Source organism: Alligator mississippiensis, chromosome 11 (genome assembly GCF_030867095.1).
Source record: "Alligator mississippiensis isolate rAllMis1 chromosome 11, rAllMis1, whole genome shotgun sequence".
Lineage (NCBI taxonomy): Eukaryota > Metazoa > Chordata > Crocodylia > Alligatoridae > Alligator > Alligator mississippiensis.
This window is the reverse complement of record NC_081834.1, coordinates 70,420,569-70,558,637: the sequence shown is the minus strand read 5'-3', so window position 1 is coordinate 70,558,637 and position 138,069 is coordinate 70,420,569. Positions and strand designations below refer to the sequence as shown.

Below are 138,069 nucleotides of genomic sequence, written 5' to 3'. Positions count from 1 at the left end.
TGTCAATAGTTGCTGAGCTCTTCTGAAACCATGGCCATAAATGTTTCAAGGGGAGCTGGAGGAGGCCAGCCTCTTGTGCCTGCTTGCCTCATTCTGTTTCTGGTACCCAACCTGAGGAAGAGCTGCACAGATGCAGAACGCCTCACTGCAGCTGCTCTGTGAATATCAAGCAAGAAATGTTTCGTGGCCTTGTTCTCCATGGTTGGCAGACTAATATATCACTATAATCAGAAAGCATTTCCTGTTAAAAGCTTGATTGCAATTGGATTCTGAGTTTCACTACCTGTCTGAAATGATCATAGGGACCTAGGAGATTCCTGATTGGATTGGACTCAAAATTGAGTCCAGCATCCCGACTCTCTACCAGGTTTTCATTGGTAGATATACACGATGCTGTAAACAAATAAAGAATAATATGTCTCCCCTTAGTTCTCATACTGGTGTGATGGACTTACCCGACTGAGCTCCAGTGTGTCCTGGGGCTCAAAAATGCTTACTTCCGATGGGTGGATCCAGTCCACCAATCAGGAAGAAGCTGGGCAAAGCGGGCACCACCTCTTTCCCAAAGGGAGGGGGAGAGAAACTCTCAGACCTAATTGCAGACTGCAGTGTGGCAGTTCTGCTGGACTTGAGGGGCAGAGCCCCTGAAGTGTACAAAAGGAGAGCATGTTCAGCATGCAGGGCAGATGCAGCAAGGGGCTCAAGAACAGCGGAGCCAAGAAAAGCTTGGGAGAGCTGCCCTAGCGGGTGATAGCCCTGGGCTCCTGAAGACATCACTGGAGGAGTCACCACCAGAGCCTCGACCCTGGGAGCAGGGAGAGCCTCCTGGGACCCCCCACATGATGCACAGCCTGGTGCATGGGGCCAACCCTGGTTGCTGCAGGAGGCAGCTTGGGTCCCAGGATACTTGGTGCACATAGCAGTGCATGGGAACACCAGACCCTGGGACCTGCACATGGTGGCTCGGGTCTGCAACCCTTGGCGTGTGGCTGAGAACCCCAGTGCACCTGGAGGTTCATGGAGGTCACCAAACCCTGGGATTTGCACATGGTGGCTACGGTGATTTTATCAACCTAATGAGATCTGGTACTGCAGTAATCTTCATTTAAATGCATATTTTAGGCTTGTTCTGACATATATTGATTTTTCTCAATGAAAGGAGGTCTTCTCTCTTTGAATGCAAATGAGCTTGTTGATTCCCAAATGTGATTTTTGCATTACTTTCATAGCACTGGGGTTTATCTTTCAAAAGGGATTAGAAAGAAAAATATTGTTGGTGCCCAGAAGGTCCATAAAAGTTTTCAGGAGGAGTTTTTAAGAGTACCTCAGAAAACTTTTAAATAGACAAATGTTTCAATCTTCTCCTCTCTATGCTGGCAGTACCTCTGCCATATATAATGCTCTTTGAGGTTGGTGATAAAGTGTCTGGATCCAAGACCTGGATTAACAGCATAAGAGCCTCTATCACATGAACTGCAGAAGTCATTTCACTGGTTGGCAGCTGTACTACATTATTAAGGCTCCTTGGGGAGACTGCTGTATAAGCATGGTATAACTGCATTTAACTTTGGAAGAATATCCTTGTAATGCCTACTCTGCACCCTTTCCTTCCCTCTCCTGTGCACAAGGACCCCAAAGGATTTAGTTGTTCAAATCCTATGGAATTCCAATGGAAAGGTATACACCTCTTGGATCCAAGCCTGTAAGCTTCCTCCCAACATTTTAATGAGCTTTTAAATTCCTTTCCAAGTTTGAGAGCTTGCAAAATTCATTTCAAGTGCCTAAGTGTCAGTCCAGTTACCTGGATTTGGAATTGGGCGTGTTAACATAGGAAATCCCATTTAAAGACCAGATCTAGGATGGGAAGACAATGAAGCCCCAAATGTGCCCAAAGTTTTGTTTATTTTTTCCTTAGGTACTTTTGCAAAGTCCAGATAATTACGAATTCTTATGCGTTCAGTGCTCTTAGTATTGCAGACAGCTCTTCAGTGAAAACCAATGTGTTCTTGTGGGAGTGGAAACATATGAATACACTGAGGCTACCATGTCACAAGAGCAGGTAAAATTTTCCAAGTATGGAATTTTTAATTACAAAAAAAAAATAAAAATGTTTTCACAATATTACGCAAAAATTGTCAACATAATTCAGTGGTGGTCAAGGGGCTATAGGTTTGACCAACTACTGATTTGCTGGAGGTTTTGCACTAAAGGAAAAAAATATATATATTTTTTTCTAAAGTGCACACTTGTGAAAATGATTTCATGTGTGTGTTTTTGGTTACTGTTTTTGGCTGGGTCTACTTGGAGCTTACGTTCTGAGAGAATTGAGACAGGTTCTCCGTTTTACTACTTCAATCATGTTTGTAGTCTCATTTAGTTTGGACAGGTTAGAAGTAAATATGCTGCTGAATGCAGTAATAGTGTGTGCATACTTAAAATTAAGTGCAATGATCTTTTTCCACCCTGGGGCCTTGAAGTATAAGCAGTTTGGGGCAGGGGGACTTAATAGTTTTTTTGTTTGTTTGTTTGTTTTTATCTTGTAAAGCACAAAAAAAACCTTGGGATGTAACTACAGATATACTGCAAAAAATATGACAGGAATGGAGCCACATTCTATGTAAAAATACTACTTTGCCTTCTGGAAAAAAAAACAAAAACTTTCTTTTATTTACTTTTGTTTTAATTAGTTCATGAAAAAGACCCATTATGTTAGTTACTGTACATACATGTAGTAAGAGCCTGCATTTGCCCTAAACAGCCTGCAATCTAAATGCAAAACGGATTAAGGAAACGGTGTGTTAACTTTATTTTAGAAGCAAGAAGCTTGATCCCGTAAGGGAATCGGTGTTTTTTAGCAAATCCTACACAAAATCTGTGGCAGACCTGGGAGCTGAACTCAGTTCCACTCATGTCTAGGTCCTGATCACTAGATCATCCTTCTTCCCTTCTTTTCTCCTCAATTCTGTCCTGGGTTCCTGATGGAATATCAGATCTTGTTTAGTCCTGCTTTAATTATTGTTGACCATTACTTTGTAACTTCAGCACCAGCTCAAATGTGATCCCTTGGGACCTTCAGCATCAGCAGTTCTCCCTTTCATGTCCAAATTGATTTGATATATATATATGTATGCATATGTATGTATGTGTGTGTATATATATATATATATATATATATATATATATATATATATATGTATATTATCAGGAGATCCTGAGGATGTAGCACCAGTATTAAGAGGATTAGAAATGACAGAATCAGGATTGTGCTACTTAGACAACCCTTCTCTTCCACACCCATGCCTAGTTTTCATGTACCATGAAAGGGGAGACGCTGTTTGGGAGTTAATATTGTGTGCTCTCCAACCCTTTTCTGGTTTTGTATAAGATGGTAAAGTTTGTGTAAAATGGTAAAGTTGCATTGGTGGAGTAATACATGAATAAAGGTTCTAATAATTAACCAATTGTAGAATAATCAAATTCCAGAGGCAAAAAAAAAAAAAAAAATTATAGCTGTAGCTTATAATTTTCTCCCTTTCTTTCTAGTACTTATAATCCTCTGCAAACACATACTTACAACAAGAGTTGGTGAAAATATTATTAGGTGAATAATGAGTAGCCTAAAATTGTGTTTTCAATCAGTTAAGAAATTAGAGTCAAATCTGATGTTGTTTCACCCCAGAAATCAGGTCTAGATATTTATTTCAAAAGCCCAGTGGTTACAGCATTGGACCCCAAATGAATGCAGTTTGAAATTTTCATTTGATGGGAAAATCAAGCGACGCTCCTAATGCACTGAGTAAGTCCGTAGCAGAGGTGGCTCTTTTTCTGTAATAACAATACTGCTGTCACTGCTAGTTGTAGGTAGACAATTATGGGTGCAGTCACCAGAGGGAACAAATATTGAGGTTTTGACATAGTCTTGGAAATGCAGTGTTGGCTACAAATGTCCAACTCAGGATCCTTAAAATTCTGGTTTATTGGGTGGATTGAAGCACTGTAATGAAATTAAATCATAAACCTTGGGACTGGTCCCCACACACACATGCACGCACACACACGCACGCACACACACACACACACATGTACACACACAGTAGTGAGCTACAAGAGTCAGGTATACCTATCCCACAGGCGCTGGAGTCTGCCATCGATGGCCAGTTGAGGCTTCTTTCAGTGTGGTGTTATCCTCCAGAAGGGGGTCATCGGCTGGTCCTTCTGGCTGGACAGGTCGGGTGCTGGCCAAGTTGGAGATCAAGAGGGCACCGCTGAGGGTCACTTTTCACTGCTTTTTTATCTGTCCTTGGCAGACTTTGGTGACTCCCTAGTTTTCAGGTTTGCCCAATCCAGGGGTCATTGACCCTCGTGGGACTTCCCCCTCGGTGGCTACTGGATGGCATCTGTCAGCCCCAGGGGTCATCCACATATACGTGCAGGTTTGGGAGTCCGTTGATGAATTTTGAATGGGGCTCTGGGAGCGGTTGATCTGGAGATATTCAGCCCAAAAGTTGGTCCCCGGCATTAATTAACTCAGACCAGGGCTTCTAGCCCTTGAACTGTGAAGTTTAGAGAATTCCCGGTTGCTACATTGTCTCCTATTTGTCACAACCCAAGGGTATGATTTTGTGTGTGCGCGCTTCGGCACTGCTAAATTATTTCCCACCACGAGGAGCTTCCTTTGCAGGGTGCATTTCTCAGTTACAAAGAGAGAACCCCGGTGCAAAGGAGTTCCCGCCACCCGCATGCAAATTTGTGTCTCACTATTGGCCAGTTCTAAATTATTCCCACGTGGCGGCTAGCGATTGGCTTGCTAGCCGTATAAGAGGCTTGAGCGGTTTCCGCCCAAGTTGGAGGACTCCACAACCATCTCGTGGAGGAGGAGGACTTCACGTCTCGTGAAGAACTCTAAGTGCTGTGGAGCCTAACGAACCCAGCGTGTGCCTTAAAAAGTCTATAGGGGTCTGATCAACCTCTGGCCTCTCCCCGTTGCCGAGCGTGATCCCTCGACGAACCCCTTCCCTGCACGCTTGTTCCACGGAGCCTAGCAAGCTTTGTGTGTGTGTGTATCCAGAGCTCTGTCCGAGTTATTTCAAGAGGCTCGAGTTTTCTGCGGGTCTTGTTCGAGTTCGTGTTGTGGAGCCTAGCAAACTCTACGTGTCTGTCTGTAACTGCAACGCAAGCACGTTTTTCCTGCCTGCACCGCGACCATCTACGGTGTAAGTAAAATCATCTTTAATCAACCGCTACGCGTCTGTGCCTAATTCTAGTCTGCCGGCCTGCATTCCCTGACCCGTGTGCCAGGGCTGCTGGCCACAGCCCGCCACACGCCCCTGAGGCTGCTACTGTGTTACACATTCAATCACTGATTCACTCGCTCTTCAGGGGCCCGCCTGATACAGGGAAGTGGCAGTTAGATTCCTGCCCTTGTTAACATTGTTACAATGTATAACTTACTTCTGAAACTAAACGCATTTACTTGAAAGGTGAGGAGTATAAAATATAAGCTACAAAAGTAATGCCATGGCACACAAATAGATAAAAATACCAAAATACAAGGGGAGATACAAAATGCATGCATACACATTTTAAAACACAATTCCTTATCTTAAAGTGAAAGAAAGAGGAAGGAAGAAAAGGTAGAAGAGGAAAAACATATCCAAAGAGGGGAGAGCAACTGCAGGCAAGAGGAAAAGGGGGCTTTCTGCTACAGCAACATCTGTTTCAGCTCAGGCTAACCAGGTTGTCAGAGATCTCAGTTCTGTTACTTGCATCAGCCATCAAAAATTTCAGGCAAAACATAAATAACAAGTGAGACATGTTTGGAAAGCTGGTGCAATGTGTCAAATTGAAGTGATGCTTGCACAGCTCTAGAAGGGGTTATTATTTTATACAGGGAGATGCATGTGGGCTTTGATTTATGAGAGCTCCCTTGATTCAGAAAGTGAGGCATGCATGAGATCCAAATTCATTCTGTTAGTGATCACAATACCCAATGCACCCAAGTTTAATTTGTATTGACTTGGTGTTAAGGTTAAATCTGTGTCGCCATGTTCTCTTTCTCAGCAGTGCAGTACTTCCAGCCAGCACTGTAAGGATGTAGGGTTGGTTCTCAGTGAGCAATGTCGAGCAAGTGAAAGGAATATGTGAGATGCAGAACGATAACTGGAAACTAGCTAGAATGCTAGAATCCATTTAATCAGCTTAGTACTGTATAGTACTGTATGCCGTGCAAGGAAAGGTCAAGCCATCTCCACTAAGCATACAGATGAATATGCAAATCAGAGGATGGACGAAACACCCCAAATTATCATGTATGTCAAGCTAATGCAAGGAAGATTGGTATGATGGCCAAGTAAGAGTCTCTAACAGCCCTATCAAGGAAAATAATAGTCTGCTCAGCATCTTTTTCCTGACTCATAAAATGAAAAGCACCATTAAAATCTAAGCAAGACCCAATCTTTTTCTTAAGCACTGAAATAACATAATCAATCTGTTCCCTCAAATTGGCAAGGGTGGTATATGTGCACTCAATTGCCATAACATGGCAAACCAGCCATAACAATATTTTACGTATAATGTAGAACAGTTTTATAGCTGGTTTGTATGGTGCCTTAAATGGAATCTGTAGCAGGTATGGGCCAAGGTCAACAATCAGCTGATTGTAGGTCCAGCCCTACAATCCCATGCTGGGACTGATTCAAGACCCCATTGCAGTCCTTGCCTGGAGCCAAGAATTCACTGGTTGTTGGCCCCAAGCCTGGATGTTTGAGCAACTACTTTGATCTTGCTGGTGTAGGGGAAAGGTGGGATTATTATCCCAGGCTCCTCCAGCAATGGCAAGTATCAAGTCTGTGATTGGGATCTGACCCACATGTGACATAGCAGGAGAAACAATTGTTGGGATTGGGGATGAGCCAACTGCATCTTTAAATGAATGTTTGCCAGGGCCCACGTTATGGCTTACAGTCAAAAGAAAAGAAAGCCAAATTTTGTGCTGAATTAACTCTGTTATTTTAATGAATTGTTCATAAACAGGAAGAGTTTTATATAGCTTCCCATATCAGGCCATTACCATGGCAATTGAGCACCTATATTTCTATTGCATTGTAACTGAAATGCTCTGCAAACTGGCAAAGAAGAAATAGCAAATGTTAGATTGTTGTTAGACCTTTTGGACTTGAACCCTCCTCAGAATGAGAGGACTATACACACCCAATTCAGCATTGTGGTGAAATGGAAAACAAAAAACAACTATTTGATATGTGAATCCATTCCTTAAAAGCTACAGGATATAGACACTACACTGCATAGATACCAGCCTGCCTCTTGTACCCAAACTGAAAAAAAAAAAAATGTTGTTTTTTTTTCTGTGTTAAAGTCTCATGAAACAATTAATAGGCTGGGGTCTGATTTTTATGAACTGACATATGAAGGCTGAATGGTTTGGGAGATGAATTCTGGCGGCCAGCTTGACTCATACTGGAAGGAGTGAGGAATTAGTGGTCAAGACATTCAGTGAAACCCCAAGATTCCTATCAAGAATACAGCTCCCAGTCAGTGATCATGAGTTAAGCTATCATTTCAGCAATGCTGTGCAAAATCCTGGATTTGGGAGGAGATTGAAGTGGTTATATGCTTCCCTTAATTGTTTGCCTAAACCATTAAATGGTAGAGCAACTTTTGGCTCATTTCCTTCTCCTAATTTTATCTACTGTATGTTGCTTATCTTGCTGGCAAGACCGGTTCTGTGAAGAGACTTGTTCTGCTTTCTCCCTGTTTGCGGGGTGACCGTGATTCTAGAAACAAGAGCAGGAATATATACAAACAATACCCTAAAACAGGTGCCTTCAGTTATGTTGTTTTCTTCTCTTTTTGATGCTCATCTCTTCCTTGCTTGTCAGATTTCTTCTGCAGCCCAGGCAATGCACCCCCCCCCCCCCCCCCCACAGCTGTAGCTCTATCCAAATAAAGCTTCTGCTGACCTGACCCAAAAGTTTGCTGCATGTGTTTTCCATGACGATTCCTGGTGCAGTGACTCGGATCCATGGCACGGATTGAGGAAGGAGGACCGTAGACTGCTTCCCCTGAACCCCGTGGTGCCAAACTTAAGAGGCAAGTGACCTAATTTAAAATCTCTAATGGGGTTTCGAAGGAAGGCTGCCTGTAGGCTCCTGACTTGACCGTGGTGACTAGATCTGAACTTTATTGAATAAAGGTCAGTTTAGAACCTTACTGCCGGCTTGAATTTTCTGCCTGGTGATGTACACTCTGTTCAGGGAGAAACTGTTTGAATCACCTCCATCCAACAGCACATTGGGCTTGTAGTTAATTAACTAAGGCAGTGTGGGAGAGGGGGTCTGGCTGACTGAATGTGTGTGTGTATTTAGAAAAATGAGCCACTGACCAGGTCTGGGACTAAGGCTGGGTCTAGCCGCCCCGATTCTGCCTAATAAGGTAGCGTTGCAAGCAAGGGGGCCCAGCTGAAACCTTGTGACCCAGTGGACAGGGTGTCTGAGTGATTTTGTCTTTTCCAAACCCCTTGTCCCAGTAGCTTCTGCCAAGAGCAGGAGTGAAAGGATCCCTTTTGTTTTTCCCTCCCTGCTTCCACTGTATGAGCCGGTGTCAGGTCAGAAGCCTTTTGTCTGGGTGGTAAAAAACCGTGGGGCAAGGCACTGAGCAACCCGGACGTCCTCAGTAACCCTTTCCTGCGTCTTCCTGTGTGATTGAAAATGGGAATAGGTCAGTTGAAACCAGTTCCAGTCCCCCTTAAGGGGACTCCGGCATACTTTATGTATATACACTATTCTTCCAAGACTTGCAAGTATCTGGATAAGCGGACCCTGTATACTAGGGATGATCCCATGAAGCAATTTCCACAGGAAGGAACATTTGATCAAGATAAAGTAGTGCACTAACTGGGGGCTTTAGAGTCTTGAAGACTTAAGATGTCACAAAATCAGTGGGACGCGTTCTTTTATTGGTATGATGAGATGTCCAAGAGGCGGACAGTATCTCAAACTAGAAGTCTAAAAGATTCTCAGGAAAAATTGCAACAGTAGTTAAAAGCTGTTCAGGAGAAATTGGCTGCTCCCCCAAATTATAAGCTGGCCACCGCTCCATTGTATCCAGCTTTGCCCAGGGTGCCCCCACCAGAACCAGCAGAAGACATCCTTGATTTCTGCTCAAATCCTGCTCTTTTAAGACTCCCACATCAGCAACAACCAGTTCAACAACAGGCTGCAGCCCAGGCTGGTGACTCATCAGCTTGAGATTCTATGACCCACAGAGTCTGTTAATCCAGACTCAGCTACCGCTCCTGCTGCTCCAACACTAAAAAAGAGGAATAGGGGCCTGGAGAGATCCTTTATTAATCTTAGATCTAGTAGTGCACAGGTTTATTCATTAAGACAAATGCCAGGCATTGGCATGAATGGAACAAACATAATAACTGTGCATGCACCCTGGACGCCAGCTGATCTTTTCAATCTAACCCAGAAATTCCCTAAAATCAGGGAGGATCCAGAACAATTTCAAGAAGAATTACAAACTATTACAACCTGTTATAATCTGACATGGGAGGATATAGACCAACTTTTAGAAGACATTTTGCCCAAAGAAACTAAAAAGCACCTCTACGCTTCCTGTTCATGGCCAACCGTGAACTAATGATTGCCTATCTGTCACAACTCAATTGTTAACACCTCAAAATGACCTTAAGGACATTCCTATCCCAAACTCTGACCTTGCTCTGCTTGTAGATAGTTCCTGTCTTAGAAATGATGCAGGCAAATTGGTTGCAGGATATGCAGTATGCACTCAGTATGCTGTTTTAGAAGCCTATTCCTTACCTCAAGCTCCCTCTGCTCAAGTTGCTGAACTCATTGCTTTAATACGTGCCTGCATCCTTGCAAAAAATCAAATCACAACCTTTTATACTGACTCTAAGTATGCATTTGGGGTTGTTCATGATTTTGGACAAATTTGGAAAAAAGAGGATTCCTCACTTCATAAGGAGCCCAAATCAGTCATGGTTGTTATATCAAAGAACTTTTGGAAGCTGTTCAGTTGCCCTCTGCTATTGTCATTCTTAAGTGTAAAGCTCATGAAAAACCTTTTGATGATGTCACATGAGGAAATGATCTGGCAGACCATTCTGCCAGAAATGCGGCCCTTTCTAGCCCACAGGCTCCTATCTCTGTTTTTCTTTGTTTTTCAACAAACCAGTCTCCTCTGGTGAGCCTCTCAAACCTAGGCTTTCTTCAAGATCAGGCCACAAAAAAGGAAAAAAGATGACTGGCTATGTGCAGGGTTTTCACTGCAACCTGACTCTCTATGGCGCTCCCTGGCTGGCTGCCTGATAGCACCTAGAGAGCTTTTGCCATACTTTGCTTTCTGACTCATTCAGAAGCCCATACCAGCAAGGAAAGCATAATTGCTCCAGTACAAAAAAGATTGTTTTGCTCCAAATTTTCCTTCCATGGTACAACAGTACTGCAGCTCCTGTCCCATCTGTTTAGCTCACAACATTGGGCAATGGGTAAAAACGACACCCGCAGCCCATCCCCCTCCATGGAGACTGTTTGTGAACTTGCAAATTGATTTCATGCAACTACCGAAATGTTGTTTTTATGAAAACATTCTTTTATTATTGATATGTTCTCTGGATGGGTAGAAGCCTACCCATGCGTACATGCTGATTCCATCACTGTAGCCAAGAAATTTCTTAAAGAATTCATCCCTAGGTTCAGATTGCCCCTTGCAATAGATAGCAACAGAGGCACCCATTTCACAGGACAGATAGTAAAAAACATCTGCCAAGCACTCAACATACAGCAACACCTACACTGCAGTTATCATCCACAGTCAAGTGGTGATGTAGAACATAAAAACTCAGATTTGAAAACACGCATTTCAAAGATCTGCACTGAAACAGGTCTCAAATGGCCTGATGCACTGCCCATTGCTCTTATGCACATTAAAATAACCGTCAACAGAAAACATGGATTGACCCTTTATGAAATACACATGGTGTGACCCATGAGAATGCCAGCTACACCACCTGCAGCTCCACACCAAGCAGACCTACAATTAACTGATGAAACTGTGCTAAATTATTGCAAAGCATTAATGAAGTATGCTAGGTCTGTTCATTCACAGGTCCAAGAAGCTTTACCTCAACCACCGGATGTTCTTTGTCACAACCTTAAGCCAAGAGATTGGGTCTATGTAAAGGTTCATCAATGGAAAAACACACTTCAACCCAGATGGAAAAGACCCTTTCAAGTGCTTCTGACCACTAACACTGCTGTTTGTTGCCAAGGTCATCAGACGCCTTGCACTGCAAGAAAGTATCACCACCTTTGGATCCCGAGGCCACTGACTTCCAACCAAGGTTGAAACCTTTCCCTGAGGCTGAGGACAAAGACCCTCAGGACCTCACTCAAGCAAGTGAGAAGTATCAAGGCGCAAGTGATAGTAATCTCATTGATGAACCTAACACCCTGATCCAACTGACTCCATCAGTTGGAGAGCCAAGGTATCATCTGCATCCTCAGAAGATGTAATTTTTTTCCATTTGGAAGATCTTCACCTTGACCCAGATCAGTGCTATTAACATCAAGGTGAACAAATAGACAACGAAAACCTGAAGAATTGCCTGCAGAGGCAAACCAAACAATACTTGCCAAAATATTTAAAAAACTTGTCATAACTGTTATCTTGTTTAGCTTAATTGCTTTAAGTGCTTCAAATGTATACTTAAAATTTTTGCAAAAGGTTACTGAAGCCTTAAACACATCTGATTGTTGGGTCTGTGGACTTGTCCCCAGAACCAATGATGAAGAATTTCCAATGATACTGCGGCCTTTAACCCTTATAAATTTACTTGTGCTGTAGCCAGACCCAAACAATGCCACCCGGACTGATGCAGGGTAGCTTAAGATATTACCTCTACAGGGAGAAATGTGTTGAGTACACAAATACTCCCATCAAAACTATATTCAGTGGGAAATAATAGCTGCAAACATTATGATATGGGAAAAGGGGTCTGGATGAACAATCATACCAAAGAGAGAACATGGTGCCAAAGTTTTAAAGAATGGTATAACCCATATAACCAGACTAGCGGAACTGGCGCAGTATCCTGCAAACCAAAGAAGTGGTAAAATATTACCATGTGGGAATGTTCTAATTTAGGAGGGCATTGCTATAGAAATGGCACCAAAAAGTCAGCATCTCCTGATATTTTGGGGAGGCCTTCTCCTATTGGAGGTTGGTTTGCCCTGGACTGGTATGATGGCTCCTTTAGAAATAACCAGGCTCTGCAAGGAACCTATTAGGTATGCGAGACTAAAGCCTACCATCAACTACCGCCAAATTGGTTTGGATCCTGCTATCTTGCCTGGCTAACTCCGACCGTCAGGATAACAAAGGTCTTGCCTCAAGGGTGTCACTGAAATAAAAGAGAGTGCCCCGATTTAGCAGACCAAAACCAAAATGTGGTAGCTACCCTTGAAGCTTATAAAAACCCTTTAACTTTGGGAAAATTAATAGAGTGTTCTGTAGCAGGAATAATTCCACTAGTTACTGGCCCAGCTATCTCCTGTTTAGGAAGATATACCCTGCGATTACGATCAGTAGATGAAATATTGGCCTTAGAAACTGAAACAGTTATACCCAGTCTGGGAAATGCTATAAAAACCATAGACCAAAACCAAGATGACTTACGACAAATAGTAATGCAAAACCAATTGGCTCTTGATTATGTTTTAGCTTCTGAAAGGGGTGCCTGTTCAGTAATTGGGCAAAAATGTTGCACGTATGTGAATAGTACTTTCCAGTTAGTAGAAGAGCAAGCAAATGATGTGCTAGCACATGTTGCCAAAGGAGCTGAGGTTGCCTTCATTCCAAAAGATACTTCAGCCAACTGGTTCAGCTGGCTAGACCCTTGGGGTCTATTCAAAGGCTTGCTTGGAAAAATAATGTCTGTTTTGTGCCTGATTTTAGTTTTAGGCTTAAGTATGTATATATCTATACAACTAATTTTGTGTTGTGTCTGCATGAACATCCAAAGAACTAAGCAGAGCATTTCTAGTATCTCAAAGAAAACTAAAATAATGGTGTTGCAGAGGTGTGAGTAGATCGAAAGTAGAAATGAACGGCTGCAGAATGGAATTGAAGGACTTATGATATTGGAATTTTAAGGCCAAGATGAGACTAATAGTCTCAAAAGGGGGGACTCTGGTGTAAAAAAAAAAGCAAAGGACTTAAACTTTGATCGAAAACAGGTTGTAAAGATAAAACAAAAGGTGTGTAAAAGTGGGGGCTAAGAAAAGACGAAGAATGTCTGGCCTTGTGGTAATCAGCAATTACTGAGACAGAAAGAAAAGAGTGTTTTGTAATAAAGAAATGAAAATAATGTTTTTGTAACTGTTACTGCAGCTACGTTTCTAAAAAAAAAAATCACTATATGTTCATGTGAATTGTAGGTGGCTGTTAACAAGGTATATAAGCCTTTTGCTTTAATGTTTAGGGAGGGAGCCCCCTCAAAGTGCATGCTGAATCCATGTCACTTTGGGCCCCTCCTACAGCTGTAGCTCTATCCAAATAAAGCTTCTGCTGACCTGACCCAAAAGTTTGTTGCGTGTGTTTTCGACGACAAATCTAAGAGTAAATTTAGAGCCTTTAGCCCTGAAAATGTCAACTTTTGCTGCTTAAGCTGCAGGACTTACAGTTACTAGTTGTAACAGGTTGTTGTTAACTCCTGATTGTGTTTAGTCAGTAGAAGAGGACAACGGCCTGTGTTATCCTAACCTCCAAAACAAGGTCCAGGTTCAGACATGTAACAAAATGCAGAGCTGTTTAGAACGGAGTGCTCAGTGCAAGCCTGCCTCTTGTATCCAAACTGAAAAAAATCATGCAGGGTTTTTTTGTTTTGTTTTTTTTGGGGGGGGGTTGTTTTTTTTTTTTTTTTTTGGTTTTTTGTGCTAAAGTCTCATGAAGCAATTAATAGGCTGGGGTCTGATTTTTATGAACTGACATATGCAGAATTGCATATGAATGAATGGCTTGGGAGATGAATTCTGGCGGCCAGATTGACTCATACTGGAAGGAGTGAGAAATTAGTGGTCAAGACATTCAGTGAAACCTCAAGAATTCCTATCAAGAATACAGCTCCCAGTCAGTGATCATGAGTTAAGCCATCATTTTAGTGATGCTGTGCAAAAGCTTGGATTTGGGAGGAGATTCAAGTGGTTATATGCTTCCCTTAATTGTTTGCCTATCCCAGTAAATGGTAGAGCAACATTTAGCTCATTTCCTTCTCCTAGTTTTATGTTCTGTATGTTGCTTATCTTGCTGGCAAGACCGGTTCTGTGAAGAGACTTGTTCTGCTTTCTCCCTGTTTGCGGGGTGACCATGATGCTAGAAACAAGAGCAGGTATATATACAGACACTACCCTAAAATAGGTGCCTTAAGTTATGTTGTTTTCTTCTCTTTTTGGTGCTCATCTCTTCCTTGCTTGTCAGATTTCTTCTGCAGCCCAGGCAATGTACCTGAACCCTGACTTGGAATAATCTTGTCGTTCCAGTCCTTGACTGTTTCTTGAGCAGAGATTGATAGTCATGAAAATGGTTGGTCAATGGGCAGATGTCTGGAAGTCTAGAGCCCCCTACAGAAAGCACTGATCCTGCCTTGTTTGTGAACTAAGTTTTCAACGTTAACCTCCAGGTGAGACCGAGACAGTTGCATCCTTTGAAGATCTCCTTCCAGCTGAGCTGTACCAGGAATTCCTTCAGCCCCTTTTGGTCATCATCTGGTATCTCTGAATATGAACTTGTTTTTTGTTAATTTAATTTCATTGGGGCAGAGCCACAGATGATATAAAATTGGATGGATTTCAATAGAGTTAGGAAGACTTATGGTACCTGGCAGGATGGGCAGAAGCTCTGTCTTTATTTACATCATAGGAAAATTTGAGACACCATTTCCTAATGAATCAAAGGCCTCTGGTGATGTTGGACAGCAGACTGCTGTGGATTCTCCATTGTTATGGGTCTCTTCTTCCTTCCCCTAGACCAGGGGTTGTCAACCGGGGGTACGCGTACCCCTGGGGGTACTTAGGAAAGCTCTAGGGGGTATGAGGCAGCGGCATGGAGAAGCAGGGGGTGAGGCCGCCAACACTTTGCACCACTTGTGCCCCATGTGCTGCCAGTGCTTTTGTTTTCACCACTGTCACGCACTGCTGATACTTCATCGTGGTTTTGAACACCCCTGCCCTGCTCGTCGATCAGCTACTGGGGGACTCCCCACTTCTCGACCGCCTGCCGGGGGTACACCAACCAAAAATGGTTGAAAACCCCTTCCCTAGACCATAGGTCACCAAGAGATCATTTTGGTTGTCATTTCTCATTTTGATCAGTACCTTACTCCAGCAGAACCTGGAACCAAATCTGAATGGCAGAAAACAATTATGGGTGGTGTAGGTTGCTGCAGGGAGAGGACAGTGTGTATCTTTTCAAAGTTTCATGAGTTACAAGAACACCCAGGTTTTGTGTGTATGCAAGTGGTGAGCAGAAAAGGTGTAACTAGGTTGCACAAAGTGCCCCGGGTTTTGCAGGATCAAGAACACTTTTGATGTACTTCAAATGGCTGCTCCAGGGCAGCTCTCCATATTGGATTGTATCCATTCCTTCTCTTCCCAATTTCCTCCTCACGCCTTTTATCACAGGTGTGCTGTCTGTGTAGTTACAACAAGCAGCCCGGGCACCCTAATCGACTGGGGAAGCCCCAGTGCCTGGGAAAAAAAAAGTCAAAACATGCAACTGGCCAAACCCAGCAACATCAAAAACAGCTCATTCTAAGAAGAAACATGTTAAAATTATGAATAGGCTCCTGTGACATGGCTGCCTGTGACAGCATTGGACTCAGTAACCCAGGAGATCCTTTCCAAACCTATGCCCCTAAAAGTCTTTCTTTGCAGCATGGGATCTACTATTAATGGCAGGCTCCACTGAAGGGGTGTGTGGAAAAGCCTGATCTTTTTTAAACTCTCTGGAGCCTGCCTGAGCTGCACGGGGGCCTGGTGCTTCCCTCCTCAGCTGCAGTGCCCCCAGGACCACCTGGACCGGGTGCCAGCAGTGGGTGCTGTCTGAGGAGTGCCACTGCTATGCAGGGAACCACCAGCCCCTCTGCAGCTCGGAGAATGCTTGGCCTGCTGCCTTGATATTACTCTCTGTTTTTTTCCCTGCTTCTGAGCAGATAAACTATTTTAGTAATGAATGAGCCATCCAGAAATTTTCCTTCTCCCCAACTGTCCCTACAAGTACTGCGAACACATAAGGCAACCAATGGCTAGTATACATCTCCCCAGTCTTCCTGCCCAAGAAAAGTGTTCATATCATGAGGCATTTTACTGATTTTTTGTGGGAAGTGTCAGAGAATCTGCGACTTCTCAACATGAATAAGAATATTGGGATCTGGCCTTATAATTTATTTTGCCATCTCCTCCTTTTAATGAAAGTAAATCACTTTTATTTTATGTATCTGTGCATAAAATACTTCATCTATCAAACTGCACAACATTAAACTGTCTTGTAAAAGAATAATAGCATATGAGTGATGACACAAACTACAGGTAAAATATGTTGCTGAATCTGATGCAGTAATTGGAGTTCATCAATCAATGAATAGGTCAAAATCGGTCAAGACTTGCTCTAGGTAGTCATCATTTTCTTGATGTATGTTAAGCAAAGCAAGCCCAGTAAGGCAGTTCCAAGTCAAATTATTGCTCAGCTAAATCTTTACCGTTGTCAGGAGTAGTAGGTCAAAAATGAATTCATTCCAGCGTGGTTTCTATTTATCAGTGTTTTATTGATTCATGTATACCAAAGGAGCATATATGTAATCTGGCTCCTCTTCACTGTCGGGTTGTGATTCAAGAGCTCATGCTATACTAAATACTTCATGGAAGGAGACTGAGGACTCAGGGTGGGGAACTCGGTGTTATTCATATTAATCCAGATGATAATAATAGGGATAGTTTTCCACAGGCATCAATGATAGCTAGGTTCCTAATTTGCTTTGACTTTCAATGAGAGTTGAGTATCTAACTGCCATGGATACACCTGGAAATCTCCTCCAATAGCCAAATGTCTGCAATTGATGCACACGGAAGCATTATTTAAATATATATATATTGTTAGTGGATTTGCAAATGCCAGGATTTGCAGAAGTGGGGAGAGGTGTCCATTGCTGGGTGTTCACTGTGTTCATAGCAAAAGTCCCTTAAAGCTGTTCCAAGCTGAGCACCCAAGAAATTGGTCACCTTTGAATATCTTAACTTTGAGATGACTTCATGCTTCACTGAAATGCGACCAGTTCTGTTTGGAAGACACAACTGTTAATGAAGCCCATGGGATGATACACAACACGTTAGGCCTGGAAGTGGAGCAGAACCAGCAAAGAATCTGGTTTATATTTAAAACAAGGTGGATTATTGGCAGGCAGCACATCACTGCCCAAATTAGACTTGGAGATCCGGACTCAATACCTGATCCCAAAAAATCCAAGCAATTTTTAATGGACATAGGCAGGTAGTGTCAAAGTATTATATCTCCTTCAAAAGCTGGCTTTATTTATTTATTTTTTGGTTCACATTTTTATTGTACCTGCTGCTTAATGTAAGATTGACAGAAGGTACGATTGTAGCCAAAAATAAGACAGAAAAGAAACTTCATCCTTGGTAGCAGGGGTAGATTTTCTTCAGGTTTTTAGTCTGGCTCATCTATTGTGCAAGTCATCTCAGCTTTCGTCTGAAACCCAAAATAAAACACCTGGGAGTGCAAGCCCCTGCAAAACAAAGCTGCTAAGTTTTGCACCGTTCTAATAATAAGGAAATGTGTCCTGTGCCCTTCCTCATTATTTATCTCATTATCTCCTGACTTTTCCATTAAAATTCCTCCTACAGTTCTTCAGCAGATGGAAAGTAATAATGTTCTTTTCATGGTCTCTATTTTTCCCCTTCTTCTATATGCTCTGGGAAAAGAAATGACACATCTAAACACTCAGTACCTGAAGGAAAAAATAGTGCTTTTCAAAATTTAGAGATGAATCTGAGTGAAACAATAGATCCAACTCACCCTGAAGTCTGAGGAAGTTCTCTTTCTGATACGAACTTCATGATTGTGATTCTCTTGAGCATGTTATTGCAATCCACTGCAGAGGTAGGGTAGGTAAAAAGGACAATTTTGCCTAATAGTTACAGCATCAGGCTATGAATCAGCAAACCAAAACTTACATACCCAGTCCTGTCACTGATCTGTTATGTGCACGATGTTGCTACTTTTCCCCAGATGCTGGGCTGGGATTTCCATTTTCAGTCCAAAGTGGCTGTACAGCACTGTCATATCTGAATGGTAATATTTAATACCTGACCTGGGGTGGTATAGATGGTAATGCAATGTTACAGTTGCAAAGCTTCTGTCTGTTAATCGATGAAGAAGAATACATTATAACGGTAAGAATACTGTGAGTGGCCTAATAGATGTGATGCAAAGTTACTTTACAAGCCTGGAAGTTGCTACCAATTCATTTACGAGCAAATAAAACTAGCCTTTGGCTCATGGGAAGAGCCAACAAGATTGCCACTCAAGAAGACCTGTTCCATCCCTTGCATGGGCTGGCTCTGATCATCTCATTAGAAATTAAGTTTGAATGTAACCTGCTATCCAAACACTCCAGTCTTATCACTTGCATCACCTGTGTGTGTATTGCATTTCAAATATTTTTCTTGGAAACCAACCACTAGACGGTGACGTTGCACAGACCAGTATGCAAAACCAATGCAATAAGTGAAAAAGTTGAGTGGTTTAGTGGAATGTACTCTAGACCTCTGTAAGATGCATCTTTGTATGTCATTGCCCTTACCTAAACTGCAATGGTGATCTTGCAGGAAAATCTCATTAAAATAACTTAGTTGCACCTCTCAGGCCAGAGCCTGCTGCTGTGAATTCTTCCAGTCTTGGGTCTGGGAAACATTCGGAAGCATTTCAGTGGCACACCTAATGAAAGCAAGGACATCTGATTTCAGGCTACTGGCATTGATACTTTCGTATTGCATTTGATTTCTAGCATTACAAAAGCTAAGATGTGAATTAAAAAAAATAACTAGTGATGTTCTTTTGTTTTCTAAGGTTAACATTTGAAATTGGAATTGGGCTTTTTTTTTTTTTTTTTTGGTTCAAAAACAGATGTTTCTCATCCTTTGCCAGGGCTGGTTTCTAGCCCCAGTTAACAAATTTGGAAGTTTTTCTTTTTTTTTGTGTGCAGTCCATGAAACTTATTTGATCCTTTTCCCTGACACACAAGTACTGCATTCTGTGAATCCTATGATGACCACTACACCATAGGATGCAAAGTATACTTTGTCATAACCACATAAAGACAATCCAGCGATTAAATTAAATTAGAAAGGAAAAAAAAATCCAAACAAACAGAGGTCAGGTGTGGTATACCCCAAATGACCAAAATAGAACATTTTAAAGATAGTAACAATGGAATAACAACAATTCCTGGCAACCATGAAATCCCTCCAAAGCACTTTACAGGCCGTAAAGATAAAATCATTATTGTCCTTTCCTTCTCGGTGTGAAGTTTACCCCTGTGCAGAGGCACAAGGGACCAGATGACCTTACGAGTTCCCTTCCAGCTTTACTTTCCTAAGATCCTATGTAGGCCCAGCTCCTCAAAGTATTTAGGTGCCCAACCTGCAAGGACTACACCAGGCTCAAGCTCTCTTGAGAGGCCGTGCTGCACAGGGGCACATTTCACTCTTGAACACCCTATTCCCCCAAGGATCTTGAAACCCTTGGCAAATGTTAATTAATTAAGCCTTGCAGTGTGCCTGTGAATGATCCCAATTTGCACCTTCTGCTCACCCAGCAGTTGCAGCTTCTGGGCCCTGTTCACCAAATTCTCCCTCTAGCTATCTCATCTACTACAGTTTGAGCTGTGTACTGCCACCCCTCACTGGAGAACTTGAAAACCTTCAATAACAACAGTGAAGAATCTGGCATTTTTCCCCTTCTGGGGTTGATACTTTGCTGAGGTATGGAGGTTTTGGTGGGCTGCTCCAGCATATTTGTATTGCGAGTATCATTTATGCTGTCTCAAGTGAGAAGGTTTTGCAACATTTCCTGAAGATTGTGGGAGTCTGGATTCATTTGATCTCCTCTGGGAGTTCATCCCACACTCCAGCATGCTTTGTCCTGTGTTATCTCTTGTCTCTTCATAGACTGCACCACCCATTGTCCCTCCAAACTCTTTGTCCGGCAGTTGCAAAAGCCCTGTGACATGAACAGGAGTTCTTCTGTGGGCTTTGATAAGGTGTTGCTCTTCTATTCTCCCTGTATTTGTGCCCAGCTTGTTATGGTGCCCACAAAGCTGGCATTAGAAGTGGCTTCCCAAATCTAGAGCAAAAATCACCCTCAGTACAGAGGCTTATTAACCCACAGGTGTGCAAAAAAAAGAGCCCAAATGATGGGTAGCCTTTATATTGACATGCGGTGCAGGAGAAAATGTCATGCTGTGTCTTAAAGAAGAAAAGTTTTAATATAACAATGTTTATTTTTTACTTAAGTAACTCAAATACAACCGAACGGGGAAAACACCCATCTCTTTTTGTACTTATTAAGCCAGTATTCCTCTCATGTTTGTGCTGCATATTGCACAATTCACGGTTGCAATAACTAGGGTTTTCAATTTTTGAGCTGGGATAGATGGTTTTTGTTACCTGTCCAAATGTATGCTAATGAAGTATTAAGTCTGAACAGGAGTCTTGAAGTGCCGGGTTAAGTTTCTGCTCACCATCCTAGCTGTGACTACAGTCCAGCAAAGGACTCAGACATTTGCTGAAGCCTCATCCTTTTCCATAAATCATTTGGGCATGAGTTTAAGTGCTTTGGTAACAGTCATGGATGACTGAATTCTGCTCTGTTTTGCAAACTGAGGGTCTTTTGTTGCATTATAACATAACAAAACACAGTATTACTAAATTTTGCAGTTCGCAAGAATAAATCTAGTGGGTGATTGTTGAGCTATTTATGTACGTCTGTTTTTGTCCTCATTGCCATACCGTGTAACCGAAGGGACCCTGTGTCATGCATGCCATTGTGACAAGCCTACACACTGGCAAAACCCAAAGGGTCTGTGGAGATTTGTGGGTCAGCAGCCATGGAATCAAGTGTTGGCTAGATTGAGCTCTTGCTGTCACTCATACACAAAGGGAGTTTATTTTGGAGACCAGCAATAAAAGAGCTCTCCCCTTCTCTGTGCATTTGCTTTTCCCTGTCTGTTGTTCGGCTTCCCAGAAAACTCTCCTGTATTACTTCAGAGAGGCAGGGCCCAGTTTCCAGGCTGTTCTGGCTGGCCAGGACTGCTTGGCAGGTGCACTCAGGTACTAAGGGTAAATGTCTTAATGATCTCAAAATGATGCCCCCAATTATTGTTGGTGCCTGTTCATAGCAGCTGCTTTGAATGAAATCACATTTTATAAGTCTGGCTGGTGAGTTCTGCATAGACTTCTGCAGTCCGGCATTGTGCTAGGTGTACTCCAGGGCAGAGTATGATTCATATCTACAGCATATGTATTTATATGTAGTATGCATAACTAGGTATCTATACACAGATAGTATGTGTGTATGTGATTTGTCTGTATGTGCATAAGTACGTATTCACAGAGTTATTACATATTTCTGTGTATACATGATTGTATGTAATTGTGTTGAATGTGTAATAGGGCTCATGTAAGAAAAGGCCCATGGCTGCATTGTGTTACCCCAGCGTAAAACACCAATGTGCTGGAATTCACACCATTTCAGCTGCCTCTGCTTAACAGAACACACGCTTCTGCAGATCTGCCCCCCAAACTTAAATCTGTAAAAAACATTGAAAGGTACAATTCCCAGTATTACAGGAGAGACTTATGTTTTTAAAGCAGTCTCTTAATGAACTGCAGCTGCATATCCCTTGGTTGGAATCGTGCCTGACTTCCTCATTATTTTAATTAAATATCTGCCTGACCAGGTAAAACAATGGAAATGCATTGACTGAGCGTGTCACCCGAGGTCATTGGTTTGAATCCAGTTTGCTCTGAAGCCAGCCAAAGTTGGCTAGTGGCAGTGTGATGCCTTGTGTAACAATTAGCTGGTGATGCTAGTCCAGGCTCTCCTGGGCAGACGTACACATCACAAACCCCCATCACTCTAGGCACTACAAAATAGCCTCATTGCCCTTTTTCAGCAGCTGAGCCAAAGGTTTGCTTTGTGCCTTGGAGACTAAACAGTCTTCCCACGTGTATACGCTCCAGCTCAGGAATAAAAGCATATTGGTGGGACAGCCTGGGAAAAGCCTGAACTGCTGCTGGCCATGCTGTACCTACTGCATGGATAGATAGCATCATTCTCCAGGGTGATCAGTTTGGCACCTTTTGTTAACACTCGGTAGTGGAGACACACGATGCACATGGCGCTGCATGGTGAGTTTTCAGGAGCCATTAGGACCCCAAAAGCAGGTTTTCAATAATGCTCACTGTCATTAAGGCATAAAAATAAAGGGCCAGATTTTGAAAATAACTGGGAAAGTTTCTTTAAGTAAGTCCCACACTAATGAAAACCTGCCTCCAGTAGTTCAAGCGGTAGCATACTGACGGGGTGGGCACCGGAGGGATGCGGGGGGGGGGGTGCCAGCCAGGCCCTCTAGAAGGGTATTGGGTCCCCCAGCAGCTCTTCCATTTTTGCCGCTGGTTCCACTATTGACATTTCTGGGCTCAGCGATGGGCGGCTGGGGGACCCCCTCCCTCCCTCCCCCCCCACTCAGCAATTGGCCGTGAATGGGGGTGGAGGTCTTATGAATACTTATAAACTATTGTAAGCCACATATAAAACTCATTAGCAATGAATAACCATGATTAAAACATCTACCAGCTCTTTATAAATGATTAAAATATGCCTTCTGTGCAAATGGAGACTGTAGAGTTAGACTGAAATAACGTAAGTGGGAAGATGAGTCTTCTAAGGTGTGGAGGGTTCAAGCATTTTAACATTTATACTATGGCAGCCTTCAGCTGAGGATGAGAATATAACTGCACTAAACTCCACGTTTGGAGGGTGTTAAGTAGCTTGCAGGCCTCCCACTTATTGTCTACACAGGAGTGAGGCTTACTTGCTTCCAAAATAACCTTTTTGTGGATGTCACTTCCCATGGTGGGGTAAGTTTGCTGAGGCCCTGACCAGTTTGACTGGCTTTGGTTGTAAATACTAGGCCACCTTCTTGATCCAGTAATTAAATAAGGCTTTAATATCCTTAGAGAAATCACCCAGAGAAAGAGTTATGGAAACATTCCCTCTGTGGCTCGTAAAATGGGCTGTGTTACAATGCTATCGACATGTTTAGTGAATCTTGTCTTGCTTTAAAAATGGACCTGGCTGGTGCTCCACAAATGCCAGGACTCTCATTTTCCACTTTGAAACATAAGTGACCATACGTTAATGCAATAACCTGATACTGCAAGGCTTAAATATTTCCCTCTTCAGTAACATGAGGAGTAAAGACAGGTGACTTTTTTAGCCTTTTGAATTGTTCCAAAGATGAAACAAATTGTAAGGCTTTACATTTATTAGCAATTGCCCAGTTTGAATTATTTTTATAGAGCTTCAGGCCCAATTAACTAACTCCAGGATGATCTTTAATATAAATGATAACCTCAGACACAATTACTGTGCAGGAGAGGAATGGAAAGTGAATACATGGCATATTATATGCCTCAGCATTGTTTTGAATTTAAAGAGCAAATTTTAATTTAAAGTGGAGCGGGGAAAGGAATTGTTTCATTAGTAAAAATGTTTTTTTCTTAATACCTTTTCCAATTGAATTAGATGTTTTCCTTTCTTTCTGAGAATTAGACTGTGATAATATCAGGCTTGGTGGCTGTTACAATAAGTTGAACCCAAACTGAGTTTTAAAAAAGTCTGGCGATTATTGGGGGTTCAGATCCTCTGCTGGTAAAATGTGGCGCTGTTGTGAAGCTGAACAGAGTTTTGCCTTGCTGCTGCAGTGCTGCTGTTACTCGGAGGTATTCTGCCCTCGTTCAGCCTGTCACACCTGGAGACAGGCAACAATTTACACCTGTCAGCAAGCTTCTCTTTAGTACCATCGCAGTATCTACTGCTGTAAGCCTCTTGGGCAAGTATTTACAGCTCCCCTTTTGTACTGATCTGCATTTGCAAGAGCCCTCAGCCCCAGAGTCTTGCCTCCTTGTTCAAATTATATTAGCTCATGCATTTAGGTTTGGAAATCCCTGGCTCCATGTCTCTGCCAAGAAGTTGCAGCGCTTCTGAAGCTGAGAACTTGGAAGAGTGAGAACGGACTTCTTCGCCAGAGTTCAAATTTGTAATGGCCCTCTACTTTGCCCAACAGAAAGTGAGTATAAAATGCCACCTTATTGCTCAGTGAATGTTTCACAACCCCCTGCCACCTCCTCCACAGCCAGAGGGCAAGGATATATGAGAAGAAATGCAAGATAAAATTAGGTGTAGAAAGATGACTAGCCTGTGCCATAGAAGGCTAGTCTCTGATCCGAAGCTCTGCTGCAGACGTTTGCTCAAATCATGTTTGGTTTGGAAAGATTATGGGGAGATTGGTTAATAGTCTTCAAATACTTGAACGGGGACTATAGAGACAATATGGGGATGGGCTTTTCTCTGTGGTTGTAGGAGACAGCACTAGAAGCAATGGCCTCAAACTGCAGCAGAAGAAATGGAGGTTGGAGATTGTTAGGAACTTCCTGGCTGTGAGGTCGGGCATTGAAACGGGCTGTGTTGAGAAGCTGTTCAGTCTCCATCCCTGGGCATTTTCAAGACAGACACTTGCTGAGATGGTTTAGTCAGGGGTGGTCCTGCCTCAAGTGGAGGGGACCAGGTGACCTTACAAGTTCCCTTCCAGCCTTACTTTCCTGTGATCCTATGTAGACCCAGATCCTCAAAGGTATTTAGGTGCCCAACCTGCATAGAAATTTATTGTAATTCCTCACGTATAAATTGTCACTTCCTTACCTCACAGGAGGATAGAAATATTTTTAGTTGTTAATTAACAAAAACAAATCCCCCAAACTGAAACATGTTCATTTTGGGGGGTAACTAGTAGTACCATTTCTAAAAAAGCGCTTAAAGAGGCAGGCTTGTTTCCTGTTGTTTGGTCCAAAAATGACAATATATGTCAAAAGCAGGGCCGCTGCTGATAAACCGACAAACACAACATTTTAAAATTAAGATGCCTTTTCTTTTGAACAATATTTTCAATGGCCATTTCCAATACTGATTCATTCTGAATTAAGGCACACAAGAAGATATATTCCTGATGGATGCCTGTAGATCTTCCTTTCTAAGTGATGAATATGTACTTCTGCTGCACCAAAACAGCCGAGATAAAAAATATCTCCATCCAAAAGAGCGGATAAACTGACTCACGTTGTGTGAACTGGGTTTGTGTAGCTATTGCTCGGTTTTGACTTGGCGAGTCCGGTGTCACAAAGTAAATGTCGCACGTGAAATCAATGCTTGGAGAACCTGGAGCTTGATGTACTAAAGAGAGAAATTATGAATAATTTGAGGGCTTTTAGCAAGTTTTTCAGCAGCTCCGACAAATGCTGCCGAAAATAGAGGCTTTGTTTCTTGCGTGTCTTTTGAGATTCCTTCTTTCAAGCAATACGGTATTTTTTAGAAGCTGTATAAGGCTATGTAGCCGGGGGCAGTAGCATACTCCTGTACTCTGTGGACTCGCACAGCGTGGGATCTCAGTATGTGATCACCAGTGGGTTATGCTCACACCAGACTATAAAGGAGAAGTAAATCTGAGTGTCCTACAGACATACCTGTGCACAAGCAGTCATTTCTGAGCTATATGCCTAAAAGATGCTGAGTCTCGGTTACAGAGGTCTGCCTGAATACTGCCTGAGTCAAATATAAATAACAGTGTTCATTAGGGGGAGCAGTGAGCAACAGGGTTAGGTTGGCATACAAGGGAGGCAAGCACATTACATCCATGCATTTGGAAAATATATGAAGTAGCTGTTTGCTGCATCACTATGGCATGAAGCAATAAACTGCAGCTCTCAAAGCCCGTGTGGCCAGAGCTGTCATCCTCAAGCTGTTCAACAGAAGATGAATTAGACAGGATGTGGTAGATTCTCTATCCTTTTCTGTCTTTCAGAAACATATGAGGCAGAAGCTATGGACTTCATGCAGAAATGTTGGGGGAAAGTTCTTTGGCAGATGTTACACAGGCCTGGCTTTTGAAATGGTTCTCCCTGGCCCTATTTTTTTTTTTTTAATCAGTTAAATGAATAAGACAATGACTTGGCTGAGGCAGTCATAATTAGTGCTCTACATGCACTTTAAAAGTTGTTTTTTTTTTGTTTGTTTTTTTTGTTTTGTTTTGTTTTTTTTTGTGAATGGGGTAACATTGCTAAATAGCCAATGAATCTAGATAATTGATTAGCCATGGTGGACAGTATTTTTAAAAATTAAGTTAGCAAAACAAGAAAAAATTCATAAAGCTTTTATGAAGAAGACCTCCATTTGTCAACCAGTTAGTGGTTGGGGCTTTTCAAACTGTGGAAGAGCATGAACTCTTGTGGCAGTCAATAGAAATGTACCATGCGACTATGCAGGGCTTTTGAAAAGCTGATCATATGAAACAGTTAGAGATCATTTGTTTGGGGAATTTTTTGTTCTTTTTTAAATGGGGAGAGTACCCTAGCCCCTCCAAATTGCACAGATAAAGGGTTCAGCATGTGTAAGTTTGTGACTCCTGTAGTTCTCCAAAAAAGACCTTACAACAGGAATCAAACACATCTTAAATGCACAAGAACAAGGACACAAATGTAAAGAATTTGCAACACATTCTTATTTTTTTTTTAATCCCGTGATTTAGAAACCATGAGATTCAAAATGACCCCCACCACCTCACTCCCCAAATTTGCTATTATATTGATCAGGAGCTGAATTAAATAAATGCATTTATCAGTCTAGATGATAAAGAATGGATTGCAGGGTAAGCAAGGTTAGTGGTTATTAGTATTGATAATTTTTGCAGGTTACTGATGATAGCGGGCAGGACACCTTGTCATCTGGAGTATCCAAACCTCTGTATGCCATCCTAAACTTCTTCATGCAAGATGTCTGTGATTCCTGTGCCTAGATAGATCTGGACTAGAAATCTCAAATGACATTTTCATTCGTCTTGTACACTTTCCTGACTATTGAACTAGTTTTCTCACTATGGTTTGTGAGAAAACAAGAAAAAAACCAGACTGTTGTTGTTGACTAAAAAGTTTTGGGGAGCGGGCACTGGTGGAACCGTCAAAGATTTCAGTTTTGGGGGTTATGGCTTTTCGATTAAAAATCAAAAGTTTAGGAGAGAAAGTTCATCAAATTTTACAGCAGCAAATATAGCCATTTTCTTGCCCACCTGAGAGTGTCTAGAATGAGGACAGTTCTGGCACTTTGTCTCATAAAAAAGGAAGTGATACAGAAGCCTGGGAAAGAAAACCACATGGAAATGTTTTCAGTCTTTTTAGATCTTCCTTGATCGGTGGGGGTGGGCGGAGGGTAGGAGCGGGGGATAAAACCTGATTCAATTCAGCTTTAGTTGTGCCATGTACTTGTTCTTAGCAAACTATCTATTCCAAGTCCCAGGATCCCAGACTCTGGCACTGTTTATATTAGGAAATATTACTGGGCTTACATATGAATGAGAACAAAAATGATGCTGATCATGATGGCATGTTGCTTTCATAATCATGTCATTACAATTTAAACTTGAACCCAGTTGGTTTTGGTTGCCTCTGACAAGGGACTAGCTTGATAACTTGATCTTGGTGATTGTAAATCACCATCATAGTTAGTCATGCAGATGAATCCAAATTCAAAACCTTGAACCATTATATGCAAATGGCCCCAAATCATTATAAGAGGCTAAAAGGAAAACCCGGATCAAGACATATCCCACTAGTGAGATGTTGGGATTGTGGAACAGGATGAAAAATGCTGACTTGAGCCTATTTCTGTGTTTTATTGGTGGTGAGCTATTTTGCTTGGCCCTAGTCCATGAAAGACAAATACTGAACTCTTTTGGCAGGTGTGAATCCTGAAGTTGACTGAGACTGGTTGAGAGAGAGAAAGCAGAGACTGTTTGGTGACCTTGATTTCATTTAAAGCTGATTGCAATATTAAACCCTCACTTTTTTATGAAAGGAAACAGTGCTACTGTAACCAGTAATCTTTGTGCTCGATAAAGGAATAAGAAATCTAGAAAAAACAGGCGTGGAATCTGGCCCTGAAGGATGATGGGATTTTATTTTTGTTAATACTAGTAGAATGAATAGTGGTAGCATACAGAGACCTCAGATAAGATCAAGGTTTATTGTGCTAAGTGCTTTCTAGACACATAGGCTATTATTTTCAGACTTTCCACAGCACGTACAAATGAGGACAGATTTTCTAAAGAGCTTGGATCCATCATAGGCATGTGAGTAAGCGGCCAGATTTTCTGAAAATACTTAAACGTTGAGGGCTGAACCGTCTGGAAAATTGGGTCCATGTATCAAGAATCGTATGTCCCTGATTCAAAGCCCATTGACATCTTTCCAAAGAATTTAGTAGGAGTTGGATCAGGCCCTCAAATAAGCAAGGTAGATCAAGGTTGGGAGATGAAACACTACAGAAGTGATGGTTGCACAGAAAATCAAAGTAGAAACCATGCGTCCTGAGTCCCAGGCCAGTGCTCTGTCTGTGAGACCTGACTGCTTCTGAATTTGGAAAAAGGTGTCTGTAAGTGCCTCTCCAGCTTTGCATTATGCAACCCCAGTGGCAGCCCAGTAGTTGCCACCCTGCCCAATACCAGGGATGGTGTGGTGAGAGCAGGGGAGGGCTTCTGGTCAGCACCAATTGACTTCCCAGCCGGCCTCTCTCCCCACAGAACAGCCAGTGGTCCCAAGAAGGTCTAACACTTAACTGATTTAACTATTTACACTTTATTTACAAAACAAAAATAATAGGAAAGGTGACTTACACGTGAACTTCAATGGCATAACCGGAGTCACAAAACAAACCCTACCTGGGGGTCTTGAGTCAAGGGTTGACTCAAGACCCCCAGGTAGGGGAACTGGCAGCTTTCAGCCCCTGCTGAGGTGCTACCACAAGGAAGCAGGGTGCTCATCCCTGCAGCTCCAAAAGGCTTCCCAATAAGCGACAGACTGTAACAGGTTCAGCTCTTCTGGTCTGCAGCAATCAAACTGTATCAAAGCCCAACCCTACAAAGAAGCTGAAGAGTGACCCTCCGTGGCTACCAAAAAGGCAAGCAACAGAGTAGGCTCCTGCCGCAATCAGCATGACCCAAGCAGAAAGCTCAGGGGCTCCATGCGATGACCATCAGCTGCAGAATAAGAGACAGGGCTGAGTTCCCCCTGGGGCAGTCATTGGCAGAGGGTCAGCAGCACAGGCAGCTCCCAGGGGTTGTTACTCCAAACCCCTGCTCCAGATGACTGGCTGGGCACCCCACACGCCTGGCGACTCCCCAGTCCTGCTCTGAGCACCAGCCTGCGCCCCGAGCTTCCAAGAACCCTCATCCTGGTGCTCTGCTGCTCCTCTGGATCCCAGCACCTTGCCTGCTGCTGTCCCGCTTCCCCAGGGAAGGTAAGGGGTTTCCTCAACTCACCAGCCCAGCTCCTTGCTCTGGATAAAGATGCCGCCTGTGCTCCTGGCAGCAGCTCCCTCTCTGCTGCAGGGCTGGAGGTACAGCTGACTGCCCCTGCCTTCTTCTCCCAGGGCCGTCGAGGCTCTTCAGAGGGGTCTCTGCTCCCTTGGCTGGGTAAGCTCTCCCCAGCTCTTCTTAGGCCTCCTGCATTGTTCCCCAGAGTCAGTGTCAGCAGCTCCCACACCAGTTAGGGTGATGCTTTTATCCCCTCCGGCAGTCCCCCCTGGCTTGCAAACCGGGCATCCAGGGCTGAGGGTGGGGGGCCCCCAACCCCGGCCATCCCCCTTCCGTGCGAATGAGGGGATTGAAAACCTCTTCTTTCAATCAACTTCTTCTCCGCAGGGCAGGGCTCCCCACTTCCACCCTTCGACTTGCTCTGAGTTCACCGACACTGTTTTTAGCCCAGGGGAAATGTCTCAAGCTGATCTGGTGAGACGGGCAGTCTGTTACAATTATATGCTGAACTTTATATTAGTTGCCTGACAAAAAGCACTTAGTGGAGTTTTAAAAAATGCCATTTTCAGTCTGTTTACATTTCAACATAGCGCTTTTAATTAAATACCCTTCATACAGATGCTAGATTTGTGTATTTTACAGCCCGCACCTAGTACCTTTAGCAGCACTTTTATTATTCATTATTCATTATTATTATTCACCTTTATTATTCATCTATAAGCATCCCTCCTCCACACCAAGCCCCCTGCAATGATTAATTTCATAGATTTCATAGACATTAGGGCTGGAAGGGACCTCGGAAGATCATCGAGTCCAGCCCCCCGCCCAAAGGGCAGGACGTCAGCTGGGGTCATAGCATCCCAGCAAGATAAGCATCCAGTTTCATCTTGAAGGTGTTCAATGAAGGCGCTTGAACAACCTCCGGTGGCAGGCTGTTCCAGACCTTAGGGGCTCGGACAGTAAAGAAATTCTTCCTTATGTCCAGCCTGAAACGATCTTGTAGTAGTTCGTGACCATTCGTCCTCGTCATCCCTTGGGGCGCTCTGGTGAACAAACGTTCCCCTAGATACTGATGGTCACCCCTAATAAACTTGTAGGTGGCCATCAGATCACCCCTGAGCCTGTGCTTTTCCAGGCTAAAGAGCCCCAGGGCTCTCAGCCTGTCATCATAGGGTCTGCTTCCCTGACCTCTGATCATGCGCGTGGCTCTTCTCTGGACTCTCTCAAGCTTCTCCACATCCTTTTTGAATTGTGGAGCCCAAAACTGGACGCAGTACTCCAGCTGCGGCCTCACTAAGGCCGAGTACAGGGGGAGAATGACATCCCGGGATTTGCTTGAGAAGCATCTATGGATGCAAGCCAGCGTTTTGGTTGCTTTACTAGCCGCAGCATCGCATTGCAGGCTCATGTTCATTTTGTGGTCAATGATGACCCCCAAGTCTCTTTCTTCCATAGTGCTAACCAACATAGCACTGCCGAGCCTATAAGGATGCTGCGGGTTTTTTTTCCCCAAGGTGGAGAACCTTGCATTTATCGGCGTTGAACACCATCAGATTCTCATCCGCCCACTTGCTGAGCCTGTCCAGGTCATCCTGGATCATCCGCCTGTCTTCTGGTGTGGATGCTTTGCCCCAAAGTTTGGTGTCAACGGCAAACTTGGCCAGTCCGCTTCTGACTCCAGTGTCCACATCATTAATGAAGATGTTGAACAGTATGGATCCAAGGACAGAGCCCTGGGGGACCCCACTGGTCACAGGACACCACGATGAGTGACTTCCATCAATTACTACCCTCTGGGTCCGACCCCGGAGCCAATTTTCCAGCCAGTGGATCGTGGGGGACCCAAGACGACAATTGGCCAGTTTCTCCAAGAGACGATCATGGGACACCAGATCGAAGGCTTTTTTGAAGTCAAGATATATGACATCAATCTCATCTCCCTTGTCCAGGTGATAGGTCACCTGGTCGTAGAAGGAAATGAGATTGGTCAAGCAAGACCTACCCGCAACAAACCCGTGCTGGCTATCCCTTAAGATGTTGGCGTCGGCCAGTCCATTAAGGATGGCCTCCTTAATAAACTTTTCAAAGATCTTCCCCGGGATAGAAGTCAGGCTGATGGGCCTATAGTTAGCCAGATCCACTTTCCTCCCTTTCTTGAAGATAGGCACCACGTTGGCCTTCTTCCAGTCTTCGGGCACTACACCAGAGCGCCAAGAGTTTTCAAAGATCCGCGCTAGAGGCTGGGCTATGATGCTCGCCAGGCTCCTTGAGTACCCTGGGGTGAAGATTGTCAGGGCCGGCTGACTTGAAGGTATCCAACTTCTCAAGATGTTCCTTCACAAAGTCAGCATTAATGGAGGGCAGGGGATCACCCTCACCCGGACTTCCCGGCCCTGTAGCGGGCACGGGCGTCCCATGGGGCTGATGAAAGACCGACGCAAAGTACCTATTTAATAGGTTGGCTTTTTCCTGGGCGTCAGTTGTCAGTTGCCCCATCTGGTTCAGCAGGGGTCCAACGTTGCCCCTGCTTTTCCTCCGGCTCCCCACATATCTGAAAAAGGACTTTTTATTGTCCTTGATGCTCAAAGCTAGCTGGAGTTCAGTTGCAGCCTTGGCTTTCCTGGTCTGCTCCCTACAGGACCGGACCAGTGCAGAATAATCCTCCTTGGAGGTGACTCCCATCCTCCATCCTTTGTAGGCCTTTCTTTTTAGCCTCAGGAGGTCTGCTAGGTCCCTGGAGAGTCAGGGGGGCTGCTGTGCCCTCTTGCTGCCTTTCCTCCGAGATGGAATAGACTTAGTTTGTGCATTGAGGATCGCTCCCTTGAGGAGCAACCACTCTTCTTGAACTCCCCTCTCCCTGTGGTCACAGTCCCTTAGGGCCTCACTGACAAGCCTCCTGAGCTTGTTAAAGTCGGCTTTCCTGAACTCAAGGACTTGCATGTTGCTGACTGACTTGCCAGCTTTTCGGCGGATGGTGAAGGTGATCAGCTCGTGGTCGCTGTCACCCAGCTTCCCATCGATCACTAGGTCTCCGACTAGGTCCTCCCCAGTAGCCAGCACCAGGTCGAGCAGCGCTTTGCCTCTCGTTGGCCCATAGACTTCTTGAGTCAGGTAGAGGTCATCCACGCACGAGAGGAAGCTCTGCGACCGCTCAGATTTTGCTGAGCGATCCTCCCACGAGATGTCTGGGTAATTGAAGTCACCCATGACAACCATGGTCCTGGAGCAAGCTGCCTCAGCCAGTTCCTGGGCAAACTCCTGGTCAAGCTCAGGACTTTGGGTGGGAGGTCTGTAATAGACTCCCACCATTGTGTCCCCTGTGCCTTGTTCCCCATGGATTTTAACCCAGAGGGTCTCCAGCCGTCCCCTGGAGGGGACGTTAATGCAGGGATTAAAAAGAGCCTATAATTTGCACAAGAAAAAGATGGTGGTTTAGGCATGCAGCTTGCTAAATATGCAAGGATGAGTTGTTTTATTTGGTCTGTTATAGTAATTGCAGGAAAATCCATGGAATAAATGTTCAATAATCGGGGAAGGAAAATGAATTGTGGGAGGGAGGAAGCAATACTGTGTCTTTAATTTTCTTTTCTGAAAGAGGAGCATGCATAGCAATGGCAGGATCACTTGTTCGTGCCTGTAACGTGTGATCCGTTCTCTCCAGTGGAGGGCACTCGGTGCATCACAAACTAAACATTAACACCCACACACTCCAGAGCATCCTCGCTCTCTGGAAAGCCTGCTGAATTCGACAAGAGCTGCCTCTCAGCACAGCTACAAAACACTTCCAGCTCGACCAGCTAAATGGATAAACCTGTCTGGCATAGCTCTTAAACAGCACAGGAGACCTGCTTGCTTCAAGAGTTGGAGGATGGATTGCTGCGCCTGAGAACAGCAAAGGGCAGCAGAATAAGAGGTGCTAGGTACAGGGAAGATTTTATTTTTATTCCTCCCAGAGAAGTTGGTTTACCTGCTGTGCTATAGCTCTTAAATGCAGGTGGCCAATTAATGGTGATGGTTCTCTGATGACTTACACAATGGCTCTCAGAGCTTAGTATCCCCCCCACCCCACCCCTGCCTCTGCTGTACCCTCCCCATCCCTGGTCCTGTCTTTCCTACCCCACTCTACTCCCTTCCCTATCCCTTCCTTTTCTCATCCACCAATTTTTTTCTTGTCCTCTCTAGGAAACTTTGTGTGGGTTACTGGCATGCTGGTCGGATGGTGGTGATGTGAGTGGCAGCTGTGCTGTGGCATGAAGGTTGCAATGGTTTAAAGAAAGGAGCCACGTGTGAAAAAAGGGGAAAAAAAAGGTTATTGTTGTATGAGTTAACAAGCGATACTGCCCTATTGTCGCTGGTCCACTGGCATGATAAAAGACTGTGGGTGCTGATAGACTTGGAAAAAAAAAACAAGTGCTTTACCAGAAAAGGAATTATGTCAGTTTGACCCGGCTCCCTAATGTCTTTATAGCTTGCTAGCGTGCTTCAGTGGGGCTTTTTGGCACTTTTATCTGATGACTGATTGAATCGGCTATTAGAGAAGAGAAAAGTGCCAAGACGCCATGCTGAAGTATGTGAGCTATACAGACGCTGGGCAAGCTGGGTCAAACTGACATGATTTCTCTTCTGGGGTGTGGGTGTGCTCGGGCTGTGGGTGTGCTGAGCTGAAAGTAAAGTGCCAGATCTTTTCCCCATGTCTATAAGCACCCTGATTGTGCAGGCAACCAAAGAATTTCCCTTAGCTGAAGGGGCACAACTCCTCTTCCCTCTTAGGGGCACCAAGAGATGAAATTTTCATCCCAAATCCCAACACTGTATTCGACTTACCAAGTAAGAAAGACTCTAGCTACAGAATATGTGTTGATTACAATGAGAGACACCTAGAAGAATAACGTCACAATCCAGTTTGGTTGTATTCTTCATCGTCTGATGAGGAGGAGGCTGACCTCTCTGGCAAAGTGCTTGGAGAGCCATGTATCACAAGTAACATTAGTATACAAGTCCTATTTCTTAAAAGCTGAAGCTGCTGAGATCCTGACCAAGTCCTAACACACGAGAAATATGCTAACTATGACCCCAGCTGTTATTTTTACATTTATATAAACACAGTAACGCATTACTCCTAAAGCCAACTATTGTAATGTGTGTGCTTTAGGAATTTCTGGATGGGGAAAGACATGGTACCTGCCACTGGGTAGAGGATGTTCTTACTAATGTTTCATTCTGGACAAGTGGTCCAACCGGACTAGAGAAGCCGGACAGTTTACTGTAACTGTCTGATTTCAAGCCTGATGCAGCCAACAGACTCGTCACAGTATTCAAGCCACCATGTCCATCTCTGCGTTAACAACAGAACAGTTTAAAGCATCTTGTAAGGTGTTTGGACGCCAGGTTAATTAGACTGGGCCTGTTTGAAAGCTTGCTGTTATCTGTGAAAAGACTTCAACAGACTTTGTGCATCAGGCCCTAAGAATTTAGTCCCAGTTCCTCCACTGAGAAAAGCCCCTCTCATTGATTTCAATGTCACTTGCTCTTCGCATTCATGTTACTCACTGCTACCGAACATACCCTCTATTATCTTTATCCCTGTGTTTATCCTAAGTATTTTTTATACTAAGTATTTTTAATGTGTTGCTTCTCTGACAGAACTGTATTAATAAACATGTTCATACAGTTTCTGTCGCCATTTGCTATCTAGCAATCCACAGCCACTTATTTTTAATAAGGGCTTTACCACCCTTAGTAAGGTTAAATGTTTGCCATAGTGAGGCATTGAAAACTCAAAACCTTTAATTACATCAGTGCCCCATTGAATTAAATGTGTTGTCATAAACTGTCAGGCGTTCCTTTATGAACCCCTATTCTGAACAGCTTATACTACAGCAATAACAATTTGTTCCATACTCTAGATTGACACATAAGGTCTCTACTTGAAAGATGCCATTATTATTATTATTATTATTATTATTATTTCTATTATTATAATTATAATACACATTTGTATCCATTTGGCATTTAAAATAACAGTGAACTACTTATGCATTGAGCCTATAAAACTTAGCTGTCATGGCAAATTTTTGTACCTTTGATGTGAAGTATCCAAAAGGTCTTGGCCTGTTAACATTGTTTTCCTGCGTGGGGCAGGGTGGGCCAGGAAGAGCCTCAAGGAGGCCCATCCCCAGTCGACCCCACCCTGTTCAGATCCTAGGGCACGTGACCCACCCCCACCCCCATGCCCTCCCGGATGAGCTGCGGGAGAAGTGGCAGGAGCCACCGGATGAGCAGGCGAACACCAGACCAACGGTTTCCAGACGAGCAGCACACAGTGGTGGGTGCCACCCCCTCCTGCCTGCACCCCTCAGATGAGCTGTGGGTCCATCCCACACCTCAGCCCCTGCCCTAGTCCCACTCCTCCCTCACCGTGGGGACCTTGATCTGCCCAACCCCATGCCCCTTCCCTCCCCGCTCTCCTTCCACAACACCAGACAAGCTGCCGGGCTGCTATTGAAAATAAGATTGGTATCGGCTGATATGCCTCCTTAAAAATCAGCTATCAGTATCAGCCCTCAAAATCTCTATCACTGCACCCCTAATTAGTATGCATTTTCTCAATTAAGGGAGCAGCTAGGATTCCCAGTCATGGACTAAAACCCCAAGCACTGTTCCAGCTATGCAATGTAGATGAAAAAGTTGTCCTTATGGAATAAACTCCCTAATACAGTAAAATCTCTGTTAACTGTCATGAGTTGGGAATGGGGGGTGACGGGTATCTAAAAATTGCAGTTATCTGAGCGTTATACAGTGCAATACTCATAGTGTAAATTTTCTAAGAATTAGTGTACAATACATTACAGTATAGCACCAAGCCCTTGGCCACATACTGAGGGTAGCAGACCTGAGCCACCACATGCAAATCCGAGGGTCTGGTGACCTCCATGCACCTCCAGGTGCACTGGGGTTCTCAGCCACACGCCGAGGGTTGCAGACCCGAGCCACCATGTGCAGGTCCCAGGGTCTGGTGTCCCCATGCACTGCTATGTGCACCAAGTATCCTGGGACCCAAGCTGCCTCCTGCAGCAACCAGGGTTGGCCCCATGCACCAGGCTGTGCATCATGTGGGGGGCCCCAGCAGGCTCTCCCTGCTCCCAGGGTCGAGGCTCTGGTGGTGACTCCTCCAGTGATGTCTTCAGGAGCCCAGGGCTATCACCCGCCGGGGCAGCTCTCCCCAGCTTTTCTTGGCTCCGCTGTTCTTGAGCCCCTTGCTGCATCTGCCCTGCATGCTGAACATGCTCTCCTTTTGTACACTTCAGGGGCTCTGCCCCTCAAGTCCAGCAGACCTGCCGCATTGCAGTCTGCAATTAGGTCTGAGAGCTCCTCTCTCTCTCCCTTCAGGAAAAGGGAGGTGCCCGCTTTCTTCAACTTGTTCTTGATTGGTGGACTGGCTCCACCAATCGGAAGTAAGCATTCTTGAGCCCCAGGACACACTGTAGCTCAGTCGGGTAAGTCCGTCACCAGTATGAGAACTAAGGGGAGACATATTATTCTTTATTTGTTTACAGCATCGTGTATATCTACCAATGAAACCCTGGTAGAGAGACGGGATGCTGGACTCAATTTTGAGTCCAATCCAATCAGGAATTTCCTAGGTCCCTATGATCATTTCAGACAGGTAGTGAAACTCAGAATCCAATTGCAATCATGCTTTTAACAGGAAATGCTTTCTTGTTATAGTGATATATTAGTTTGCCAACCATGGAGAACAAAGTCGCAAAACATTTCTCGTTTGATATTCACAGAGCAGCTGCAGTGAGGTGTTCTGCATCTGTGCAGCTCTTCCTCAGGTTGGGTACCAGAAACAGAATGAGGCAAGCAAGCACAAGAGGCTGGCCTCCTCCAGCTCCCCTTGAAACATTTATGGCCATGGTTTCAGAAGAGCTCAGCAACTATTGGCAGGCCTTTGAAGTAACTAACTGTTTATTTAGGTGTGTAAGTGGAACCTGTGATCCTTTGAAGATCTGGCCCTACATGCCAATTTACTGGCTCAGCACCCAGTACAGCTACCAAAAACACTCTCTAAACCCATTTACAAGTTGGGCTCCATTCAGACCTCAGTTGGCTGGCAATAAGTAAAGACAGAACGAGATATATTCCACATTTAAAGCAGAAAATGGGCCAAGAAGAAGTCCACTCTGGATGAGGTAACTGTTCAAGGTCAGGTTCATGGCTACTTCAGAGATTAAAGACCAGGTCTGTGGAAAAGCCATGCAAATAGGTTTCACTATATTCAATAAACCAAGAAGATCACAACTGCACGAGCTGGTTTAAGGGGCATCCATAAAAAATGCTCTGTATACAGACACACACATCCATCCATCTAACTCCAGCAGTGCTCAGTTTCTACCTGTGTAGTTAGGCAGAAGGCAGGGCAGGGCAGCACCTTGTAGGCTCACCAATTAAAAATACAAAACTAACTACCTTTTTTTCCTATTGGTAGGTAGTTACGAAATAAAGTATCTGTGGATGGTGCTAAGGGAAATGTATCCTAATTCCTGGGGTTTGTGGGATCACTAAAAACTGTACTGCACTAGAAAGCACAACCCTCAGGAAGTTTTCAACTGCTCCTACCCTGCCCTGGCTAAAAAGGCATGGAATTTTTCAGATTTGGTCCAGCTCTAATACAAATTAATACAAACATAATCAAAATGTTGTAAAAATAAAACTCCAAAGTAGTGATTGCTCCAGGTTCTCTTTTGTCCCCTTGTCATAAAAATGACAAGAAACTAATTTCCCTCCCTCCCCCACATTGTGATATGATTTTATGTGTAGCATTAAAAGCACAATGTGAGTTATCATTTAAAGGCTTACTTGAAAGAAGCCATACGCTTAGATGCAGGCAACAAAATATAGGAATCTTGATGGAAGAAGTAGGTTTATATCCATTCTAATTATATTCATAATACACTCATTTGAAATACCATAGGTATTATTTAGATGAATGTTACGCATCCGGTCTAAAATAAATTGAAATAAAAATATAATGCCGAGCTGAAAAATGTACTCTGTGCAAGTACTGTATCTCATTGACAAGTACTTTAAAAGAAGCCTAAGTAATAAAAATTACTGCTAGACAAATGAAAGTGATTAATTTTTACATTTTATGGGGGCAATAAAAAAATGACAAAGCAGCTCTAGTTAAGCTAGACTGATGAAGTGATATACTGCAAGAAAGGCATTTAAGGTTGTATTGAAGCAGATTTAAAGTTGACATATAGCAAGTACAATAATTCTGCTGCATATTAAATAGAGTTTGAATGGAATTTTATAAAAGTTTAGTATAAAGGAAAGCCATAACAGCAGCGCAGAATGTAGGCAGGATCACAGGATCTGGATTTGTGATCTGCATTTATTGTTATATGACTTTGGCCAAGTCACTTTTCCTTTCAAGGACTTTTCCCCTCCCAGGCTTGTTTGCCCTTATGTATATGCTATTGAGAAGGAACTTTATATTACTATACATTTGGACAGTATCCAGCACAACGGGGCCTCCCTCGTCCTCCATCTTTGAGGTGCCACAGTAATATCAATAAGAATAAGAATAAGGACCGGGTAATAGGTCACCACTGTGGTCTGTTGTGCTGGTCAGAATGATACTAAGTGGCCAGAAAAAAACCTCCAAATGTATGGAAGCTGAGGTTTCCATATCAACTTCCTCGGGTACTCTGTGGGAAGGATGCTACAGGGAGAGGGGAGCACTTATCTAACAGAACAGTTCCCTTGGGGTAACTCTGACTGATAGTATTTAGAGAAGACTGATGACTGATCAACCCCAGGCCAGGAAAAGCATCTGTGTGGTCATTTTGCCTCCCTCCGATTTAGTTACCCAAAGCACGATCATATGCTGGGTCGCTGCACATATGGAAACAGACAATAGAAAAAAACAATTCCAATAGGCAGCACTTAAGCATGTAGAGAATAGCTGCTGGTTTTATTGGACCAAAAAAAGATGTTGTGCCCTGCAAATGGTTTCCTCTGCCAGCTCTTAACAGACACAGATAAGAAAGGAGCCACAGGACAGTTAGAAAAGTGTGCTATTTGTAACATAGTCTGAATTTTGATGCCAAAGATGAGACTTTACATTCAACTTCTACTGCTAGACAGGATGCAATGGAGCAATGGAAAAAATGTTGTGTTTGTGCACGAGAAATGAACAGCGACTCAAAACAACTGACATCAATGCCACGTTCTCTTCTTGGCTTGTGCAGATTTCCAACAGTATACCGGGCTTCTGCATTTCTTATACTGCATTGAGTAAAAGGGTCTACCACAGCTTACCCATTAGGAATGAGCATATACTTCCCACAAAACTGAGTTGAGCTACTCAAAACTGATTTAATAAAAACCAGTAGACTGAGGTACAGAGAGCCATTCAGATATTTCTGATTGGAGCTATCAAAGTTATTTCTATTAAAGAGGTTCAGCTTCCAGAGATATCTCACTTCAGGCAAATCTGATTTAGGATTTTCCAGGGTAAAACTGAGAGTAAGGAGGATGCCAGCAGTATACCCATGAACCATTTAGGCTCCAATTGTTAGTAGTTTTAATTAATCTGGTGGTGCCGTACTTTACCCATAGACCTTGTTTTACTCAGAGTGGGGTGAGGGTTTTACTATATACCAATACAAATCACAGCTTTCCAAGGACAGGTTCATCCAGCAAAGAGTGCCCAGCTGAACTATAAAGGTGCAGAGAGAAGGGCAGCTTTCAGGTCTTACTAATGGCACTTCACAGCAAGTGTCATGAGTTAGACTGATCCTCCTGGTACATCAGAGGGAAGCTTCATTGAGCACTGAGGCTCCTGCCTCTCTCTCAGCCCACACGAAGATTAAAAGAACAATGTAAAATGACTGTGAATAGAGCTTCTTGTGTTCACCTTTAAAATGAATTACTAGTGCTTTTTCCTCCATCTGTGAAGCAGACCACAAGTTATCTCAGAGGTGTTGGTCGTAGTCATGTTGGTCTAAGGACACAGGCAACAAAATTCTTTAGGTAAATCTGATATCTTTTATTAGATCAACTCAAATAGTTAGAAAACTTCTTCCTAGCAAGCTTTTGGGTTTAAATATCCTTTGTCAGGCTGAGGAAGCAGATGCAGATGACTTTGTTGCTTTGTGATATCTGCACTACTAAAACCTCTCTATAAACAAGCCCTATTTTTATATAACATGGATGTACATGCATGTGTGCAGCAAATGGTCATGACTTTGGAAACCTATTAGCTGGTGTACACACATGGAAATACTTGCGAGTAACCCTGAGATAGTGAGGCATACTACATTTGTTCTGGCAAAGCTGTACTTGTGTGCCTTGGCAGACTTGAATAATAATTTTGCTTTGGGATCAACTCATTTTTGTATAAAAGGGCCCCATTTGCATTAAAAGTAATTTCTTATCATACTTTAACAAAGCTTATTCTATCCATTCATTTGAGGTTAAATTTTCAGTAAGCTGGACGACTGGAGGAGATTGCAAAACAAGAACTGGGGAATGTTGGAATTTAAAATAATCTTTTTTAAGCATTTCATATAAACATTCATTTATGGAAGTCAATGACCCGATCTGTAAGCAGTTAGAGGATAAGATCCTCTTTTTACATGTGTTATATTTACTAGGATGAGGAGAGGAGATCACAGCATTAGCAGCCAAGTGAAGGACCCTCAAACTCACCTGCTTGTATAGGACGTTTGATAGTAGTATATTATTCTACAACTAGATGTTTCTGCCTGCTGCACATAGTTCTAGACAAAGTATGATGCCTTTTAAAAAAAGAGAAATAAAAGACAAATTTGAGCTTTGAGGGAAGCCTGTTTTCATCACCGTTTGCAACATGTTAATAAATGCATCCTGTTTAAGAAAAGCCATGAGTATTTAAGTTATGGCAGACAGGACAGGTCGAGGTGGCTGAAGTGCAGCATTCCCTGGCATAAACCTTAATAGGTTGCTGATCTCCAAAATACAAAAGAGCCTTTCCGCAAAAGGTGCTCAGTTATTAAAGTGATATTCCGTAATAGAAACCCCCCAAGATACAGAGAATGAGGGAGGGTGGGGGGGAAACTATTATAGATGCAGAGGTAGGGATGAACTGAAATACCAGATGCAAACGTATCTGGGCTTTGGGAAACTTTGGGAAAAACTTTGGGAAAATCCAACTCCAAACTTTGTGGTTCTTTAATTAGAGGCAAAAGTAAGAAAACCTGCAAGAGACTGAAAGTCTTGATTTGAATTTTAGCATTCAACTTGCAGGTTCAGAGTCCGCTGAGGAGCCAAAATAAAGATGTTTTAGAAAAGCATTGCATTTCCCCCACACACTAAAATTTGCTTGTTTTTAGTGTGGACTAAAAATGATCTCCTCAAGCCACACAACACAAGCTGAGCCCACTTCACAGAGATAGGTCTGAACAGCAAACTTCAGATTTAGTCAAGAGCAGTCTTAGAAGGCTTTTAGAAAAGTCTGGATCACAAGTTTTTGTTCATATTCCTCTCTACTAGTAGAATAGGAGGGATGGATTTGTAGACACACACTAGGATAGAATTAATGGTGCTAATGGGAACATGAAACAATGAGTTAAATGAGCTAAAATGATTTTAAAGTAAGGAATCCAGGGGCTAGGCTGGGGAGTTAGTTGCTTCTTTACTTTTCATTCCATCCAGGAAGAGCACACACCAACTGTTGCAACTTCCTTAGCCTGACGAAGGGTTTTGGAACCCGAAAGCTTGCTGAATAACTATTCTGCAAGTATTTGGGTTGGTCAAATAAAAGATATCAAATTCACCCTAGGAAACTTGTCTGCCTATGTCCTTAGACCAACACGGCTACAACCTAAACCCCTGCAACATGGAAGATATCGAATTCAGCCGTCTGAAATGGAAATTGTACAACGTGAAAAAGAAAGAAGCCAAACTCAACAGCGACATATATTTTCTAAGCCTTTGCAAGAAACACAACTTCATTCGCCGAGAACTAAACATCTACAGTCCCCTGACTACTACACACAACTCCAAATATGCTTCACAGCTATGCAGAAGAACTTCAGAGAAAATTAGAAATCATCTACTTCACCTACTCTACTCCAAAAGAGACCAACTCAGGAAGGAAATAGTCATACACTACAAAAACTTAAAGGACAGAAATCCATGCAGGTTTCCTGACAATATACAGTGGATACAAAGTGACTATGAAAAACTTTCTACAGCATTCATACTACATAAAAAGAAGAAATGGAACAAATTACTCCAAGAACAAGCTCCCCAGCCACAAAACAACCATCAGAGGAACAGCACCAACACCTTATGACCTTCCAACCTCAGACTCGATGAAACTGCAAGCAGCAACCAACCCACAAATATTATCAATCTCTCCACACATACGCTTACCATAACTGAAAAATCTGTCCTTTCTAAAGGCCTAAATTTCTGTCCAGAAAAATACCCTAATAAAATACTTCAATGTGGAGAACTAGAAGAATTCTTCCGACGCCTGTGCCTCAAAGAATATTTCCACAACCAAACTGAACCCACTCCGAACAACAACTCATCCTCTGACAACATTCAGGAAAGGAGCAATGTCAAAAAGCCCCCAAAAACTTCAGATTGGACACCTCACAGTGGATGAAACCCTAACCTTGACCGCTACATTGACTGCTTCAGGGAAAGAATGAATAATGAAATAATCAGTAACACGCGCCACCACAACAACCTCTCTCTACCAGAGAAAAAGGCTATAGAATCTCTAAGATCTAACCACCACATAGGAATAAAACCAGCAGATAAAGGAGGAGCCATAGTCATCCTAAACTGTGAGGATTACATAAAGGAAACCAAGAGAAAGCTCTCTGACACCACCTACTACAAAGAACTACAAGAAGTTCCTACTCCCCTTTTCACCAAAAAACTCAACAATACCATCAAATCTTTTCCATCAAGACTACAAGAAAAACTACAGACCTTGATCACCCCGCTACCTAACCCGGGGACTTTTTACATGCTCCCTAAAATCCACAAACAAGGGAACACTGGCAGACCTATCATATCCAACCATGGGACCCTAACTGAGGAAATATCAGGTTTTTGAATGAATCAATTCTAAAACCCGAAAGCCTGCTTAATAACTTTTCTCCAATTATTTGGGTTGGTCTAATAAAAGATATCAAATTCACCCAGGAACCTTGTCTCCTCTTTTTAAGGCACTTGTGGAAATGCTTCCTAAGTTCCTGTAGCTTAATTTTAATTTTCACTTCAAGAATTACCTTTTGGGGCAAGTACTTTGTACATCCTCCAAGTTCAAAGTTTTCATTCCTCTTAAACTTTTACCATGCATAAAATGTGCAGCAGCACACAACACAGAAACAGCTGCCTTGCTTCTCTGCTTATCAAGTTGCTTTGGTTTTGCTGCTTGTTGGCACAAGGGACTCAGCACAGTCAGCTGACACTAGGGTAAGCACCACACCACCTCAAGTTTAGTCACAATTTCTAGTCCAGGATGACAAGATAAATCTTTGTTACAGTTAAACAAGAGGGCAAAGTAGTAAAAGGTAGCAGTGAAAGTTTGCTGTTCTTATCAACAGTAACTATAAAGGTGGAAGGCCAATTCCTTCTTACATCTATGTAAATCCACAATAATTCCAGGGTACTGGTCTCAAGTTGGAGTTACACCTAATTTAACAGGAGTACAGATGAGCACAGATGTGGCCCAGCAGACAGCAGTCAGAACAGGAGATCTTTTCAGAAGCAGTGTTGCATTAACATGCAGGATTACCATGCATGCACATACACATAAATAACATATTCACAAAACCCAACACCTTAATTCTATACAAAACATAAAGAGCTTTGGTTGTCAGGCCCAAACGTTTGTCTTTTGTTGTTGCAAAGCACATTTCTTTTACATTAGAAATTTCATTCAGCTCTAACTATTTCACTTTGGGGAGGTGTGCAATGGGATATCTGTCCCAGGAAATAACCAATTGGTTTCTGCTTACCCAATATTGGAGCATCATTTCCACTCCCTCTATGGATCACAAGTTCTGTCCCACTCTGAACTTGGATATTCAGCTCGGTGTTGCAAGCCAAAGTCAGTCTGGCGTTTACAGCCTTTGTGCTTCCAGTTGCAGTAAGTCTGGAAACACACAAACCACAACTTTCCTATTAATTTGCATTAAGATATCCAGCACTCAGGATCTCTCTGTTCTGTGGAAATGCTTTTCCTTCTCTTGACCAGTCACCTGATTTTTCCTTTACCTAGGATAAGTTACTAGATTTTTCTTTTTTCCAGACATTTCCTCAGGCATGAATCAGGGAATCGAATGTGTTTGCAAGCATGCATTACATCACCATTCTAATAGTGGAGTAAGAGTTTGCTACTAAAATTGGGAATTACTTTCCTGAAATGGTTTGTACTAAGAGCGTATCACTATTCTCTCCAGCATTGGGCCTGACCCTGAACTGAGATCCATGCATAGAGATGTTAGCAGCATTGCCAACATGGATGGTTCAAACTCATGAGATTTACAGATTGTTTGTTTGTTTTTTAATTGGCCTCCAGTTGTTTTCAGCTGATAGGGTACATGTGGGTCATACTGTCAGCTTTTCTTAACAAAACCCAGGAAGGGTGTTCTCCCATACAAACATGATTCCAGGCATTGTGGCTCTAAAGGAACATGACAGTTCACCAGGGATCCTAGTTTTCTGTTTAGTGCAGAAAAATGCAGATTTTCTCATTTTAAGGGCAGGACCTGGCAGAGCAGGGTGAGGAAGCCCAGTGAGCCCCATGCCACCATGGTGAGGCACCCCCTGCCTGCATGGCAGCAGCAGGGGTGGCACCATGGAGTTGTGTCCCCCACTGCTGCCAGGTGGGCAGGGAGTACCTTGCCATGGTGGTATGGGGCTCATGGCAGTGGCACCAAGCCTTCTAGCCCACCCTGCCTGATCCCGCCCATAGGACCAAGGAGGCCCCCAGGGGGAGGTCAGCAGAGCAGGAAGCCCTGAGCCTACAACCGCCAGCCTGCATCTGCATGCCCTCGTGGGCTCTGCTCCATCCATGCCACCCATGGAGAGGGGGAGCTGGGCTCTGTGCTGTGTTCAGGCCACAGCAGCCCCTGCCTCCCATGGCTGGAAGCCAGTGCTCAGGCACTGTTGGTGGGGGGCAGAGGGCTTCAGATCTTCCCCCCCCGACCCCCTCCCTCACAAGGCTTGCAGGTGCAGGGCCTGTGGGTGGGGAGTGAAGGGTACCAGCAGGGCCAGGGGCTGTGGCTTGGGAGTGAGGGTTAATGGCATGAGCTGGGTACCGGCCTATCAAGGCTGCTCACTGCCACAAAGCAGCTGGGGAGGACAGCTGCAGCGGGACCTGCATCCTGGTGAACGAAGGGGGCAGGGGAAGCTCTGATTTTCCACGATAAGAAACCCAAAATCAAATGCTAGAATTTATACGCATTTAGAATTTAGTTTGTTATAGTGATTAAGACACTGGTAGGTTTCCAAATTGCTTTAAAATTGTAAATATATCAATAAAAATTTGTGTTCAAGTGATACACACACACACATTCAGCTACACATATGCCTATACAAATATAGTGGTGGTCATTTAAATCATGAGAAAACTGAAATTTTAGGTTTTTAATTAGAGAATTTGCTATTTTTATCAGAGAGTTTGCAACTTTTAAACAGAGAAAAGCAGAATCTCTGGAGATTATGACACTTGCATTAAAATCAAGAGTTAGTGGCACTGCCTCTGTCTCTGCAGGAACTCATTTCAGGATCTTCATGGATTTTGCTGCTTGCTGTCGTATCTAGAAGAGAGAGATCACATAACAATTTCTAGATAATCAGTAGATCCCAGTTGGGCTAATGGGCTTTCTTAAATTATTTATATGCTATTCAGGTCTTGGTGGTTGGAAATCATTATTCTGATGTATTTCACTATGTCAATCTCCACCAAGGTTTCACAAAGATTATGCCATTCCCACTTGCAGGCTTCAAATGCAGAAAAGGGCAATATCCTGAATGAATGTAATCTTGTACACTAGTCATTTTTGGCAGTTAAAATAACAACTTGTGGCCAGTGACAGCTAATATAAATTAGAACAGCCTGCTGGGGACTAGGCTTGGTACCTAGCCATCTCAGGAAATAAAAATGTGAAGCTGAACTTTCTGCTGGTTTTGCATTCTCCTCCTCAATTATGTTAGATCCGGGCAAGACTGGGGGCTTTTGCCCCAACAGTCTTATCAGGCACTATTGTTTCAAGTTTATTCTAAATAGAAGAGACTGACTATTACTTGAATACAAATTTATCCTACAAGCTAGATATAAGATGCTGGCAATCACTGTGCACCATCATACGGAACCAGAGACCTACCTAAATCACAGTTTCACAGATTTTGCAGAAACCGCAAAAAAGAAGTCCCCGATTGCCAGGAAATCTGGTATTGGTTGTGATTTCCTGCTAAATTACCCCCTCCACCCCCCAAAAAAAATACCAGTAGATCATTGATGTAACCAACCAGATTGGTTACATCTCCTTGACAAGGAGATGTAACCAAGAAGAGCTGGCCAGATGACATTTTCATCTTAGGATACCCCAACAAGATGCAAGTAATGTTCATCCTGAACCAAGATGGTCACATCAAGGAGATTCAACCAAGCAACCACCACCAATTAGTGGTGAGGGGTGGGGTCACCAAGGCCTCTCTGCCCATCAGCAGTGAGGGGCAGGGCTGTCGCAAAATGCCCACAAAGTCAGCTCGGTGTGCTGCAAGCTGTGACAAACTCTTTGTCTCACTGCTATTTGTGCAGATCCCTAGACATAACACAGCTCAAAATACTTGCTATTCAACTCTGATTTAGCAGGTTTAGATCTATACAGTTCTCCTGCACCAACTGTTAAGGGAAGTCACTTATTAGTAGGAAGCCCTAGAGCTCTTGAGGTGCTCTGGGTGACATTTGCTGTCATTAGCATGATTACAACCATTATACAGAAAAACAAACTAGTCATAACTACAAGGCATAAGTGTAACAGCAGTATTTCCATTCATTTACTCAGCTAGAAGCTGGAAAGTCTCTTTTATTTATAAATAGTCACCCCAAAGGAATACATTTGTCCATATTTCAATAATATGATTAGGCAAGTGCACTTCTCTATTCCCGGATGGTGAAATATTCTGGATGTCATTCCACATTGGGTGTATTTGGAAGAGTGAAACACAAGCTGAATGCTCTAGATGAGGAATAAGCTTCTTTTTATGGAGAGCTATATGTCATGTCATATAGGACTGATGGCATTTAGAAATGGAGCCATATATCTTCATGAGAGCAGATACGTTATAACGCGGTTCAGTAGCATAATCAACAGTTTTAAACACTGACAGAAGAACAGCAAGACAAGTTTGTTTTCCAGTGTTGCCACCGATTCTTGTTCTGACCTTTACCAAACCCCTTGGACAACCTGAGCCTTAATAAGTGAGGAAAATTATGTTTATCACAAGCATGCTGTGTTTTCAGTCTCATTGATAACAGTCCAATTCACCAATGCATTTAAACATTTCTCTGACATAAAATGCATGGATAGTCCTATTCATTTCAGTGGGGTTGCTAAAACTAGGTGGAAGCCTACCTATCTTGCTGAATTGGACTTAAAAGCGATGTCTAAACCAACGTTTCCCAACTGGTGTGCTGCGCAACACCGGTATGCCATCTGCCAGGCATGTCCAAGTGTGCCGCATCATTTTGGGGTGGAGCCAAGCCCACCGCCATGCCCCAGTCAGCCAAATGGGGAGAATGGCTCCAGCCAGTGATTCAAGCGCTGTGCCACCTGCTCCACACCCCCGGGAGAGAGGCCACGTAAGTTTGCCATGCGGTGAAAAAAGTTGGGAAACACTGGTCTAAACCCCAGCTATAATGAGAGTAATGCTGTCAGCCTATTCCAAAGCAAAAAATAGCTGTCACCATGACAGGTATGAACTGCAGTAGAAAGAGCAAATTTTATAGGGCATAAAAGAGGATTGCTTTGTCTTGTGCAGATCGATCATGTCCTGTCTATACCGGTGGCTGAGGGCATGCATCCAAGACTAGCAAAGGTGTGGTAGGCACTTAAATGACTGAGTTGCTGTTGAAACAATAGATGCTGCTGGGACTTTGTGTCATCCAGGATGTCAGGACACACAGAGCCCTGTCCAGAGGTCTTATTAGTTTCAATCTAGGGTTTGAACTTAACTAGAAGGACAGATAGGGCATTATAGGATTGTTTCTTGTTGCTATTCTCTTTGCAAAACATTGCAAAGGGGACAACAGTAAACCATGGAACAGAGCCAGTACCCTTACTCTCACTGGGTTGTACCTAAACACCAAAAACCATCCCGAACAAACCAAAGTATTAGCATGCGATTTATGCTGCTCTATGATGAGGGTTCCCAGCTGTTATCACAATGCAAATGATCAGACATTCGAAATAACCTGGTGAGCATGGGGCAAGTGCAGTTTCAACACCTTAGTTTGTCAAGGGGAAGAGGCTTCCCCCCATTTCTCTTAATTGGAAAATGTATTGAATTAATTTGTTATCACAGTTTACTAAAAACAATAACTGTTTAAAAAAAATCTTTTTCTGCAAAAAAATAACAGCATATTAAAATGGCCTTTTTATTTATTTATTTTTTTAATAGGCATCTAATCCCAGCAGTTTTTCCTTCCTGAGTGCAGAGGAGCTGGATCCAGTGATATGTAAGGTCCCTTCCAGCCTCTAACAACTACAAACCTATGAAAAAAAGCTGATGAGATAAGTAGGCTATTTTGCTTTAATAAAAAAGGAGTTTCATGACGAGCTGCTGCTTATTCAAAGTGGTTCAATCATCTCTAATTACCGTTGTCACTGGTGACTTTTTGTTGCAAGGAACTTAAGCCAGGATTGGGGTCTTCCATGGTGTCCTGTACAAACTTACAAAGATGCAACCTGGCACTGAACATTGAACAATCCTACAAAAGTATAACCAGATTTATTGGCCCATTCCAGCTTACATTCTTTTCATCAGGAGGAACTATGATTTTCTCAGGGGAAAGGCAGCACAGTCTATTTGATATGGCAATAGACTAAGAGCTCATAAATAAGGCTGAGATCCTGGCCCTGGCATTAAGCTCAGATGAGTCACTTCACCTCCCTGCCCATCCTGTTCTCTTATGTATTTAGTTGGAAAGCTCTTTAGGGCAGGGATCATCACCCCATATTTGCCCAGCACTTAAAACACTGGGGCCCTGTGCTCCTGCTAGCCTGATAATATTTCTCCCCTTTGGCAAAAGTCCTTCTTAAGGGAAATGTCAGAGCTAAAAAGAAAAGGGATATGCTTAGGTTCTTTGATCTTTAATAAATACTGGTCACAACCAATGCTCACTTAAAATACGGATGCCTGATTCCCAGCCAGTAAGGACTTTCAGCATCATTACTTCTATCTGGTGAAATAAACTTATTAAGCTCTCATGGTAGCCTCAGCAGTGCTTGTGGGTTCACAGGAAAAAAAAACCACACATTGCTGACTGTCTGAGACCAGAATTTCTTGTGGTGAGATGGAGGAATTGGTGAGGAGTTAGCTTTATGTCAGGGCTCCATTTCCTGGGTAGTGTTATTAATTTATTCATTAAAACATTATGAATTATTGAAAAGAAAGCACCAACCTGAGATGTAGATAACAGCAGTTCTGCGTCCCACCTGAATGGTATGTTCACTTTAGCAGAACTTTTAACTACCAATAATGTTTCATAACTTTTACTTTTATTATTATTCAGTTCAGCCGAGTTTTTTTTTCCAACTCTGTTTACACATTTTAATGAGGTTTTAATCTTTCTTGACATATTTATTTAGATTATTTGATTTACAAAAGTAAAGTGCCTTAAAGTGTAATTGAGGAAAGCAATGCCTCTTTCAACCTGGGTCTGCATCTCTAATTCCCCTTTCTTAATATTTCCCAACCCTTAAAAAAAAAAAAATCCTTCACATGAGATCTTGTGAGAATGCGTATGGTGGGGGTATTACTTTTTTAAATTAATTCAGATAGAATTCACATCCTTACGACAGTACCGTGAATGCTACAGTTCTCCTACAGAACAACTGATTGTCAAATTAACTTTGGCCTTTTGAGGTTTGTTCATAAATTTTAAAAAGCATTTTTAAATCAAGGAGTAATGTAGGAACCATCATGGCAAACCGAGAGCTGACATCAACCATGGCAAATTAATATGAAATCCCCTAACAGCAAGCAGCCTGCTTTCTATTTTGTACAGTTCCTAGTGTGCTTGCATGCACAACTGTTTACACTGTAGGTTGAAAGAGCTCTGCATGTTGGGTACGTGTTGAACTCTTTTGAGTACTGAACTTGTCTGGAAAATTTGGCCATAAATGTAACAATGGGACTTGATGGGTGCTGCAAGCTTTTATAACTCTGGCTTTCATTTGCCGGTGTAAGTAGGAGCAAGAGCTCGATGACACGGCCTTCGAATAATCTTAGTCATAGAGACTTTTCTCAAGCTAATTTTAAATAGCATTTCACAGCAGAATACTTTTCCAAGAAGCAACATTACTGTAGTTTCTGACGAGGATGATAGCTTATGAAGAATAAAAAAGCCAGTGTGTTTTTAGAGTTCACCTGGTCAATAGATTGGTCATAACCATCTATATAGCACAGTTTGAGTGGTATTTTTATAGCTATCCAGAATACCTACCACTAGTGTCTGTACCAAGATTATAACCTCTATTTTTGAGCCTCCCCACCACACCTCCCAGTTTACTGGTTCATGTCCCAGGAGGAGTGGGGAGGAAGGTGAGGCGGGGCTCTGGGTGCTTGAAGTGTGAAATTTGATCACTTCTGCCTTTGGCTTTTTGAACATCCGTACCTAGCTAAAGAGTGCTTAACACATCAGGTTAGAAATGAGCTTGTTCACTGAGTCCAGGACCCTGTAGTTGCACTTCACTTAAATGGTATTTAAATTTAGACACACGTTAGACACCATAGTGGCCCCTGAAGATTTTCTGGCCCACAACTGCTTGCTATGCACAATACATCCATGACTACTTTATATGTAAGAGACTTAACAGGAAATTTCCTGTTTCATTTTCTGAGCAGTAGAAGTATTTAAAGAGCATTAATGTAGTCAAACTTAATTTACCTCATTTTTTTTACCCATGGTTTGCAATCATTTTTCACCATCCCCATGCTAGCTAGCTATTGTTTTGTAAAAATGGCTTCATTCAGTTTGGTTATAGATTTAATTGTTCCTTATTGGAAATGTCAGGTTTCACAGTTGGTTAATGAGGATGCTAGTGGAAAGAGAGAGAGAGGGGCGGTGGCCAAGGGGAAGCACACTTCATTAGGGAACCTTTGCAGGGACCACCCAGCTGTAGTTCAAGTCAGATCCATGGGTCTGTGACCAGACTCTGTAAAATATGGTGTCTTGACTATAATCACTGAGGTGATGTCCTAGAGGGAAAATCTTTGCACATGTTGAAACTGGCTAAGTTCCTAGCTCCATTACCGGTAAATCATCTGGCTTCTCCTCCACACTAATCACACCCTGCCCTCATTACGCTGGGAGAGAAGAGGTTAAAGAAAAAAGCAACAGAGAAAAGGTTTTCCTTCCACTCTGTGGTTTAATAATCAACGCTGTCCCACAGCATTTCCTCCTTGGTTGGTACACCTAAGGACCCCCTGGCCATTTCAGTTTCCTCAACTATTGGAAGGCAGCAGCATGAAAGTACCTGACACTCAGGTGTTGCCCAGTAGCTTTCCCTGCAGCAGAGCTACGGGGATGCCAGGGACTCCTGCTTCTTGCACACACATGAAAGTGTTCTGTGCACGGGGAAATCACTCAGACATTTTCAGGAACTTTATGCAATCAAGTAGCTGAAAGGTGGAGGGTGAGGGTAAATGAAGGAGAGGAAGACCCTTGAATAAACTAGTACTTGACTTATTTCTAATACACTGATGCCATTAGGCAGCAGAAGGTCAGATATGTATGAAATGCTTCTGAGGATTCCTTCAAAGCTGACCCTTTCAAAGCTGACAGTAGCCTCCATAGATCAAGCTGACATACCCATGGATTCTCAAGATTGGCAGCATTAGACAACCCTGTTTCCCCACAGCGAGGGTATGTTTTGCAGTGAAATTTTGCAATGTGCTTTCCTCTGCCTCCAAGATTTTCTTCCCACTCACAGAAGATTGGCATTTGGGTGGCAAAGGGATGACGCAGGACTGTCCTCTGGTTAACTTGCCATATAGGGTGCCTATAGACATGCTTGTTGGTGTTCTAATTAGAACATGGAGCAGACTTGATTAAAGGGGCCTACTCCACCACGTTCCAATTAGAACATTCCAGCATTGCCTTGGTGTCATGCCTATTAAGCCCCCGTGCATTTCAGAATGGCCACAGGGGCACTTCATGTAATCTCAATGAAAAAGCTCTAGATAAAGCATCCCACAGACATTTTGAAATATGTGAGGGCTTAATACACATGACGGTGAGCCATTTTAATTAAAGCAGCTGTCCAAAAACTGCTTTAATTAAAACACCTCCCACCCCACACCGGGCATGTATATAGGCAGCAATAGATTCTGGAGACCTAAATTTGAGTCTCAACTATGCCAACAATCTCAGCAAGTGATTTACACCAGATTTTTCAATATTCAGTGCTGACGACTGGGCCCAGGTTTTTAAAACAACTCAGATCCCGTTTCAGTATCTGGTCCGCAAGTATTACACTGGGCTTTGCCCAAAGCTTATCATTTTAGAAAAATTGATATTATTTTGAAAGGCAGTGTCTCTGAGGAGCACCAATCCCAGACCAGGACCCCGCTGCGTTAAACACAATATGAGTCTATACCAGAAAGATGGTCTGACCTTTTCATCTCCCTTGTCCCTTAAATCTGTAAGTTAGGGATAAACACTACTCTCTACCTTGTAAGAGTGTTTCAGGACAAATGCATTAACAAAGGATATACATTAATACACTATGGCACTGTGAGCCATATAAGAACCCTCACAGGTAGCCCAGAAAGCAATCTCTGCCTGTATGATTATGCATCTATTTATTGTGTATATGAAATTATAATAAATATTTTAAATATTTTGCAGACTATGAAGGAAAGTTAAATGTAACTGAAATAATTAATCCTCCTTTTAGTTCCATCTTTAATGAAAGCTCTGGAGTGTTCTCTAATCTCTGCAGAGCCAAACTGTTTTTTAAAAGCAATGAAACACTTGGGAGAGTGATCGAGTTAGGCATAATAATGTCATATCCATCCACTAATTGGAATACATTAAAAGTTTAAGTTTGATCAATATTTGTCACTCTCAACCACCAGCTAACATTAATAAAGTAGATTACTGTCAGAACAAAAAAAGCAAGAAGCATCTTTGAAACTGTTATGACAATCAAAACTGATCTATAAATCCAACACCAGAACAGTGCAGTCATATATCACTAAGGGAATGTATCTTGCTACCCATCCTGTACTTGGGGTACTTTCTCCATAAAAAGTACAGTAGTCGAAGCCCATTTAGCAGTTACGAAACACTTTCTATGAAATGTCTTTGAGTTGGTGTTATCAGTCTGCCTTATGCTAGTTACACGTGTTTAAATGAAAGGTTCCCTACAGCTTTCCAAAAGAAGGGAAAAATCCACTTTCAGTTCTTAAACAAGTAAATAGTGCATAGAGAACCGTTTAAGGAAAAAAAAAAAAAAAAAAAAGAGATAGAATTAGAAAGAGGCTTTTATATATTTATGCAAAGCCTCCAGAAAGACAATAGCTGCCAAAGAACTGAGCTGCTGTGCGGGGAATTTATTTCATAACAAAAACGGCAAAATCGGCTTTATTTGCCAGGTATGGAAAATGGTAAACGTTATGCAGTGTTGCCTACAGACTGAAATCCTATTCAAGTCAGTGGAGAAGTTCCCATGGAGTTCAAGGACATTTGGAATGAGAATCCAAGCTTCCCATCCCCACAAAACTCAGGCACCACTTAATATAACATTTCAGCACTGGCGTTAAACCCATCTCTCAACAAACAACTACAGCATACGCCTCTTTTTAGGCACAGGAGAAGTCCCAAGCAAGAGACTGGACTTCAGCTTTGGTGCTGAATTGGACTCGAGTAACATGATTTTGGCTCATTTCCATAAGAGCTGCTTTTTAGAAACACTGAGCACTTTCAGCTCCCATGCACTTCAAACAGGATGATGAGCATGCAGCATTTCTGAAAAACTGCCTTTCATTGCCTCAGTTTACACATATACAAAATGATAGGCTAATGCTATTTCATGGAAGTATTCTGAGGCTTAAACTAATGGTTCTAAAGCTCACTCACATCCTCAGAAGAAAAATGCTACAAAAATGCAAAATATTGCTATAATAAACATTGAACAGTACAAACCATAATAATCATTTTCTTCCCTTCTCCAGCAGCAAAGGAGAAAATATAATACTTACCATGGTAGAATTACCATGTGTTGGAGAGACTATAAATGGAAAATTCTCACACGATACTTCCTTGGATGAAAGCTCCTATGCAAGTGTAAATTAGTATCATTAAACTAATGATTTTGTACCCTGCTTAAGTTTTGCAGCTTGCACTGAGATTGAAAACGAAGCTCAAGGATGTAATGTGAATTTTCCACAGCATTTGGTCTCCATCTGAATTGTGTAGCATGCAGAAGCTTGCCTGGCATTTGACTGGGTAATAGGTAAGCAAGCCAGAAAACAATGCAGATGCCTTCTAAAAATGTTGCTTTGAGTTAGAACTGGTTTAAAATTTTTCAAGCAACCTTTTTCAATGGAAAAGATGTTTTGAACAACATCTAAAAAGATGTGTTGGGAATTTATTGATTTTGTCACAAAAAAATTAAACCAAAATTCAGTTGTGAACAAGTCAAAATATTTTATTTCAGTCCATCTTAACTTCTATCGAGTCAGAGCACATGGTGAAAAATCCTGCAGTTCCTATTTTCCACCCTGATTTGGGATTAAGTGAAATTTCAGAAACTCAGCATATTTGTTTTCTAATCACTTCCACCCCTGTTTTTGAGAGTCTCTGTCACCAGCTGCTAGACATCCTTGACAGAAATACTTCAACTGAGTTCAGTCAGTGTTTTAGGTTCCCCATTCCTCTGTAAATAAGGACTAAAACACCTCAAACTTTTATACAGAAAAATGGAGAGTCCCAAATTAGAGAAAAGGATGGAAGTAGGTGAGAATAGGCTGTGAGCCAAAATCCATTTGAGTCAATGTCTTCAGTGTCTAAGGTTTAAAATTACTTTATAAATTGTCACTTTTCAAATTCAAGTTCAATCCAAACATGATTTATAGGTGATCAATAGATATTACAAGTACGTTGCAGACATGAATAGATGGTGTGAAGTATGTGCTAGGCCCTATCAGTTTAACTTGTTAGAGACCTGGGGTTATATAAGTAATCTTTTGACCCAGTAAACTTTATAATCATCCACAAACATTGCTTGGGATCAACGTGGAAGTCCGCAGATACAATTCTTGTGTTCTACAACAAGAAGTCAGACTACATATGATCACATCATCCTTTCTGGCACAGATAACAATTCCTGAACATGTCCATCGGTCACATACTAACTACAGCTGGTTAAAACTTGCCTGATGAAGTGGACTGAGGAGGAGAGGGGACGATCTGTGCCTCTAATTCCCAAGTGGGTGCTATTTGGGGGGCAGGAGGAGTAATTCTTGTTACTCTTTTGGTCTCTCCAACTCTTTTTGTCCCTGCATCCCCAAAACAGTAGAGGGAGGTATGTTTCTTTTTAAACATTTTTTTTCAATTCTATTTTTTTTTTCCTTTGAAGGAAGGGAAAACAAAAACTTGCCCAGTTCAGTCATTAGCCTGCCACAAACTATTTATAAATGGAACTTCAATATTCAAGTGTGACCATAAGAGACTGGAAAAATATTTATGATGCTTGAAACAAATTCTTTCTATTTCATGCACAGCTGATTTACACTACGCTGTTTAATGACTCTTCTATTTTTCTTCTTGCCATTTGCTGATCTTTTTTGGTGTCTTATTTGCCATCAATCACACCCTAAGTACAGTAATGCTCTCTAGGGCTGTGCGAAACAGCACTGTTTCATGTTGACTTTTTTTCGACATTTCGATGGGACAGTGTTTCATTTTGAGTTTCGGTTTGTTTTGAAAGCACTGTTCCTTTTTGTTTCATTGCAACTGTTTTGGCTTTTCGCCCTTAGGCTATAATTGGGAAGCACAGAACTGCCTGTAATTTTGTCATGTTTTGGCAGATTTGAATGAAAATAGCAGGGATGGTAGCCCCTTCTGAGGGCATGAAGCCCACCAAGTTTCCAGGGGATAGGTGAAAGGGTTTCTGGGAAACTACACCTCAAGATGCTGAGAAGAAAAAGTCATGTCACTTGTAAATGTGAAGGCACAGGGGGGTGAAAATAGCAGGCATGGTAGCCACTGATGAAGCTGGGAAAATACTTGGTATTTATCTAAAAGTTTTTTGAGAATACTCCACATCCCTAGTGATTAACCCCAGAAGGTTGAGGGTATTCAGCATTTCAATACCCAAATGATTTAGAAACACCTAAATGGTATAGGAGCTTAAAACAAATCAACTCACAATAAGCCACTTTTAAAAGATATTTAATGCAAATAAATGCCAAGGGGGATTCTTAAAAGTACATAAGCACTTATCTGCCACTGATTTAACTGAGAATGAAACAAACAGGTACGACAGGATTTGCTTTTAAAAATCCTGTTTTCATATTTTGGTTTCTAAGTAACTTTAAAAAAATTGGGCCAGCACAGGTAATCCTCCCACAGGATCTGGCACAGATGATCGTCGTCTTAGCCCTCTGAGGTATGGAAGGGGTATCTGTATTTCCTGCAGAGATGTAAGGGCACTGAAGGAGGGAAAGGACTTCTTAGAGGTCAGAGAGGATGCTGGCGATACAGCTGGACATCTAAGTTAGTTCTCTTTTTGCGCTTAAATTTTCACTCCACACCTCATAGCACTTCATAGGAGTACACATTATGTCCAACTGATTGATAAGGAAGCAGAGTCACAAGGAAATTTGGGTCATTTCACCACATTAATGAAAGACCCAAGGCCTAAGTGAAAAACCTGCCAACCTGACAGAGCCAAATGTCTTAGAAAGGGTTGAACACTGACCCACATGTAGCACTTCTGAACAGAGAAATCAAGTGGTCCCAGCAATCCAAGACGCCCATGCACTATGGAAAAGCAGTATCATTGTGTAAGAGAAAAATATATCATAATACTGACAAGCTTTCCTCATGACCCTTACCTTTAGATGCATCATACTCCTTTACACATAGTATACAGATTCTCCATGGCCTTCAGAAGCAAGAACCTATGAAAAGTTTTGGACATTAGGGCTAGGGGCAGACATTCAAAAAGCTGGAGCTGGAATGATTCAACCTTTGCAGGTTAGTCTAACCTGGCTAGGCTGAACTGGTTTGTAACAGGACAAAAGTTATCTCTGGATTGAGGCAAAGCAGGAGAGTTAGTCTTCCCTCTACCCACACTGGTAGCTGGGTTTGCCTGCCCTCGCCGCCATGCTCCCTCCCTGGGAATAGGCCCCCTGCTGTCCCTTCCACTGGCAGACGAGGGAGGAGGAGTAACCCCTGTCCCTGCCCCTCCCACCCCAAGGGACCCTGCTGGCCAGCATCTGGCCATGTCCCCTCCCCGCATTTGTAGCAGGAGAGGGCAGGGTCCTTGTTGGGGGCAGCAGCCCCTATCATAATGTGGAGGAGCGCGAGCCCCTTCCCGGTGGGGGCACTGTGCTGCAGGGCTGGCAGAGCTGCAGCGGGCTGTGCGCAGTAGCACCGGGGTCCCGAGCGGGCCAGAGCCCTGCAAGCCCCCCGCAGTGCTGCTGTGCTCTGCAGAGCGGCCCCTCCCGGGAAGAGGCTTGCTCTCCAGGAAGCCGTGACAGGCTGCTGCCGGGCGTGGTCATCTACCACTTGCTACTTCCACTGCCAAGTGTGTGTGGGGGGGGGGGGGGAAGTGCCCGGGCCCTGCTGCTCAGTCTGTGCTTGGGGCAAGCCCCATCCCAGCAAGAGGAGGCTCATTCAGCCACTGGCCCAAAGTACAGGCCAAGCGGCAGCTGCGGCCAGGCTGGGCAGATCCTTTGCAGTGCCAGTGGCTGAATAAACCCCTTCCTGCAGTTTCAGCCATTCTGAAACTGGTTTATGTTCACTGAATGTCTGTTCTGTCACAGGCTTATACCAGTTTCTGATCACTTAAACCGGTTTATGTGTAATGTCTCTCCCTAGCCCACAGAGTCATAAAGAGCTTCACTGTTTTTGCAAACCTCCTCCCTGTTATTTTGCTCTTAAACATGAATTTATAGAGCAGTATACAGTTAAGGACACATCCTCCTTCTTCTAGGTGCCCTGCTCAGAGCCACGTAGTTTGTGACTGACTTAATTGCTGCTTTATTACCCCTCGTAAGGAAGGAAACATGATCTCATACTGATAATGGGTAGCAGAACACACAAAAATATCACTGCAAGTAGACATAAGTACAAATACTCTGAAATGCCAAGCAACCTGGGACTAGCAGATGTGAAAACTGAATTATTTCAAGTGTTAAATAACACAGGGTTGAAATCTAGACGAATCAACCAGTGAGACTAGCAGGATCCAGGAGGACATAGTAGCAGTATCCAACATATGCAGCCAACTGATTGACACTTAGGACTTCAGCTGAAATGAGTAGAGGGTTTCAATAGCTATGAGTAATGGGGAGTGAGTCATCACCAGAAACCTTGTTGGCTGTCCCAGGAGATGAACCAAAGTTAAAAGATCTTTTATGAGGTGCTTAGAAAATCCCTTTAGGCATCAATCTGCATGCTTAGGTACCTAAACACCTTTGGAAATTTGGCCAGAAGTTATTTTGCTCTGTGAGAAGTCCTCACTATTTAGCAGGAATGAGCTCTAAAAGACCTTGGCACCACTCCTCGGGCTATAAGCATGACAAGGGCCCAGGTTTACAGAGGCAGAAATAATTAAATGCTTCTTTAGCCAAATGAACATAATGGAAATTTTGTCACAATTTAATTTTCTTTGCTGTGGAATGAGAGCAAGTGATACCTGAGTAAAGATGACCTCAGTGGATGCTGAGCTTCCAAAGCAAACTGTTGGATATGAAAGCATTAATTCATTAAGTTGCTGTGCCAATTCATGCTAATGTTATTTAGGCTAAATTTCCATGTGGGCATCTGGTTTGATCTACAGTACTGGTATTTGAATTAGCAAATTAGCAATGAACTTCTTCATTTCATAGATTTCATAGACATTAGGACTGGAAGGGACCTCAGAAGATCATCGAGTCCAGCCCCCTGCCCAAAGGGCAGGAAGTCAGCTGTGATCATAGGATCCCAGCAAGATGAGCATCCAGTTTGCTCTTGAAGGTGTGACAGTTTCCCTATTCTCTTTATGCTGGAGCCGTGCATGTGAGCAATCAGAGTTCCTTTAGGCAAGCCATTCATTGGGAAAAGCGACAGTGTCTTCTGGCAGCAGATATTCATTTCATTTAGCTCCCTTCCCAACCCCTCCCTCCCATTAGAGGATAACATTTTTGCCATTTACTGCTGCTCTCCAATATATTAATTTCAAATCTTTTTAGTTTTATTGTTGTTGTTTTAAATTTCCCTGGATCTTGTTGCTTTCAATCAAGGGAAGAGGAAGAATCCAACCTGGAGCTAGACACCCACCTATCTTTATGCAGCTGGTGCATCCATTCAATGTGTACCACTTGAAACAGGAGACCTCAATCCTTGATTTGGATTTATAAGGCTGGATTCTTAGGCTAGGGTATGTCCTATTTAAATCAACAATGTACCAAATAGATTCAGTCACCTGGATCTGTACCAGTGCTGCAAACACTCCTGCCCACTGTGTTTGTTCAAGGCTTGGGGCCCTAAATGCACTGTACAAATGTCACTTCAGCACTGAGAAACCTAGAGCGCATTGTAAGTCAACAGGAAGAATCTCATTGCAATAAGAACTTGTGTGGTCCCCATAACTGAATTATCTCGGTACCTCACATTATGCCTAGAAGATGGGGAAGTTCTGTTATCCCCATTTTACAGATCTGACATTCAGAGACATTCAGTGACCTGCTCCAGACCACACAGATATTATGGCATAGCAGGAACTGAACACAGCTCTCAAGTCCTAACCACAGGAACTGCTTTCCTCTCCCAGCCTTCTAAACATCGCAGTCATATTTGCCAGTAAGACCAAAGCTCCCAAATCACTTGTGAAATTGCCAGCATTTTACCCCCAGTCCTGTTAAATCTTAACATTCCTTTTGTCCTTCAGGAAACTAGGTTTAATAGACGCCCTCTGCAACTGTGAAGTTTTAAAGGTCCAGGACTGCAGAAACACAAACCAAGTAGTATATGGCACATGCTACAAAAGAACAAATATTTCTCAAAAATAAATGCATATTGCTTAAAAATACCTTTCAACACTGCATACTTGCATAAGTGTAGTTAAATAGCAACCTGTCTGTAAGGTTTAAAGTCTAGTAAAAGTGAGATGCCTTAGACCAGGGGCAGGCAATTATTTGGGGCAGAGGGCCACTTGCTGAGTTTCAGCAAGCCATTGAGGGCCACATGATAGGTAGCTCAGGGCAGATTAATATTAATTTTCTAATTTTTTTAGGGGTCCCACGGGCTGCATAGAACATCCTGAAGAGCGGCATCTGGCCCCTGGGCTGCATTTTGCCCACCCCTGCCTTAAAACTGTATAGAAGGAACAATAAAAGCCTGGTAGTGAATGCACCTTCTTAAAAGTATAAGGGAATGTTTTAACGTGCTCAGAATTTATGCCCTTGTGAATGTTTTAATTGAATGAAGCTCTAGATCGTTTTAAGTCGACCCCTTAACTCAGGATGTTCTTTTTCCCCTTCCTTTGAGATATGAGTCCTTGGGGTTCCTGTCAAAAAGTTTGCTTCAAGGCAAGCAGGAGAAAGAGAGGCAACATGCACACACTACAGCTGAGAGGACAACCGCAACAACCAATTCCTTCAGGGCCAATTATTTGCCACAAAACTGAAGGACTGGGATATTTCTGACTTGAGACACTTTATTTTCCTGCTGCACTTCAAAGTACCCAGGGGAACTTTTCCAATCTTTTCTCCAATGCTTGATGAAGGGTGTCTGTGCCTGAAAGCTTGCAACTAAAGACATTTTTTTGCAAAAACCTTGTTGGTCTAATAAAAGATATCACCTCTACTATGAGTCCTGATTGCCTTTTCCTCTAGACCAATGTGGCAACAACCTGGATAGCTAAATCAGAAGAAACAAGTTAGTTAGAGAGCTTGTCAAATACCTCTACCTCAGGAAAGAAATGTCCACTACGCACAGACTCCCTTCTGGCCAAACCAGGGTAGGAGCTACTGTCTGAACTACACCTACTAATTAATATTTTGCACTTCTAATGCATTGTATCTTATTACAGGTTCTCAGAGCACTCTGCAAAAGAGTGACTACATCTCAACTGCATCCATCTAAACTAAGTACAATTATCCCCTCGTCTATTCACGGGTTAACTGAGGCACATAGCTCAAGGCATTTCAGAGACATACCATGATTTTAGGGTGCTCAATCTAAGATACATTAAAGGTTCCTGCTGTTCGCATACTGCTGAGCACCTACATTTCAAAAATCAAGTGTCCTTACAGTTCTGCTAAGTGACATAATTTTTTTCAATGATTGTTGTGTCACAATTATTGTGTCACTACTGGGAAGAGCCAGGAACAGGAGCCATACATCCAAATTATGACCCTCATTGCTTTAAACACTTGGGAGAATACTTCATCTGTTATTTAAAGAAAACAGTACTGTATTTATCTGCTACTTTGTGACATGCCTTTGCAAGTCATCAGGAAGCAGATTACACACCGAGGTCAATGATACTTTCATACATCAAAGATGCATGGGAATGGATCCAGGAGTATTTGTGCTGACTTCAACAGACATTGGTTCAGCCTTTGGGAACTAATAAGACACGTAGACACTGCAGAGAGAAATGCTGAAGGGAAGCAGTCTAAAACAGTTATGAAAATTAAACTGGCCAACCAGACAGTAACTGTGGTACACAGAAGTATTAGTAGTTATCGAGAGAAGCAATTGCAGCCACAGCTTATCAGTGATTCCTATTCCCAGTAAAAAAGTCAACAAAATTGAGAAAGAGAAGAACAGAACAGAACAGAGAACAGAATAGAGAAGCCCAATTTTTTTTCTACATTTGTATTTTCATCCAAAGTGACAAAAGGGTGTTTGTTTGTATTTTTTTTTTTGTTTTCAGAAAGCAAAACATTGTTTCCAATATTCTGCTCCCCTGCTTCTTTTTTTTTAGTTTGGGTTGTCCACATTTTTCAATGAAAAGGAATATTTCAGAATGGCTGGGCCTCTGGGTCACTGAACTAGTGGCTCATCAAGACATAAGATACGATGCAAGGAGCATGCAACATATGAAAAAAAAAAATAGCCCCCTAACAACAGATTGATACTGTCCAGGTTTTGCATTTCCTATGGAGAACAGCAGTGAACACAGCAAAGCCAACCCACACATCTCCAATAGTGAACACGACCCAAAAATTCCCACTCACTTGTGGAAGGAAGAGTTTTGCAATGTTGTGACAGCTAGGTGAGAAACCATGAGAGACATCTGAACTCCTCTCATTGTAATTCCTCCTGCAAGGGCGCATGGACGATTACTTGTCTTCCACGGCTCTGGACTCTGTTATTTGTGCTGTTTGCTGCTCATTATTTTTGTGCTATAAAAAAAGTGAGAGAAAGACAAGCCGTTCTTTCCCTTTCAAAATAACTTTCACAGGAAGAGGCTATGGAGAGGAGAATGGCTTTCTGAATATGTATGACCTTAGGGCCTTAACAAATCCTATGCTCTGGGCCATGTGGGATAGGTTAGCTGCTAACCAACTTCTCTAATGCATAAGGCCGTTGGAAAATAAATCATCATATCTGTTCACAGACAATCTGCTACATTCCTTTGTCTACATTTACATGCATCATGCTTGCTATTGCACCTCAGTCATTTATTTAAAAAAAGAAAAGACAAAGAAAAAGAAAAAGAAAAAAAAAATAGGCATTATTTTGCTGAACTGACCTTTGCCACATACTCACACGTTCCATATTAGCTCCCACTAACCAGGGAACCAGAAGTGAAATGTCACCGCTGACTAGTGACAAACATTGACAGCACAAGAAGGAGGATTTATTCCTTAAATTTGATTCTTGTTACAATTAAGCTACCTTTCCCAAAGAAAGATGATAGACCCAAACATCAAACATTTTCAAAGGAAATAAAACCACTTACCTTGCAGTTGACAACTATTGTAAAGTTCTCCGCACAGATAATAAACTTAATAATAAAAGTAGAACCTAGGTTTGATCTTTTGAAAGAAAAATAAGTAATGATAAGTTTAAACCTGGATTTTAAATGTGATGTTTATTTTGTACGGATGTACATGTGCGTATGTGTGTGTGTGTCTCCACATGCATGCACGCCTGAAAATACACAGCTTGTATTTATGGACAGTCTCTATTACTAGTTTTCTGGCCCCAGAACTTAGGCACATCCATGTGAGAGAAAGAGTATACAGTCCAGATTATCCTACATTGTTAGTCATTTTTGGTGCTCATTTCTAGGTATTTTGAAGGGGCCCAACACCTGCCCTTTGAAACAATCAGATTGTTTTTAAATGCCTTGGACTAGGTGCCTGAAAATTGAAAGAGCCAAAGTCAGAATATATTGGAAAATGTAGCCCTGTGGGGAGAAATTTCAAAATCGCTGTGGAATAAAGTTCATTTAGCACATTAGTGGCAAAGCTGGGAATAAAACCCAGGTCAGCTGCATCCTAGGTTAATGTTTTATAGGGATGTCTGAAATAGGACCAGCCAATTCGGATTCAGCCTGAATCACGGACATTGATTTGATTCATTGATTCTGCTCACTGTCCCCGATTTGATTCGGCCAAGTCCAATCTGAAGATTTGATGCTGATTCAGAGAATCAGCGATTCGGACATAGAGACACCTTGAAATGTGTTTTCTACGTACCTCGAGGTAGCAGGCATGGCTCATGAACGCTGCAATGCTGAGGTGGATGGAACGTCCCACAGGAGTGCGGGGGGCCCCTCCACGTGTTCACCGGTGAACCTGGAAGTGGATCAGACGTACTTCTGGTCCACTTCCAGATCCACTGGGGAGTGCGCAAGAGCCCCCCCCCCCCACATCCCTCTGGCTCAGCAGTTGGCCATGAAGGGACTCCGGGTGCCCCCCCAGACCCAGGAGGCACCAGTAGCTGAGCTGGGGGGGCATGGAGGTCCCTCCCCCGTGTGCTCCCTGGCAGACTGGAAAGTGGATTGGATGTGCTTCTGGTCCACTTCTGGGTCTGCTGCCAGGCACACTGGGAGGCCCCCCACGCTTCTGTGGGGCACTCCATGCGCCCCAGCATCACAGCACTCACAAGCCCCTGCTACCTAGAGGTACGTAGAAAAAAAACATTTAAAGCTGTGTCTATGTCCGAATTGCTGACTCCGTCCACATCGATTTGGAGGGTTCTCATTAGATTCAGAGAGATTGAAGGGTCTCCTGATTCGATCTGGATTCGGAGATTCAGCCACCAAATCAGGCCGAATCTCCACCGAATTGAATCCGGGACTGAAGCTTCGCACAGCCCTAGTGTTTTATTTACCATCTAACACTAGACAGATTATTTCTTCTGAAGGAAGTCTAAAGGTCCAAGCCTGTGCAGGCTTCAGGCCTCAGCGCTCTTGTTTTCTCTCTATTCCTTTCTTAGCTTCTGTTACCTTGGCCCTCCACCATTTTCCTCTTCTTTATACTGTGAAACAATGAGATACAATGTCAGAGGCTGTTCTGTGCTTTTAGGACATCGGTTCATTCTTCTTGATCTTTGCACCTTATGGAAAATGGAGAGAGACTTTTTAAGTCATTTCCCCAGGCTTCTGACTCTCAAAATCCTATATTTAAGTCATTACCCCAGCCTCTCTGATCAAAATCCTATATTTATGTCTTCAAAGTGACAGCATCAATCTTCAGAGCTATAGGAATCCACAAGCATTTACCTGACAGAATTCCCCTAATCCAATATAAAAATACAATCCCAAAGCCTCTGTAGCGGTACATCTTTTCTAAACTATTAGAGAGAGACTGAAAACACACCAGCCCCAGCCGCCTCCCTGTTCTGGCCCTGGGCATGCTGGCTGTCTCCCCAACCTCAGGCCTGACCACGCCAGCCCCAGCCTCAGCTGCACCAGCCTCAGCCCCAGCCAGAGCCCCATTACCAGCTGCATAACACCCAGGTGGGCCCAGAGCCAGGGACTTGAGTGGGGCCAGCCTCAGCTGTGTCACTGGGCTGGAGGGGATGGAGATTCTGGGACCACACATGCCCACCCCGCCAGGCCCTACACAGCCAAGGCGGGGTGTGGCAGGGTGCATGACAGATCTGCGGCTTGTCTGGGGACACGGAAGGGCGATGGCTCCTGCCACTGCATGCATCTAGGGACAGCCTGTGACCCTGATCTGTATGGGGCAGCGTGGACTGCCGCTGCAGGGTGAGACTGAGGCAGTGCCGGCAGGTGGCATGCCATTCTCCGGGTGCACGGTGGCAGCACTGGGAGCAGGATCGGGGGGGCTATGGTGTATATTGAGGTGGCTGCAGCCCTCTCCCAGTGCTGCTGCTGCCCACCCTCAGCATAGTCATGCCCCCACCCCTGCCGGGAAGAGCCTGGCCCCAGCCCACAGAGGCAGCTGGCCCTGCCCCACACAGATCTGGGGACATGCACTTCCCATGCCTCCCAGGCTGTGCGTAGCGGCAGGAGCTGCACCCCCTAGATGAGCTGGTTGGGGCTCAGTCTCACCCCGAGTGCCTGTCTCTCTCCCAGCCCTAGCCCCATTCCCTCCCTCACCACTGCCTACGCATCCCTCCCCACCCGTGCTGCAGCTGAAGGAAGCCCATGGTCACGCTGCTTTGCAACCCTATCACTGCCCCATGTTTTGGTGGCTAAGCTGCATTAGCAGCCCCCTTCCACCACCTATGATCATCAGACAAAATGTGTACCTACACGTTAGCTCTGTACACAAGCCCAGCTCACACCCTAATGGGAGTCTGGCAAGACACCATTACTTTGATGTGGATAACCAGCAAGAAGACACAAAGGAGGGAAAGTCACATTTTCAGGTATAAGTCAGATCCACATTACAAATTTAAAACAATAAAAATAACCCTCATGGAAGAACTTGAGTAGGTAAAACTAAAAACATGCCCAGAGGTGTTTTAAAGTACCACGATAAAAAAAAAAAAAAAATCTAAAATGATAAAATCAGCTGATAATGTGGATACACAGACGGTGTTTAGCTAGCCTAATGGTGATTTTTGTCATATGGACACAGGAAAAGTGCAACATGGAAACAAGAGAGGTGACACGTGGACAAGTGCCTTTAGATGGGCATTGAAGCATCCTGAGTCAAGGCTTCCAAGGAAGGAGATATATTAGAGGTAACGCTAACATGATAGGAGCATACAATGGAAGAGATTTTCAAATCCAAAAAGTATGTGTGTCAAGGAAATGTTGCAAATAAAAGAGAACAAATTGATGGCTGCTACAAAACAGAAGCATTCCTAGTGATGAACTATCGGGGAACTAGGCTGAGACCCCGGCCTCAAACGTATTGAGGAAAACAGCATGCAGATGAAGGCAAGACATGAAGCTGCTCAGAATATGAGAACAAAGACAATCTATGAACAAAACAGTGGGAAAAAACAACATCTGAAGCAATTCTCTGCTGTCCTGGTGCCTCATGCTTCTGCAGACTTCCATAGGAGTGGGAGAAAAGTTAGAAACGTTTTTTGGCACCAAGTGCCCTTCCTCAGATCACTTCAGTTATCCAAGAGGATACTGCCTCCTAGATCTGTCAGAGCTCCCCTGCCCATCCAAAATTCACTACGGTCAGTGCCAATCTTTTCCTTGATATCAGTGTCTACCAATGCCACTTGCATTCAAGCCATATGCACACAGACTAACTTCCTGGTGCCTCTGCTAAACCCTTCCTTTCTGCTGTTTTTGCTCCATTCTCCAACTCCCACATAGCAAATTGCTAAAGCCAAGCAGAGTTGTCCCCTTAGTCTTTTTTCATAGGAAGTCTCTCATGGACCAGAGGCACAAACCATCTGGCTGGAAACAAAAAATGCCTCTGGATTAGAGAAGCAAGACTCAAGTTAAACGTTCATGCTCTGTCCTGCTGTTCAGAGCACAGGAAAGGAAGAGGACGGAGCTGAAAGGGACAGCAGCAGCTTTTTCTGTTGAAATGCCTTGAATTCCTCAGATTTACTGACAGAGCCATTAAAATGCAGTTTGCAAGAGGATTTATTCTTTGTGAGAACCCTAAATAGGTTTTCTTCCATTTTCTCTTCTTTGAAAGAAGTACAAAATTAGTCTCATGATCAATTTTGTAATTTGCAGTTGCCAAGTAGCTTTGAAGCAATTTCGTGATTTGTGTACTTATTTCCCCTCTGCCTTGATAGCAGGAAATATACGGATATTGAGTCTTAATAAACTATTCATTCCCATGATCAAACTGAAGGAATTAGAATCAGAAAAATCTTTTCAATGTTAATTATATTTAAAAAAACAAACAAGCATTGTTTCTTTTGGACCTTCTTTTAAAGGTCCAGTCTTGTACTCATACTGAAAAAGCTGACAAAACAGAGGCCTAATCCCAAGAAGTACCGAGGGCCTTCACTCACAACCGAGGGCTAGTTTGCAAGGCTAGGGACAGCCTGATCGGAAACTGGTTTAAGCCTGTAACAGAACAGAAGTTCAGTGTACTTAAACTACTTACAAAATGGCCAAAACCAGTTTAAGATAAACCTGCTTGTATGTCAAATCAGACTTAACTGATTTAGGTCAAACCACTTTATGGAACTTCTGTCCCAGACCCCTTCCTGGTTCAAGTTAACTCACTGTCCCCCAGCATCCCAGGATGCTTTGTAGCCCTGGGCTGTGCTATCTGCTCCAGCAGAGCAGGGTTGGCCTCACCCCTCTGCAGCCTAACCCGAGCACTACCACTGCTCTGCCCAGGTGAGAAGGGGACGGGGGTGGGAAAATTGTCTCTAAATGCTAGCGGGTGTCTTCCTGGCAGGGGCAGAGCCACCCCTAAGTCTTTTCCCCTGCTTCATGCTTGACCAGAGAGGCAGGGGCATGGGCAGACACTGGTCACGCTGGCAGGCTCAGGTGGAGGAGTTTACATCCCGCTCCTCTGCCTGCCAGGGATCCCAGCCAGGGTCTGGGTGGCAAGGGCAAAGCAGCCTGTCTCCCTGCCTGAGCAGAGGGGCAGGAGGCATGGCCAGATGCCAGCCAGCCTGGTATGCTGAGGTGGGGGGGGGGTTTAAATCCCCGCTTTTCCCCCACAAAGGACTCCAGTGGGGTTCTGTCCTGCTAACATCTGGCTACATGCCCCCTCCCCTCACCCACCCTTTGTTCAACCTGGGAGCAGGGGAAAAGCAGACAGGGGCTGCTTCACCCCTTCCAGGCAGATCCCAGCTGGGGTCTTTTGCAGGGGGGAGAGGGAAGTTTAAACCCCCCTCCCTGGTTCCAGACTCCAGTTGGGGTTTGCCCTGGAGGGGGTTTTGCCCCATGTTCCCCACTCAAGGTGGGGAGAGTACAGCCCTTGCCAGGGTTTCCTCCCTCACTAGAGCAGAGAGCAGGGGGCATAGTCATGTCCCAGTCCTGGGCTGGCACACTGAGGGTGAGGGTTTTACCTTACTTGGTTCCCTGAGGGCAGTGTTCCTGCGAGGGATCGTGCGAGTGAGGGCAGGATTCCTTATTCCCACCACACCTAAGCATGCAAGCCCTGCCCTGGGGTATGGCCACAACCCCCCTCCACTAGAGTGGGTAGCAAGTGGGGGCAAAAGCCTTCCAGAGGCTGCCCCCTCTAGGCAAACCCTAGCTGGGGTCCAGGGCCAGGGAGGGGGTTTAAACCCCCTGTCTCCCCACCTCAGCCTAAGAGCCCCTGATTTGGGCATGTCCATGGCCCCTGCTCTCTACTTGAACAGGGGACAGGGGCCTCCCTCTGAGGCAGGCCCATGCAGTCCCATGCAGGCAGGGAGGACCTTCCCACCTCGGCCTGTGAGCCCCCTGGGCTGGGGCACAGCCATGCCCCCCCACCTTCTGCTTATGAGGGCAAAAACCTAGCAGGGAATGCCCCCCCTCCCCACTTTGAGCAGAGAGTTGAGGCCAGAAACCTGGAAGGTGCTGCCCGCCCCCCTGCCCCCCAGCAAAGCAGGGCTGGGGTCCCATGCAGGCCAGAGTAGGGGTTTAAAGCCCCCTACCCCTTCCCCAGCCACATTATGCTGGGCCCAGGCTGGGGCCTGGCCTTGCCCCCTCCACTCAAGCAGGAAGGGTGGAGGGCTTCTTTCCTCCCTTCCTTTTGGCAGTGGGTGGGAAGTGTGCTCTAGCACCGCACAACTTCTGGCCCAGGCCACTGCAGACATGTGTCTGTATTTCTGGAATCAAAAGTGAATGTGTGTTCACTTGCTTCTCAGTTCAATCTATGCCGGCTAGACTAACCTGCAAACATTGCATCGATTCACCTTCTGGCTTTTTCACTGTCTGTACTTATCCCAAAGGAGCCCTCAGGAAACCAAGTAAAAATGTGAAGCCAGTGCCCACAAATTCAAGCACAACAAACCACAGGGTGCCCCTGCCATTCAGAAGTCAAGTAGGCACAGTTCACTTCAGCTTAATCCTCCTCCAAAAGATTCATGAGAATACGAGTACATTGCACTGATTGGCTTTCAGGATTTTTCTAACACTCCTAACAACCCAGCCATGCTCTTCCATAGCTCTGTTTCTCCAACAGACTGTACAGTTCTCTCCAGAGGGGCCCAATATCAGCCCACTTTCACAGACCAGTTACTGAAGCAAAGAGATGAAAAAAAATGACCTGCTTACAGTTACTAAGCGCACATGTGGCAGGGATAGCTTCTACATCTCTTATGTCCACTCAAATGAACAATCTACCAAGACACTGTCTCCTATCAGATGCAGTGGAAATTTCAGTGTACATGAAGTTAAGCGTGTGCTGAAGAACTTGAAGGAAGAGCCTTTTGCTTTGCAGCACACTTCCATTACTATATAATTAAACAGCAATTTAACCTTTTTGTCAGTGAAGGATTGCAGTCCATTATATAGCATTTCTTCTAAGCTGGTTTTAAAGATTTTAAGCAACAGGGCTTCCATCTCTTCTCTATTATTAGAGTCTAATTTGCAGTCTAACGTATCTTTAAAGCCAATTTCATGCTGATGATGGCTGAGTCTGCCAAATTTCAGCCAGCAGTGATTTTTGTTTGTTTGTTTGTTTTTTTACAGTTAATTTATAAGTCCCAGAGAACAGGAATTTCCAAGGGAAACACTGACAGCAGTGGCAATAATGTATGGCTACAGTATTGACAAACTAGGTAAAATCTGATATAATCAAGGCTTTACGGAAGTATCCAAGTATACTGTGTGACATGGCCTGTCAGAAGGGCACAAACTTGTTCTTTGTGGAGGTAAGTTATCTCAGTCATACAGAGAGACAGGAACTCAGTAAGGCATCATTACTATTTTAAACCATCAGATTATTAATATTGATTTATTCCTGCAAAAGAGGAGTTAGTTGGGAGAAGCCATGCAAAATTATTAGGCCCTTTTTACTGCCTGTATTGCTTGTTGAGAAATATAGTTATAACAGGGGAGAAAAAAAGGTGTATGCAGTTTTACTAATATATTTATCAGGCTGTCATTCCAAGAAGAACTGTGCTTATGGCTTGTTCCCACCCCCTTCCCTGCCTCTGTTTTCAGCTATGAATGGTATTATGATAGGAGCATTGTAAATGTAAGGCCTGGGTATTAGTCAGCTCAACTCTTGGGCTTTCTTGGCAGATAAGCACTTCTCTCTCAGGACATGAAGATGTACTTCAATATCTGAACATTTGAGTAGCGGCCTTGGGTCAACCATGAATGGGCATTAACCCCCATATAGACTGGAAGGGCCTGGGAAGACTGGACTTTGAATGTCATGAATATAAATGGTCTTCTAATAAAACCCAGAACATTGCAAATAGATGTTTTCCACTAGGTAAATACTCAACAAAATAGCAACTCTCAGGAAAGAACACAAGGTAGGTGATGGCAGTGGATGGTACTTTGACTTATTTTCCCAGGTAGTGGTAATCTTTCTCCAAATCTACAATGAGCCCCAACTGCATAAATCAACAAGGCTCCCTGCATACTTATGGAAGTCAGTGGGTCCCTATGCAGATGTTCACTATTTGGAACTCATTTTAGAATCCAAGATGTATTTGCTTCGAATCACTGGGAGATCAAATGGTTCTAGGGGTGGAAGTGGGACCCTTTCCGATGCAGCAAGCATTAGGGCCTATTTACAAACAGTAGAGGATCTCAGAGCCCCAAGCCATGAAAGCCAGTGCCATTCAGCTGTACTACACCCACTTAAGGTAGAGCTGCTGTGCTGGCAATGGTCCAGAGAATATGTGAGAAGAGAGGTTTTTATGGCAATATCTTGTATTGGACCAAGTGTATAGCTGGGAGAGATGTTAGGCAAGCTTGGGATGCTGAGTTCATGATCTGCCTGATTTAAGCTAGTCTGCCCCTCTGCTGCGTGCCTTAACTGACGGATGCTGGCATTTGACTCTTTTGGGAAGCACTCTCTTCTTCCTCACTTTCCCAGCCTCTCAATGTCATCCCAGGAAGAGGAAACACTTCCCAGCTCCATTTAAAGTTGTTATGCAACAAATTGGCATTTTTCCAATTGAGATGCATTTTGACAGAAAACTCCCAACCAGTTAATTAACATTTCTCTCAGCCATTGTTTGTCTTGTGTATCTAGAGTTTTTATGTTGTTAAATTACCCTTTATTGATGAGTGAAGTGAGGGTGGGGAAAGATTATAGATTCATAGATGTTAGGGTTGGAAGGGACCTCAATAGATCATCGAGTCCGACCCCCTGCATAAGCAGGAAAGAGTGCTGGGTCTAGATGACCCCAGCTAGATACTCATCTAACCTCCTCTTGAAGACCCCCAGGGTAGGGGAGAGCACCACCTCCCTTGGGAGCCCGTTGCAGACCTTGGACACTCGAACGGTGAAGAAGTTCTTCCTAATGTCCTGTCTAAATCTTCTCTCTGCTAGCTTGTGGCCATTGTTTCTTGTAACCCCTGGGGGCGCCTTGGTGAATAAATACTCAACAATTCCCTTCTGTGCCCCCGTGATGAACTTATAGGCAGCCACAAGGTCGCCTCTCAACCTTCTCTTGCGGAGGCTGAAAAGGTCCAGTTTCTCTAGTCTCTCCTCATAGGGCTTGGTCTGCAGGCCCTTGCTCATACGAGTTGCCCTTCTCTGGACCCTCTCCAGGTTATCCGCATCTTTCTTGAAGTCTGGCGGCCAGAATTGCACGCAGTACTCCAACTGCAGTCTGACCAGCGCCCGATAGAGGGGAAGTATCACCTCCCTGGACCTATTCGTCATGCATCTGCTGATGCACGATAAAGTGCCATTGGCTTTTCTGATGGCTTCGTCACACTGCCAGCTCATGTTCATCTTGGAGTCCGCTAGGACTCCAAGATCCCTTTCCACCTCTGTGCCACCCAGCAGGTCATTCCCTAGGCTGTAGGTGTGCTGGACATTTTCCTCCCTAGGTGCAGCACTTTGCATTTCTCCTTGTTGAACTGCATCCTGTTGTTTTCTGCCCACTTGTCCAACCTATCCAGGTCTGCCTGCAGCTGTTCCCTGCCCTCCAGCGTGTCCACTTCTCCCCATAGCTTTGTGTCATCTGCAAACTTGGACTGAGTACATTTCACTCCCTCGTCCAAGTCGCTGATGAAGACATTAAAGAGTATCGGTCCAAGGACCGAGCCCTGCGGGACCCCACTGCCCATACCCTTCCAGGTCGAGACCGACCCATCTACCACGACTCTTTGGATGTGACCCTCTAGCCAAATCGCCACCCACCGGACTGTGCAGTCATCCACATCACAGCCTCTTAACTTGTTCACCAGTATGTGGTGGGATACCGTATCGAAGGCCTTCCTGAAGTCTAAGCATACGACATCTACCCCTCCTCCTGTGTCCAGGCGTTTCGTAACCTGGTCATAGAAAGAGACTAGGTTGGTCAGGCACGATCTGCCCGCCACAAACCCATGCTGGTTTCCCCTCAGCATAATTTGCCCTGCCGGGCTCCCAAAAATGTGAGCCTTGAAATTTTTTTCAAAGACTTTACCAAGGATGGAGGTGAGACTGACTGGCCTATAGTTGCCTGGGTCCTCCTTCCTCCCCTTTTTGAAAATGGGGACCACGTTAGCCCTTTTCCAGTCCTCCGGGACTTGGCCCGTGTGCCACGAGCATTCGAATATTCCTGCCAGTGGCTCTGCAATGACGTTGGCCAGTGCCTTCAGCACCCTCGGATAGAGCCCATCCGGGCCTGCCGATTTAAAGGAATCCAGTTCTTCCAAATGACTCTGCACCACCTCAGGATCTACGTATGGAAGTCTGGCGCCTTGCTGCTGCCTCTCTACAACCCCAGTGAGAGACTTGTTGTTCCCCTCACTTAGGAACACTGAGGCAAAGAACTCGTTGAGGAGTTCAGCCTTGTCCCCCCTATCTTTCACCAATTGTTTCTGCCCATTTAGCAGGGGTCCTATTCCTCCCTGGGCCTTCCTTTTACTCCCAATATATCTAAAAAACAATTTCTTGTTGTCTTTTACTTGGGTTGCCATCCTCAGCTCCATGGTAGCTTTGGCCCGCCTAACTGCCTCCCTACAAGCCCGAGCAGAGGAGGTATATTCATCTTTAGTGATCTCTCCCTGTTTCCACTTTTTATATGCTCCCCTTTTGGCCCTTAGGCTGCCCTGGATTTCTCTGGTCAGCCAGGGAAGCCTCCTGGCCCCTTTCCCTCTTTTGCCTCGCTCGGGGATCGTCTTGCTTTGTACCTGAAGGATTGTTTCCTTTAGGCACAGCCACCCTTCTTGGGCTCCCATCCCTTCAAAACTCCTACTCTGCAGTGCTTCCTTGACTAATCGCCTGAGTGCAATGAGATCAGCTTTCCTAAAGTCTAGCACTTTCACCCTACTAGTTACCTTACCCACTCGCCGTCTTATGTTGAATTCTATTATTAGGTGATCACTGTCTCCCAAATGGCTACCGATCTGGAGGTCCCCTATCATGTCATCTCCTGTTGCCAATACCAGATCCAGTATGGCATTCCCCGTAGTGGGACCATGCACCTCCTGTGTCAGGTGGAGGTCCTGTACACAGGTTAGAAACCTGCGTGAGCGATGGGACCTTGCTGTCTGCGTCTCCCAGCAGATGTCTGGGTAGTTTAGGTCCCCCATGACTACCGCCTCTTTAGCTTTTATGGTCTCCGAGAGTTGCCTCAGGAGCCCCGCATCTATTTCTTCCCCTTGGTGTGGGGGTCTGTAGCAGACCCCTACCTCCAAATCCCTTTCTCCTCGCCCCCCATGTAGCCTAACCCACAATCCTTCTACTTCCTCAACCTCCGATTCTGTCTTGATGAGGGTTGATGTATATTGCTCACTGACATAAAGTGCACCCCCCCCCCGCTTTCTTCCCTGACCTGTCCTTTCTACACAATCTATAGCCCTCAATATGTACCGCCCAGTCATGGGATGAATCCCACCAGGTCTCTGTTAGCCCCACTAAGTCATAGGTGTTTAGTGCAAGCAGGAGCGCTAATTCATCCTGCTTGTTCCCCATGCTCCTAGCATTAGTATATAGGCACTTGAGCCCTGCGACTGGTGCCCTTGCTGCCCCCCCCGCTCCGAGTCCCAAGGGGCCCATTGTTTCTTACCTTCTTGTTTCTTACCTGTTCTGTAGTGCTGGTCTCCCCATGGCTTTCAGGTTTCCAACATTCTCCTTCTTCAGGCTGGGCTGTCCTTGTGGGTGCCACATGGTTCGGTGGTCCACAGCTTCCCCTGCCCTCGTACTCCTCTCCCCCCAACGAGCCTAGTTTAAAGCCCGCCGGAGGATATCCGCCAACCTAGTAGAAAACACACGCTTACCTTTGGGGGACAGGTGAAGCCCATCCCAGCTGAGCATGTCCCTCGTTGTGATGTGCGGGTCGTTGTCCAGGAAGCCAAAGCCTGCCTCGAGACACCACTGCTGAAGCCACCAGTTGGTCTCTCGGATGCAGTTCTCCTGCCGTCTTCCTCGTCCGGTCACTGGTAGGATGGAAGAGAAAACCACCTGTGCCCCGAACTCCTTCAGCACGCCACCCACAGCACTGTAGTCCGCCATCAGGTGATTGGGGGTTCTCCTGGCCGCATCATTAGTACCCACATGGACTAGGACCATGGGGTAATAATCGGTGGGCTTGATCCTGGCCTGGATTACCTCCCTCACATCCTGAATCTTTGCTCCAGGGAGGCAGCATACCTCTCGTGCCGAGGGGTCCTGGCGACAGATGGGTCCTTCTGTACCTCTCAGGATGGAGTCGCCTATGACGAGCACTCGTCGCCTCCTCCTCTGGGTCCTCGTGGATCTCTTAATCTGTTCAGAGTGTGGAGAACGTGGTGTTTCTTCTTGCCCAAGGGTTTCCTCCTCCCCTTCCATCTCCTGCAGGGTCGCCAGGGCCTCGTACCTGTTCACCAGTTGGACTGGAGAAGCTGGTACTGGTTCGCTGTGAGCTGCTCCGGTCCTGGCTGTGACCCTCTGTCACTGCTGTGGAGGGCATTCCCCAGGCTGCTTCTTCCTTTGGTGCCTGGGCCTGCAGGGAAAGGAAATAACTGTCAATTTCATCCTTCGCCTCCCTGATCCCCCTCAGCCTGTTAACCTCTTCCCGGAGCTCCCTCACCTGTGCCTCCAGAGCCCTAAGACGGGCACCTGCTGGATAGTTGTGGGGGCCCCCAATCTCTGCCCCCCCCCGCCCTGCTGGGGATCCCCCACAGGCCAGGAGGTAGGGGGACATCAGCTCCCCCATGGGCTCGGTCTGGGTGGAGGCCTCAGACCTGCCCCGGGTAGCCTTGTCCCCCTGGGCAGAGGCCCTAGCAGCACTCCTCGTAGACACCATTCTATAAGCTGCTGTTTGTAGACCTGTGCAGTGTCTACGCCCTACCCCTACAGGAGTCCCACTCCTGGCCCTTCCTGCCCACCAGCCGGCGTGAACGCCTGCACAAACGCCGGCATGCTCTTACAGAGAGCGCCTGTTTGCGCGCTCTGTTCATGCCGCGTGGCTCGGAAGCGCGGCTCCCTACCGGCTCAGCCATATGGGACCCGGGGGGCTTCCCCTCCAGATCCGGCTCAGCTGTGCCGGGTCCCTCCGCCCCACTTACCTTCGGGGGATCAGCTGCTGCTGCCGCCGCCGCCTCCGGTCAGTCGGTTGGTAAAAGGGCACACGTGCGTGTGGGATACACGTGTGCTGCCTCCTCTCCTTCCCGCTGCTGGTTCCCGAGTGCTGGGAACTATGTCACCCCATGGCTTTAAAGCTCGCGGTTTGAATTACCTGCCCCACTCCAACGGCCAATCAGGCACCCCGGTCTACCCGGAAGTGCCTGCCGGCAGTTCCGCCCCTACGCTCCCCCGCTGGGGGGATCAGCTGCCACAGGAGCCTGCTCCCCCAAGGGTTAGCCCCGGGGGTGCCCCCTGGCCTGGGGGGACAGTCCCCTTCCTAGCCCTCCCTGTTTGTGCACTCTGTTCGCGCCGTGCGGCTCCCTACCGGCTCAGCTATATGGGACCGGGGGGGCTTCCCCTCCGGATCCGGCTCAGCTGTGCCAGGTCCCTCCGCCCCACTTACCTTCGGGGGATCAGCTGCTGCTGCCGCCGCCGCCTCCGGTCAGTCGGTTAGTAAAAGGGCACACGTGTGTGTGGGACACACGTGTGCTGCCTTCTCTCCTTCCCGCTGCTGGTTCCCGAGTGCCATTATGTACAGGAGGTTGGTCTACTTCCTATAATCCTTGTTTGCAAAGTTTTCCAAAGCTGCGTTGTTGCCCTGTGGGGTCAGGCCAATGCTCAGGTTCTCAATATCGCACTGTTCGACAGCAGGACATGGTGTACAATTGCACATTCACATGCACAAAAATCAATTAGGTGCACACACACACTCTAGGTGCATACATCCCCACCAGGCACATACACATCCAAACTTATCAGCCTAGGCACATGCATACCTATCACCAATTCAAGCACATGCACACTCTAATGAGAATGACGTGAAACCATACACAACGCGCACATACATACACATATACACACAGGCTGAACACTGACTCAGGTGACAGTGTGTGTGTGTTGGTGCCTATGCTTGGGGTGCTTGGTAACTACAGAGATCAGGGAAAAAGGTAGTGGGGATGGGGCAATAGTAGTTGTGTTGAGGCCCAGCTCAAGTCTGGGTTCGTGCCCGGTATGCAAAGGCCAATAAAGATACCAGGGTTGAAAGTATAAAGAAGTTTTATTGCTTACAATAAAAGGTGCAAGCGGAATAATTTCACAGAACAAGCACACCAGATTTTTAATTCTAAGCCCCTTTTATACAGGGATTTTAGACCTTCATAAGCATCCTTGTTTGCTAATTGGCTATAAAGGAGTGACGCAAGGAGTTCTTTACTGAGCATGTCTCTATACCTGTGTTTTAGCTATGTATGTTTCATTAGCATACCTCTTCCCCATCTAGGGGCGTGATTTTTAGTATTTTAATGAGCTCTTTGACCCAGTACTCTGATTCTGCTTTTGTTTTCAAGCCTCCTTTATCTAAGATTGTCTTCTCCTTATCATTGCAGATGGGTATTCATCACATAACATTCACTTTTGCTTAGGCTTTGCATAGTAGTTTCTAGGTCAAACCTCACATTCCCCTCTCTGGAGCATTTTTAATTATTTTTATTATAATTGCTCCATTCAATTTAATTTAACACAAATCTAGTATCCTCAGCTTTCTTTGTTTGCAAAATCATTTGATTCACCTTAGGCCTGAAGATAGATAAAAAAACAGGTAAACATTGGATACAGCAACAGATCATAATCCCTATAATACAAAATAAAACAACCATACTAAATAACTGTTTCAACCATCCAAAATTAGGAAGCCAGGAAGTTAACCAGGAAAAGTCTAGGCCAGATGATTCTTTCAATGTCTGTGCCAATTGTTATAAGGCACCAATTTTGTCTTCAATTAGCACAGAATTATCAGTGAGGTTGAAGCAACACATTCCTTTTAAAGTTTCACACCCAAGATTGTGTCGTAACAAGAGATAATCAATAGCGGCTCTATTCTCTGAGACAGCATCCCTTAATTGTTTTTGTTCAGAATTCAGGGCTGAAAGCGCTCGGGATGTAGCATTTAGTCCTTTTGCTAAAACACAGGCCACTGCATAAAGATTTCTGCTATTACTTACAGCAAGACCCGGAACCCCCACCATAGATGCAGCTAATGCTATGTATTCTGCCTTAGATAATAGTCCAGGGGAATCATTCTCGTCACAATCAGCAGTGAGAGTAGTGTATGCTCGTTTAAACCTCCCACCAAGAGGGGTTTGTTCAGTGTGCATTAGGTCAGATTTCCTTGGAAGAGCTGCAGTTACCCAGGCAATGTTGCATGTTCCCCCAGTAGCATTCGCTGGAAGGTATTAATATATCATTCTCCTGCAGGCTAGAAACCATCCTCGAGGAAGGATGGTATGTGTGTATACATAGGATATTTGACTGGTCTTATTACAGAGGATTTTTCTACCCTGGTTCAATTTAAAGCAATTATTAGTACAATTAACTATTAGGAAACATTCAGAAGCATTAGCTGTTGCCTGAACCCGTACAAAAAACATGTCTCTGCTTTTCTCTTTTACAATAGTCCCCCACTTATATATATCCTGATATGTACTTTTCTTCTCTACATCTTTTAGCATAGTATAATTTTGTAAAATTTTCAAAGGGGTAGGTACTGCAATTAAGCATGAGGTAAAAACCAGATGAGCATTGATCCCTCCTGCTAAGCAGAAGTCCATTCTATTTAAAATTTCCTGGGCCAGATAAATCCAGACATTTTCCTGAGGGTCAAATTTTTGCTGTAAAAGATTTTCCCCTCCTATGAGTAGGAGTGGACAGATCAGGGCGCCCCACAATAAAACCTTGAACAATTTCATATAAGGCTTGTAAAACTTGACCAAAGATTGACAAATTATTTAAAGTTCCTTTCTTTTGAATAGGAATTTTAAGTCTCTTGTTGGCTCCACTTTCCACTGTTCTCTGCCTCCGGTCCCGGAGTCTGCAGGGGTTCCTTCTTGTTCCGGTCCAGCCACCGGCTGTAGGCGACTGGAATGTATCCAAGTCTTGATTCCTTCGAGCTTTGCTGCCGTCGGGGTCGTTAGAAGTACCCTATATGGGCCCTTCCATCTGGCTCGAAGTGGTTCCTCATTCCAATCTTTCACAAGGACGTAACTCCCAGGTAATAATTGATTTTCTGGGGCAGGAGACTGGTCCTGTGTCTGCAGCACATCCCGTACCTGCTGATGGATGGAAGACAAAACAGAAACCAAGGACCATACATATTCTCTAATCATTCCCTCCCCTAAAACATGTAACTGTTGTTCAGTACCCATGGGCAGACTCAGAGGGTAAGGCTTACCATACATTATCTCAAATGGGCTTAATCCCAATTTAGAATGTGGTGCGACCCTTACTCGTAACAGGGCCAAGGGTAGGGCCTCTGGCCATTTGAGTTGAGCTTCTTGGCAAATCTTTGCAAGGTGTCTTTTTAAGGTCTGATTAATACGTTCCATCTTTCCACTGGACTGGAGTCTCCAAGGGGTGTGTAAATGCCAGCTGATTCCCAGGAACTCAGAAGGTTTCTGAGTAATGTGTGCAATGAAATGTGGGCCATTGTCTGACCCTATTCCTTTTGGAAGTCTGAAGCGAGGTATGATTTCTCGTAAGAGTGCCTTGACCACCTCTCGGGCTTGGGCAGTCTGACGTGGGAAGCACTCAACCCAATTAGAGAAAGTGTCCACAAAGACAAGGAGATATCTCATCCCCTGTTGCCGGGGTAACTCAGTAAAATCCACCTGCCATTCTTCTCCTGGCCCATTGCCTATTCTCTGATGTCCTGAAGTTTCTTTTCTCCCTCCTTTTGGATTATTTCTCTGGCAGACCTCACATGTCTCTGATACCTTCTTGGCAGCCTCTCTTAATCCCACTCCAGTTACATAGTGACTGATCCACCTTACCAGGGTCTTGGGTCCGTAGTGGGTGCCATGAGGAGCGCTCTTCACTACCACATGAACCCAGGCAGCTGGGATTATAATGCGGCCATCCTTTGCTACTAGCCACCCATGCTCCCCCTTCTTTGCTTGAAACTCTCGTATCAATTGTTTGTCTCTTTCCCCACACTGTGGTGTCACAGGCTGGTATAAGTCTGGGAGGAGAGGTAACAGATTACTTACTTCAGGCAGCAAGTCTGTCTGAGGTCTTTTAGCTGCTTTCTTTGCTGTAGCTTCAGCAAATCGATTACCTTTTGTGGAGGGATCGTTCCCTCTCTGATGTGCTTTAAAATGCATTACCGCTACCTCCTTTGGTTCCCAGACTGCCTTGAGGAGAGCTTTTATTTGCTTGCTATGCTTAATACCTGCTCCTTTAGCATCAAGTAGACCCCACTCTTTCCATAGCGCTCCGTGAGCATGTAAAACAAGGAAAACATATTTAGAATCAGTATAAATATTAACAGTTTTGTTGGCCGCCAATTGCAAAGCCCGAGGCATAGCAATGAGTTCAGCCTTTTGAGCTGAAAGAGATGGGTTTAAAGGTCCTGCTTCTATCACATTCTGTGTAGTCACGATAGCGTATCCGGATTTTCGAATTCCATTCTCCATACTCGAGCTGCCATCAGTGCAGAACTCCAGGTCAGCTTTTTCAAGAGGTCTGTCTCTCAAATTTGGTCTTGAAGAATAAACAGCTTCCAATGTTTGCAGGCAATCATGCACAAGATCTGGTGTGTCAGCCATAGATGGCAACAGTGTTGCTGGATTTACAGTGTGAGAAATGGCCAATTTTATTTCAGGCTTATCTAGGAGGATGACCTGATATCGAGCCATTCGTCCTGGGGTTAACCAGTTCCCTCCTTTCTGCTCCAGGACTGTAAGCACTGCGTGAGGCACATATACAATCATTTCATGGCCTAGGGTTAACTTTTCAGCTTCTTGTATTAGCAGAGAGGTGGCAGCAACAGCCCGGAGACAAGCAGGCCATCCTCATGACACAAAGTCTAATTTTTTAGAAAGATATACCACTGGTCGTTGCTAGCTACCCAATTTCTGTGTTAAGACTCCCACGGCTACCCCCCCCCCCCCCAGTCATGCACAAAAAGGGAAAAAGGCTTACTCATGTCCGGTAGTCCTAAGGTGGGTGCTTCAATGAGAGCCTGCTTTAACTGGCAGAATGCTTGCTCACACTCTTCAGTCCATTCGAGCACCTTTTCATCACCTTGTGTAGCTCCATACAGAGGTTTTGCAATAGCCCCAAACTTTGGAATCCAAATCCTGAAAAAACCTACTGTACCTAAGAATCCCCGTAGTTGTTTCTTTGTTATTGGGGGTGCTAGCCAGCATATAGCTTCTTTTCTTTCAGGCAACAGGGCTCTCTGACCAGGCTGTAATTCATATCCCAAGTATGTTACCTTCTGGGACACGGGCTGCATTTTACTTCTGGATACCCGGTATCCTTCCTGTCCCAGAAAATTAAGGAGGCAAATTGTTCCTTCCAGGCAGCTTGCTTCAGTGGTGGCTGTTAAAAGCAAGTCATCCACATATTGCAAAAGAGCACAGGACAGTGGCAGTTTTAGCCTACTTAAATCCATGCTTAATGCAGTGCCGAATAGGGTTGGGCTGTTTTTAAACCCTTGGGGTAAGACAGTCCAGGAAAACTGAGTCTTAATGCTAGTATCTGGGTCTTCCCATTCAAATGCAAATATTTCCTGAGATCCCCTCTCTACTGGTATACAGAAGAAAGCATCTTTTAAATCAATAACTGTAAACCAGTTATGATCTGGGTTCAAAGCAGATAGCAAGGTGTACGGATTTACAGGTCTCAAGTCTTGGACGAAACGATATTCATCACTCTTAGGCTTCTTCACAGGCAAGATGGGTGTGTTAAAAGCTGATGTACATTCATGGAGAAGGCCATACTCCAGGAACCGTTCAACTAACGGCTTCAGTCCTTTCCTGGCTTCCATCCGCATTGGATATTGTTTCACACATGGAGGCTGGGCCCCTGGCAAAAGTTGAATCTTCACAGGGTCAGCATTTTTAGCCTTCCTGGGTTGGTGACCTGCCCATACCCATGGAACAACAGCATCGAGCAGGGGTTGAGGAATATCCGGTGTACTCTCCTCTTGGAGAAGGCTGAGAAGGCAAGCCTGTAAATGCCACCCCTTTTCAGGAGGCACTGTTAAAAACATTTGCCCATCCTGGAACGACAATGTAGCTTGCAGTTTACAGAGGAGGTCTCTCCCTAAAAGGGGAACGGGGCAGCCTGGCATGTACAAGAATTGATGGGTGACTTCGGCCTGCCCAAGATTACAGGTCATTGGCTGTAGGAAGGGTCGTGTTACTGCCTTCCCTGTAACCCCTACCACCGGCACAGTCTTTTTACTTAAAGGTTTCAGGTTTGAGTTAAGACAGAATGGGCAGCACCTGTATCGACGAGAAAATCTACCAATTCATCTCTATCCCCTAGTTGCATTTTAACCAGAGGCTCGTCAGGGGACACTGGGATCTGGGTTATCTTTCCCTCCCGGGCCTCCGGTCCCCTTCAATCTGAATCCTTTCCAAAAGCAAACAATCCACTGCTCTCCTCTTTTTTCTTTTCACCTTCCCCAACTTTCCGATAGGGGCATTCCCGCTTCCAATGTCCTTTTTGTTTGCAATAAGCACACTGATCTTTCTCTAATGGACCCCATCTCTGAGGCTGTCTCCGGGATCCCTCATTTCTGGGTTTTCCCGTGATTGCAGCTGCCACTAGGACTGCCTGCATTTTCATCTTTCTCTCCTCTTTCTTGTCCTGTTGCTTTTCCTGAACACTTCCTCGGTTAGTAAATACTTGGTAAGCAATGTCTACTAGTTGGGAAATAGGCATACCTGTTGCTCCGTCTGTCTTCTGCAATTTCTTTCTAATGTCCGGTGCACTCTGACCTATAAAGATCATATTTACCATGCGAGTGTTCGATGCATCCTCCGGGTCCTCATGAGTGTATTGCCTGAAAGTAGTGTAAATTCTTTCCAAGAAAGCACTCGGGGTCTCATTAGTCTCCTGTCAAACCTCATACACCTTACTGAGATTCTGAGGTTTTTTCACAGCATCTCTCAATCCTCGGAGGATATATTCTCGATAGGCATGGATGGAGGTCATATCTTGGTCTGGTTTCCAATCTGGCTCCTGGATGGGGACATGATCGTCTCTATTTCATTGCAGGTTCCCTGCGATGATTTCCTTTTCCACGTACTCATGAGCTTTGTTCACTACCATTCTCCTTTCCTCTGGTGTCAACAGGATATCTAAAAGAGACTGAACATCTGCCCAGGTTGGGTTATGGGTTTGAAAATTATTTTAAACAGGTTTCGTACCTTTTCAGGATTCTCTCTCAAGCTGGGGTTATTGTTCCGCCAATTATACAAATCTGATGTAGTGAAAGGAATGTGCACAAAGGTTCGACGGTAGGTTGGCTCACCATCATCTTCGAGAGGCCCGGGTACCACTTGTTCTCTTAGGGGAAATACACCATTTCCCTTCCCACGGCCAGGATCAGATTCCCTGTGATGTTTTCCCTTAGCCCCGGAGTCTGCTCCTAACTGTACTCTCCACCCACCTCCCAGGGTTATATCAGGAGAAGTCGGGGATTCTGGAGATTGCCAAGCACCTGACGGCCATGGTTGGCACTGTTCCAGATCCCTGGGTTGGGGAGTATTCTCAACCTCCGCCTCGGGGGGGGGGGGGGGAAAGAAGCAGGAAGAGCAGATGCCAATGAGGAATCAGATGAATCAGCAGGAGGAGGGGGAAGAGGAAGAGAATAAGGTAAAGGCAGCAGAGGGGGTGGGGAGCCTCCGGCTCCAGACAGTCCAGGACAGGATTTGCAGTTGGTCGAGCCACAGCCATCTCACAGATCCCAACCCCCTCCCCCAATCCACATTCCTCCAAAATCTCTCTCTCGCTACAAAGAGACATAAACACTTGCGCACATACATCGATTCCTCCCATTTGTCATGACCCAAAGGTCTGATTTTTTTGTGTGTGCGCTTCGGCACCCGAATTATCCCCGTGGGTTTACAACTTCATTGAACAGAGGAGTTCTGCTGCGCAGAGAACCCGCGTGCAGAGGAGTGTTCCCACCACTTTGCAGCGATCTTTGCAGGGTGCATTTTCTTTGCAACAACAGAAATGCACGGTGCAAAGAGTTCCCGCTCGTCGTATGCAAATTCATGCCCCGCAATTGGCTAGTGCTAAATTATTCACACGTGGCAGCTAGCGATTGGCCTGCTAGCCATATAAGAGGCTTGAGCAGTTTCCGCCCAAGCTGAAGAGGACTCCGCATCCATCTCGTGGGGACTCTGGGTGTGCGCGGCAGGGTAATAGAAACCCTGTGTGTCACTCAGAGGAGTTTGGTGGCCTGATCCACTGCCCACCTCTTCCCGTCTTCGAACGGAGCCTACTATAAGACGTAATGACGAGTTTTATGCTCGCTTGTCCTGGACATCCGGAGTTTGTCTGCGTGGAGCCTAGCAAGCTCCAGGTGATTGTTCGTGTTCTGTCTGCGTGGAGCCTTGCAACCTCCACGTGTGTTCGTGTTTTCTGTTGTAACCGCAACTCAAGCAAGTTCTCAGCCTACACCAAGACCATCTCAGTGTAAGTAAAACAATCTTAAAATCAACCGTTTCATGTCTGTGCCTAATTCTAGCTCGGCGACCTCCCTCTCTGACCCAGCCTGCCCGGGCTGCTGGCCACAGCCCGCGTGCAGAGCGACGAAAGCGACCCGGGGTCTGACCTGGCGCACACACCATTAACCATTCTGCTGGCAGAACAAAATCAATTGTAAGATGGTATTATAATTAACACTTCCCTCCCGAGGCCCATGTTCTTGATCATCTAGCTGATAGCGTGGCCACACAGTTTCACAGAAGAATTTAGCTTTCTTCTTAGTCATAGGATCCCCACCGAACTCTGCCCAATGTCCCAATACACAAGAGAGGGGGGTACATTTCCTAACCTTACAGTTAATAGTACCCATCTCAGGGCTGCCTTCCCGGTTCTGACCGTCCGGCTTACCTGGGATGCAGGGATCTGCTCTTAGTCCTCATCCTCAGAAGGGAAAAATCACTGGTCTTGGACTCGGGCCAGACAGAATACTTACAGAGATAATCCCAGGCATGCGCACTGATGGTAGGCCTTATGCCCTTTCTACCCTCTCACCCAGGTACCGTTACTGATACTTTCACTCTGTGGCGTTGCACCATTAGGCTACTGCCGCCTCAGCGATCCAGCTCCCCCTGAAGCAAAAGTCTGACCGGGAAAAGAGATCCCGGGGCACGCCTGACATTTGATAAGGAAGAGCAAATCAGCTGGTTGTCAGTTAGTCCAGGCAAAGCTTATTTAAGGCAGTCCCATCTGGGTCGCCAAAAACTGTTGAGCCCCAGCAAGTCTGGGTTCGTGCCCGGTATGCAAAGGCCAATAAAGATACCAGGGTTGAAAGTATAAAGATTTATTGCTAGCAATAAAAGGTGCAAGCGGAATAATTTCACAGAACAAGCACACCAGATTTCTAATTCTAAGCCCCTTTTATACAGGGATTTTAGACCTTCATAAGCATCCTTGTTTGCTAATTGGCTATAAAGGAGTGACGCAAGGAGTTCTTTACTGAGCATGTCTCTATACCTGTGTTTTAGCTATGTATGTTTCATTAGCATACCTCTTCCCCATCTAGGGGCGTGATTTTTAGTATTTTAATGAGCTCTTTGACCCAGTACTCTGATTCTGCTTTTGTTTTCAAGCCTCCTTTATCTAAGATTGTCTTCTCCTTATCATTGCAGATGGGCATTAGTCACATAACATTCGCTTTTGCTTGGGCTTTGCATAGTAGTTTCTAGGTCAAACTTCACAGTGGTAGAGGTCAGGGAAAAGGCAGTGGGTACAAGGCAATAACAGTGGCAGACATCAGGGGAAAAGGCAGTGGAGGTAAGGCAATAACAGTGGCAGAGAGGAGCTCAGTGCAGCTGGAGCCACAGGAGCATGGGACAGGTGTTGGAGGTGGCCGTAAGTCAGAAGCAGGAGAAAGGGAAATGAGACAGAAGTTAGAAGGGTAAGGAGCACAGATTGGATCAGGGACAGAGCCAGAGTAAAGCAAAACCCGACTCAGGGCTCCAAATAACAATTTTATTAAATGAACACTGTACTGTACAGCTTGGTTCCCACACACACATTCATGCAAGCACTCCCACACACACTCGCACAATGGCAGCAGGAGAAAGAGACTCAGTGGAAGGTTTGGAGCCCAGGTAGGGAAGAAAAACATAGTCCAAGTCCTTGGTTGAAGAGAGGGTGGGGGTGATAGCTACCTATCCAGGCTAGGAGGGGGTCCTCGCTGGTCAGTTGGGGTCTTTCTCCAGCAGGTGTTGCCCAAAGGACATCACTGGCAGGGCCTCTGGGTTCATAGGCAGCATGATGTGGAGCAGGTCCGGTCCAGGTGAAGATGGCACCCCAAAGGGTCAGTCTTCACTACCCCTTTTTATGGGGCAGACTACCTCTGATCTCCTTTGGTGAGGGCCTGTCCAGGCAAGGTCAGTCCTGTTCCAGAGGGTTTCAGGTGTTCATACTGCGCATGTGCAGCCTTGGCACAATGGTGGCTGACTCATTGTTTGTGTCTTGAATGCGGAGGGTGGTTCCAAGGGGTGGGTCGTTGGTCCGGGTATTGGTTTTGATGGTGGGGTGATGTAGGAGGGGGTCCTGCTATCATTCTGTTTCACTCATCCATTCACTCTTTTGTTTCAGGCATTCAAGGAAAACCAATTTACATGGGAGAGGTTACAGAAGTGCAACATACTTGCACACCAAGGTATGGGGACAAGATGGGAATCAAGACTTCACATCATTTCAGACACAGGCGTAGACCATGCAATATTAATATGAAACAATAACAACCAATGCACAAATTATAGGAATACAATATGATACAATAAAGAATACTAAAAATCAATACAAACATAACAGAACACTATTTACAATATATAAAAAGGGGCTTATTACAATAATAATATACAAAACCTTAGCTTAGATTACCTAGTTCTACTAAAAATCACTTATAAGGGATAGAGAGGGCAGAGAGGAAGTCAGAAATGGTTGGGGAAGGGGAGGGAATTCATTTTAACAATAATAAAAAAAAAAAAAAACCTAACAAACTGGGGGGGGGGGGGTTGCTAGATTGGGATATTTGAATAATAATATTTTTAAGAGGAAGAGTTGAAATCCATCATATTGGGATTCTTCTCAGAGTCTGTGGGCTCTCCTTTTAAAAAATCAGTTTGAAGGGAAAGTCAGGTTTAATGTCCAAATGGAAGGTTTAAGTGTGTGGCTTTATATTACATATATCCGAACCCCGCCCCCACCACCCCAAAAAAACCCCGCCTCTATATAGTCATAGCCAAAGCTCACCATCTTTTATTTATCTATATCTATTGTGTGTGTGTGTGTATTCCAATATAATAAAGGGTTTAGCCTGTCTGTCTCTGCATCTGTCTGTCTGTAATGCTTTTGGCCAATTGTGCATGTGCTGCCGAGAGAGCGGGCTGGCGGCAATTGGCTGCAGAGGCCTGGGCTGCATGGGCCCAAGTTTGATCCGCTACCAGGGAAGTTTGTGGTGGTGGTGACTGTGCCCCAGCCACCCGAGCAGTGAGGCTTCCCCCGTGTCTCCCTGCCTGAAGGTGAAGTGGGGGGTCACAGTGGTGGTGCCCCAACATCACCCATCCCTGCTGCCCCCCAGAGCAGCCGACAGGAAGGGGGAGGCAATGGGCAGGAAGGGAGGGGAGTGGGGTAGGAGGGAGGTGAAGGGGGGCCATGGGGGCGGCTGTTGTCAGGTCTAGGCAGTGGGGAGGGAGTGGAGCGTGAAGGGGACCCAGACATCAGCCAGCAGGAAGGGGGAGGCAGCAGGGAGGGAAGCTGCATGGGCCTGGGCAGGCATGGGGGGGGAGATGAAAGGGGGATCATGGGAGCAGCTGATTTTGGGGCTGAGTGGCAGGGAAGGAAGGGAAGGAGGGAAGCAGGAAAGGGAAAGGGGATCACAGTGGCAGTGCCCTCCCTGCTGCCCAGTCCTGACAACAGCCAGTAGGGAGGTGGCAGCAGTGGGGAGGGAGGAAAGGGGAGAAGCCCTTCTGTGAGGTGGAGGTGGGCAGGGCGAGGGAGCCCCTGCACCAGAGGCCGAAAGCGGCGGCAATGGTGAAGGGAGTCTTTACATGGCTGGCCCTGAAGGGTGAATGGGGGCAAGGGGGAGGCATGTAAACACTCCCTGAAATCCATCATTCTTGACAGGCAGTTAGCTAGTGCATACACACACACACTTTTCTCTCACCCTTTGCTGCTTGTTCAGTATCACAGGAAAAATCTACATTAGGGAGTAAATGGGCCTGTAAAATTATAGTCGAGATAAATTGAACATAAGGAAACACAAAGCTGAACAGTAGCAAAAAAACCCAAACATAAATATACATGAGGTACTATATATATCATATATATTCTAATATAATAAAAGCCTTAGTCAGTTTGTCTGTCCACAATGCTCTGGGCCAACTGCACATGCACGGCCAAGAGGGCGGGCAGCAATTGGCTGGCCTGGGCACAACTCTGCATCGCTGCTCAGTGCAGCAGATAGAGGTGGTTGGGGACCAGGGAGCTGCCATGCCGCAGCACACTGACAACAGCCAGCAGGGAGGGGGAGGGGGGCAGAGGAGGGAAGTGGGATGGGGAGTGGGGGTGGCTCTGCCGCTGCTGGGGGAAAGGCAGGGGGGCCTTGGGATGAGGCTAGGGTGGGCTGATCCCAGCAGGGGGGCAGGCTGCACTGAGGCTGGGCCACAGGAGACCAGTGGCTCCTCCAGGGCCGTGGGTAGATGGGTAAGTCCAGCTGCTCCCCCATGCCACATCCCTGAATGAGCCACTGGACTCTGACTGCCCCATGACCCGGCCCAGCTGGGACCCCGTTCCTGGTGAATGGGACCCTGGCTGGGTTGGGTCATGGGACACAGAGCCCAGCAGCTCTTCCAGAGTAGCAGCACCAGAAAAACAAAAAAGGCTTCATTTGGCCCCCCAATCTGTTCATGGGGCAAGGGTGGGCTGCAGCCTCTGCTCCCTGCCTCATTGCTGCTACTTTGACAGTGGTGCAGAATGGCGCCATGTGAATTCCGGTGCTGGGCAGGCCGGGCAGCAAAGAATGTGTGTGGCACCTGACACTGTGTGTGGCATGGGGCACTGTGTGTCAGTGTGGCTGCAGCATATGGCACTGTGCACGTTCGTGTGGCACATGGTGCCGTGTCTGTGTGTGTGGCACGCGGCACTGTGTGGGTGGCATGTGGCTGGGTGCATGGTGTGTGTGTGTGTGTGTGGTGTGTGCTGCTGTGTGGCACGTTGCACTGTGTGCAGCACATGGTGCTTTGTGTGGCATGTGGCGTGTGGCACACCCCTGGGTGTGTGAGGCATGTGGCTGCATGTGTAAGTGTGTGGCTGAGTGTGTGGTATCTGTGTGTGTGGCATAGATTTAGATTCATACCTGTTAGGGTCGGAAGGCACCTCAATAGATTATCGAGTCCAACCCCCTGCATAGGCAGGAAAGAGTGCTGGGTCTAGATGACCCCAGCTAGATACTCATCTAACCTCCTCTTGAAGACCCCCAGGGTAGGGGAGAGCACCACCTCCCTTGGGAACCCGTTCCAGACCTTGGCCCCTCGAACTGTGAAGAAGTTCTTCCTAATGTCCAGTCTAAATCTGCTCTCTGCTAGCTTGTGGCCATTGTTTCTTGTAACCCCCGGGGGCGCCTTGGTGAATAAATACTCACCAATTCCCTTCTGTGCACCTGTGATGAACTTATAGGCAGCCACAAGGTCGCCTCTCAACCTTCTCTTGCGGAGGCTGAAGAGGTCCAGGTGTCCCAGTCTCTCCTCATAGGGCTTGGCCTGGAAGCCCTTAACCATATGAGTGGCCCTTCTCTGGACTGTCTCCAGATTATCCGCATCCCTCTTGAAGTGCAGTGCCCAGAATTGCACGCAGTACTCCAACTGCGGTCTGACCAGTGCCTGGTAGAGGGGAAGTATCACCTCTTTGGATCTATTCGTCATGCATCTGCTGATGCACGATAAAGTGCCATCAGCTTTTCTGATGGCTTTGTCACACTGCCGACTCATGTTCATCTTGGAGTCCGCTAGGACTCCAAGATCCCTTTCCGCTTCCGTGCCACCAAGGAGGTAATTTCCTAGGCAGTAGGTATGCTGGACATTTTTCCTTCCTAGGTGCAGCACTTTGCATTTCTCCTTGTTGAATTGCATTTTGTTGTTTTCTGCCCACTTGTCCAACCTATCCAGGTCTTCATGCGGCTGTTCCCTGCTTTCCGGTGTGTCCACTTGTCCCCACAGTTTTGTGTCATCCACAAACTTGGACAGAGTACACTTCACTCCCTCGTCCAATTCACTGATGAAGACACTGAAGAGTATCGGTCCTAGGACCGAGCCCTGCGGGACCCCACTGCCCACACCCTTCCAGGTAGAGACCGACCCATCCACTATGACTCTCTGGGTGCGACCCTCTAGCCAATTCACCACCCACCGGACTGTGTAGTCATCCAAGTCACAGCCTCTTAACTTGTTCACCATCATGGGGTGAGATACCGTATCGAAGGCCTTCCTGATGTCTAAGTATACGACATCCACCCCTCCTCCTGTGTCCAGGCATTTCGTAACTTGGTCATAAAAAGAGACTAGATTAGTCAGGCATGATCTACCTGCTACAAACCCATGCTGGTTTTCCCTCAGCATAATTAAGCCTGCCAGGCTCTCGCAAATGTGAGCCTTGATAATTTTTGCAAAGACTTTGCCAAGGATGGAGGTGAGACTGACTGGCCTGTAGTTGCCCGGGTCCTCATTCTTCCCCTTCTTTAAAATAGGGACCACATTGGCCCTTTTCCAGTCCTGCAGGACTTTTCCTGTGCGCCACGAGTGTTCAAATATTCCCGCCAGTGGCTCTGCAATGATGTTGGCCAGTGCCTTCAGTACCCTCGGATGGAGCTCATCCGGGCCTGCCGACTTAAAGGCATCCAGATCCTCCAAGTGAATCTGCACCATCTCAGGGTCTACACATGGTAGTCTGGCACCTTGCTGCTGCCTCTCTACAACCCCATTGAGAGACTTGTCCTGCCCCTCACTTAGGAACACTGAGGCAAAGAACTTGTTGAGGAGTTCAGCCTTGTCCCCCCTGTCCGTCACCAATTGCTTCTGCCCATTTAGCAGGGGTCCTATTCCTCCCTGGGCCTTCCTTTTACTCCCTATATATCTAAAAAAAAAAAAAAAAAAAGTGTTATCCTTTACTTGGGATGCTATCCTCAGCTCCCTGGTAGCTTTGGCCTGTCTAACTGCCTCCCTACAAGCACGAGTAGAGGAGGTATACTCCTCTTTGGTAATCTCTCCCTGTTTCCACTTTTTATATGCTCCCCTGTTGTCCTGTAGGCTGCCCTGGATTTCTCTGGTCAGCCAAGGAAGCCTCCTGGCCCCTTTCCCTCTTTTTCCTCACATCGGGATCGTCTCCCTCTGTTCCTGAAGCCTCATTTCCTTAAGGCACAGCCAGCCTTCCTGGGCTCCCATCTCTTCAAAACTCCTACTCTGTAGTGTGTCCTTGACTGGTAGCCTGAGCTCATTGAAATCAGCTTTCCTAAAGTCTAGCACTTTCACCCTACTAGTTACCTTACCCACTCGACGTCTTATGAAGAATTCTATTAATAGGTGATCACTGTCCCCCAGATGGTTACCGATCTGTAGGTCCCCTACCATATCATCCCCCATTGCCAATACCAGATCCAGTAAGGCATTCCCCCTAGTGGGATCATGTACCTCCTGCGTCAGGGGGAGGTCTTGTACACAGGATAGGAACCTGCATGAATGGTGCAACTTTGTTGTCTGCGTCTCCCAGCAGATGTCTGGGTAGTTTAGGTCCCCCATGACTACCACCTCCTTAGCTTTTATGGTCTCTGAGAGCTGCCTCAGGAGCCCTGAATCTAGTTCTTCCCCTTGGTGTGGGGGTCTGTAGCAGACCCCTACCACCAAATCCCTTTCTCCTTGCCCCCCATGTAACCTAACCCACATTCCTTCTACTTTCTCATGTGGGGGGCATGGGGGGGGCGCATGGGGCTGAACACAGAGCAAGGGGGGGGAAGGTTTGCATGCAGTTGGATGCAGAGTGGCAGCAGCATGGGCCGGTGGGTAGCAGCGTTCTGTGCCAGCCACCGTCCTGTCATTGTTGATGGGCAATTGGCTAGGATATATACATATATACACATATGCATGTGATGGAAAGACAAAGCTGAACAGTAGCAACAAACCCCCAAACATACATATATATCAGGTACTAGTACCTCATACATATTTATAGTATCTCATATATATATATATGTTTGGGGATTTCCTGCTACTGTTCAGCTTTGTCTTTCCATCACGTTCAGTTTATCTCAACTATAATTTTACAGACCATTTAGTCCATAATGTGGATTTTTCCTGTGATATTATAGAGAAAGAAAAATGAAAACGTATGTTATTTAATAGTTTCTGCACACCAACTTTCTTATTAAAAATTTCACACAATTTCTGCAACTGGCATTACATGCCATTGCATTGTACTTCTGTCCTCATGAATGTGCACATTTGATTAATTCTATATTCAGTGTAAGTTTTAAATACTATGTGGTAAATAATGTATGTTGCTGGAAATGAAAAGGTCACATTTTTTTCACAGGACCTCTTGCTTAATTTTTGCCTAGGACAGAAAATTATGGCTAAAGTAGTTGCCATCCAACAGTTTTTGTTGTTACTGATTCAGATTTTCCATTGTGCTGTCATCATAGGGAATAAGTGTTTTACAAACACTGATGAATTTCTCTTCCCAACAGACCAATTGTATCCCTATCGTACACAGGGAGTTCCTAGACATGCAGAGACCCACAGATACAATTATCCAAAAAAAGCCACTCATCCCTGTTGAGAAGTCTAGGGCTTGATTTTTCTGAGCTCCTGATTCATTTTACAGCACATGCTATGTTCAGAATGGAGCTCCCATTCTCCATTGCAAGGGCTCTGGTCAATCTGATCTGCGACATTTAAAAGTGAGTGCCCCCAAAATACAGAACAGACATATTGGGTCAATAGGTTGCATATTAGGAGGGACTTTCCCACTATTTAAGTGGGTAAGCATCAGAGCAGGCTACCCGGAGAAGTTGTTGAATCTTTATCCTTGAAAGTTTTTTAAAATCAGGTTAGACAAACACTTAGCTGGGTTAGTTTACTCATGGCAAATTCTACTTCAGGCAGGGGATTGGGATTGGTTAAGCTGCTGAGGTCTCCTTTGGATCTACAATTCTATGGTCATTTATTAGAGTTTTTCTTACATGACTTACCAAGCCTCACCTACAGGCTCTCTGGCAGCAGAAGGGGTTGGGACTGGATTTATGACCCAGATAGATACTTTGTGTGGCAAAATGCCACCTCTGTCTCTCCCCAAAAACTCTGTTCTACGACAATGGTTAACATGGGCCCTGCAGAGGGCAGACATCCCATCTCTTTAGGGAACCTGAGTTTGAGACATTCCTAAGGGAAGGAGGAAACCTGCTCCCTCTGCCTAAGTGACATCACCTGCCCGGGTGAGGGGCATATGCTCCCTATTCTTCTAAGCAATGCCAACCTGGCCGGGAGGGGGCTAGAGACCCTACCAGTTTGCCTGGCAACTAGTGATGTGTTTCCAATGGGTTCGCTGGCAGCCAACAGGTGCTGGCCTCCATTGGACCAGGTAAATGGGGTCTTAAGGATTATATAAGTGAAGAACTGCTCAGGAGGAAGGCTGTAGCCATAAGGAAAACTCAGAGAGAAGAGCTGGACCATCTGAAACTTGCTCCCTCTCTTGAAACTCACGATCAATGAACAGCCTGCCTCCAGAGAGAATCTCCACCTGCCTCTGGCTGATGCTCCTGAGTAAGCTACCTGAGATCTAACCAGATATATAGCTTCAAGTAACTCAGATGCATGATCAAAGGCTACCCCTGTTTGCTCTAAGGGATTTATCTGATACTGCTCAACACTGTACCCCATTCCAAGCCTACTTCTCATAACCAATAAAGTTCTCCTTTCTACCCAGCACAGAAGACTTATTGGGAGTGGGTCTAGATTAGGGCTTGGGGTCCCCCCCTTGGTTCGGCTGCCTAAGGAAGACCACTATTGATGCTTCATACTGAGGGGAGCACCTCAAGTTCTTGAAGTGAGTCACGTACCCTCGAGGGCTACTAGACCTGTGTTTCCCAGGGGACACAGAACCAGGATCGCACCAGAACCTGGGTGGTGTCGGCACTACCCCCAGGCAAGCGGGTGTGCTCCAGGAAGGGGGTCGCCTAGATGTGGCCTGCCCCCAGGGAGGCACTCGGAGCCTGGAAGGTGGTTGGGAGCAGTGAGGTGGGTGGCTCAGTGCAGGAGCACCATCTACTGGCCCACCACACCCAACCCCTCAGACTGACCACAACCTCGCCATTTGTTAATAGGCAAATTGTATTGCTACACAGTGATAGCAGATAAGAATAAGGCAAACACCTCTGTATCTACCAGGCCCAGGGTTCACAGAGTCATGGTACATATGGCCAGTACACAAGCTTCACTCTGAAGTTCTCTCTTGAATGAGAGATGTCAGCAGCCTGGAGGCTGGAAGCTGAGGACCCCCCACCATGGGGTGGATAAGACAGGCTGGTGGTATGCCCTCTGTCCATGGTGGCCTCAGGTTCCCTTCCTAGGTAACCTTTGCTGCTCTGAAATCCCCTCTTTTTGTATCTTTTACCCCCTCTGATGAGACTTCATTTTTGGGCATCGGTGATTGGTCTCTGGTCATTGTGTTGCCCACGTTCTGTCCTGTCAGCATGTGGAATTTCCCAGCCTGTTTCTGCTTGCCTGTCAGACACAGTGGGCCTTGAAGAAACTGTCACAGACATGCTTTTAGAAACCAATAACCCTTGCCGTCACCCTGGACCATTGTTCTAATGGATATCTACTTTACCTACAAGCCAGTTCCCACAAGCAAACCACTTAATACCATTTTCTAGCCATCAGAAGGGATAGAATCTGATTTTCTAGGGTAACATCAACTGCTCTACACAGAAAGCAGACCTTTCTCCTCTTGTCACTGTCTGCCTCATTTACTACATACTTTACAACGTTGCCACAATAATGGATGAGTTGCACACGACTTCATTTTACCGCTCTGATTTGTTCATACAGCAGCTACATCCTTTACATCAAATGAAGCAAGTTTCCTGGGGAAAAAGTCTAGGCTGCGTATTTAAAGGCTGAATCAAACTGCAGGAGCACAAGGCTTCCAAAGTTTATGTAAGCAAGACTAGTGTTTGCATTGCCTCACCTCTGAACACTCGACTTTGCAACTTTTTCTTTTTTTAAGATTTGTTTTTCTTTTCTTTTCCTTTTAATTTAATGTGGCTATGATTGACTAACAATTTATGGAAGGGTTTTTTTAGAAGGTTGAAGTTCAATTTAGCTTGGTACATGGTGGGGTAGCTTGATTCTTTGTTTCCAAAGGATACGAGAGCTTTTTCACGATTTAAAAATAAAATTCTCCCCTTCACTTTACTTTACAGGGATAATCTCCTCAAAGTATAAATCAATCTCTTCACTAAAAAAGTTTCTTCTTCTGCTCTTTCTTTGTGCTTGTGCTACTTTGCTACTGTCTGCAGGCCCATGAGTGCTGGGCTTTGAACAGTAGCCAGTTATCATAGCATAGCTTTGAATGCTGGGAAGGTAGCAGCAGCATATATTTAGAAATGAAGGGCACCAGAACTTTTTGAAAATGGGGAGAAGTGTTAAGCACTGTACTCCAGCACGCTGCTGATACCATACATGCTCTCACCTGCTGCCTCTCCAGCTTTCTAAAGCCTTTCTGTTGTTAAAAGCCATCACAGAGGTACAATATCAATAGAAGTAGGTCACCTGAACAGATGGTGTAGAAAACTTAATTGATCCACTGGCGCAGGGAGCAAGTTGACCATAGCACAGGGAAATTGTAAGGAATTGCAGATCTATACTCAAACTGCATTAGTTATGAGGGAGGTTTTTTTCTCCTGGTTGTATTTGTCTTATCATCCCCGATGCATTTCACAAGCCATATCCAGATTATAGTTTGAGAAGTTTGTGCAGAGCTTTGATGCCAGTTCCATTTCTGCTGCTGTCAACATATCCCCTTCAGCACCAAAACATTTTTTTTTAATCTGAGAGCAAAAAGTTTATTTGCTCTCTGTTTTTTAAAAACAAGTCAAGGTGGTATCTTAGAATAGAGTCTGTTTCAGGCAGCACAAAGTCAAGTCATGCTGAAGGACAGCATTGGGATCAGCACTGGGAAGAACAGCAGTCAAGCTGTCCAGCACACAAAGCAAGATCTGGATTAGTTTGAAGATTCATCAGCTATGCATTCATATGAGGTCTCATTTCAGTCTTCAGTGATCCTCAGTGCAAATGTAACCATGTAAGAGGGCACAGTACTAAGCAGACATGATACTTTCCAAGTTAATTCAGATCTTATCAGTCATGACGACAGAGAAAGGAAGGAATAGGCAGATATTTCACATGCTGCACCCAGTTCTGGGGCAGCAGATTAAAGTTGTATGTTGTAGATGCTGGGAAAAAAAACAAGCAAACAACCCCCCCCACCCCCCAATCCAGCAGACCTTCAAGAACCCCCCCCCCCCAGTGTTAATGTTGCCATTCTCCCAGTCTTTGCAAATATAAGCATACATATTTATAGAAAGGGCTAAGTCCCTGCTCTTCCTCCAAGTCACGTTGTATTGCGCAGCAGAGTTTTAGCTGGCAATTGAGAGGTTCTCAGAAGCATTCTGCCAGCCTGAGACAGATGCTCGGAGAAATGACTCAGCTGAAGGGGTATGGAAGCTGCCAAACCAGCCAAAGTCCTTGAAGCTGTTCCAAAGAGAAGTCGCGGGTGCTTTCTACGAGCAGGCACAGTAGCCAAGCATCTGGCTAAAACTCCAAGTCACCAGTCTCTTATGAAGATGAAAAGCATCATCACAAGCAGAGGCCTCTGTTACAGCCCAATGCTTCTCCTTGTGAGATCCATGCGAGTCCTAACTTCAGCAAGAGTTGGACTGACTTGAGACCCTATCCAAAACCCCCTGGGGTCAGTGAAAAAGGAACTGCAACCAGAAGCATAACTGAAAGGGCAACCAGGGTAACAGCCCCAGGCACCACCTTCCTGGTGGGGTGCAAAAGCAGACATTGCCCTAGTGGTGGCTGATCATATTGCCCAGTCAGCACAGAAGGAGCAGGGGCTGCCCTGGGCAGCATGCAGCTGCCATACTTATGACTACAAGGCCTGAACCAGACCCCTCACTAAGCACCACAGCCCTAAATCACCATGTGCGTTCACTCCAACAGCAAGCAGAGACCAAAGCACAGCCTTTAAAAGGAGACAGCCAAAGAACTCTCTGAAAATAAGGGAAGTTTAGCTTGTTATTTTAGATCTCTTGGAACTAAGTTGCTGATTGCTGTAATTATACTGGCAGGCAGTAGAGTAGGTGTATTATCAGAGATGCTAAAATATTGGAAAGAGGATATATTTGTTACAAGAGAATAGTGCAATGCAGTATACTGCAGCAGGTGTGGCCGAGAAGCTTAGCTTTAAAATATGTGTGCACGCTCACACACTAATCCTATTCTGTTTCAGGATGTGCAAAGCCTTCCCTGACCAGGAACACTGATGGTTTAGTTCCAACAATTGACTTATTATAATCTAAGGCTAAAAACAAAACAAAAAAAAGTTTATGTGGGGGTAGAGGGACACCATTGTAGGTCCTCTCAGAAAATTCCTATATAATATGTAAAGAAGGGAAAACCAACACTTTCCTACAGAAATCTTATTGTAAGGGAATGCAAGTCTGATGGAGGCTAGCAGCCCATCAGGCTGGCATGCTTACAACATATGATTTTCTGTAGCCAAAAGCACAGGACAGTGATGTGGCTAAAACTACATCTGCCTACTTTCCACTCTCCAGCCTGCATGACCACCTATTTATTTGCAGCTGGATTGACTGAAGGCAGCCTTCGAGCAATGAGCAAGGCTCACACCATGCTTCCCTGAGCCCATTTGTAGCATCTGACAAAATAGATGGTTGCCTAAAAAAGCAGGTGCCACTGAACCAGCTAGTATCTAAAGGTGCTACAATGCCGTCTGCTGCCTGACTTCAGGCTAATGTAGCTAACCACCTCTGAACCGTACCCCTGGGACTGTAATGGGATTCTTTACATCCTCTGCCAACACACTTCATTCACATACTATAGAAATAGTTACAGCCTGTATTAGAAAAAAATAAAGTGTTTGCTGGACAACTTCATCAGCCATAAGGCTCTTGTTACAGAACTTCAGAGGTGGGTGAAAAGATTTCATAGCAGCAATATAAGTAGGGAATTGCAGATGAACCTAAGGGGGTTAGGTACCTGCTGTAGTTGTGTGGTGGTATAAATATATATATATATATATATATATATATATATATATATATATATCTTTACAAAGCCTCTCATGGTCTGCAGAATTCAAGTAGTTCATGTTAAAAGTGTTTGTGCATCACCCCCCCCCCCCCATAAGCAGCCTGTGAAGCATGGTGTTAGGAGCGTAGGCAAAAGGAGGGTAACCCTACACACTGCTATAAATAACTGTTGCTGAAGGGTCTTCTTCAGACAGTCATCACTAAACCATCACTCCTGTGAAAAGCACTACACCAAGACTGCAGATTTTAAAGCCCAGAAGATATGATTATAATGATATACTCTGGTGCATACCTAATGCAGGGCGGAACCTACTAATTTCTGCATGAAGGTGAACAATTTTTATTTCAATTCGAGAATACAGAGTTTAGCAAAGCATTCTTTTAGGCACTTGAACCTGGAAGGAGCAGAAGGAAAAGATTTTGATTCACTTACTCTGACCAGACCAACCTTACTCCTTGTCTTCAGCAGACTTGCTGTTGGAAAAAGTTTCTCTTTACTTCTGTTATATCTTCCATGTACATTTTTAATTAGATTACCAAGTGTGTTGATGGAGACAAAGGCACTTCATTGTCCTCTTGCAGTCTGGGTTACACTCATTTGGATGCACTTAAATTAAGAGTGCTGTTCTTATCTAAGCAGTAAGTTTGTGTATAAATACAATTTGTAGGTAGACTGAAATATTCTGGTTTCCTTTCTCCTACTGTATCACCTTGTTTCTTGTGCAAGCTGATTTAGAAGGTCAGTCGCTCAAGTCTCCCATCTAATGGGGAGATGAAATGCAGGGGAAACAGCACTGACTTTTTAAATTGCAATACTTGCAGGGAGGAAAAGAAAGCAGGGTGGGCAGAGCTAGTAATTTCAGCACACAAGACTTTTCCCCATTAAAAGCTTTAAAAATCCAAAACAACAACAAAAAACAGGATATAAAGGACACCATTTCTGATCTTAGCATGCTTTAGATCAGCATTGCTCAACCTTCTCTGGTTGGCAGCCTATTACTAGATCATTTGTTCAAAATTGTCACAACTTCCTTACAGTGATGGTAATGATGCACCTATCTTAACTGCCATGCATGCATTCGTCTATGCAATTTCAAGGACCTGACAAAGAATATCAGACCTTTAGGGATGGGAGGTGTAAAAGAGCAGTGTGCATGTTTATTTTATCTATCTAGCTATAACATGCACACAGCTCTTCCACACCTCATCTTTACAGGTCTGATATTTGCTGATCTTTGGGAATCTTGCTTCTCGGTCAGTGGGTTAACCTCTCAATGGTCATCACAAAAGGCAGACAGGGTTAGTGAATAGTGTTGAAAAATGGATACCAGTCTAAAGCACATACACACACACACACACACACACACACACACACGTATGCATACATGTGCTTTAGATTGCAATCCATTTTTCAACACTATTCACTAATTCTGACTGCCTTTTGTGATGTCCACTGACAGCTTAACCTACTGACTGAGAAGCAACGTTCCCAAAGATCAGAATTGCTAGTGGGAGAAGCATTTCATTGACCAAATCCTGGAGTTTCAAATTGTGATATGCTGAAAGGAAACGGAATAAATTTGGCTGATGGGGCCGATGCAATCATCATCATCATCAAGTTTTAATTGGCCAGACCTATTGATGTCAATTCAAAGCTTACAGTGGGGTGTCTTTTGGAGCCAGGGTGAATTGCTCCACCTTGTTTAAAACATGCCATTTGTTCAGTCTCACTAAGTATCTGTACCCGTGCCTGGAAACCTGAATTGTACTTTAAGGTACATTCAAAATACTCAACAAGCAAATCTTCTATAACTGGCAGCTTTTTGGCCACAATCAATTGTTTGATCTTTGTACAGGAAAACTACTTTTTTTTATTTCCGTTCAACATGTTCTATATAGGAGGTTATTTTGATGGGAGGCTGTATTTAGAAGTGCAGTGAACCATTTGAGATTTGAAAGGTTGAAAACATTATCCTCCTGGGATGCTTCACTTTGAGAGTTTTTTGGTTGGGAGCCAGGTCTAAGCTTCCTTGATCTCAATTGGGGGATTTCACCTCCAAAACTTTACAGAAAGCAGCCACTAACTTGAGACCTGGTTTTGCTTTCAGATGCACATGCTTAATTCTCCTGCTTCTAATGAGAGTCCCAAGAGTGCTTTCCAAGGCATGTCTTCATTTTTACTTGTCAAGGTAAGACTAAAACTAAATGCTATGGGAAAGTTTACCAAAGCTAAAGGAAAAATCAAAGGGGTATGATAGAAGGAAAGGCTACTTATCGAGTAGATCAGAATGCTGGAGGGATTGTGTCATTCACAAGTCTCTCCCTACCCTCACACTAGGAGCACTGCCATTTGGAGATGGGGGTGTAACTGTGACTATGCACTACCGTGTTATAAGATACTATAGCAGAGACCCTAACCAGGATCTAGCATTAGATATTGCCCAAACACAGATATTGTCATTGTTTAAGAAATGTCACAAATGAGGGTCCTTGATGAAACAGGAGATGCTTGGTGGCGGCTTGCCAAGCGTATTTACAAATCTTGGCTAAGGACGGGAATTACACATTTCATAGACATTAGGGCTGGAAGGGACCTCAGAAGATCATCGAGTCCAGCCCCCCGCCCAAAGGGCAGGACGTCAGCTGGGGTCATAGGATCCCAGCAAGATAAGCATCCAGTTTCATCTTGAAGGTGTTCAATGAAGACGCTTGAACAACCTCCGGTGGCAGGCTGTTCCAGACCTTGGGGGCTCGGACATAAAGAAATTCTTCCTTATGTCCAGCCTGAAACGATCTTGTAGTAGTTTGTGACCATTCGTCCTCGTCATCCCTTGGGGCGCTCTGGTGAACAAACGTTCCCCTAGATACTGGTGGTCACCCCTGATAAACTTGTAGGTGGCCATCAGATCACCCCTGAGCCTGCGCTTTTCCAGGCTAAAAAGCCCCAGGGCTCTCAGCCTGTCATCGTAGGGTCTGCTTCCCTGACCTCTGATCATGCGCGTGGCTCTTCTCTGGCCTCTCTCAAGCTTCTCCACATCCTTTTTGAATTGTGGAGCCCAAAACTGGACGCAGTACTCCAGCTGCGGCCTCACTAAGGCCGAGTACAGGGGGAGAATGACATCCCGGGATTTGCTTGAGAAGCATCTATGGATGCAAGCCAGCATTTTGGTCGCTATACTAGCCGCAGCATTGCACTGCAGGCTCATGTTCATCTTGTGGTCAATGATGACCCTCAAGTCTCTTTCTTCCATAGTGCTAGCCAACATAGCACTGCCAAGCCTATAAGGATGCTGCGGGTTTTTTTTCCTCAAGGTGGAGAACCTTGCATTTATCGGCGTTGAACACCATCAGATTCTCATCCGCCCACTTGCTGAGCCTATCCAGGTCAGCCTGGATCATCCGCCTGTCTTCTGGTGTGGATGCTTTGCCCCAAAGTTTGGTGTCATCGGCGAACTTGGCCAGTCCGCTTCTGACTCTAGTGTCCACATCATTAATGAAGATGTTGAACAGTATGGGTCCAAGGACAGAGCCCTGGGGGACCCCACTGGTCTCAGGACACCACGATGAGTGACTTCCATCAATTACTACCCTCTGGGTCCGACCCCGGAGCCAATTTTCCAGCCAGTGGATCGTGGGGGACCCAAGGCGACAATTGGCCAGTTTCTCCAAGAGACGATCATGGGACACCAGATCGAAGGCTTTTTTGAAGTCAAGATATATGACATCAATCTCTTCTCCCTTGTCCAGGTGATAGGTCACCTGGTCGTAGAAGGAAATGAGATTGGTCAAGCAAGACCTACCCGCAACAAACCCATGCTGGCTATCCCTTAAGATGTTGGCGTCGGCCAGTCCATTAAGGATGGCCTCCTTAATAAACTTTTTGAAGATCTTCCCCGGGATAGAAGTCAGGCTGATGGGCCTATAGTTAGCCGGATCCACTTTCCTCCCTTTCTTGAAGATAGGCACCACGTTGGCCTTCTTCCAGTCTTCGGGCACTACACCAGAGCACTAAGAGTTTTCAAAGATCCGCGCTAGAGGCTGGGCTATGATGCTCGCCAGCTCCTTGAGTACCCTGGGGTGAAGATTGTCAGGGCCGGCTGACTTGAAGGTATCCAGCTTCTCAAGATGTTCCTTCACAAAGTCAGCATTAATGGAGGGCAGGGGATCACCCTCACCCGGACTTCCCGGCCCTGTAGCAGGCACAGGCGTCCCATGGGGCTGATGAAAGACCGACGCAAAGTACCTATTTAATAGGTTGTTTTTTTCCTGGGCGTCAGTTGTCAGTTGCCCCATCTGGTTCAGCAGGGGTCCAACGTTGCCCCTGCTTTTCCTCCGGCTCCCCACATATCTGAAAAAGGACTTTTTATTGTCCTTGATGCTCAAAGCTAGCTGGAGTTCAGTTGCAGCCTTGGCTTTCCTGGTCTGCTCCCTACAGGACCGGACCAGTGCAGAATAATCCTCCTTGGAGGTGACTCCCATCCTCCATCCTTTGTAGGCCTTTCTTTTTAGCCTCAGGAGGTCTGCTAGGTCCCTGGAGAGCCAGGGGGGCTGCTGTGCCCTCTTGCTGCCTTTCCTCCGAGATGGAATAGACTTAGTTTGTGCATTGAGGATCGCTCCGGACATAAACCGGCATAAGTAATCAGAAACTGGTTCAGATCTGTAACTTGACAAGTTCAGTACACATATCCTGCTTTCAAATGGCTGAAACCAGTTTAAGATAAACCTGGATGGATACAGTAGTGGACTCAACTAATTTAGGTTACATCGGTTTATTGAATTTCTGTCCCAGATCCTCTCCAGAATCAAGTCAACTCTCAGTGCACCAGCACCCCAGGATGCTTTGCACCTCCCCTAATAACTGCTCCCTCTCCCATCACAGGGTGGGCAGCCTAGCCTTGGTTCAAGCTGTCTGCTCCAGCTGAGCAGGGAGGTGTAGTCTAGTGCCTTGGGCTACTGCAGGCAAGTAGCTGCATTTCTGGAATCAAAAGTGAATGTCTGTTCATTTGCTTATCAGTTCAACCTATGTAGCTTTGATTCAATCTTCACAGCTCAGTCTATTCAGCCTTGGGCTTTTTGACTGTCTGTATTTAGCCATAAATCACAAGTGTTATTCTGATATTTTTAAAATCAGTTTGCTCCTGGGAATACTCTGCTCAGAGACCTAAGTTCTAGCCCCAGCTTTAACCCTGATACATTATAGACACTTTTACATGTGCTTCAGTGGTGAAGATGAGGTGTGCTTTAATTAAAGCGGCTCCGAGATCCACTTCAATTAAAAGTGCCACGGTTCTCCTGTATCAGTGCCCCCATGCTTAAAAATGGTGGTGGGGGCACTTGAACTAAAGTATGTTCAATGAACTTTACTTCAAGCACCCCACCATTATTTTTAAGTGTGAGGATGCTGATTCAGGAGACACAGGAGGCTAATGAGTGAAGTAATTGCTATGTTCCAACACGCTGGAATTTCAGTGCATTAGAGCAGCCTCCACGCTCATGCATAGGTGCTCTCAATGACCTCAGCTATGTGACTTTACTGCCCGCTCCCAGTTTTCCTATTTTAACTGTTTACATCGAGTGCCCCTCGGGCCAGGAGTCTCTTTATGCAAAACAGCTTTCACAGAGTTGGTTCTAATTTACACTTTGGTAACTCAAAAAACAATCTGGCCCTCAGTCTTTACCCACAATACATAACTCCATTGCGCTTGAGAAGTTGTTCTAACAAGGGCTGCATCACTTTCTACTAAATGACTTTCACTGATTTAGCCTTCTCTTTGCCTTCTGACAGACAAAGGTTGCCTAACAAAACATTATTGATTGCATATGTACTTAGGTAGGTTTCAAGGTAGATGAGGAGTGAATACAGGGACATATCGGTTCTCACACAAGTCTGAACTCTTCTCTTGTCCAGGCATTTGTTTTCAAATATTCAGTGTTGTTCATGTGTACGCACATACCTTTCCTGCAGCAACACTCAAAGGAAGATGGTCTTCTGGAAGAAGCGGAAGAGGAAGAGAACTGAATTCCACATATTTGGTGATCTGTTAATCCCCTAAATAAAGAATTGTCCAAAGGGAGGCCTCTTGTGTAGAATCAGCATCCTGTCATTAGAGAAGGAAAAGAAAAAAAACAAAACAACATCAGTATTCCATCCGTCTCTGTCTCTCTCTCTCTCTCTCTCTCACACACACACACACACACACAGAGCCAGTCTACGTGAAGAATTACATGGCAATAAATTCTTCTCCTATTGTGCGTGCACACTCAAGAGGAAGAAGCAAACTGCAGCTCATGTCAGAAAACAGTCTCAATTTAAAGTATACCAATCCTAGCACCATATAGGCAGGTAAAATATTTTTATTTGTCAGTAAGTTATTTTCTTTAAAAAAGATGCATGAGAAAATGTGCTTTGGGGAGAGAATTGGCAAAAAGTGAAGAAGGTCCAAAAATCAATAGAAAACAATAAGATAACGTGGCATTTATTATTAAGTGCAAAGAAATTTACACTTTATCCAGTGTGCCACTGTCAAACTGAACTGTAGAAAAAGGATAGCAAAAGGAGCAAGAATGACAAATTTGACTTTCATTAGATAAAAAAATTTAGACTAATATAGCTAACTTGGAGTACTGACTTTATCCATTTACAGAGCAGGTGGTTACGTACTATGTATGATTAAATACCCAAGTAGGTGTGGTTGCTTAATCTCAAAACATGCAGTCTTGTGAGAACAGGCTTTCAAAACTGCCTATAATTAGAAAGGTAACTGAAAAGGCCACACAGTTAGCATCATCAGTGGTATTTCTGCTTCCAATCAAGGGGGTGAGAATAACGGGAAAAAGTAAGACATCGCTCGTTACTAATAAACATCAAAACAAGGGAAAATATTTTTGGTGAATACTTTGCCAAAAACAGGCAGTTTTGGGATAGGGAAAAACTTTTTGTGAATTGGGGTCATATCAGGTTACTAGTTTTGGACACACAAAAAGGGAGCGTGTGGGTGAGGGGAGATTTTGAAAAGTTAAAAATAATTTGTTTCATTGCTGTTGGAACACAATGTTTCAACTTCCCTTTTGAAATGTATTTTTGTCTCAAAGTAAAAAATAAACCTTGAGTCAACTCAAAACAAAGCTCTATTATTTAGGCACCTCTGTTGAGCATCTGCAGCTCCATTGCCTTCAAAGGAAGTCGAGGCCATAAGTCCAACCAAATTGAGTTTAAGAAAAGTTATTAGCCAAACCTCATGTCCAATCAGGGACTCCTCATTTATAGAAAGATAACCTTTCTGTATCTGGCTTGGAGTCACCGAGAGGCTAGTAAGAAACAGTTTACAATCATATTCTTTTATGTGGCCAGAAACATTTATATAGTAGGATTAAAATGAATGTTTTCAACTGATGAACCATCTTCAGAAAGAAGTGTAAATGACAAGAGAGAAATTAAACAATTAAACCTCAAGCCTAGAAATCTCCAGTATACTTTTTTCCTCCCACTGTATCCCATTAATTTTTAAACTAGAGTTAAGATGAACTTACTTTGTTTTGGCAATGCAGATTTGCAAACTCTTCTGAGAGAACAGTCTAAGGAGACTGTCACAACCCAGTGGTTTTGATGCCTCGGCACAGTGGATTTTTCCCGCCACATGAGCGCCTCTCACAAAGGTAAAAGGCTTTCTGTTGCTGCAGAAACCCCCAGTGCAAGAGAGTTCCCGTGATTCGGATGTAAATTTGTGTCCCGCTATTGGCCAGTTCTAAATTATGCACACGTGGCGGCTAGTAATTGGCTTGCTGGCTGTTTAAAAATTAGCGTGACTTCCGCCCAGGTCGGAGAACTTTGAGCACGCTGCAGAGTGCTTTTGAAGAGATCTGACTCGTGGCTGAGCTAATCGATAGCCTGATCAACTATCGATTTGTCTCCCCATCACCGAGCACAATCCCAGATGTATCCCTTTCCCTGCCAGCCCGATTTGTAGATGGACGTGCTGGCCTGAGCCCTGCCAGCTGAAACAACTAACGTGGTTGTTCAGACGACCGGACCATTTTTCGTCGCAACAGCAAGCGACTTAAGTAAAGTTTTACAACCATAAAGCTTTCTCGGCCTCTCTATTCACCAGCCCGCCCCAACGAATGAGTAATTATTGAATTACCTGAAGTCGGCTTTAGCCGTCCGAGACATGGCGACGAGGATGGGATTAAAGGGCACGGTGATGGAGAAGAACCTCATCAGGTGCTGCCCCTGGCACACCGGGAACCACCACGTAGAGAATGCTAACGATCTATGGGCGCATATCGCTTACCATCAGGCGGTAGAAGGGGATGAAAGAAATATTGATGGTTACTTCTCCGTAAAGAGAGAAGAAGCAGTAGTGAAGGAATGGAGAAATAAGCTATCCCTTGGGGAGTTCGGATGTATAACGGGGAGCGACCGGGTCTATTATCGACCCCCGAAGGAAACCTCGACCATATCCTTAGCCGGGGTAAAAGCGCGGAAGGCAGAGTAGCTGACCCCCACTCAAGAGTTCGCTCAATGCATTCGATACTTAAGGGAAGGAGCGGAATCCACCCCCACGGATTGGTTTAACTGTCCAGAGTTGGTGCTGGAATTGCGGGGTCACGAGCTCCTCGTACAGCTCCGGGAGAATTTGGAAACTAAGGGCCGTCATGTGCCGAGATGGGGTCTAACCAAATGGAAAAAGGGAAAAATGATAAATGTGCTGTTCCGTACAGTAGCGAGTCTACTAAGGGAATACGCAAATTTAGAGGCACAGATGCATACGGCGGGTAAGGAGTCGCTGGAGCAGGTGGCAAAAGGCTCCGGAGCAGTGCTTATTAATAGCACCGGCCGCATGATACCGTTAGCAGAAAATGGCACTGAAAGAAGCGCGAGTCATCCGGGGAACCCGGAAAGGAGGGGCGGAGTTTCAGAAGACCCAGCGGGGATCCGCCTAGTGTCTCCGCCCCCTGAGGTGATGTCGTTCCCTGCAACCCTGCCTCCTTGCCAAGGGGAAGGGGCAATGGGAGGAGAGATATACCCAACGTTCTCAGACGAAGAATTTAACTCTTTCTCTACCACAGCTCACCCAGTAGCTGTGATGAAGCATGTTGCAGATGAGGATGGTGCTACACGTACCACTATTATCTCACGCACCAGACCAAAGATTCAAGAGCTTTGTAAGGAATCTAAGATAAGAGCAGGAGAAACCTTGGCAATGTGGTTAGGGAGGTTAATAGTAGAATTCAGATCTGACACCTTGGATAAAGAAGCAGCAAGTGCCTTGACCCGACAGGCGGCATGGAGTGGTGGATGTGCTACTGATTTGAATGTGGTCACAGACAGTGCCCACTGGCCCATCCCAATCCCGGCGCTCGTGGTGGGACAGGTAACCCACTAATTTCACACCTGGCATGAAGGTCGTCCACAGAAGGCTACTGCGGAGCAACTCCTCCTAGCCATAGTTGGAGTGTCATATCTCTCATGGAGTCTGAGAACAAATCCAATGGGACTAACAGCCATACAACGAAAAGAGAGATGGGCTCATCGCCACCTATCAGACCCCGGGGCAATCCCAACACCCTTGGAAGCTATAGAGGCCTGCGTGGAGGTGTATGTAGGAGCAAACACAGTTACGCTCCAGCTCTTCCTGAACCCAATGGCAGGTCAACCGGTGGGAAATCTCTTGGGCCATCTCCCACGTTTACAAGCACTTATGCAACAAAGTGAAGAAGCTTCTGACACCATAAGGGACTGATCTTCAATATGCCCAGCCGGAACACTGAGATCCAGACGGCAAGAATTTATCCCTTGATGGGAGCAAGGGTGGTCACCTCCAGGAACCCCGAAGGAGAGAACCCCGAGGGAAAGAACCATGTTTGGTTTTCTTCTTTCCCGCACCGGACTTACGAAGGCACAGCTACGAATTTTGGGAGAAAAGGGCCAGTCCCGTCTCGCTGAAGCATTGGGATTTAAATTCGAGGACTCCTCAAAAAACGAGTGATGGCCATCGGCTCTGCCAGCGGCTTTCTCCAGTTCAGACCTGACCCCACGGATTCTCGACCATACGCTGAACTCACTGTTTGCAACCTTACCGATTCAGATGACCAACAACAAGCATTCTTCCTTCTCGATACTGGAGCTCAGACCAATGTGGTGACCTCAATGATACCTCATCAAAAACCCACCAAAATGATCAAAGTACAAGGGCTTAACGCTATTGATGTCACAACGAAGGTCAAATTTTGGGTCCAAGGCTACCGATATCCCCTAGAGGCAGTCCTAGGGGGCATCAACATTTTAGGAATCCCAGGGATAAAAGCGCTTGACCTTAAAGAACAAGTGCTACAGGCATTACCCGTTATTATCCCAGAACAGGATTGGCATCGACCAACGCTTCGTAACAACTCCACCTGGCGATATTGACCAATCCCGGCTAAGGGATCACTAAAGCAGTCCCTTACTGACCTCCTGAGGCGGCTCGAGCGACGAGGCTTTATTAAGACTGTAACAGCTAGCACCTACCTGTCATCAGGATGGGGGGTAGCAAAACCTGGAAAGCCTAATGAAGCCCGGTTGGTTGTAGACTATCAAGAAGTCAACAAAAGGTGCCAAGTGCTTCAACAACCTAATCCGTCTACTCTGCCACAGTGTATGTTTGAGATTGCACAGTTCCAGCAAAGTAAGTGGGTTGGAGTTACATTAGATCTTAAGAATATGTTCTTTTCCATCCCGATAACTGACCCGGAAGGAATACTAAACATGTGTATTGATGGCATCATGTATAGGTGGACAGTTTGTCTGCAAGGATATCATAACGCTCCATCATTAGCCACAGGTGCCAAGAATAACACCCTGAAGAATTTCCGAGCTTCATATTCTCTTCCTCAAGACAAGGAACTAAAGATCTGGAGTTACATGGATGATATCGCCATCATGGGTCGTGATAATTCCGTAGTTACTAGTGTATTCAGTCAACTAGTCGCTCACCTTCAGAGTGAGGGATGGACAATCAATGAGGACAAGTCGTGTTTGCATCCTGTAGATGACATTACGTTCCTTGGTATTCGATGCATCGGTTCCATCCGCCATGGAAGTTCTCATGAGGGTCCTGACGTCAATCCATTGAAAACATTCTTCCCTACGACCAAGAGGCACTTTCAACAGCTGCTAGGTCATTTGAATTGGTATCGACATTATGTTGAACCTGGTGATTTGGCACTCCTCACCAAATTGCAGTGACAGATTCGTAATAAATCCCGAAAGTCCACGCCCTGGACGAAAAGAAATCAGCAGAACCTGCTTCGCCTGCTACCTAAGGTTAAAGATACACAACTCCATGCCATCGATCTGGGTGAACCACTAACCGTAACCCTCGGGTTCACCACCAACCATGTGTGGGCTGTCGCACATAATTCTTGTGATGAGTTAGTATATACAGCCCACAAAATGTTTCAAGCGGCACAACATAGATATGGAGCTGTGGAAAAAATCCTCCTAGCTGAACAATTGGTGGAGCCTTTAGCAAGGGGGCATGGGACATTACGTGCTCCCGGTGCCACATTGTTACCCTTGCTGGATGCGGACAGAGTTGACCCACATTTTCAGGGAGAATCTAAGACCTGGAATACGCTAGTACTTATCCAACATTATAATTGCCATTGTTGGAGGTTGGAAGACACAGTACCTGATCCAAGCCCAGAAGATGAGAAGAAGTTCCCTACATTGTATGGAACTTCTGCCCCGGCATGGATGGCCTCGGACGGAACCTCTCGACATGGCGGAGGCTATGGATATTATTGTAAAGCTTGCAATGATAAGGAAATCTTTCAAGCTGACCCAGATGATAATTTGGCTCAAAGATGTGAATTATTAGGATTCCTTAAGGTACTGGAACATTGTTTGACACATCATAACGATATACTCCCAGTTCTGATCATTGCAATTGATTCGCAATACATTTATAAAATTCTTACGGGTACAGCTTTTCCTTCTGAACATTTGAATGATTGGCAAGATATTTGGGAAATGTTAACTAAATTTGTGCACCTCCCGTTAATTAGGCACACTAAGTCTCATCGTCCAGATACCGATCCAGTGCATGAGGTAATTGATAAGCTCTTGGAAAATACACTCCGAAATGACATAGCCTTGCTTGTCACAGCTACCACCAATCCTAAAGTAAATCCATTTCTCACGTGGCTTCATGAGAATTGGGGTCACCCGGGACCACGAGCTTGCCATCAACGTTGATGCCGAACCCATACGGAGCCAGCTTCATACGAAGCTAGGCGTGATTGGGAAAAAGTAGCTCAGGCCTGTGAAATGTGCTAAAGAAAAGTGTCATAGAACCAAGCACCAACTAGGAGCTTTCGATCCTTCTCAGTTTCAAGCAGGAAAAGTTTGGCAGGTAGATTTACTGGGACCTCTCCCAGGGTCTAAGCCGCCAAATAAAGGACTGGTTGTTGTTGATTTGGGAACAAGACAGTTACAGATTGTCCCCTTATGAAAAAGCAATGCTACTGCCGTCATTTCTGCTTTGACCGCTGTATTTGCTACTTGGCAACCTCCTCACGAGATTCAACCTGGTGGAGGGCCCCCGTTTAACTCAAAAGCCCTGGACAAATTCTTCTGTCTTTATAACGTAGCCTGGCATCTTCATTTGCCATACCATCCGTAGTCCAACGGTGTTGTGGAGAGACATATAGGTTTGTATAAGGAGCAACTTTGCCTTAGAGGAGGAGGGACGTTTAAGAACTGGACTAAATTTAATCATGATGTCCTTATTTCACTAAACACCGCTAAACCATTATGGGACAAAACTAATGTCCAGAAACCTCCACCTTGGGAGCCCAAGTTCCAACCTGACGAGTTAGTTTGGATTTCGATACCTCACCCCCATCAGTCTCATCCACAAGTTCACAAAGGGACAATTCAATGACTGGGACAATATCCCAATACCTATTCTGTTCAATTAGAAGAGAAGCCCGATCATCCTCCTATTATCGTCCGTCACAACTGGATGACACGCTGTTCTAACGTTCACCCAGTATCCTTACAGTAAATCCAATTATGAGTCTTTTGTCTTGTGTTGTTGTTGTTTTTCTCTTCACAGGACTGACCCCAGAAGAGCGGTAATCCACAGCCGCCCTAGTGTGAGATTCATCGAGCACCAGACTACAGTTCGTTCGAATCAATAGAGTGATGGTTATGAAGAAGACATTGAGACGGGGAATGTTTATTAGCTTAGGACTTGCTATAATACTGTTTTCATTTTATTAAACCCCTTATTGACATTGTCTGTTAGTAGGAGAGGACGGACTGATTACCAGACGAAGGAAGTTTCAAGTCGCTGCTCTTCAATCAGACGATGATCAACAGTTGTTGTTGTATGTTCGAAGTTATTGTATTTTGTGACTTGAAGAAAAGACCGGTCTATCAAGTTGTTTGTTTGTATAATATATTACTGGTTGTTAAAGCTTTGCCAGGTCAGTAAGTCCAGAAACAAAGATGCTAGATGATAAGCTAATGCATCTAAAATTCCAGTTGTGCCGTTGGCAAGGGGGCATGTCACAACCCAGTGGTTTTGGTGCCTTTGCACGGTGGAATTTTCCCGCCACATGAGAGCCTCTTGCAAAGGTAAAAGGCTTTCTGTTGCAGCAGAAATCCCCAGTGCAAGAGAGTTCCCGCCATTCGGATGTAAATTTTTGTCCCGCTATTGGCCAGTTCTAAATTATGCACACGTGGCGGCTAGTAATTGGCTTGCTGGCCGTTTAAAAATGAGCGTGACTTCCACCCAGGTCGGAGAACTTTGAGCACATTGCAGAGTGTTTTGAAGAGATCTGACTCATGGCTGAGCTAATCGATAGCCTGATCAACTATCGATTCATCTCCCCGTCGCAGAGCGCAATCCCAGACGTATCCCTTTCCCTGCCAGGCCAATTTGTAGACGGACGTGCTGGCCTGAGCCCTGCCAGCTGGAACAACTAACGTGGTTGTTCAGAAGACCAGACCGTTTTTCGTCATAACAGCAAGCGACGTAAGTAAAGTTTTACAACCATAAAGCTTTCTCGGCCTCTCTATTCACCAGCCCGCCCCAACGAATGAGTAATTATTGAATTACCTCGAGTTGGCTTTAGCAGTCCAAGACAGAGACATGTAGGAAAGAAAAAATGCCCTGCCATTCTGGGATTTGGGGCAATGGAATGCTGTCTGATATTTAATATAAATCCATAACAAATGCAACTCCATTCGCTCACCAGTTGCAATGGTTTCAACATTGTCAATGGTATTTTCAAGATCTCTTTACAAATGGGCTATACATTCTGAATTGTCACACACTGGTATTAACATGTTCTGAATACTATCAGTAGGAAAGTTTCCTTCAATATTATTGACCAATTAATATTTTTTACAGCCCCTAAGGTCTTGACTCCACACAGAAATTGAATTGGTTTAATTTAAATCATTTTGGTTAGGGACAGACATTACACATAAACCAATTTAAGTGATCACAAACTGGTTTAAACCTGTAACAGAACAGATGTTTAATGCACATAAACCAGTTTCAAAATGGCCAAAACCAGTCTGGAGATAAACCTTGTTGAATGTAGTGTCAGACTAAACTGATTTTGCTCAAACCGGTTCATGCAATGTCTGTCCCAGATCCCTTGCTGGAATGGGTAGAATGACAGAGGCTAGCTGCTCTGGAAGTGTCAGTCAGTAGAGTTCTAAGTTGATCCAGGCAGAAAAAAATTCCTCAAAACTATTTTTGATAGAAAATGCTCTACGATTATGAGAAAACAGATTGGTTTCATGAAGTTTTATCAAATTTGACAAAACTCCTCTTTGAAAAACATGTTGGAGATGTATTTTATAACATCTCATTTAAATATTTTTAGACAAAGTATTTGTTCATACGAGAACTCTTTGAAATGTTTTTATTAAAAATGTTGAAACTAAAATGAAATGCATATACTATAGTAAAATGATGCATTTTAATTGAACTTTTTTTTTTTTTTAATTTTGTCAAGAGAAACATTTTAAAAATGCTTTTTGTTTACCCTGACTTAGGATAAAAGATCTGTTTTCTGACTATCTCAGTTGTTGAGTTTACCAACTTGATTGATAAAAAAAAATAGAAAATCAGATCTGCACTTGTATTTTTAATCTTCATTAAAATGTGGACAGAAAGTTAACATTCCTTTCAGCATTTCAATAAGCATTGTTAATAGGCAACATTTAAATCTTGTTTGGCAGTGTCTGTGGTCTTTGATAATGAAGGACAGCTTTAGAGAAGTGCCCAGCCAGGAATTGATAACAGTGTTCATTTCCTCTAACTCAGTGTTCACCACCTCATTAAGGAAACAACACAGGGACATTACCAGCTACCTGTTGATTCTCCCTTTGTCCGGTCTGCCACAGCATGCACCACAGCCAGCATGTGGTCTGCTAGCTAATGCTGTGTGTCTGCATAAGGGATGGCAGAATCCCTGCTTAGCAGGGAGTGGCAAAGGGGAAGCCAGACAGATGCCTGTAGTCTGTGCCAAGCTCCAATCAGGGAGCAGAGGGGAGGAGCAAGCCCTGCTGTCCAGCAGAAAGCCCCACCTAGCCCAGAGAGCATGTCAGGATGCTGAGGGTGTCTGATTTAATTTAAACCAACAAGGGGTCTGGGACAGACATTGCATGAACCAGTTTGATCCAAATCTGTTAAGTCTGATACTACATTCAACCAGGTTTATTTCAAACCCATTTCAGCCATTTTCAAACTGGTTTAAGTGCACTGAACATCTGTTCTGTTACAGGTTTAAACCAGTTTGTGATCCCTTAAACTGGTTTTGTGTAATGTCTGTCCCTAGCCTTATAGCCTTGAATATAACATGAATGCCTAGACATAATTGTTTAAAAGAAAATGACAACATACACAGGGCATTTCTTCTCCTCTCTCCCCATCCATTTCCTTGAAGGGAACGTGGCCTTGTTTTTGGTGTTTTGATGTTTTAGTGGAAACGGAATTTGTGGTAAATCTGCTTAACAGCAATAAATAGATAGTTTTTCTTCCCTTTGTGTAAGAATAGATGCTGGCTGTGTGACATCAGTGTAGCAGGCTGTGAATGAAGCATGACATAAAAAAATCTTGCCCATTGCACAGAGAGAATACAGAGAGTGCCTTATAATTTATTATATTTCAACATAATTTTATATGCTATATAGAGACAAAAAAGCCATTAGGACTTTGAAACCTTCCACATCACATACACCTTCCCCTTTGTATGATTTCCTTCACTACATCGACCCCTTTTTCCATCACTAGTTTGAAGCATTAGAAGTAAACCTTGAGCCATTTTCCAGTAACCTACTCCCTCCCTTTAAACACAAGGGGGGGGGGGGGGGCTATCCGGGTTTACACTGATGTAAATCCTTTATTTCTGTTGAGTTATTCTCATTTCTTTCCCCCTGCTCCCCCCCCCCCCAGTATAAACAACAGGAGAATCAAGTCCAAGGCCAAAGATTTATATGAAACCTTATGTATGAGTCTATAGAGGGAGGCAGGTGTGTAATAGAACATATACACAAAAAATACAAGTGCAAAAAAGGTGCAAAAAACCTTTGCAGATTCTTTGTTCCTTTTTCTACTTCACTTACTGAGACTTGATACTGTGCAGCGATGAGAATCTCTTACAAATTCAGAAATCAGACTGCTGCGCTGATGCAACAAGCTATAAAGGACCATGCCTGGGTTTAAATATTAATTGCTTTGATAAGCAGAGAGCAAATTGACCACGAGATGAAGGATGAATATGCAACAAAACAAGCCAAGGCCTAACAAAACAAGGAATCAAGCATATGGGCTCCCCACTCTGCCTAGAAAACATTGGTCAGCTTCTTTAACATAATTTAATTTACTGGTACCCTAAAGCATATCCATCTGAACAACGAGCTTTATGCCCGTTACTGGAGATGTGCAGTAACTGGGATATTTCTGCTTAGGGGGTATTTTTTTAAAAGAGGTTTCTATTATGAACTGGAATTAAAACAAAGCATCTTTTGAAATGAACGTTTTCATTTGGAGTCAACTGAAATGCTCCTTCACAATTTAAATATGTTTTCCATTAAAGCTTACATTATAAAAAAAAATTCTACGTGAAGAGTTGAAAAGGTTGGATCCAAATGTTTCAATATTAAATGCCTTGTTTTGGGTTCTTTTAGATGAAGTTTCACTGAGAAAGAAAATTTTTATTTCTACAAATTCTTTTTTAAAAGAAAAAACATGGCGTCCGATCATTTTAAACTACCCTTACTTATAACACGCTTCCTACATGGTGTTCTAATGCTTAATTCAGGTAGAGTTTTAAATTCCTTTTAAGACTGTAGGGTTTTTCCATTGTCATTCAATACTATCAAAGTCTTGTCTGGAATAATGTTTGAACATGTCCTGCAGTGAAAGAATTTTTTTTTTTTTTCCAAGTTAGGGCTCTTGACTTAGGATTTCTTTCACCAAAGGAATGTGCAACTCAGGGCTGTCTTAATAAGCTTTCCTACGTATAAAAGCTTTAACTTCTTGCAACCTGAAGAAGAGAAAAAGGCAAGGAAAAGAAAGGGGGAAATATTGGACCCTGGTCCTGGAAGAAATTTCAACCCATAAGACATGAATGTGTGTGTGAAGGGAGATTTACAAGTTCCATCCCAACACAAGTAGGATTCAGTTTGCCAAGGTTAGCTGACAAGCAATCAACTTGTCTCTAAGAAGGTCAACTGTCAATTTGAGAAGATGGAACTTGTTTTATCATCCAACTTTTAAAATATCTACACAGAGCAAGACATGCTCTTAACCTATAAAATAATACTGAGTTTGAAATTTTAAGAGGATACACACACTATGAATACATAAAATTTGAAGTGAAAATAAAGCAAGTGGTTGGCTAAACATTTTTTCTCCAAAAAGGCCATGCTACCTAGAAGAAGTGAGATTGAAACATTCCAATCCTTTTTACTTTTGCAAATAAACATTTAAAAACGGAGACCACTGCTTGCACAACTAGTCTAACCAATGTGATAACCATTGATCAAAATCAGTGGAATAGTGCCCAGACATGTTTTATATCAGGTGACTGACTGGTGCTCTCTGTGTATGGGGCAGGGGTCTCTGTGTGTATAAAATTGAGATTCATACCAATTGGCAGCCTGATGAAACAAGGATGGGAATTTTTCCGCTGATTTCAATTATTTCTACCTGAAATCTTGGCCTCATAGAAGACAAAGTCAAAACTAGCATGGATTTGAATGCAACCAGGATTTCATCCTCTGGATAAGTTTCCTAGAAGTAAAATGACAGCCTTAAAATATCCTCAAAGCTTTCAGCAGAGGTTTTTCTTCAAAATGTACCAGCTGACAACTTTTTGGTAGCCATGGGTATGGTTTTGTGGTATAATTTTATTCCCATTAACCGTAAGACAAAAAATACAACAAATAAAACTATACCAAAGAGTAGGGGTGTGCGAAGCAGGCAGTATTCAATTTAGATTTGGCTGGATTCAGGGGACAGTGATTTTGTGTTTCAGATCTCTCTCTGATTTGATTTGGCCGAATCTAAACCTGAAGATTCAATTTAGATTCAGAGAATCAGTGATTTGGACAAAGACACAGCTTTATATGCTGTTTCTACATACCTTGATGTACCAGGCACAACTTGTGAATGCTGAGCTGGTGGGGTGGATGGGGCATCTCACAGGAGCACGGGGGACTCTCCAGTTTGCTCAGCGGCAGACCTATAAGTGAGCTGCAAAAAGCATAACAAAATGCATAGTTATCTTCAATGCCTTGTTTCTCATTATTGTTCAAGACATTCACTAGCACAAGAAATTTACCCTGTGGGCAGGCAAGAATTCAAGAAGGCACCACTTAAGAGAAGTAACAGAATCTAAGGGAAAAATTACAGGACTCCAGAGGCCTCATGTATATTCTCAGCTCTGCTACTGACCCACCAGGTCAACTGAGCCAAGTTATTTCACTTCCCTCTGCTTCAGTTTCCCCAGCTATAACAAAGAAAAAGATTGTGACTCCCTTTGTAAAATGGAAAAATGCTATATAAAAAGTTTGGGATCAAGATAAAGTGCTACTTATTCTACCAAGCCCTGATAAGTTCACCAACTGCATTCCCTCAGGTTTGGTATTCATTCTTCATATTTCCCAAATAATAACAGTCCAGTGAAAATAATCGATGAGAGGAAAGTGTCACATTCCTTACAAATCCTAGAGTCTATATTCTCCTCTCTATATTTTAGCTGTTCATTTTTATTAACACTGTCCAAATACAGCTTTCCTTCTTCCCTCTAAACCCAGCATTGGAATATGTGAACTATTTTATCACTGCTAAGTATACAGCACAAGGACCTACCTACCCCCTTTTGCTTCTCACCTTCAGTGGCTTAAAAGCAATGAAAAACTGTTTCTGACTATTTTAAGTGTAACAATGTAGCTAAAATTGGATTATACTGGCTCTCAAAAAAGTGATATCGGGTATCAGCCTCCAGCAAAGCTATTCATATGCTTTTGTACTTTCAGGAACAGGGCTTACAACCAAATACATGCACATATAATTTAAATAGACTGCAATCATAACCTCATGTACAAATGGTATTTATGAGCAACCAACAGATGACACCAAGGTGGGGGGAGCAGTAGATACGCTGGAGGGTAGGGCTAGGATTAAGAGAGAATTCAACAAACTGGAGGATTGGACCAAAAAAAAAATCTCATGAGGTTCAACAAGGACAAGTGCAAAGTCCTGCTATTAGGACAAAACAATCCCATGCTCCGGTGCAGGTTGGGGACTGACTGGCTGGGCAGCAGCTCTGCAGAAAAGGACCTGGGGGTTACAATGGACAAGAAGCTGAATATGACCCAGAAAGTGTGCCTTTGTTGCCAAGAAGGCTAATGGCACACTGGGCTGCATTGGTAGAAGTGCTGCCAGCAGATTGAGGGAAGTGATTCTTCCCTCTATTCATCACTGGTGAGGTCACATCTGGAGTAGTGTGTCCAGTTTTGCTCCCATCCCCCAGCTACAGAAAGGATGTGGGACAACTGGAGAGAGCCCAGCAGAGGGTAATGAAAAGAGTTAGGGGGCTGGGGCACATCACTTATAGGGAGAGGCTCAGGGAACTGGTCTTATTTTGTCTGGTGAAGGGCAGAGTGAGAGGAGATTTGATAGCAGCCTTCAACTCCCAGAAGGGTGGTTGCAAAGAGGATGGAGCAGGACTGTTCTCAGCAGTGGAAGATGACAGAACAAGGAGCAATGGTTTCAAGTTGCAACAAGGGAATCTGAGGTTAGCTATTAGGAAAAACTCTTTCACAAGGAGGGTAGTAAAGCACTGGAACAGGCTACACAGAGATGTTGTGGACTCTGCATCCTGGGAGGTTTTTAAGACCTGGCTATATATACAAAGACTTAGGTAGGATGATTTAGTTGGGTCTGGTCCTGCTTTGAGCAAGGGGTTGAACTAAATGACCTCCTGAAGTCCCTCCCAACCCTAATTTTCTATGATTCTATGAACTGGCTGGAATAGAAGCTAACTGGGTCATATATTCAATGCAAACAGGCAGACGACGTGCACAGTACATCTACTTTCGTGTATTCCCTATCATTCACATCAGTTTTTCAAAATTAGGCACCTCTTGCACTCCATACTTTGGTACAGATCTTCAAAAGCTCACAGCTGTCTCGGCTGGGCTGAGCCGACTCGAGGTGATTCAGAAATCACATTGGTCTGAGCTCCAGTATCGAGAAGAAAGAATACCTGTTGTTGGTCATCCGGATCGGTAGGGTTGTAAACAGTGAGTTCAGCGTATGGTCGAGAATCAGTAGGATCAGGTCTGAGTTGGGGAAGACCGCTGGCAGAGCCGATGGCCATTACTCGTTTTTTGACGGATCCTCAAAATTAAATCCCAATGCTTCAGCCATACTGGCTTGGGCCTTGTCTCCCAAAAGTCTCAATTGAGCCTTTGTTAGTCCGGAGTGAGCAAGAAGAAATCCGAACATAGTTCTTTCCTTCAGAGTTCTTTCCTTTGGGGTCCTTGGAGGTGACCCCCATGGCTCTCGCCGCGGGGTATACCCTTGACGCCTAGGCCTCAATGTTGCAGCTAGGTACGCTGAAGGTCGATCCCTTGTGTCATTAGAAGCTTCCTCACCTTGCTTCATAAGTGCCTGTAATCGTGGGAGAGGCCTAAAAGATTTCCCACTGGTTGACCTGCCATCGGGTTCAAGAAGAGTCGGAGTGTAACAGAATTCGCTCCTCCGTACTGAGCCCATCTCTCTTTACGCTGGACTGCTGTTAGTCCCATAGGATTTGTTCTTGGGCTCCATGAGAGATATGACACTCCAACTATAGCCAGGAGAAGTCGTTCTGCTGTAGCCTTCTTCGGGCAACCCTCGTGCCAGGTGTGAAATTTGTGGGTTACCTGTCCTACCACAAGCACCGGGAGCGGGATGGGCCAGTGGGCACTGTCCGTGACCACATTCAAATCAGTAGCGCACCCTCCGCTCCACGCTGCTTGTCGTGTCAGGGCACTCGCTTCTTCCTTATCCAGAGTGTCAGATCCAAATTCCACTATCAGTCTTCCTAACCACATGGCCAAGGTTTCTTCCGGCCTTATTTTAGATTCTTTGCAAAGCTCTTGTGTCTCTGGTCTGGTACGTGTGCGAGAGATAACAGTGGTACGCGTGGTACCTTCTTCATCCTCAACATGCTTTGTCACAGCTATCGGGTAAGCTGTGGCAGAGAGAGGGTTAAATTCTGTATCTGGGAGCCTTGGGTATATCCCTCCTCCCATTGCCCCCTCCCCATGGTAAAGAGGTGTGATTGCAGGGGAACAACGTCACCTCAGGGGGTGGAGTCACCAGGGGAATCCCCGCCAGGTCTTCCATAACTCCGCCCCTCCTTTCTGGGTTCCCCAGGTAGCTCGCGCTTCTTTCGGTGCCATTTTCTGCTAACAGCATCACGCGGCTGGCACCATTAACAAACGCTGCTCCAGAGCCCTTTGCTGTCCGCTCCAAAGACTCATTACCTGCAGTATGCATCTGAGCCTCCAAATTCACGTATTCCCTCAGTAAGCCCGTTACTGCACGGAACAGCACATTTATCATCTTTCCCTTTTTCCATTTAATTAGACCCCACTTCAGCTTGTGACGGCCCTTAGTTTCCAAATCCTCCTGTAGCTGAACGAGGAGCTCATGGCCCTGCGACTCAGGCACCAAATCCGGACAGTTGAACCAGTCCGCGGGGGTGGGTTCCCCCCCTCTCCTTCAAGTATCGGGTGCATTGGGCGAACTCCTGAGTGGGGGGTCAGCTTTTCTGCTTTCCGCGCTTTCACCCCGGCTAGGGATATGGTTGATGTCTCCTCCAGGGGCCGATAGTAAACCTGGTCACCCCCCATTATGCATCCGAACTCCCCAAGGAATAGCTTTGTTCTCCATTCTTTCACTATGGCCTCTTCTCTTTTTACGGAGAAGTAACCATCAATACTTCTTTCCTCCCCTTCTACCACCTGGTGGTAAGCGATATGCGCCCATAGATCGTTAGCGTTCTCTACGTGGTGGTTCCTGGTGCGCCAGGGGCAGCACCCAATTAAGTTCTTCTCCATCACCATGCCCTTTAATCCCATCCTCGTCGCCATGTCTCGGCCGGGCTGAGCCGACTCGAGGCGATTCAGAAATTACTCGTTCGTCAGGGCGGACTGGTGAATGGAGAGGCTGACAAGGTTTAATGGTTGTAAAAAACTTTACTTACGTCGCGGGTGGCTGCGATGGAAATGGTTTGGTTGTCTGGACAACAATGTGAGTTGCTCCAGCTGGCGAGGCCAATGCCAGTAAATCCGTCCGTAACTCAAGCCGGCGGGAAAAGGGTATGTCTGGGACTGCATCTGGTGACGGGAAGAGGGATCGATTGGTGATCAGTCTATCGACCAGCTAGCCACAAGTCGGATCTCTTTCGAGGCACTCTGCAGCGTGCTCAAAGCTCTTCGACTTGGGCAGAAGTCGCGCTAGTTTTTAAACGGCCAGCAAGCCAATTACCGGCCGCCACATGTGAATAATTTAGCACTAGCCAATAGCGGGACACAAATTTACATCTGAATGGCGGGAACTCTTTGCACCGTGCATTTCTGTGCTGCAAAGGGAAAATGCATCCTGCAAAGACAGCTGCAAATTGGCGGGAACTCTCTCTTGCACGCGGGTTCTCTATGCAGCAAAACCCTCGCTGTGCAAGAGGCTCTCATGTGACAAGAAAACTCCATAGTGCCGAGGCACCAAAATCACTGGGTTATGACAACAGCATTCTCATTTAAGCATCAAGCAGCTCTAATTTGGGCAACTAAATACGATGCATTTGCTTTGCAAAAAAACCAAGCAAAAAACAAACACTCAGCATATACGCTTCCTTAAAAAACAAAAGGGTCTACTGGAAGGGACGCAGATCTGACGGTCTGTTTTTTCCCATTACTTTGTTGTCAACTCATGGATTTTGGAGTGACGTGCTGATACTCTTTATATAACTGGCCTTCAGACCTCACCAGACATAAATCATTAAACAAACACTACATTTAGCAACGAAATCATTCTGTACCCATTTAAATACTTACTCAAGCTGTATGTTGAATAAGCATCTCCTTTATAGAAAAGCTCCACTGAGTTGCATAAGCTTATAATCTCACTTCACAGGGCATTTAGATCTTCCTTCCCTGACTTTTCCTCACTCCTTAAAAAGAATGGCATGGGCTCAGCCCAAGAGAGGTGCATGGATGTCCTCCAAGCGTCTCCCTCAAATGCTCCAGCATAAAGAAACATCAGGGGAGGAGTGTTCAGCAGGCGGACAGCAGAGATTTCAGGCAGCCATGAGGACCGAAGGGCAGTTCAAGGAGACAACTCTTAGATGGGCTCTGTCATCTGCGCTGGTGTCTCTCTCAGCCCATAAGGAAGCCCAAGATCAGAAAAGCACAGCGATTGCTCTACATCAACATAGACCCTGGTTTGCCCTTGGTTATGTGCTTTATGCTGTCTTTCTAAGTAGTGCAGCAATGAATCAAACCCCTGGGCTCAGAGAGAACAAAGTTGGTGAATGGCTTTGTAGGCTTCAAGAACAGAATACACCATATGCTATTACAATCTATGGGGTGGCTCCAAAACCAAATTAAAAAGGTGGCAGTAAGGAAAAGATTATATTCTAGAGGGTATTCCCAATTAGGGTTGAATCTGAAAGTTGAACACATGAGAGCCATGCAGTATGGATAACCATGATCATACTGTAACTTTATTTGGTCTTTTAAAACAATCTCTAACAGGAAAGCAATTTTGGCTAGTTCCACCAGTAGTCAATAAAGAAAGATTTTACTGTGCTATTGAAGGAGAACAACAGAAACGTTCATCACCATTATGTGTAAGCAAACAGACCACGTATGCTGCATAAGCTAATAGAAAGCGAAGGACAAAACTTGAAACAGTAAGGCTAGCACAAACTAGAATCAACTGGCTTTTATCAGCTCTAAGTTACTCAGTAAGGGAAATTTAAATTAGCAGCTAGGGGCAATTGTTGAATGGTGAAGCTGTTGCTGTGATGATATCATCATGTTTCCCATATAATGCTTTGTGTACTTCGAAAAGTGCAACAGGCAATCTCCCTGCGGGACAGTTCTCTCTTCAGAATGCATTCTTTAATAAATCAAGTCTTTAAATTTATGTTGTGGTTAGTCTGAGCCTCCGCCAAACGAACCCGGGGACTTAGAGTTTCCCCCAACACTATAAACAATGCTGAAAAACATTTCTACTTAAAATCAGCCACTGCCAACACTGCGATTCCTGGACTATTTGCTGGAACAAAAGCCATCACAAGAAACAAAGAACAATAAGGAATTGAACTTGATTGATTGTGTACATTATAAGAATGAGAGGATGATTTGGTAGCTGAAGCTGTGCATTTGGGGTCACAATAGCTGGGCTCATTTCCTAATCCAGCCAGTGACCTCCTGTTTTACTAAACCAATTTATTTGGCATCTGATCCGAATTATCTTACCAACATACCTCACCTTTGATGCACTGTTAGCCTCAAATAAGACTACTAATATGCTTAGTGTTAAACACATGCTTAAACACCTTTCTAAATTGAGGTCCTTAAGTGCTCCATGCCTCAGTTTCCCATGGTTGATGCAATAAGCCACCCTGCTGTGTGCACGCTCTGTATGAACTAACTGCTTCCCTGCGGTGCTAAGTGAGCACCCTGAGCTGCTCTCTCGCATGGGCATGCTCATTACCCCATGCTCAGGGCCACTCAGAAGAGGCTTAGCTGCCTCATTTCCAGCACTTGGCATGTGTGGGTGGGGGGCTTCATGCTTTCCATGCATGCTCCTCAAAAACTAACAGCATGGAAATAAATCAGGCATATCCTGTGCCTGTTGTGGCCCCAGTCAGGAAAGCTCAAATGCACACCTGATTTCACTGGTACTACTTATCCCATTGATCCCGATACTACTCACAAACAAGCATATGCATAATTCATTGGAGGATCTGTGCAAGAAAAGATCTGTGTCTAAGACTCTTAGATGTTAAGGCTACACCTCCAAGATAATAGAGACCAAAGATTTTTTACACAATCATTTTGGCCTCAGCCCCATGACTTACAGTTGAAATACAGGGCCAAAGTTCTGCTTCTTTCCAAGACCGGAAGAAGGGTGATTTGTGCCCAAAAGGTTGTCACATCTCTCTGCCAGCTACACAGATGGTTTAATAAAAGATACCACAATTCAGACATTTCCTGGACCATAATAGCTATAGTAAGACTCCAGCCCTATTAGTTGTACTATAGAATTTATTTCCCCAAGGTGTGGAGTCTTGATTTGAAAACAGCAACTGGTGAAGAACACACTGCACCTCCAGGTGAATGGCAACCTAGCCCCTTCAATAAAAACACATTATTTCTCATCTTGAACCTATATTTTTTGCTCAGTAAAAAGCAATCTGTTTTCAGGAAACCCACAAAGACACTTATGGAACACAGTCAAATCACCTCTTAAGGTTTTCTCCAGCAAACTAAACAGACAACTTCTTCTGACAGTCATTATTTTGAAAGATTTCCCAGATCTCAAATCACTCTTAATTTTTTTCTTCTGTCTTTTCCAGCATTTCAATATAGACAACAGAACTGGACATTTAATTCTAGTAATGGGCTTGCCTGAATTGTATACTATGTCCATGCACCTGCTTATCTTCTTAGGATAATATTTGGAGAGCAGGAAGCATCTCTTACTATAGGTTTGGACAATGTGTCTTGACCTCAACCGGGTCCTCCAGATGCTAGTGTACTAAGTCACGTAATATGAGGAGTCACCCAAGGTAGCTGATCACCTGAATTAAGACAGAGGTCATTTCTGCATATGTCTTGAGGAAGCAGAATTTGAATTAAAATTTTGAACTGAGATCAATAAATTGCAACTTTGAGAGAAAGCACCAGATATAAAATACTCCTGAAGGATATGAAGATCCCACAGTCATTTAGAAAGCAAGCCTATTTGCAGCATGCTATCATCTTAAAATAATGTCAAATACCTGTTCCAGCTACAAAAAAGGCTTAAAGTAGATGGGAAGTTTTGTATTCCCCTGGTGCTGAAAAAGAAGTTTAAAGTAAAGGTCTGAACTCATGGAAACCGGATGCCAAAGTTTTTAATGGGTCGTCTTATTATTATTGCAAACAGCAACTTCAATGATCAAGCTAGGAAAAATAAGAGCAGGTATCTCTGCAAAATGAGAGTGAATGACTAGCGCTTTGAATAGAATTGTAAATAGTTTCTACAGTGCATTTATAACCGTGTCAACAATAAACCCACAAACTAAGAATGATCTAGGCTTCAATTTGGGATTTCCATCTGTGATACCTTAATGCAACAAATAGCTCAAACAACTGCATATTTTGCACTAATGTGTTTTCCTGAGTTGAAAGGGAACTTCTCTGGCTGTACTCACTATTATCATCTGCATAAGAAACATTTCCACAGTCATTTAAAACAGCCATGAACAGACACATTTAGACCCCTAATATGCTCGTCTGCTTATTTTGAGGTCCGATATGAAGATTTGGAATGGCAATACTGAAAAAAAACAGTGAACATCATAACAAGCCCCTGGAAAGAAATGGTCTTCTGAATGAATTTTTCTTAGCCATACAGCATAGAATATTTCCCAGTGGTAGTGGATATTCAGAGACAAGAAGAATAGGACTTGATTGGTTCTTTCCTTCAGCTTAAGAACTTATGCAGCACATAGAACATGAGTCTAAAACAAGGAACTAGCAAGAGCATTTTGCTTTCCTTGGACCTCAACAACAGCTCAATGCCTTTGAAAATGAAAGCACTGTAAGAGCCGGTTCTGAAGCTCATTAAAGTCAGTGAAAAGTCTCTGTCCAGTGACTTAAGTAGGCTTTGAATACACCCCTTTTCTAGGACTACAACTACTGTAGAGTGTGGAGTATGATCCAGATGTACACGATAAGCAGAGTCAGTGATATAGCATTTGGAAGGGAGCCCAGGGATTGTTTGAAAGTCTGGATCTACAGTATGCACATAACAGGCACTACAGAAGCTTGGATGCACAGAAACCTGGGCACAGAACCACATATCTGCAAGTGCAAAAACATGCCAGACAAACTGGAAGCCATTCCAGAAAGTCAGTCCCTGTACATCATATTCCTAACCCCACTTGGTAGCATTATGCATACTGTCATTAATACAACAGGCAGTAAAGCAGACTTCCTGCCTATACTGAAGCAGTGCCAACAGCTGCCATCTTAAGTAAGTCCTAGGGACATTTTCTCTGATGGAGGAAACAGCAGCAGGACTCCAATGAGCCCCCGGAGGGGCTGGAAGTGTCTCTGAGGCTGCCAATTCAGACTTGAAAAATCAACTGTAGAAGACTTTGGCTGGCACCTGTTGCCTCGCCTGTTTGCTCTGACTGCCATTTTCTTTGATGGGATTTTGCGATCACTTGGCTGTGATCCTTTGGAATATTCCTCATAAAGCTGTCTTTTAAAGTGTAGCTGTGCAAGAAGTGTAATAACTCACACTTTTGTTTGTTCAAAGGCATAATGCAAGTGCCACATTAAAGCCACTAAAGAAATACACTTCTGAATTGTAATGATTCACTCTACAAACTAACCTGAACAAACTGCAGCTAAGGAGAGGAACCAGAAGTGTTCCCAGTTGGAGGAGCCAAGCGCTGATACTGAAGTAAACCGGCACTTGCAGGGATCGTTAGCCAACAGGCCTGTGCGAAGTGGGTAGTATTTGCTTCGAATTCAGCTGATTTGGGGGGCAGTGATTCGATTTGGTGATTTGAATCACTGTCCTGATTTAATTCGGCCAAATCTCCGAGTCAGCCAGGCCAGGCCCATCCCCTGCCCACTATCCCAGCCCAGCAATGGCTGCCCTGCCCCGCCCAGCTCCCAGCACCTGGGGAAAAAAAGCTGTGGCTTCGCAGGTGTTGGTGGGTGGGGGAGGGAGGCACTCCCCTCGGCCCCCCCCACTGCATGGGGGGTGCTCTCCCATCCCCCCCTCCCCTAGCCCCCTCACAGGTGCCCCACACAGGCCAGCTCTGGCCCTTTAAGACCCCCCCTTGAAGAAACCCCCGGACTCATCTCCCTCCTGCTGGTGGGGGGTGATCCCTGCTGCCCCAAGCCATATGGGGGCTCTGCACAAGCCCCCAAAGCCCAGGGGCTGCACCAGGAGTGATGATTCCTGGGGCTTTTCTCCGCTCTTTATTTTCTTAAAGGGCAGAGCCCTGGCGGGGGGGGGGCAGCCATGATGGGGGCTATGAGAGAGGGGGTGGGGGTTAAGGGGGCTCATACAGAGTCCCTCATGCAGCATGGGGCAGTGGGTACATGCAGACACTATATTTAGATTGGCCTAACTGGGGTTAGGTTAAGCTAAATGACAACCTTTGCAGACATTAGAGGAGATTCATTTGGATTAAAAAATACCAGACCCTATCTGAACTAGTTCACTTGTGGAGGTGAACCAACTTAGATCTGGAATGGCTTAGTTGGGTGTACTGAATGACTGCTCACATTTGGAGCACAGCCCCAGGGCTGGTAAAGCTCAGCTACTCTTCCCCACTCTTCCTACCTGCCTCCCAACTCTGACTAGGCTGTTTTTAGTTCCCCAATCCCCCCACCCCTGGAACTACAACCCCACACAGACACATCATTACCCCTCCCCACTGCAGGGTGTCTGTCCTTCCCTCTCCACTCCCTCCACCTGCTAGGCCCTCTGTCCACCCCAAATTACCTACATGGAATTCCTGGCACTAGCCAAGGTGTGCGCTTGCTGCTCCTGATCTATCACGGCACAGCTAAATAGTAAGATACATGAGCATAGACCAGGTGCAAATGTCTGCACAAACCTGAAGGTGCAACCCACCCTGCCTTGCCTTCTGCCTGACTTCAGACTAACACAGCTAACTACCTCACTTTGTTAGACACAGAAGGAGGTTTGCCACACCTGCCAGGCTGAATTCTCCAGGCTTAGGCAGATGTACTTCAAACCATTCCATTTCCCATACCACATACACAAGTCAGAGGTCAGGTTTCTGTCAACCAGTCCTACACTGGGTTAATTCCTTGACAAGGTATCCAACAAACACAAGTCCAACAACATTCAAGGCCAGCTGTGGTGTTCAGCTCCTCTAAAAATCTATTCTGCTGCCTTTGTGAATATTGGGGATTTGTATACAGACCCCATGGGCATGCATGCACATCCATCCAGGCATGCATGCATGCATATATGTGAGTTCATGCATGAATGTGTGTGCGTGTCCCTGCTTAACATCTGCTTCGTTCTCCTGAAGAGTCTCTTCTTGAAAGTCGAGAAAGCACCTTGTCCCTTCCAAAGCAAATCATAACAACAATAACTAAAGAATCAAACCTGAAAACTGGGGAATTTTACAACCTTCATTTAGGTAATCCAATTAAGAGGATATGGATAGAGAGGAAAAATAGTTTAAAAAAAAATTGCACTACCAACCCCCAAAGGGAAAGTAACTACTGTAAAAGGTTAAAGGTGGCATTTTGATACTCAACATCAAGATGAAGCATGGACATACTGGAGAACATGAGAGCCAAAAGTCTTACCACATCAGTACCAATGTGCCCTTTAACGTTTTCAGTGTTTAGGACTTGTGTGCCTGCCTAGGAAAGATAGGGTGTGAGTTAACAGCATACCAACTACTCTTCACTGATCTCCATTATGGACAATTTGAAAGAGCTCCAGCATGGGTTCTATGCAGCTCAGCTCAATTAAAAACAAAGCAAAATTTATTTAATCCCACCCCCCAAACTCAACTAGCAAAAAAACAAAAAAAACCCCCCCAAAAAACAGAAAAAAAAAAAAGTCCCTACTGTAAAAGTAGTGCTTGGAAATAAATGTTGAGGTTAAGCAGAACCATAACAATTCTAGAGGATCTCTGGAGTTAGCTGCATTACACTGAGCTGAACTTAAAAGTATGCTCAAAGTGTTCATATACAAAGTTATTGCAGATTTGTACACAGCTTACCTCTGCATGAATAGACCGTGGCAAAGAAATCCTCAATCTGCTTCTTATGCTCTCTCTCCACCTCAAGTAATGTTTTGTTTAAACACCACAAGGACCATAAGCACCCATCATAAATGCTGAAAGATGAATATGTCTTTTTTAAGGTACCAGTTAGTGTGTTGGAAAAGAAAATGGATGAAGAGATAAGAAAAATGAGAGAAGAATAGGAGGGCAGCAGATACATGCTAAGGTTAAGGCCCAAACTGATTAGGTACATGCCAAGCTAGTCAAAGCTAACCAGGATCTCCAGTCCTAAGATTGAAAGGAAAATCACTGTAATTTATTTTCACAAAACAGAAAGAGGTCCTTCCCTTTAATGTCCAAACACAAACACAACCAAGCTTCCTTCAGTCTGAATCCCAACAGCAATATTATAAATTGTGCCTCACCTTGGCAAAGTATTTGCAGAGCAGTCAACAGCAAACACTTGAGGACTTCTCTCCAGCAAACTGCTGCACTCAAGCCCCAGCTCCAAACACAGCAAACTACTTAATTAATTAAATTCCCCACACCTGGTTCAAATCACCTCTCCAGCCCCCAGAGGGAACACCTGTGGCCATTATTCTAACCCAAGGAAGAAGTTTAACTCCTTCCCTGCCAATTTCTGAGGATGGAGAATGGTTTCTTTATTACTCATTGGGATGTAGTTTAAGGAATAAAAAACATTAGTGGATTTCAAGCATTTTAAATAAACTGCATGTTTCAATATAAGGCCCATCATGGATGCTGAAAATAAAAAAAAGGGAATCCCAGGTTAGGAGTGCTAAAGGCATGGAAGTAGCTGTTGACAGCCATTTATCAGAAGACAAGATTGCATCTCATGAATAGATTAGGAATAATGGAAACATTACATTTCAATTTCCTTTTTCATAATCACAGCACCTGAGACTTGGTGAGAGTGAATCTCCTAAACAAATTGTATAATACATAATTGCATTGCTTTACAGAGAGAAAATTGGAATGGAAAAGGGGCTGGAGAAATAAATGGCAAATATCAAAGCTGTTATTTAGTAAAGCAAGCGGTGGGTCAACTCTGTGGATTTTCAAGGTGATTTTTTTTAGTCCACATTGAATATAGCAACTATTTAATATGTCTTTCTGTTTTGGAAATAAATTTAGCCAGGCCTCTTACTTGACTAAGAAGAGAGAGGAAGAGAAGAGAAAATGGTGCTAATGCTGATGCTATGTGTTTTAAAATGTTCTAAGATAAGGAAAAACCTTCATGCCTCCTTTTGTCTGTGTGCAGATGTTAACCTCCTTCTTTTCCGCCGAACCAGAAGCTGATAACTGTTCCCAAAACATAGTGTTTTGTTTTTTCTAAATAAGCAAACTGCTTATGTGTGACAAACAAATGACCAACATCTTTCTGTTTCTCTCAAGGTTGCTTTGTCTGAACCCTGCATCTTTTCTCGCTGTCTAAAGTATAAATACGCTTGTAAATGTGTAGAGGTCAGAGTTCCTTTGAGAACTCTCCCTGTGATCACTTCTATAGCTTTAAATAAACCTAGATGGCTCTGCCAATTCTAATACAACCACAATGCGAAGTTTGATTTCTTCCACAATTGGGTGCCCTGACTCAGAGAGAGATGCCCGAAGTGATCAGTTGAGCGACAGACCGTCTCCTCACTGACACCCCAGTGCCAAACTAAGGTAAGAGACCTTTTGGAATCTCTATTGGGGCTTTTCAGTCAGAGACTGCCTGTGTGTCTTCCTGTTCACTGCTTGAGGCTTACCCTATCCGACACTTTTGCTGCCAGAATTGTCAGACCCACTATGTAAGTAGGAACTGTGAATTAAGATTAAAGAAAAGAGTAAAGACACTGTGTTGCTGTTGTCAGTGAATGAATCCCTGTGAATTGAGTTAAGTTCTGCAAAGAACTATGAGGTCTTTCTGAAGCTAGGAGTGGAAACCTTGTGCAGCCACCCTGAGAACACCAGACTGTGTGCTCTTCGAAAGCAAGGGTGCAAGGTGGAAACTCTTGGACTGAAGGGGATCAGGGTTGTGTGACAAATTTTCCCTACCCCCACTCTCATGAATGAGCCATGTCTAACAGTGAGCAACTGCATTGTGTGCCAGTGCTATGGACATTAGCCACAGCATTTCTGTCCGCTAGCAAATCTCACAACCTGACCGGACACCCTCAATAAGCCTCCCCTTTGTGAAAGACCTGTGTGAATTGAGGTTAAGGATATGGGGACCGGAGGGTCTAAAGACGTACCGGCTCTGCCAGAAGGGACTCCAGCATTGTACGTGTGCACACACTATGGCCATAAGAGTTGTAAGTTTCTAGGTAAATGGAATGGGTATAGCAGAGATGATGCTAGCTTGCAGTTTCCCCTGGAGGGTGTCACAACCCAAAGTTGTGATTTTTTGTTTATGTGTGCGTTTCGGCACTGCTAAATTATTTCCCGCCAAATGCGTTGCTTTCTTTGCACGGTAGAGCTCTCTGCTGCTAGAGAGAGCTCTGGTGCAACGGGGGATTTCCCGCCAAATTACAGCTTCTTTGCGGTGTGCATCTCTTTTGCATCGTAGTGATGCACACTGTAATGAAGTTCCCGCCATTTGTATTAGGGTCGATGCCATGTTATTGGCCAACTCCTAATTTAGGCACACGTGGTGGTTAGCGATTGGCTTGCTAGCCGTACATAAGGCTTGGGTAGTTGCCGCCCAAGCCGGAGGAGGGAGGAAGAGAGAGAGATTCTGTGTGAAAATCTCCAAGCGCTGCGGACCCAGCGCACCTCCCCTAAGCAGGCAAGAGAGACAATGGAACCGAGCCTACAGAACTTTCGCTTCTCGCCTCTCCCCGTCGCCGAGCGCAATCCTAGACGTATCCCTTTCCTATAATTTTGGACCCCGCGGAGCCTAGCAAACTCCGGGGAAAACATATCGGATCCATGGAGCCTGAATAATTCTGGGGAAACTTTTCGAACGCAACTTCACCGGACCTGCGGAGCCTAGCAAACTCCGTGGGAGCAATCGTTTTGTCAGAGTACTCCAACGAGGGTTCAAGCGGGAGCTGTGCCTGGAAACTTATCCAGCCTACACCAATACCATCTTTGGGTGTAAGTAAACAATCTTTTCAATCAACCGTTACACCTCCGTGACTAATTCTAACTCGCGTGCACAAGAACATCCTGCGGTTTCTCCCACCCTGCATGTCCGGGCTGACAGTCACAGCCCCCGTGCACCGGAGACGGGTCTGGTACAACCCCGGTTCACCCCCGGCTTGCCCATGGCAGCCAGAATGGGATTGGAATCACCTCCACGCATGACGACGAGGGCGGGCTCGGGGCCTGGCCCACACATGGTGACTAGGATGGGATTGAGATTGGGAGAAAATTCGCACATGGGATCAAGATCGGGAGAGAGTGCGCACGTAACAACTCAGATGGAATTAAGAGAGAGCACGCTCGAGTTAGAGTTAGTTAGGAATTGCCATTGGCACAATAACCAACACCAAGTGAAAAATTTTGAAGTACTAGAGATCCATATCGCTTACCACCAGGCGGGCGGAATGGGTGAAAGATTTGTAAGAGGCCGTTTGTCGCTAAAGGGAGAAGAGGGAATCTCCGAAGATGGAACCCCGAAAGAAAGGGAAGTGTACTTGCTCCCTGCGGTGTTCGGGTGTATAATGAGAGATGAGTGGGTCCTGTTTAGGCCCCTCGATACTGTGTCCCTCGCCGAACCCAACCCGGCGGGCAAAACGAACCCGACTTTCACCCAGGAGTGTGCCCGATGCCTACGATATGCTCGGGAGAGTGAAGAACCGGAGCCCATTGGCCTGTTCTCTCCGGGAATAGTAATGTCTAGATTATGGGGTCGTGAGCTTCCATCTGAGCTCCGTGAAGATCTGGAGACAGAGGAGCACCCAGCGGATGAAAGAATAGCCTTGCGGTACGACAAGGGGGGAGAAGGTAGTGCAACTATTCGTACTATAATGAATCTAATGCAGAGGAATTTAAGTTTGAAAGCCCAGCTGCAGATGGCGATCCGATCAGTCAAAGAAGCGGCTGAGAAAAAAGAGCCTGAAATGCCAGTCCAAGATGGCACCGAGCAAGAGGGAGACCACGTGGAAGAACCAGAAAAGAAGGGTGGAGCTTCTAACGAACCTGCGAGAGTTCGGTCAGCGACTCCACCCATCGACGCAGCGTCGTCGCCGGCAACCCCACCTAGTGACGTAGCGGCGTCCCGGCCGACCACACCTTCCTGCCGATGAAGGAGAGAGTCAAGCGAAGGAAAGCATCCGCCCCTCCTGCCTGAAGCAGCAACAGCAACAGAAACCCCAGCGGCAGCAGTTCAGCCTATGACAGCATCATCTCCTGAAGGAGCAGCTTGTTCTACAACAACGACTAGCCGAGTTGCTACTACTTATTATGCTCACACCAGAACTGAGTTGCAGGATTTATGTAGAGCATCAAAGATTCAACCTGAAGAAACTCTAGCTGTATGGTTAGGATGTTTAGTCGTGGAACTTGGATCCGACCTGCTGAACCAAGAAGAAGCAAGCTTCTTAGCCAGACAAGTTTCGTGGAGTAGAGGACATGTCACTGACATCGACATGATAACGTGTAATACTCACTGGCCTATCCCACTGCCAGTGCTTGTTGCAGGACTGATTAGTCAAAAGGCCCACGTGTGGCATGGATGGCCAGAGTGCGTCAGTGCAGATCACCTTATGCTGGCAATTACTGGCGTCTCGTATTGTGCTTGGAACCCGAGATCATGTGTTCTGGGACTGACATCACTCCAGGGAATAAGACCATGGCCTCAGTGTCACTTGCGAGATCCTGGAACCGTTCCACTAACCTCTCACAGCCTAGACAGTTGTCTTGAGATCTACGGACAAAAGAATATTGTCGTTCTTCGGATTCTGTTCAGTCCAATGGTAAACCAACCCGTGAGTAATCTTCTTTGTCAATTGCCAAGACTGCGTATCCTGATGGAGCCAAGACTGTCTTATGATCGGGACTGTCAACACCCGACCAAGTCTCAAGGCACCAGACGACGTGGATCCGATCTCCCACCACTGCCACCGAGAACCCTAGAGGACCGATACATGTTTGGATTTCTCCTACAGCGTTCCGGACTTAACAAGCGGCAGCTTCGGATTTTGGGGGACACAGGCCAATGGCAGTTAGCTTATGAGTTAGGTTTCCGTTATTTAGAAGAACCAGATGATGAATCTTCGATGATTTCATCTAATTAAGCCATAGGAATCATTTAAGATTGTTTGAGTTTACTGAATCAGATCATTAATCTGTTTTGAGAGTTTTCTGTTTACAGATCCGAGATTCAGAGCATGTGACGAAGGGAAGCCTAAGAGGGATGACACCACCGGAAGAAGTGAGGGCCTGACGTAAGATTTTGTTACGACGCCCACTGAAGCCCTGATCGTGTAGTTTGTCATGAATCAGATTATGTGTTTATGTTGGTTATTATTTCTTGATTGTTATGTAACTTGATACCAGGACAGCGAATTTTATGTTTGTATATTTGTTTCATGGCTTGTTCACTCGTTGGACGATCATGACGGATTTTAGATTGCTTGGAAGAGTATGGCATAATTTAGCTATGCTCTCAGCAAGGGGGGATGTCACAACCCAAAGTTGTGATTTTTTGTTTATGTGTGTGCTTCGGCACTGCTAAATTATTTCCTGCCAAATTTGTCGCTTTCTTTGCACGGTAGAGCTCTCTGCTGCTAGAGAGAGCTCTGGTGCAACGGGAGATTTCCCTCCAAATTACAGCTTCTTTGCAGTGTGCATCTCTTTTGCATCGTAGTGATGCACGCTGTAAAGAAGTTCCCGCCATTTGTATTAGGGTCCGCGCCATGTTATTGGCTGACTCCTAATTTAGGCACACGTGGCGGTTAGCGATTGGCTTGCTAGACATACATAAGGCTTGGGTAGTTTCCGCCCAAGCCAGAGGAGGGAGGAAGAGAGAGAGATTCTGTGTGAAGATCTCCAAGCGCTGTGGACCCTCGCGGACCCGGCGCGCCTCCCCTAAGCAGGCAAGAGAGGCAATAGAACCGAGCCTACGGAGCTTTCTCTTCTTGCCTCTCCCCGTCGCCGAGCGCAATCCTAGACGTATCCCTTTCCTATAATTTTGGACCCCACGGAGCCTAGCAAACTCCGGGGAAAACGTATTGGATCCGCGGAGCCTGAATAACTCCGGGGAAACTTTTTGAACCCAACTTAACCGGACCTGCGGAGCCTAGCAAACTCCGTGGGAGCAATCGTTTTGTCAGAGTCCTCCAACGAGGGTTCAAGCGGGAGCTGTGCCTGGAAACTTATCTAGCCTACACTGATACCATCTTTGGGTGTAAGTAAACAATCTTTTCAATCAATCGTTACACCTCCGTGACTAATTCTAACTCACGTGCACAAGAACATCCCGCGGTTTCTCCCACCCCGCGTGTCCGGGCTGACGGCCACAGCCCATGTGCACTGGAGACGGGTCCGGTACGACCCCGGTTCGCCCCCGGCTTGCCCATGGCAGCCAGAATGGGATCGGAATCACCACCGCGCATGGCGATGAGGGCGGGCTCGGGGCCCGGCCCACACAGAGGGAACATTTCATTTAAGTAAAATCCTTTATCTCTGCGGAGCCCTTGAGTCAAGAGGCAGTAAAACACCACAGATTCAGTGGGACACATTTTTTGATTGGTATGCAGAAGATTCCAAAAGATGTCAAGAATCTCAAGTTCAGAGCCTCAAGGACTCCCAAGAAAAAAACTAAAATCTCAGATAAAAGAATTAAAACAGAAAAGTGCACCAAAAGGGGATCCCCCATCAACAACATTATCAGCACTAATACAACTTTATCCATAATTGACTGAGAATGAATCTGTAGAAGACATAATTGATTTTTTTTAGTGTGCCACTCACATACCAGGCCCAGGAGATCTCCTACACCCTGTTAAGCAACTCCCCAATATCAGGGAAGAACCCTAGAAGTTTAGAGAGGAATTGGAAACTGTAATCAATTGTTATGAGCCAACATGGGCAGATTTAAACCAATTAATGAGAAGTGTTCTGCCCTCCGAAGTCCGTAACTGCCTCATCGTACAGGCTAATTGGCTGGAATGGGAGGTCACTTAGTAGGTGTCCAAGAACATCTTCTTGAATCCATGCTTAAAATCTGCCCCAGGAAAACTGACTGGGACAAAATAAATAACTGTAAGCAAAACAAAGGAGAATCCCCAGCAGACTACATGGATCACTTGAAACTCATATTTGAAATACATTTTGGCAAAGAAGATGCAGCTGAAACTGCCCCAGAAGCAGTTGCCGCCGCTTTTGTCCGCTTTTGCCAGTTGCCTAAACAGGGAGCATGGCCTGATACCCTGCATCAGTGCTCTCAGGGGGTACACGTACACCCCCTACACATCACTACTGATCAGTGTCTCTGAGGAAGGCTTAAAAAGCTTCTGACATATGCAGTGGGGGGGGGGGTACCACTCGCAGCCACATGCAGCAACCAGCAAAGCACACAAGCATGGGAAATACCCATAACAGATCATAGGCACAGCTACTCCTAGACCACCTAGATAAGCCAGAGGCAAATCAGCATCTTCCCAGAGGCAGAATTAAGTAGAAAAGGAATAGCTGGTCAGAGAGCTATCTAACTGACAGTGCCTGCTGGGACTGCTCTTGGGTTGGGGCACTTGACACACCACTAGTAGCTGAGGGCTGTGTTTTAAGTCATCATGTAGCTTGAAGTGCCCCAAGACAC

The 138,069-nt window shown here is 44.8% G+C and overlaps 1 long non-coding RNA gene across 1 annotated transcript; it reads right to left on the bottom strand.

Moving 5' to 3' along the window:
* Window positions 1-55,282: 55,282 nt before the first annotated feature.
* LOC132243939 (uncharacterized) lies at window positions 55,283-130,811 on the bottom strand. Its single transcript, XR_009455491.1, has 4 exons — window positions 130,727-130,811; window positions 118,383-118,492; window positions 105,683-105,826; window positions 55,283-55,348 (listed from the first exon to the last, which is right to left on the bottom strand). It is a non-coding gene; the product is annotated as an uncharacterized LOC132243939 (long non-coding RNA).
* Between the last annotated feature and the right edge of the window lie 7,258 nt (window positions 130,812-138,069).